The 144,179-nt window shown below is 36.7% G+C and overlaps 3 protein-coding genes across 3 annotated transcripts in view; all 3 read right to left on the bottom strand.

Moving 5' to 3' along the window:
* Nucleotides 1-6,742: 6,742 nt before the first annotated feature.
* On the bottom strand, nt 6,743-8,276 carry LOC6052837 (achaete-scute complex protein T8). The gene has a single exon (XM_038248366.1). It carries the CDS (start codon nt 8,006-8,008, stop codon nt 6,890-6,892), a length of 1,119 nt encoding a protein of 372 aa, XP_038104294.1. The 5' UTR covers nt 8,009-8,276; the 3' UTR covers nt 6,743-6,889.
* Nucleotides 8,277-26,113: 17,837 nt separating this feature from the next.
* Nucleotides 26,114-87,573, bottom strand: LOC6052838 (tubulin alpha-4 chain). Its single transcript, XM_038265941.1, has 4 exons — nt 87,521-87,573; nt 38,035-38,167; nt 26,681-27,551; nt 26,114-26,625 (listed from the first exon to the last, which is right to left on the bottom strand). Exons 1-4 carry the CDS (start codon nt 87,571-87,573, stop codon nt 26,132-26,134), a joined length of 1,551 nt encoding a protein of 516 aa, XP_038121869.1. The 3' UTR covers nt 26,114-26,131.
* Nucleotides 87,574-142,026: 54,453 nt separating this feature from the next.
* Nucleotides 142,027-144,179, bottom strand: part of LOC6053136 (protein yellow) — a 14,618-nt gene continuing 12,465 nt past the window's right edge. Inside the window, 4 exon segments of the mRNA XM_038249065.1 lie at nt 142,027-142,645; nt 142,648-142,811; nt 142,814-143,578; nt 143,581-143,637. Of these exon segments, the coding sequence (XP_038104993.1) occupies nt 142,268-142,645; nt 142,648-142,811; nt 142,814-143,578; nt 143,581-143,637 (1,364 nt within the window). The 3' untranslated portion in view covers nt 142,027-142,267.

Here is a 144,179-nt window from a genome sequence, read left to right as displayed (position 1 = left end):
TGGTTAGGCAGGATGACTGGTTTAAGGGTTAGGGATGCCCATTGTTTGAAGTTTTGAGTATTTACTTGACTTTTTAAGTTAAAAAAATCTCTGTGCAAATTAAAAAAAAACGGAAAAAATGCAAAAATCATTTTAATTTAATTTTTGAGTATCCCTACGAGCAAAATCCCGATAAAGAAGAAATTCTAACCGATCCTGCATGGAAAATCCGTTCCAACTGAGAGGACTCGGTACAGCAATGGTCACATGTGTGGAACTAAGTCGCGGTTCTTGGCTTTCACTTTTTACGACCCGCGAGCGAAAGTATGCTACCACACCAGATGGGTTCCTCGTCGGGACGTTGCAGTGAGTAATGATTAATTTTGAGATTTCTCTGCTTTTTAGCTTCATTTGACTTGGGAGTAAAATTAGATTATGAATCAAGGAGTGAGTCTGGCACATGGGTGGTGTTGGGTATCAGTAATGGAATTTGAAACAAGTCAAATGTCATGTAGAATTATGAATCGCTCGATGTGTCATTGAAGTAACATGGACGGAAATGATGGAAATTCCTCGGGAAAATTGAGGTTTTGATCTTGGTCATAATAGATAGAAATCATATGCGTGGGGAAGATTGTTTTCCAATAAATAAGTTAAGCAGAGTAATAGAACATTAAACAATAAACAATAAACAATAAACAATAAACAATAAACAATAAACAATAAACAATAAACAATAAACAATAAACAATAAACAATAAACAATAAACAATAAACAATAAACAATAAACAATAAACAATAAACAATAAACAATAAACAATAAACAATAAACAATAAACAATAAACAATAAACAATAAACAATAAACAATAAACAATAAACAATAAACAATAAACAATAAACAATAAACAATAAACAATAAACAATAAACAATAAACAATAAACAATAAACAATAAACAATAAACAATAAACAATAAACAATAAACAATAAACAATAAACAATAAACAATAAACAATAAACAATAAACAATAAACAATAAACAATAAACAATAAACAATAAACAATAAACAATAAACAATAAACAATAAACAATAAACAATAAACAATAAACAATAAACAATAAACAATAAACAATAAACAATAAACAATAAACAATAAACAATAAACAATAAACAATAAACAATAAACAATAAACAATAAACAATAAACAATAAACAATAAACAATAAACAATAAACAATAAACAATAAACAATAAACAATAAACAATAAACAATAAACAATAAACAATAAACAATAAACAATAAACAATAAACAATAAACAATAAACAATAAACAATAAACAATAAACAATAAACAATAAACAATAAACAATAAACAATAAACAATAAACAATAAACAATAAACAATAAACAATAAACAATAAACAATAAACAATAAACAATAAACAATAAACAATAAACAATAAACAATAAACAATAAACAATAAACAATAAACAATAAACAATAAACAATAAACAATAAACAATAAACAATAAACAATAAACAATAAACAATAAACAATAAACAATAAACAATAAACAATAAACAATAAACAATAAACAATAAACAATAAACAATAAACAATAAACAATAAACAATAAACAATAAACAATAAACAATAAACAATAAACAATAAACAATAAACAATAAACAATAAACAATAAACAATAAACAATAAACAATAAACAATAAACAATAAACAATAAACAATAAACAATAAACAATAAACAATAAACAATAAACAATAAACAATAAACAATAAACAATAAACAATAAACAATAAACAATAAACAATAAACAATAAACAATAAACAATAAACAATAAACAGTAAACAATAAACAATAAACAATAAACAATAAACAATAAACAATAAACAATAAACAATAAACAATAAACAATAAACAATAAACAATAAACAATAAACAATAAACAATAAACAATAAACAATAAACAATAAACAATAAACAATAAACAATAAACAATAAACAATAAACAATAAACAATAAACAATAAACAATAAACAATAAACAATAAACAATAAACAATAAACAATAAACAATAAACAATAAACAATAAACAATAAACAATAAACAATAAACAATAAACAATAAACAATAAACAATAAACAATAAACAATAAACAATAAACAATAAACAATAAACAATAAACAATAAACAATAAACAATAAACAATAAACAATAAACAATAAACAATAAACAATAAACAATAAACAATAAACAATAAACAATAAACAATAAACAATAAACAATAAACAATAAACAATAAACAATAAACAATAAACAATAAACAATAAACAATAAACAATAAACAATAAACAATAAACAATAAACAATAAACAATAAACAATAAACAATAAACAATAAACAATAAACAATAAACAATAAACAATAAACAATAAACAATAAACAATAAACAATAAACAATAAACAATAAACAATAAACAATAAACAATAAACAATAAACAATAAACAATAAACAATAAACAATAAACAATAAACAATAAACAATAAACAATAAACAATAAACAATAAACAATAAACAATAAACAATAAACAATAAACAATAAACAATAAACAATAAACAATAAACAATAAACAATAAACAATAAACAATAAACAATAAACAATAAACAATAAACAATAAACAATAAACAATAAACAATAAACAATAAACAATAAACAATAAACAATAAACAATAAACAATAAACAATAAACAATAAACAATAAACAATAAACAATAAACAATAAACAATAAACAATAAACAATAAACAATAAACAATAAACAATAAACAATAAACAATAAACAATAAACAATAAACAATAAACAATAAACAATAAACAATAAACAATAAACAATAAACAATAAACAATAAACAATAAACAATAAACAATAAACAATAAACAATAAACAATAAACAATAAACAATAAACAATAAACAATAAACAATAAACAATAAACAATAAACAATAAACAATAAACAATAAACAATAAACAATAAACAATAAACAATAAACAATAAACAATAAACAATAAACAATAAACAATAAACAATAAACAATAAACAATAAACAATAAACAATAAACAATAAACAATAAACAATAAACAATAAACAATAAACAATAAACAATAAACAATAAACAATAAACAATAAACAATAAACAATAAACAATAAACAATAAACAATAAACAATAAACAATAAACAATAAACAATAAACAATAAACAATAAACAATAAACAATAAACAATAAACAATAAACAATAAACAATAAACAATAAACAATAAACAATAAACAATAAACAATAAACAATAAACAATAAACAATAAACAATAAACAATAAACAATAAACAATAAACAATAAACAATAAACAATAAACAATAAACAATAAACAATAAACAATAAACAATAAACAATAAACAATAAACAATAAACAATAAACAATAAACAATAAACAATAAACAATAAACAATAAACAATAAACAATAAACAATAAACAATAAACAATAAACAATAAACAATAAACAATAAACAATAAACAATAAACAATAAACAATAAACAATAAACAATAAACAATAAACAATAAACAATAAACAATAAACAATAAACAATAAACAATAAACAATAAACAATAAACAATAAACAATAAACAATAAACAATAAACAATAAACAATAAACAATAAACAATAAACAATAAACAATAAACAATAAACAATAAACAATAAACAATAAACAATAAACAATAAACAATAAACAATAAACAATAAACAATAAACAATAAACAATAAACAATAAACAATAAACAATAAACAATAAACAATAAACAATAAACAGTAAACAATAAACAATAAATGTCTTTACATAAAGGGTCGGGAACCGTGGTGTAGGGGTAAGCGTGGTTGCCTCTCACCCAGTCGGCTTGGGTTCGATCCCAGACGGTCCCGGTGGCATTTTTCGAGACGAGATTTGTCTGATCACGCCTTCCGTCGGACGGGGAAGTAAATGTTGGCCCCGGTTGTTAGCTCAATCCAGGTGTAGGAGTCGTTTCCCTGGGTCCTGCCTCGGTGGAGTCGCCGGTAGGCATTTGGACTAACAATTCAAAGGTCGTCAGTTCGAATCCCGGGGTGGATGGAAGGTAAGATTGAAAAAGAGGTTTGCAGTTGCCTCAACAACCAAACCTTCGGACACCTAGTTTCGAGTAGGAATCTCGCAATCGAGAACGCCAAAGCAATGCTGTAGAGCGAATAATTTGATTTGATTTTACTTAAAGGCTATTTAAATAACGTCATGATTCGAATTCCAGACATTTTGTAGCATATAATTTCTTCTTTGCCCTCCCGGTGCACCGGACGCCTATGAAATATTTCAGTGAAATGTTTCACATTTTTGCCTTTCTTACCAAAGAAAGGTAAAGGTTTTGGTGAACTTTTAATTTTATTTTATAAAATTGTTTTGGCATTAATGACATCAAACAAACTTTAAATGAAAGTTGATGTTAGAATCCATCAAATAATATAGTTTTGACATTCATAATGCGAACTTATGTTCAAATAATTGATAAAACAAGATGAGGTGTCCGGGTTTCGAAGCGTCCGAGAATTCTAACCATGACGTTATTTTCTGCTTGATTTGGCTTCGGCAAAGTTGAAGGTATTGCTTAGAACTTCTCAGAAAAAAACTGATATGCGCGAAAAAAGATACATTTTGACAAAGAACTTTGTCCTAAGGGCTCTATTCTGGTGAGGTGTCAATCCAGAAAAACGAAAAATGTCGCGCGTTACGAAAATGTTGCATGCTTGGTACTAGGGAAGGGGTCTGCAACGCAACAAGGCACTGTTGCGTGGAATTTTCCACACAGTTGCAACAAAAAGCGAAAGATGAGGTTTGGGATAACCGGCACAAAGAGGTGGGGCATCCGTCACCATTCTGAGCCAATATAACCCCGCTCGTTCAGCCCAAGGAAATCATTCTATCGCTGGACGCCGAGGAATAAACTACAACCTGGACCTGGAAGCAGATGGCCTGGAGGCCCAGGAGCAGTTGGCCGAAAAGCAGCTGGCCTGGAGCAAGGAGCAGCCCAAGCGGAGGCAGGCCAGCCGGAATATTCTGGCCTATGAAAATGGCAATTTAGAAATAAGGTGGCCAAAACCTGGAGTGAGCGGTGCCCTAAAGAAAAGTTTTTCCGGAAAGACATTTACTGAAACAACGAGTTTTGGCAATATGGGTATCATAACTCATGGTTTTTAATACTGCCCATTTCGAAAAACGTGGCCACAATCTGGAGAGGCTGCTACCTCACGATTGTTCCAATTAGGGGACAAACATCGAACCATACAGATATCATGGTTTTTGATATGGAGCATAAAGAGAAATTGAGCGAATGTATAAATCCAATTATGTTTTGATTTTATCAGACGCATAATTCAACAAAAAAGCTTAATTTTAAAAGCCTTTCTGCTAAGTTCTTTGTCATACTGGTCATGTGTAACATAACCACCTGCACCTTTTTTCAATAACATTTTTCCCATCAAAAACTAAACTGCGCAAATTAGCCAATTTGGAAAAAAAAATTTTACAAAAAATGCAAGTTGAACAAGCTTTATTTTTGATAATCGTTGAAAAAAGTCGGAAATATGATTGACTTTATTTTCAGATGTCGAATCGAGCCTAACATTTCAAAAGGGCACAAAACTTTTGTAAACAATAGTGTATCCCTTTCACTCGAATGACAGGTTGCATAAGGTGTGAGAGGGATACACTCTTGTTTATAAAAGTGTTGTGCCCTAATGAAATGGAAAGCACGATTATCTCAAATTGAATTTAAAAGTTATTCAAGAAGGTTTAAGAAACCATTTGTTTCCAAATATCATCTGAAAATAGATCTACAGCTATTTTCAAGATAATTTCTCGATTGAATTTACGATACGTCCTATCTGCATAGGAAACCCATAGCACAAAAGTTTCAGATAAATTGCACCTGTCCTTTGTTTTGACGGGCCAAAATTAGCAAGTAAAATCCCCTTAACCATTCAGAAACCCGCACGTGCCACTCAACCCCCACAGCGATCACCCCGATTAGATTAGAGAACATTTTACGTCGAACTTCTCATCGCAATCATCATTCGTCAGCAAGATCCCCCCTCGCTGATGATGATATAATTGGACCCTTGCTCGCGGGGGTCCCCTCACACGTGCCCTTATAGCTAGAAGCCGTCCAGGTGCAAATCCACCTTGGCCGCGATGCCCCCCATATAAAAGAGAACATTCGTCGATTTTAAGATCCTTTTTCCTCATCAGACCTTGTGCCATCATTGGAACGTGTGTTAATGTGACCATCATCGATCATTGGTGGGTCTAAAAATGGGTAAGGTGGGGTGAAATCACTCTAAATTCTACACAGTAAAAGTCTGAGTTGAAGTCGGAGTCAACAAATTTTGAGAAGCCTGAGTCAAAGTTTCAAAAAGAACCCATTTCAACCCAAGTTCCCGCTGTATAGACAGCGGAAAAGGAGAGCAACGGAACTTCGTCAGACACACCTTTTCCCTCGATTATCATCATCGGAGGATCAATAAATAAATTTCTTTCCTTAGTTAGTGCAGAAGACGTTATGGAAGGACCGCGAGTTGGAGGAAGAAAACAGAAGCGATTTGACTGGCACCACCTTTCGAGGGGCTTGTTTCTTTATTTCTCCGATCTTGATCCATTTGTGGGACACAGAAAAAGAGCAATGAAGGCTAATAAATTAAATTTTCGTATAATTAGAATAATAAAATTCGATTTCGATTTCGTTTTTTAAATAAATAATCCTATGTACAACGGTTTAACACTAGCGCTAGGTTTGGTTCAGTCGACCGGCAGCTGCTGGTGACTCTCGAACCAGTTCATCGACTCGAGGAAGCTCGGATCGTTGGCGGTCTGCTGGAGCAGCTCCTGCTGCTCGTTGACGTCCTCCTCGAGCTCGCTCTTGATCATCATGATGTCGGCGTACTGCTGCTGCTGGATCATCGAGACGTACTTGGAAGCCTCGGGAGTAGCGACCTCCGGCGGTTCCAGCGTGAAGTTGCTCTGGGGGGAGAGCGCGATGGCGCACTCGCTGGCAAGGTCGCTCGAGTCCTCTAGGATGGCGTCCTGGGCGTCGACGACGGAGCTGCCGTCGGCGAAGAACGAGCTGTCGTTCTGGGACTCGTCGTAGAGGCTTTCCGGGTCCAGGTACTGGAAGGTGTTGGTCCCGGGGATCCGGATGTACTGGTGCCCGTTGATGATGGTGATCTGGGTCTGGTCGAGGGACGCTCCGGTGGAGTTTCCGATGGCACGTGGTTTGATTGCAAGGAAGAAGTTGTTGGACTGAACTGGTTCCGGTGGTGGGGTTGCTGGAAGTAGGGACTCCTGGGGTTGTTGAAGCTGCGGTGTGAACTTCAGTGAGCTGCCCTCCTTTTCCGGGTCCAACGTGAGCATCTGTTCTAGGCACTTGATGTATTCAACAGCCATTCGAAGCGTCTCCACCTTGCTGAGCTTCTTGTGTACTCCGCGGGTGTTGCCGGACTCGAACGCTTCGGCGATCTCCTCCGGAATGCGCTGTCGAAGAGCTGCGAACCCGTTGTTGACCTGCTGGACGCGGTTACGCTCGCGGGCGTTCCGCCGTTCAACGGCCGTGATGGCAGATTTGGCGTCGGCGTTCTTACGCCGTCCGGGACCTCCGGAAGCTGGCGCCGGACTTCCGATTTGAAGCTGACCCAAAGGTTTCCGTTGACCCTCGCCGAACATGACGTTCTCGATGCTTCCGAGCGTCCCCAGTGGAATTTTCCGCTTGAGAACCGGTCCGTTTTCAAGGTCGTCAAACTCATCATCACTGAAGTTTCCGTTCCCGATCGGGATGATCACCTGGTTCTCCTTGAACTTGATCCGCTTCAGCGGGTTCAGCGAGGAGATGTTCCGCACGGTGATGGTCGTAGATGACGCCATGATATCACAACACTCAGTCTTTCGAGGCTTCTTGAGAATTCAGAACATTGCCGTTCGGTTGCACCAGCCCCAGGAATCACTCCACTTAATTAGCACTGATAATCGCGAAATTAGCACCAAGTCAGCACTAAATAAGCTTTACATCAGCACTAGCAGCATCCAACGCAGAACCACCGCCGCTGATTTTGGCGCCAAGTTCCACCCAAGTTGCACACAATATCCACCAGGTTTTAGCTGCAGTTGCGGGTTCCCGGGCGCAGCCTGTTCCGTTCCGTGGCTGGTTTTGTTCTGGCGTTCCGTGTCGCGTGCCAAACTGTCTTTGGCTCTCGGGGGAAAACTAACGGACATCTGTCCGTCAGGCTATCCTGCTCTAATTCAGGAACCTCTAACGCGCGCGCCCTGTAGCTAGAAATTGCAGCAGCAGCAGCTGCTATTATTAAAAGGCATTATTTTCAATATATCGAGAATCGAGCAGGGGGTTCCCCCTTCTAACGAACTTCCAGCTGAACTTCCATCAGTCCCTATGTACGAAAGGTGTTCTGAACAGGGACACGTGTACAAGAGCGAGAGAGAGAGACCACCTTTCGTCCTGCTTCTTCCGATGTATTTGTACCTCGTTGCGCAAGCCGATTACATACGAGTAATTTTTTTTTGTTATTTCGGAGTCCTTTTCGAGTCCTTGCAGCGCAAACTCACCGGGATAAAAGTACGGTTAAGAGGGTTCGGGGTTTTGGGAGAGCAATTTTGACGCGCTTCGATTAGGGTGACAGAACGGGAAAGGGAGTCCTCAACGAACAAGGATGGCAGGATCTGGAAGGACTGTAGAGTTGGGTGAGTTTGGCCATCTTAGTCCTTTTAAAACTACAACATTTTCAACTGATCGAACTCACCCCAAATTACAGTTCAAAAAAAAAACTTTCATTGCGCATTGCAAAAGCGTCACAAAGGATATCACCCGGGGTCTCGGCTGATTCCGGAACACAATGTGATCTAACTTCTTTTCTTTTTTCCTCTTCGAGACGGTGACGTTGGCGAAGTTCTCCGCCCCGGGTTGACGAGAAGACGACGCTTTAAAAGGACGAAATAGCATGCAAGCCAGAAAATGTTACGGTTGTTTACGATTTCTGAGGTTTGGCGGAGTTGGCCGGCTTTTCCTCTTTCGAGCGTGTCGTTACCTTTAAGGACGGCCAGACGGCTAGGCGCACACCTTGGGAAAATTTGGAGAGGGGGAAGAAGACATGGGAAGGTGAAGACGATCGTGTAGAGTTTTGGTCATGAAATGCAATGGAAATATGTACATACAGAGTTGAGATTTGGAATATGCTATTACTTGTTAGGTAATGGAATTCCGGAAATATGTGTTTTGTTTAAAAGTAATACATAGGAAATAAATGCCTGTCAAAAATATTTAAGCTTGATTTATGTACTTCTTGTATACAGTATCGTTGATATGAGTAATTTTGTTACATATAATAATTGAAAAATGCTACATTTTTCAATCGAGTACAAAAATTATTTAAATGAAGTTTCTCAAAATTAGGCATTCACGGGTAATTCAAACTGTTATTAATTCAGATTGTACTTTTTTTCTCCTAAATAAAACTCATTGAAAACATTGAAGGCTGTTTGACAAATTTTCCAACACATTTGAAAGGAAATACTACGAAAATGCAAAAAAATACAATGTAAGAAATCATCATAAAATTATATTGCAAATATTTGAAATACCAGATTCCATTTGATTTAATTAATTTTTGTTGGATTCGAAATCAATCATTCGAAAAAAAGACGTGTTAACAAAAATTTTAGCCTGAATTGGTGATGGTCTGGAAATTAGGTGTCAAAAGAACTTATATTTAAAATTGGACGTCCAAATCGATGTTTTTTTTTAACGTAAAAACGTGAAAGCTCGTGATACAAGCAACCCCTCATGTTTGTATATCAAATTATTTTTAATTGTCTGCTATACAACTCTGTAAATAATTGTTAGACACGAAATTTGAAAAATAAAATTTTTGTTCTGGATGAACTATTTTTTCGATGAAAAAACTTTTTTTCTCGAAATTCTTAGTTTCCTATCAAATTGGGTGTAAAATTTTACATAAAAGTCCTTTTGACACTAAATTCCCAAACCCTCACCGAAATAGTGGCTGCAAATTATTATAGAAACACGTATATTTTCCAATGTTTATAAAAAGAAAGGTTCGTACCACCCCTTTGACACGAGATATCAAAAAATGAAGCTCGGATTCGTGATCAAGGACAAAAATTACCCCTAAGGACAAATCTTCACGCAAATCAAAGAGGGATCAAGGCAATTGCTGTGTGATTTGGTGAATGTAATAAAATTAATTTTGGCATTGCAAATTTTATTTCTTGTTTTAAATGTTCCGAACATTACCCCTAAGGACAAATCTTCACGCAAATCAAAGAGGGATCAAGGCAATTGCTGTGTGATTTGGTGAATGTAATAAAATTAATTTTGGCATTGCAAATTTTATTTCTTGTTTTAAATGTTCCGAACATTACACATTTGTTTGTTTGACTGGTTTAAACAAATGCTTATTTTCCATATCATTTTTTGATACACTGAATGCCAAAACTTACACACTTACTATTTTATAGTGGTTTAAGAGATTTGGTCATGACAGGCTAATCCTTTTTTTAATTGAATTTTATTAAATTACAAATAAAAATCTATTTAACGGTACACATCCATTGAGACATTTTTCATAATCAATTTGTATAATTTTGGAGTAAAAACAAACAGACTTTGAATTATCTGGATCATTCCACCTTAATCGTGCAAAAAATTAAGCCAACCTTTTCTGATCATACTCAAATTTTGTGGGATTGTTAATCTCAAAAATCTCAATTTTCAACCCCACCTTTTTGCAGCCATAGATATTGAACCCGAGACATCCAAACCCGTATTTCAAGTTTTCATACGACCTTATCAAATATAAGGCTAGATTTTTTTGAAACTCAAAACTATAGTTTTCTGACAGCCCCAATCAATCAGCTTTCATTTGCGTACAAGACAGCTGAAATTGGTTGAAATGGGGCGAAATTGTTATTTCTTTAATGTGGTTTTGTGATTGTTGTCAATACATTGTGTAACGTTTACTTATGATTTTTTTTATAAAACAAAGGTTTTCCTATCGTATACATTTTTTAAGATCATTGATATTTTTGAAAATTTGAAAATCGATAAAATTAAAACAAAAAATAGCTGTATATTCAAATTTCAAGCCAAATTTTCAAATTTGCAGGTAAAAAGTATCACAAAATGCTTTATACATCATTACAGTAATGCTGCTATCAAAATGTCGCAAAAGACTTTTTAAAGTCTGATTAACTAATCTAGGGTCCAAAATTTGTTTCAATTTGAAGTAGTAGTTTCATTTTAGTAGTAGTCGTTCATGATATAGGATAGATCGTGTAGCATGGTTTTAGACAACGATCGTTTCAAGCCAGAACCAAAATAATAGAAATAAAATGTGATAGAAAACATTCTCAAATAATGACCTTAAAAATAATTATATTAAACAAGCCTTACCCTGGGTGATGAATAAAGCGATTTTTTAATGATCTCACTATGTTTACATCTACAAAGTAGGAAGCTGACTTTTTTCTTACGAGTAAAATGAGCTGTTTTAGAATCAGTTGTTTGTGTGTGTTTTCAAGTTTGGATCGGATAGTAGAGGTTTTTTTAAACTGATGACGAAGAACTGCGGCGAGAGTGTCATTCTGCGATGTCACAGATAAATTCCCTGACTGATTTTGGATTCCTACAGCTCTTCCTGGTCCAGCGAAAAAACATCGCTAACTCTAGCGAAGCTGATCCAACAAATAGAGAAGACTTTCACTAAACCAGTAGGTTTTCAAACGTAATCAAATTAAGATTAAGACTGCTTTTGGATGGATACATTCGCATCGACTCCATATACCTCTTCAATTCATAATTATAAAAAATACGATCTCGCCTTCAACTTTTTGAAGATTTCTTGACTTCAACTCCAGGTCAAAAATTTTATCATTCATAATGATCGATAACCATACTTTCTACTTTTGGCGAACAGTAAATTTGTTCCACTTTGACAGTTCAAAATTGAAGCCGTTTTGCGAACCACTATTCAGCACCCAGGCCTTACCCGACAAACTTCGTTCTGCCTTTTTTCGTTTGTTGCTTATTTTCCTCCTGTGATCAAAATTTGATTTAACGTAATTTTTAACTTAACAACCTACAGATTTTCCGGAATCGATTCCAAAGTGACCAAAGTTGTAACTTTTTGGCGTAAGAACCTTCCTTGGACTTATACGAACCCAACGCAACAAAGAACGCCTCGATCCGACGTTCCGTGCTGAATTGATTCACGTTCGAACAAAATCGACGAAATTTTTTAAATACATAGATTACAGTATATTTTCGGATTGATTGTAAATTTGATCGCAAATTTGATTTGCCTTTGAATTGTTTTTTTTTAACGAACCGATAATGAGGCTACATTTGAGTGTCTTTTTGTTGATGTTGATGTCAGTAAACGCTCTAGTTTGGTTGAAGTATGATTAAAGTAGGTTCCCTAAACAAGCCAACAGGGCGTCATCCATAAAGTATGTCACGCTAAAATCGGCCAAAATTAACCCCCCCTCCCCCCTATGTCACACTTTGTCACGCTGGTTCCGATCCCCCCTTGAAAAGTACGTCACGATTTGTTGACCCTCCCCATCATGACTTTTGTACAATCTTTATTAAACTTTTAAAAGGTCCTTTCTGCATAGGAAGCCCATTACTCATAGGTTGTTTTGAAAATTTGATGATTTATATATGTAGAATTATTATTTAATTCGGAGTTCAATCGAGGAATTTTTTTTTATTTTTAAAGGTTGTGTTTGGATTTTTTTTTTATTTGATTTTTAAATATGATGATTTAAGCAAATTAAATCTATTATCAAAAACTCTTTTTCTTAACGTGAAGACTTCCATCATTGTCATGATTTTTCCTTCAAAGATATAAATTTTGCGTCGCTTTCAATATTTTGACAAAATTCACACATGCTGATTCCTTTTGGTAACGATTATCCCATTCCTTGTTAAGTTATGGAAATCGTCATTAATCAATGATTGCCAACTAGGACGTCAATGACTGTGCCACAAAATTATATAATTTTGAAGCACAATTAATTCAGATCAAAATTCCTTCAGTGGCTTCAAGAAGGCAACAACCGACACATGCTGATTCCTTTTGGTGCTGAAACTCGTTAAATTGAATTTAATATACAATATTTTATAGTGATGATTAATTTTCTACAAAAATGTTCAACGGTTTCACCTTAAAGCCTTGTATTTTGTTTCATTTATGAGTAAACTTTATCAAACATTAAACTTCTTTTTAAATATAGTTAAAGACTAAATTTTCATTATTAAAAAAAAGTCTTGCGTGACGTCACAGTCTCACGAACCCCCCCTCCCCCCCTTGTCACACTTTGTCACGCTTGCGAAAACCCCCCCCTCCCCCCCTAGAGCGTGACGTACTTTATGGATGACGCCCAGGGCAAAATTGAATTTTAGACGGTCCTGAAAAATCTAGTTTTTTAACTTGTTGCAGAAACTACTATTTTGCAAATCCATTGAATTGGACATTCAGTGAAACGATTGTTTCCCTGCTTAAAAGTTGGTTGCTGTCAAGAAAGTTGTCAAACTCCAAAACAGAATCAAAACAAGTTCTGAACAGTTAAAGTTATCAGCACCTTAATATCTAATCTAATCTAATCAGACCCTAGCGCAGCCAATCTTTCGAAGGGATCCTGGAGAGTGCCTTAGTTTAGATTACGCCTAGCACTCTTCTTGTCACTTATTAACATTTATAGTGCGCCATTGCACCAGAATTAGAGCGTCCAATTTCCTGTCCCGGGAATTCCTAGGATTTCCCGTAAAAAAATATTTCCTGTTTCCCGGGAATTCCCGAAATTCAAGCGAAAGTATACATTTTCTTAATTTTTTTGACCCAATTTTTTGAAAATGTCAATTTAATATCAAGATTAATTTCATATAATATCAATTTCTGAAGCAACTGGAAATAGACCTTGCTTAATGAAAATAAACTATTACAATTCAGGTAAACTTTTTGATGAATAATTGGATATAAAATAAATATTTAAACCCTTTGAGATTGTTTATGTTTTTGTTTACCATGATCAAATTTGATGAAAATTTAATTGGTAACATAAAATATTTCAAATAGTGTAGTGGTAGTGAAATGATGACAATTTATGGTTTGATTCAAATCATGTTTACGTTCTATGAAAAAACGTTTAACAGAAATCAATTATAAAATTGAAAACCATGTGAAAAAACCATTGAAATATAATTTGTATGTATCGTTTAAGGTGTGCCCGAAAAATGCAAACAAAGTTTAAAAACTTGCTCCAAATATGTCAATAAATTGAGTTGTTTGAAGTAAAACAAACGCAAGAAGTTAGATTTTTAAGGAAAAACTAAAAAGCTTAACAATTTTGTTCAACAGCTGAATCCAGTATAATCTGGTTTGGAAAAGTTATTTGTTATGAAAAAACTAATTTCTGAATGATTTTATTCGTTTTTTAACTCAATGTGTTAAACCATACTCTATCAAACTGGTCACAGAGGCAAGTTTTAATTTTTTTTTAAGAATGTGGAGAATGGACTCATTTTACTTACTGTCCAAACACTTTGATGAAAAGTTACTTTTCAACAAAAAATACCAGAGATCATTTTTTGATTTATTGAACGATTTGAGCTTTTAAAATTAGACCAAGACTAGCATTTTAAATGGGCGTAATATTCAATGTTTGACCCTTTTAAAATGTAAGTCTTTTTTTTAAAGCGGCTCTATTTCAGCAACCCGAGGTCCAATCTTCAATGTCTCTTAGACAATTTTATAGCAAATTTTCTGAACTTCTCAAAAAAATATTTTTAGAAATGGTCACTCATGATCACTATTTTTAAAAATTGAAAAACTGCAAATATTTCGCTAAAATCAAACTTTCGGTGGCTATATCATGAAAACGAAGCCCTTTATCAAAAAATCTGTTGAGTACTTTTCGATTGCAAATTCAATTTTGCATTAAAAAATAATGTCAAACGTGTTTTTGCATGAAACTTCGATGTTTTCCAAAAATAAATGTTTTTTTTTCAAAAAATCATAACTCAGCGGCAGATTTTTTGACCATGTTTCTCTATGGCTCAAAAGTTGCGGATTTTAGTCCCCTAAAACATACCAAAAAATCTCAAAAATAAAAAAAACAGATATTTTGGGAAATTGAGTTTTAGTGAAAAAAAAGTTGATAAAAAAATCTGCAATTTTTTTTTCCGTGTACCTATTTTTTCTCAAAAGTTCTCAACAATACCTACAACTTTGCCGAAGACACCAAATTGATCAGAAAATTCACTCAAAAGTTACAGCTGTTTGAATATTTACATACCATTTTTGTATGGACAGCAGCCAAAATTGTATGGAGACTTGTATGGATGAACCAATGACGCAAAATAGCTTATTTGGTCATAGTTTAAGTTAAATAAAAAAATACAAAAAATAAAAATGGTCGCAATCGGCCGATTTCGTAGAGAGTTGCTCTGGAGTCAAGCCATCAGTTCTGGAGTTTTTTTTTTGAAAAGGTCCTATAAACCAAATTTTAAATTTTTGCATTTTGGGTGTTTTTAGAGCCGCCTTGAGTCAGGGGTATTCAAAAACACCTAAAAAGCAAGAAATGAAAATTTGGTTCATAGGACCTTTTCCATAAAAAATCTCCAGAGTTGATCTTTTCACTTATTTCAACCATTAAAGTGAATAGGACAATTTTGGTGCAAAATATTATTTAGAACCAAGATTAGAACAATTTTAAATAAATTTAAATTTCCCGGGAATTCCCGGGAAATTGGTTGAAAATTTCCCGTTTCCCGGGAATTTTGTGACCCCGGGAAATTGGACGCTCTAACGGAATGCATTGAAACATCACAAGCGTTAAAGCGGCCAGGCCTACTGCGTAAAGCCGTATCGCAGAGATGATTCGTAATTGGGTTGAGTTTGAGCACTGAGTGTTCGAACAGAAACACAATTCTGAATCGACAGGGGTGGAAGAAGCGTGGGGACACACCACCATACGCTCCGTGAGTTAGTTGTATTCGTTGGGAGCACCATGCTAAGAAGGTTTGGTACTCCGGGACCCTCTGGGATGGGACATTGTATTCCCACGAATGCCCTGGACACTAATATTAATATATGCTAAAAAGTTTTTTTTTGTTATGCAAAGTAGATAAAAAAGACAAGAAAAGTAAATTGTTTCAAAACAGAGTAGTAAAATAAGTTTTCTTGAATCATTCAACGTTTGAATTTTTTAGGTCAAACATTTTAATTCATCTTTAAGATAACGATCTAAATAGTTTAATATTGCTTCCGAAAAATAGTCTGAATATCATTTGATGTAATGCTTCCTTCACATACAAAGATTTGTGCGATTTCCATATTTTCTCCACAACTCATCACGACGACGACCTTTTTCCTTAAAACTCATTGTCAAGAAAAAAAAAACTAGACGACATTAAGTAGCTCACAAAGCCAAACTCTTCAACGAAAAGCATCCCCGCAGAGAAAGCGTTTTTTTTTTCTTCTTTACTCTCCGACCCAGATTCATTAACATTTTTTGCTCCTTGTAGATCGTCTTGAATTTCAATTAAGGATCCTGCACGCGAGTAGTGATATTTAAGAAGAAGAAAAAAATGTCCTCGACTTGAGTCGGCTAAAGCATCACTTTCCGTTTCTAGCCTGTTACACAGTGAACGTTTGGGTGAGGCGAATTGTGAATAGGGAATATGGAATCATTGATCTTAGACCAGGTAAAATGCCGATCCTAAGATTGGGCAAGGATCCACACGTGGGACGATATAAAGTTCTTTCATATTGTTTTGTTCCGTGCACATAAATAATACTGAAGAGCGGCAAATAGGCGCATCTTGCAAGGAGTTGTTTAAGATTGATGAAATCACCTAATGGTTACGAATTTGTCTTTCAGACATGTTGAAAATAGAAATGAAAACGTGTCCGTTTGGATTTGGATATCCGAATCCAAAATTTGGTCGATGGATATCCGATCGACCAAATCGCTGGCTGCTTACGAACCGTGGTAGCTCTCGATTGATTGCTCGCTTAAGAATCAAGCAATTATCATAAAAAAATTCAAATTATGATAAATCAAGGAACTATCTCAAAAGAAAGGTAAACTGGCGATCCTCGCTATGATCATTTCCAAAGAAGAAAGGCCGAGCAGCGCGCGCGACGATCATGAATCAAAAAAAGGATCCTACTGTTCAAACTTGAATGGCACAGAAAGCAAATTTAAAATGACGACAGGAGGAGAGTGAGGCGACCGGGGAAGAAGAGGAGAGCAAAATCAGGATTTATCAAAAGATTGTAAATGACTGTACGAGCTAGGACGGGGATTTTTATTTATACGCACACGGTATTGTGCGAATTCCTGAAAAACGAGTTTTTCTTTTAGGATACTTTTTCCCTGGGTGTTGATTTAGGGTGCAGGATTTTATGGCTGTACACAGCAGCACATAAAGTATGGTTCGCCCTATGGGTATATGGCTTTGCGACGGTGAGACCATCCCTTGGAATCTTGGTGATCAAATAGCTGAAGAGTATGTTGAGAAGAAAAACTTTTCGAAGGTAAATTTGATTTGATATTATCGATTCTATAGATTCCATAGTGATCGTAACGTAACTTAAGAATGTTCTCTTTGTTTCAAATCATTTGGGTATGAGAAACGCACGAACCACGAATTGCATGTGAAGTTCTTTCGTCAAAGAACTAAAGAACTTTACGGACAATTCTGCCAAAAAACTGGAGCAGCTCCCAACGGGAGTCGTCCTTTTCAGAGACTCATCCCCTTTGTCCTTCAATCCATTATCCTGAGACAAAGACCTGCTCCGGAGGATCCTTTAAGATTGCCTTAATTCCAAGTTTCAACCTCCACCAGCTAATAAAGAATAAATGAATCACAAAAACAGAAAACCCTTTTTCGTCAGCCCGGGAGGACACACTTGACAGGACCTCCCGCCGGGATCTACCCCCAATTGTGAATCCTTTCGCTTAGTTCGCCGAAAAATTCCGTCGCACCCTGGTGCAGATCTCTTCGGTGATTGAATTTCCTCCACAAATAAACTTAAGCAAAAAGGATTCGACTTGACTCTCTGCCGCGCAGTCGCAAGTCGTCGTCGAGTTTTGAACCCCTCTGCCCCGGTGCGCAGATTGTCATGGAAATCCGCAATCAAGGAATGTGCTGTGCTGGCTTAATTTATGCTGAATCGAAAAATTACCCCTTGTGAATTTCAACATCTGGGCGAGGTACCCCTCCTATGTGTTTGAGGTTATGTGCACCGAGAGGGTTGATGTTTCGATCACGGGGGGTTGCCAAAGTGAGGTTTGAATTTCGGGGCGAGCTCTAGGTGCGCGCGATCTCGTACAGGCAGCCAGTGTTTGCACATATGGCCAAACAATGGCTGGTGTCAGTCAGTGGAACGAACTCTATTTTGAGCCATGATTGTGTCGGGATTTTTGTGATATTTGGAGGAATTATTGTCTGTGGAAAGCAGTCTGCAACTGCGCAGAAAAGTTAGCGTTTGGTTTGGAGTGGCTTTTAGGGGGAGAGGGGGTAATATGCACCTCCTAAGGGAAAACTGTGATTTTTCTTAATCATTACATCATTACTGTGGAAGAATTTTGTTCGATGTTCTAAACCAACTATTATTCTTCATCATCCATGTGAAAAAGTCTTAAAAATCCTGAAAATTGTTCTAAAATATCAAATTTCTAAAAACATTTCTGATTCATTCCAAACAACCATGCGGGGTAAAATGCACCGAGTAAAAGCAGTTTTCACTAGTCACCACTAGATGACACCGCTGTTTTTGCAAAGGAGCTTCACAGCGGTGCATTTTACCCCGACTACGCTTTTTGTAGAAAATTCAATTAAAAATGCATTTTTTGATGTTTTTGGACTCATCTATATACAGAATAATGAAGATTGTGGCAAACATTATCTACCTCAAAACTTACAATACCAATCAATGCTTTTTATATTGTCCAAAAATCATAATGAAAGTTCGATGAAAATTAGATGAAAACACAACATTTTAATGTTTTGCAAATAACTTAAGCTGATTTTATAGGGGGTGAAGGGGTAATATGCACCCCCGGGGCAAAATGCGCCCCTGCTTTTCTCGGTATTTGGAAGAATTTTCCGGGGGAAAAAATCATAGAAATTGGAGGCTTAATACTGCTAAACCATGCTGAAAAAATTTGAGCATCGTGGTATTAAAACAGCTTAAGTTATATGCAAAACTTTAATATTGAGTTTTTTAGGTGGCGCCAAAATGAGGTTACTTGCCAAAAATCGTATTCCTTTCTGCTGGATTGAAGAACAAAATCGCTTATTTCTCATGATTCCCGGCATCAATCTGAATGAAACTGGTTGCAAAAGACGAGAATTTTTTTTTGCTTTAAAATAATGAACATCAAATTTTGGGCATGCAAAAATTTGTGAACTTTTTCTTTAAAAAACATGTTTTGGAACAAGAAAAAATTAGTTTCCCCGTATATATCAATGAAATATACAGTTATATAGTTAATAACAGATGTGTTTACGTATATTCAAATTTTTTTTATTGATTTTTGACAGACTTTCTTGCCTAGTAGTCCAAATTACTATCTTTTTATAAATTTACAGTTTTCTCATAGAAAAATCAAACAAATTTGGGAAAGTTGTACACCAAATTGTTGGAAATAATTTTTCTCATCCGAATCCGGCATAAGTTTTGTAAAAATGTTGATTATGGAGGAAAAAACACGTTTTTTTCAAAAAATCGTAGGTTTAAGCTATTTGTTCATAGGTGGCGACATGCGTCTTTTAGCTTTGCTGCAAATCCTCTATTGAATTTTCTACAAAAAGCGTAGTCGGGGCAAAATGCACCGCTGTGAAGCTCCTTTGTAAAAACCGCGGTGTCATCTAGTGGTGACTAGTGAAAACTGCTTTTACTCGGTGCATTTTGCCCCATGTTGTGGTGCATTTTGCCCCGTTGTTGTAATGCATATTGCCCCGCATTGTTGTTTAAAATAAATCAAAAATATTATAAGAAATCTGTTATTTTTAAACAATTTTGAAGTTTTTAAAGACTTTTTTCACTTGGATGACGTTGAATAATAGGTATTCATGAACATCTTACGAAATTCTTTCACAGAAGTGCTGTTATGGTTGAAAAATCACAGTTTTCCCTTAGGGGGTGCATATTACCCCCTGTCCTTCTACTACGAAGCTCAAATTTTTCAAGCATGGTTTAGCAATAATAAGCATCCAATTTCTATGATTTTTTTCCCAGACTATTCTTCCAAATACCGAGAAAAAGAGGGGTTGCATTTGGCCCCAGGGTGCATATTACCCCCTCTCCCACTACTTTAAGTAATTTTGATTTGATTGCAGTGATGAATGCAATTTTTCTACCATATGTCATTATTTTCGATTCGAAACTACACACATCGAATTCAATTTTTTTTATTCAAAAAGGAAAGGTTCCATTAAACTATCGAGCATTTTATGTCACAAGAGAGCTGAATATTGCAAAATAAGGCCCTTTATTAAAACATATTTGAGCATTTCTCTCAGATTTCGATCATTCGATTTTTTGTATTTTTTAATCCGACTGAAACTTATTTGGCGCCTTCGGTATGCTCAAAGAAGCCATTTTGCATCATTAGTTTGTCCATATAATATGCCATACAAATTTGGTAGCTGTCCATACAAAAATGATGTATGAAAATTCAAAAATCTGTATATTTTGAAGGATTTTTTTTATCGATTTGGTGTCTTCGGCAAAGCTGTAGTTATGGATATGGACTACACTGGAAAAAAATGATACAGAGTAAAAAAATGTGATTTTTTATTTAAATTTTTGTCATTAAAACTTGATTTACAAAAAAAAACATTTTTTTTTATTTTTTGTTATGTTAAAGGGGACATCAAAAGCCATTTATCAGAAATTTCCAGGCTGTGCAAAAAATTGTTGACCGAGTTATGATTTTTTTAATCGACACTGATTTTTTTAAATCGAAATAATGGTCACAAAAAAATTTCAACTTTATTTTTCGATGTAAAATCAAATTTGCAATCAAAAAGTACTTAAGTGAAATTTTGATAAAGTGCACCGTTTTCAAGTTTTCATTTATAGGTAACTGTTTTGAAAATAGTCAAAGTTTTTATTTTTTTAAGTTAGTGCACACACTTTAAAAAAAAAAATTTTTGAAAAGCTGAGAAAATTCTCTTTATTTTGCTCTCTTGAACTTTGTTGATACGACCCTTACTTGCTGAGATATTACCATGCAAGTGATTAAAAACAGGAAAATTGATGTTTTCTAAGTCTCACCCAAACAACCCACCATTTTCTAATGTCGATATCTCAGTAACTAATGGTCCTATTTTCAATGATAATACATGAAACATTCGTGAAATTTTCCGATATTTTCGAAAACAATATTTTCAAAAAAATTAAATAAAGACTTACATTTCAAAAGAGTGTTATATTCAATATTTGGCTCTTTTGAAATTTTAGTTTTGATTTAAAAAACTGAATAACTGCGACTATTTACAAGAAAGTTACCTAAAAATGTTTGTTATATGAAAACGGTGCACTTTATCAAAATTTCACTAAAGCAGTATCCAGGTTTTTAAGCGAAGATGGCGTTCGAATGTTAAACGTCCGAAATGTCAAAATCGCGCAGTAGCTCCAACATTAAACAAAAAATGCGGCTGTCATGCCATGGCACAATTTTTTTGTAATGTTGGTACCACTGCGTGATTTTGACATTTCAGGCGTTCACCATTCGAACGCCATTTTCGCTTTAAAAGCTGGATTGATTCAAAAAATCATAATTCTATTAAAGATTTTTTGCACATTCTGGAAATTTCTTAAAAGTTGGCATTTGATGTCCCCTAAAACATATCAGAAAATTAAAAAAAAATGTAGTGTTTTTTTTTTGTAAATCAAGTTTTATTGACAAAAAGTTAAATTAAAAATCAGTTCTTGTCCATACCTAGAACTTTGCTGAAGATACCGAATCGATCAATAAATTCCTTCAAAAGATACAGATTTTTGAATTGTCATGTATCATTTTTGTATGAACAGCTGCCAAATTGGTATAGAAAATTATATGAACAAAAAAAATAGGAAAAATGGCTGCTTTGGGCATACCGAAAACAAATAAAAAATTTGAGCCGGATTAAAAAATACAAAAAAATTAAATAAAAAAAAAACGTTACTTAATCCACCCTTAGGTTGTTGGCGCCTTCCTCACATTCAAAGGGTGCTATCCAAAATACAAAAAGTGCGTAAATAACACTTAAGTGCTTATAACTTTTGATAGGGTTGTCAGATCTTCAACGTTTTGAACGCGTTGGGAAGCTCTTTTGAATACCTATCCAACGATAAGTCGCCTTAGAGATCCGGACAACGTTTTCATCAACATATCTGAGATCTGGCCTCCAAAAAGCGTATAAATAACACTTATGTGCTTATAACTTTTGATAGATTTGTCAGATCATCAATGTCTTGGACGCGTTGGAAAGGTCTTTTAAATACCTTTCTAAAAATGTATAGCATGACGGGTTTCTTACAAAAACCACCCTTTTTACAATCTTCCGGACTTTTTTTAAAATCGTTTTTTAGCATAACTTTTGAAGTACTTAACTAAACTGCATAATTTTTAATAGCGACTTATGGGACCCCAAGACGGATCGAATGACGCCAAAACGGACAAAATCGGTTCAGCCAATGTCGAGATAATCGAGTGACAAATTTTTGATCAACATCCCACCACACACACAGACATTTGCTCAGAATTTGATTCTGATTCGATAGGTATTCATGAAGGTGGGTCTAGGAGGTCAAATTAAGAATTTCGTTTTTCGAGTGATTTTATAGCCTTTCCTCAGTAAGGCGAGGAAGGCAAAAACGATTTTGTAGAGATTTGCTCAAAAGCAGAATTATTCAGTAATGCATAGCAGCAATAAAAATGCTCGTATTTTGTTGAGTATAACGTACAATTTGCAATTAGCCCAAAAACCTTGCAAAGAATTAATTTTGAAATTACTGTTCTGCTTGAGTAAATTATTTCTCTAATAAGCAAGCACTTTTTTTAACCAATCACTTGATTACCGTTCAAGTTAATTTAAATTTTTCCTAAGCTTTCCTTCTTTCTTGATCCTTAATTCCATTGTCTTGAGCAGAAGAAAGAAACTCCCCTGCTTCAGGTATACAACACATAAAAAGAAATGGCATTAAATGTCCTGCGCAGACGATGGCCGTTTCCTTAACTTGCACTATTTCTTCCCTGAATAACAGCAAATTCAGATCTTACGCTCAAGTGTTTTGGCGATGTACATAAAAAAGTAAAATACCCCTCGCAGCGATTTTGACTACGGTAAATAAGAGGAAAAAGTTGTCCCCTCGCTTTTTTGTATGTTGAATAACGCCAGCCAGTGTTATTATATTACCAGTCCTGTTGTGATAAATTGAATTCCATCCCAGCACAAAATCTCGCTTCTATTCAACGACAAATATCTCACGATGACAGTTTGCTGACGAAGGTCGAATTGAGCGCGTCAAGGGTGCCAATCTTGGAGTGACTCCTTGTGTAACGGTATTTCCGTTTCACTTTTAGGCGAAATCTTGGAGGAGTTACGCGCATGCGTCGCACCGGAAGTGGGCCGTTCGTCGATGACTCCTCTAAGGTGCTGGGCACGCGCACACGAGCGGAAATTCAAATTGAAAGAGTTCAACCCGGCTCTGAATGGCGAGGAACCCCTTTCTAAGGGGGTGAACCACGTGCCACGTGGTAAGTTGGTCGCCAACAAGTGGGTCCCGGCCGGTGTCTTATCTCGATCGTAGATCAGAGTGTCTGCCGATCGTTGGAGCGACTAGAGTTTGAAGGTTAGTTGGTCCTATAACGGTCTTGAAACTTGTGTTTGGGTGGAGTTCACAATGCACAGTGGTCCGAAACCGAAATCTAGCGTGACAAAATTGATAGCGGCCACACGTTAAGATTTAGAGCTTTGGTGTCTTTGGGACAAATGATCAGGGTCAATAGGGGCATCTTTTGGTATGGTGGACATTAGGTGGTCAAATTTTAGGTGGTTCAGAATTTTATTTTGGCGGGATGACGAGATAGCGCTTTGTGTCTTCAAAAGTTGTAGGAACATCATTCTGAGCAACTTTGCTGAAGAGCGCAAAGCTCTATCTTCAAACGGGAAGTTTCTAGAGCCATTTTGTAATTTAGGTTGAAGTGTTTATGAAAAATGAGTTTTTGAATTCATCAACTCAGGCTTGTGTCATGTGAGTTGGTGTTCTAGACATTTGTAGAGCTTATCAAAACACACATTTATCTTTCAAGAGAGCAAAAATCGGACCTTTAAAACAAAGTTATAGCCAAAACCACGAAAAAGACGCCATTTGAAATGTGAATAACTCGAAAGGTGGAGTTTGACTCGTTCTTAGAAGCATCTGAAATTACATTCTATAGTACATTTGCTGAAAATATCTGAGGTCTTTTTTGTTTAACTTATTTAATCTCAATTTGAAAATGAGCATTTTTTAATCGTTTTTTGCCCATAACTTTTGATAGAATTGACCAAAATTCATTTTTCAAGAATAAAAATGTTCATTTTGATAAGCTCTACAATTGTCTGGAAGGGCTCAAAAATGTACAAAATGATCTAGTGGTTGTAAAAGAAGAAACAAGTTTTGGCTGAAATATTTCAGGAATCAACTAAATAATTAAATTTATTTCTGAAATATTTCAGCCAAAACTTGTTTCTTCTTTTACAACCACTAGATCATTTTGTACATTTTTGAGCCCTTCCAGACAATTGTAGAGCTTATCAAAATGAACATTTTTATTCTTGAAAAATGAATTTTGGTCAATTCTATCAAAAGTTATGGGCAAAAAACGATTAAAAAATGCTCATTTTCAAATTGAGATTAAATAAGTTAAACAAAAAAGACCTCCGAGATATTTTCAGCAAATGTACTATAGAATGTGTAATTTCAGATGCTTCTAAGAGCGAGGTCAAACTCCACCACCTTTTCAAGTTATTCACATTTCAAAATGGCGTCTTTTTCGTCGTATTTTGGCTATAACTTTTGTTTTAAAGGTCCGATTTTCGCTCTCTTGGAAGATAAATGTGTGTTTTGATAAGCTCTATAAATGTCTAAAAGACACCAACTCGCTACGACACAAGCCTGAGTTGATAAATTCAAAAAACTCATTTTTTCATAAACACTTCAACTTAAATTACAAAAATGGCTCTAGAAACTTCCCGTTTGAAGATAGAGCTTTGCGCTCTTCAGCAAAGTTGCTCAGAATAATGTTCCCTACAACTTTTCTCAAGACACAAAAGCGCTATCTCGTCATCCCGCCAAAATAAAAATTCTGAACCACCCTAAAATTTGGACCACCCTAATGTCCACCATACCAAAAGATGCCCCTATCGACCCTGATCATTTGTCCCAAAGACACCAAAGCTCTAAATCTTAACGTGTGGCCGCTATCAATTTTGTCACGCTAGATTTCGGTTTCGGACCACTGTGCAATGTCAAGTACTAAAATAGAGTCACTCACCCTACTACATTAGGCACACGACAAACACGAGCGCGACAGGATCAAAAACTCGAAAGGAGCCGTGGGTGAGACGAATTTCCCTTTTCTGTGTGCATCGAATCGAAATGTTAGTGCTTTTAAGGTGGTGTGCGTGTGTACGTTCGAGAAGGGCAGATGTTTTTCGCGGGCCGATGGACACGGACGCACGTGTGCGCCCGGATGAATGGTTGGTCCGTCACTATTGATTTGGCTGGACGAGGGTCCTCGGAAGAAAGGACAAAGAGCTTTCAGGTGTGGTTGATCGAAAATTTCTTGGAAATGTGATCGATTCTAGAATTAATTTAGTTTTGGAGGTATTGACTTGATGATGGTGAAAAATCATAAATATTTTTATTATTAAATTATCCTAAACTGGATCAAAACATATCCAAACAGTCAGCATTCTTCACTAGTGTCGTTTGAATCACCCCCATTGGTCACCTCCCTGTAGTCCATTTCTAGCGTGGCCAAATTCTCCCGAGCCTCGACAAACATCGACTCCTCCATGCCCTCACTCACAAACCAGTGCACAAACGCCCGCTTCATGTACATCATATCGAACTTGTGGTCCAACCGCTGCCAAGCCTCCGCGATGGCCGTATTCGACGCCAACAGCGCAACTCCCTGCTGGACCGGTGCCAGGTCACTTCCGGCCATCGTAACGGGACGCTTCGAGTTGATGCCGATTTTGAACCCCGTCGGACACCAGTCCACGAACTGGATCGAACGACGTGCTTTGACTGCTCCTATGGCCACGTTGATGTCCTGCGGCACGATCGATCCGCGGTACAGCAGGCAGCACGCTATGTACTTGCCGGACTTGAGGTTGCACTTGACCATCAGGTTGTCCGATTTGAACAGTTGCGAGGTCATCTTCGCGATGGTCATAGCTGGGTGGGGGGAGAAGGTAGAGTGACGTTTTGATTAGGGTTGAGTACGACTTACTGGTGTGGGCAGCCTTCTCGACGGAAATCACCGGTGCCAGCGAGGTCAACGGGAAGTGGATCCTCGGGTAGGGTACCAGGTTTGTCTGGAACTCGTTCATGTCCACGTTCAGCGCCCCTCCAAACCGCAGCGAAGCCGTAATACTAGACACGACCTGACTGATCAACCTGTTCAGGTTGCTGTACATCGGTCTATCAACCCGTAACTTGGCCTGACAGATGTCGTAGATTGCCTGGTTGTCCACCAGGAACGTACAGTCCACGTTGTCCATCGAGGCGTGCGTCGTCAGCACGGAATTGTACGGCTCCACTACACTTGTAGACACCTGAGGCGAAGGATAAATGGCCACCTCAAGCCGGCACTTCTTGTTGAAGTGATCCGCCAGCTGCTGCGCCAACAGCGACGAAACCCCCGATCCAGTCCCTCCCCCAAACGAGTGGAACAGGAAGAACCCCTGCAAGCTGTTCGCCTCCTCTGCATTCTTCCGGATGACCTCCATCACCGACTCCTGCAACTCCTTCCCCACGTTGAAGTGCCCCCTCGCAAAATTGTTCGCCGAGTCCTCCTTCCCACTGATCAGATTCTCCGGGTGGAACAACTCCCTGTACGGACCACTCCGGACCTGGTCCACCACCGTTGGTTCCGTGTCCACCAGGATCGCCCGCGGAACATACCGGTCCTTCTCGGTGTGCTCGAAGAACGTCCCGCAGAAGCTGTTTTCGCCGTCGGGAGTGCCGCCGGATTCCTGGGTCAGCTTCCCGTTGCGGTCAATGTTGTGCTCCAGACAGAACAGCTCCCAGGTGGCGTTCCCGAGCTGGATGCCGGCTTGGCCGATGTGGACGGAGATGGTTTCGCGGTTGCGGAAGGAACTCTGAGGGGGAAGAGGGGAATGAAGTTTTGGAGTAATTTAGCAGTTTTGGGGACAAACCATTTTTTTTTAATTTCACGAGGGTGATTTATGTAATTTGAAATTTTTAAGTTATCGTGAACAGAAAATTTTGAGTCACTTTACTGTAAAATTTTGATTGAAATAACTTTTTGTTGGAAACAGTCTACTTCGATTTGAAATGTTCAATGAAATCACAATTCTATTTATTTAAAAGTCAGTACAAACCTTATCTCTTTCTATTCATTTCAATCTCTACCAAACCGTCCCAAATCGCATTCCCTAAATCGACATCCCTCAAGTTTGTTTTGACTGCCAGCTTATTGTTCTTGGCTTGTAATTACTGCTCTTTTCACATGCAAAATTTCAGGAAACTTTTCTCGCCCACCCTGGCCGGTTCACCCACGTTCCGTGACCTGGTTCTAATCGACCCGGTATTTTTTCTCTCGGATCGCAAAAATGTTCAAAAGAAAACAAAAAAGAAGGATTACCATCCTAATCCTCAAAATAGTACTGCTTCGACTGCTCTCTTTTTTTTCGTTCATCCCCTTCGGCAGGTAAAAGCCGACCGACCATTTCTCATTAAAAAGTGTAAACAAAAATTTTCCGCATTTTAGCACAGACAAAAGTCCCGTACGCCGGACCAAGCCATCTCCCCGTCAAGTTAATCCGATCAAAGGATCGGATTGTTTCGGCCCGTCCAAGCGGAAACGGTAACAGTTGATCCTCCTCCACGGTCATCCTTTTTTAAGGGAACTCCCAAATATCCTGCAAAGAGGAAAATAACTTACATGCAAACTTGCTCATTTTCTTAAAACGATAATTAAAATCCTCAATGGATCAGCTTCCTCCTTTTCCAAAGGAGAAAATTGCATATTCACGTATTCAAATGCAATGCATCTTCTCAAAAAGAAAAGGAAAGAAACCTTCTTTTGTAAGTCGCCGCACTTCCTCTACCTGACCCCCTACCCTTAAGTTATGCAAGGAAGTGATTCAAGCTTCCTTGCAAAAAAAAACCTGAAGAACTCGACAAATCTGAATATCCTCAAGGGTCCATTCAGGGGCTCAGAGCCCCGAAGCCAGTTCCGGTCTCCGAGACAAGGATTCCATCCAAAAAATACCTCGAACAATGCTTGGAAATTATGGCAAGAAAAGATTAATAACCCCCAAGAGAGAGAGTCTGCGCAAGAAAGACTTCCGAAGTCTTTGAATTTTGTTCCGCTTTTTTTGCGAATGATTTCTACTTTTTTTCGTAGTCGCTAGACGGAACGCTTCCAGTTTGAGACCAAGAAGATCTTCTTTGCATCTTGGAATGGTCTCGCTTCTAGGTGAAGAATAAGTTTCTTCAGTCGAGACCAGGGTTACCAGGTCTGAAGAGTAAAAAATCTGGCAAAAAATCTGGGAAAAATTTGGCAAGCCACTTTTCTCAAAGTAATGAGCGATTTTTTGTTCAAAAACTGTGTATTTTCACTTTTTATACATTATAGCTTCACAATATAAACAAAATACGTCTATAAAACAATGTGAGGAAGAAATAGAAAATTATTTTTTTCTAATTGGCGCTCAAAAAATCTGGCAATGCCAGATTTATCTGGCAACCTGGCACCCCTGGTCGAGACAGACGTGATGAGCGAACGGCTTTGATGATGAATGAAACCAGCTATGGTATACCTGAGAGTTACGGGGAAAAAATAAAGTTTGACGACTTAAATGAAAATGAATCAAATTGGACCTAGCTAAAGGAAATATACGTACACCCAAAACTGGCAGCGCTAGTCCGAGAGAATGATGGTCTCGAGTCGAGAGAATAGTGGTACCATTCACGGACGCAGAGAACACAGCTCGAGATGGGCGATAGAACTATTCTCTCGAGGTTCATTTGCAAAAAAGTTCATCCGTCAAACAAAAAACCAAAAGTGTCGACAACGGGAATCGAACCAGAGACCTTTGACAAACCAATCCAATGAATTAGCTGCCTCGGCCACCACAGCTTGGTGACCATGGAGAAGTCAGAAGTCGATGTATGACACTTGTTGGAGATTTATTGATTCAACTAACGAATGAACTCATTTGTTATGATGGTGTGAGTTGGTACCATTATTCTATCAATTTTGGCACTGAGCCCTCAATAAATTTTGAGAGAACGATTATCTCGATTCTGAATTTTGGGTGTACACTTTATGAAACCTGCAATTCGTTCCGATAAGCTGTCTTGCACAAAGTTTTAGGTTTTGTTAAGAACGTTTATGAAAATATATAGTTCCACTAAAAAATAATAAATCTGTTTTTAATTGTATTTCTATAACAAAGCACAGGCCCGTAGCCAGGGGGGGGGCTTCCGGGCTGCAGCCCCCCCCCCGAAATTTTTTCCATTTTTTTTTAAATTGAACTACCTTAAAAAAATCTTAAATCAATGATTGTGTGTTCTCTTCCCAGAAATAATTTGTGAGATAGAGAATCAAGAATTGATTGATCAAACTAAGTAATTTGCCTGTCCATTGCCGGGCTCAGTTTTTGTAGATTATGGATCCAAAATTTGGATATTTAAAAATTGAGCTGCAGATTTGAACATTGTTCCATTCAGTAACATTTCATTTATCTTGTAGTTTTAGCATTACATTGGTTAGGATGGTCCAAATCTGGGCTTACTTGGGCTATCCTGAAATCAAAGATTTACGCATCACTAGCCTAAGTTCCAAAATTTGAGCTTTTTCTGACCACTGACCACCAAGTTTGGGCAAAATCGTCAAATTGTATGGAGAAAAGCAACTGTTTCAGTTTTTGACGAATGGTAGGCGCAATAACTATCCAGTTCTTATCAATTTTCAGAACTAATATCTTCTTTAAATTTGGAAAAACTTTCCCGAAGACACCTTATTTTTTTGGGTTTTTTGCTAGAAAGTTATTAACCTTCGAAAATAGCAATTTCCGAGCGGACTGCTCTAAGGGGCTACATAGAAATAATTACCGTCATCTGGGGCGAATCGGGACTACAGTCTGAATAGGGACAGCAAAAATCCTTAGATCTTCTTGTCTTATTTTTGATTGTAGAACTTAGGTATGACCCCTGAAGAACCATAAAATAATTTAGAATTTTTGGATTCAATGTGGCGGTCAAAATGGAGGTCAAGAAATATTTCTGGTGTTTTTTTTAAAGGTCTAATAAACCAAATTTCCAGTTTTTGCTTTTTGGGTGCTTTCGAAACCGTCAGGGGTATTAAAAAAACACCCAAAAAGCAAAAACTTGGTGTATTGGACCATTAAAAATACAGATGCCGAATTTGATGTTAAAAACAAGCAAATAAAACATGCCGATTTCATTTGTTCCTGATTCGGTTATCCGAAGTCCTTCGAACTTCGGATAATCGAAACTTTGGATAATCGAGGCTTCGGCTAGTCGAATTTGGATTGTAAAATTAATAGCCCTCCTTTATTTGCATTAAAACCTTTAAACTGTTATTACATTTTCTCTACATTTTTCAAAATTTATCATAATTTCTCAAAAATATTTAGATTTTGTTTTCAAAAACGAAAGCATTTAATATGAAAAACATTTGAGTGAATTTTGACTATTATCAGAAATACAATTCTAATTTTATCGTTTTGGTTTTAAGAATATGGTTAGTTACATATCTTAGACCTTAGAGAAAAATGCTTGAGAAATATCTGTGTGTATTTTTTTATTACTTTTTCGTAAACCTTTTTTCCGAAACCACTCGTCCAAAATGCTTTCTTTTGGTCACATTTTTTAGTTTCCACCGTGGCCAATCTCCAATTTTTATTTAATATATCAAAAATCGGAAGATCAACTAAGTGAATACTTATTATCAACTAATTTTCACTTTGTGCATGAGCTTGCGATTTTTAAAGGAAGAAATAAAATGATAAAAATATTCAAAACGTTAAAAAATTTAAGCTTGGATTCAAAAACTCTGAAATTAAATTAATTAAACATCACTTTCAAATTATATAATTTCTGATCAATAATTCATTTTTCAACTATTTAATTTCTATTTTTTGGATTTGACAGATTAGAATTTGCATTTTTAAAATTTTAAAATTTCCTTATTATTTTTTTTATAATTTCTTATTTCTGAATATCAATTGTAAATATTTTCCAAAGTTTATGTTGCCACCTTTTCAAAATGGACCAAAAAACAGAGAGCAAATACAATATTAAAAAAAATAGCTTCACAATTTTAATGGAAATAACTTATTTCGATTAAGTCTTTTTAGGACCAGTGACCAGGTCGGTCCGGAAAACAAATTTGAAATGTTTTTCCTGCTTTGATAATCATATACGACATGTTTGGGCTCGTTTAAAAATATTTAGAATTTTTGTAACATGTCGCGGAACCGCGAAAAGTTTTTTCTCACGAAAAAGGATTTCGCCATCAGCTAGATATTTTAAAACTAATGATGCAAAACAACTGTACTGATTTAAAGTGTGTTTTGAACACTTTTAAAATAATAAAACCATAGCTTGTAGTTTTGATTTGTAACCCTCTCAACTTTGGTCAGAGTTTAGTGACATAAACTTCAGAATAATATTCGCAACGGCTAATTGAAGATTTAAAAATTTTACACTTTCAAATTTCTAAATTTTCATAATTTTTGATTTATTTTTTTTTTGGTATTAGACAAAGAAATGCCAGAAATCAAAAATAAAAATAATAAAAACATAAAAAATTTAAGATAACAATTCAACAGAATAATATCAAAAAATCTGAAATTCCAAAAATTAATAAATCTAAAACTGAAAATTAATAAAATAATTGATACTTAAGAAATCCTAAACTAAAAAAAATATCATTTTAAAATTAAGTTATTCAAAATCCAATAAATTATGTTTTTTCAATCATAATTTTTGGATGCTTTAAATATTTTTATGTTTGAATTCTAGTATGCCTAAATTAATTTATACTTACCAGAAAATTAAGTGATTTTTGTAATGGCTTTTCCCTTATTTCAGCATTTTAAGATTCAGCGTTTTGATTGTCAGCTTCATGAGGCAATTCTTCAATATTATTTAAGCGAATACATTATTTTCAAACGTTATTTTCAGTCGCATCCAAATAAACAAATCAAAATCTCATCAACACATATTGCTCCCGAAGAAATATCAAACGACGCTTTTGTTTCTGTTCCTTTTCAGCTGCGTACCGCTTAAGAGAAGTCTTTTCGCAAACCTTTTCTTGACCGTTCCTTGAGATTTTTTTTGTATGGAGTTTTAAGAGTCTCCGTACTACAGGACATTTTTTAAAATTTTCGTTTGAAAGTAGAATATAGTTCTTGTAGCAAAATTCAGACTAAGATTTGATTTACAGGAAAAATGTAATTGATTTAAGAATTCTTACATAAAGTGTTCATTACTTTTAAAACAAAAATTTAAGATAATAATTACACATGATAATTTAAAAAAAATCAGAAATTCCAAAAATGAAAAAAAATCAAATACATAAAAAACATAAAATAATTACAACTAAAAAAATCCTTAAATTATATAAAAAAAATATAAAATTTCTAAACCATAAAATGTGCAGGATTTTGTTCCTAGAGTCAAGATATTGCTTGAACAAACATCGATTTTAATAAATGGTTACAATCCTAAATTATTAAACATGTACAGATTAAAATTTTATTAAAAAAATATCTTTAGAATTGAGATCTGATTAAATTTTATTGTCATGTTTTAAAATTTTATTTTTGCTCAAATTCTGGACCAATTTTCAGAATACAATGAGTAATGAATTTGAAAATGGCGTTTAGTCGGAATATTAAAGTTAAACATGATTCGTTTTAATGTTTGATGCAATCGAGGAAAATTTTAACGGTTACATATGCATTTAAAAATGGTTACATATGCATTATTAACAACTCTTCCAGTGAATATTTTGGCGTTAAAAATTAATTTAATACATTTTATCTAAATTTTTAACACATTAAAATTAAACACAGGCACTGTTTTTTTCTTCAAATATATATTTATTATAGGCCTACACAGAAAAAATGTGAATTTACTCGACACGGAAAAAATGAATCACATGTAAACTCAGTTGATGTAAACTTGAGATTCGACGTAATTTTTTTGTTGCCATGGAGACACTTCAGAAGCTGAAATTTCAACGATTATATTTTTTTGTATTTCATTAAAATTATTTATTTTTGAGAGCACCAGGAGCTTCGCAAAATATGAAATGGCTTCAATAGCTTAGAACAATTAAAATAAAACATTGTTTAAGTTTGTTTATAAAATTTTAAGAAAAACAAATATTCCAGTTATGAGTTTTATGTTGTGCTAGAAAAAATGAAAAATGTTAGATAAACCATCACAATTATCACACAGCTGAAAATGTAAATCCAGACAGTTTTAAATTTCTCTCAGTATAAAATACAGAAAACATAATACTTATGGTTAGATAAATCGATATTTCTTAAAAAAAAATATGCTTTTAAAAATTTGATTCAAGTTAAGTATATTTTAAATTTAACGACGTTTATCACGAAATTGGATTACAATTAAACAATTTAAGAAAATGTAAAAAAAACACTTTCTCTACTCCTTTAGTACAAACTAGCTGTTAAAATAAAGAAAAAAAATGACGAACGAGTTTCTTCAATAAATACATTGATAACTTAATATGAAAATCTTCGAAAACTTTTTTGCATACATTAAAATTTTACAATTCATCTCAATAATTATACCACAAACCAAGTGATGGTATAAATGATTTGCTGATTTTTATACTCCTTGAATTTTTGCACCCAAGCCCCCCCCCCGAACAAAAATCCTGGCTACGGCCCTGACAAAGCAGTTCTTTTAGATTTCGGTCATTCGTTTTTTTTGTTTTTTTTTTTTTTTTTCAATCCGACTGAAACTTTTTTGGTGCCTTCGATATGCCCAAAGAAGCCATTTTGCATCACTAGTTTGTCCATATAATTTTCCATTCAAATTTGGCAGCTGTCCATACAACAATGATGTATGAAAATTAAATCTGTAACTTTTGAAGGAATTTTTTGATCGATTTGGTGTTTTGGGCAAAGAGGTAGGTAATGATGAGGACTATACTAAAAAAATGATACACGGTAAAAAAAATTGGTGATTTTTTATTTAACTTTTTGTCACTAAAACTTGGTGTGTAAAAAAAACTATAATATTTTTTTGATCTTTGGGCATCAAATGCCAACTTTTCAGAAATTTCCAGGTTGGGCAAAAAATGTTTTGACCGAGTTATAATTTTTTTATCAGTACTGATTTTTTCAAAAAATCGAAATATTGGTCGCAAAAATTTTTTAACTTCATTTTTCGATTTAAAATCAACTTTGCTATCAAAAAGTACTGTAGGGTAATTTTGATAAAGTGCACCGTTTTCAAGTTACAGCCATTTTTAGGTAACTTTTTGAAAAAAGTCGCAGTTTTTCGTTTTTTCAATAAGTGCACATGTTTGCCCACTCTTGAAAAAAAATTTTTTGAAAACTAATATAAAGGAGAAAAGCTCGGAACTTAACCTCAAAGGTAAACAACCGAATGAACTTTTTTGACAGATGTCAGTTCCGGAACTTAGCAATAGAGAAGAAAACCGTGACGTAGCAAATAAACTCAAAGAACTCAGTATTCATTTTGTGAGTGCCATTTGAGTGGTTTGACAGGTGTCAAATCGGGACTTAGCATTTTTTTTAATTTGAATTTGCTTCCGATTGTGCGAAACGTCATAATCCGAGTTTTTTTTGTATTAGTGCCCGTGTGCTTGTCCGTGCTTTTGGCCGTTTTCGTGTCCCTGGCCGTGTAGGTGTCTGTTCCTGGCCATTCCAGTGGCCGTGTCCTTGCCCCGTGACCAGGAGTGTTTGTGTCCATGCGAAACGGAACAACCGGAACAAAATTATAATTTTGATTGCTAAGTGCCGGAACTGACACCTGTCAAAAAAGTTCATTCGGTTGTTTACCTTTGAGGTTAAGTTCCGAGCTTTTCTCCTTTAATAAATCATGGTTTTTTACCATCTATTACTGAGCAACCAAGGGCACGTTTTGGTCGCTGTTTTTTGCACAAGTAATACCAAAATTTGGTATTTTCATGTCATTTTTTGGTGCACCAGACGCAGTTAGTGAAAAAACGGAAATGATCCATATGCAACAGCCAAATCTACTCACCTGATGATTCCATGTTGTTCTAAGTGATATTCTTCACCACATCGAATGCATTTGTCATTGATGAACGGCCTGTGCTTGAAGTTCTTGAAGATTCTGAAAAATAACAAGATTGAAAAATAAGTGTTATTAAAATGAAATTGGATTGAAATTCACCAAAATTAAATAATCTGTCGATTAACTCGTTTTTCAAAGAATTTGATAATCCCAACTTTAACATTGTTGGGTTTCAAGTCATTTTAGCGCAAAATTGATTATCACGTCAAAATTTTTCTCTCTCATAGTTTCAGAGGAATTTGATGAAACCTTTCAATATCAAAATAATACCAAATTGTGCCATCCTGACTTGGAAATTTTTTCACAATTTCAAGTCATTTCTTTAGGGAGTATATCAAAAATGTTTAAAATCAAGTTTGAAATTTCCGGTTTTCAATGAAAGCATTTGCTTTGAGACATCATTTTAGCCCAAAATTAATTATTTTGTCAAAATTGGTCAAAATTTTCCCGTAGTTTCAAAGGAATTTGATAAAACACTGTAATACCAAAAGAAAAACCAAAATGTGGTGTTCGACCATTGACAAATTCTGCAATTTTGCAATATCAAAACAAGACCTTAAATTGGTATGATACCAAATTTTGTACTTGCATAATCCTTAAGACAAATTTTAAAGGGTCCAGGAATACCAAAATTTGGTATTGATACCAGAGAAAGGTATTATTACGCATTTCCCTTGTTATTTACCCATGCTTGGAAAGGGGGCATTGTTTTCAAAATGATTCAAAATTTCAACAAATTTTTTAGTGAAATCAGCTGAAAACTATTTAAAATGCATTCATTTGCTTTTTGTTTACAATCACTCATCACACTTTTAAGTTCGTTTAAAAATATGTTCAGTTTAAGTGAAGTTCTGGTGTACAGCACCGGAATTAGATTTGTAAGAAAAAATCTCTTTTTTAAGATTTTTGAAAACTTATGAGGAGAACACCCATGAAGAGTATCGGGCCGGCATTTACAAAGCGGATTCAGTGACAGTTTATTAATCAACTTAATGTTAACATGTTAAGGTTAATGTCAACATTCCTTAGGAAGTCATCCTAAGGTGACTTCATAAGGTCCAGTTTGTGACGATACACTTCCTTCCCTTTACTAAGCAATCAAATCCTAAAGGGAAAAGATCAGTTCATCAGTGTTGGTTCGAGCTGGGATTTGAACCCCGATCTACTGCTTACGAGGCGAAAGCGTTACCACTGGGCTACGTAGCTCGGTCGCAAATCAACAAAACAAACTTTCTCCGTGGAAATGTTGATATTCTGGCTTTTAATTTTAATTTGTTCATTTTTTGGAATGTGTCTAGCTTTTCAGAGATTTTCGTTTTTAAAGGAATTATGTTATAATATAAATTAAAACGAAACGTATCGGACATCAATAGATAACTTTTGTTATTGACATACTGATACTTTGGGATCAATGCCAAAAGATATCGAAACCATCTCAAACACATGCAACATATCGACCATCAACATTCCACCACTCACTCATGCCAGCGTATCGTTCTTAATTATTCTAATTAATTGTGCGTACTACCTGCCGCCAGTCCGAAAAATCCCCTTCAAATACAGCAGACCACTTGATTACGTTTAATCAAACGCTTTCAATTTTGGACCTCAGACTGACGGTTACCCCGGCACGGAACACGCTACCCCGGTGGTGTCATTAAAATTTACGGTCCAGATAAAACGAAGTTGAGTTCTGAAGAGGCGCTACAATGTTGCAAAATTTCGCGGTAGATTGCCGAATTACGAACGCATTTCAAGCTAATGAAACTTTGGAGTTGATAAAGTTGTTGCAATGCTGTTCAAATGGTTTGCTGCTGCGGGATTATTTTCTGAAGTGTGCCTCCGAAGGACTTAATGAACGAACGGATAACACCGGTTTTAATTCACGTTTATTACGAGTGTAACGTTTAGTACAGTTATCTTTCGAGAGATACAGAAAATTCGCATAAATTTAGTTCTATCAACCGGGCAAATTGGTATGCTGTCAGCGTTGTTATTACTTTATTCACCAATTTACAACGAAAAACAGATATTGTTGTGCTTTTAAATACATAATGATGAAATCTTGGGTACGACCAATTATTCAACGAGAACTACAAGGAATCCCAAACGTGCTCAATTACACATTCCAGTGGGCAATAATTCACTCCAAATAACAGTCAGCTTCTTTTCCTGAGATGGCTCCGATGTCTTCAAGGGATGAATCTTGTACCCCGATCCCTACTTGTTTCCAGAACTTCTTGGCCTCCCTCGTATCAACCTTACCCGATCTTTATTGGTGCACGAACCACGCGTGGTCCAGAACGGAAGCAGCTCCTGCTGAGACGTTGGCCATCGTCGAAAACAACAAGCAATTACCCGCTTGCGTTGGTGATGCCCGAAAGGTCCTCCCGTGTTCCTGGAAGCAGTCACCCAATTAAAATGTACAATAATTTTATTATCAACCTTGGCCTCGCAATCATGCCCCGAAAGAAGACCCAATAAACAAGCCCAATTTGAAAGCGCGAGGCTTAGAGGTTGATTGCTCTCGGTTTTTCGGGAAGATCCTCGAGGAGCTCAATGGAAGCTTCTGCTCGAGGGAGCAATCGAATTATAACATCAGCCCTGGGACGGGGACTTCAATATTGCACACGACACACGTACCAATTTTAAAGAGCAAAGGGGGATTAATTTTGTTTTCGAACGGTCGTAATTTACGTTGATTTTGGATAATTTTGGGATTCGATCGCGTGGCAACGCTCATTGGAGCACAGCAGATTGGAACGTTAAAGTGCGAGGAGTTCAATTGCAGGTCGTTCATCAGCTGAGGGCAAATGAGCTGCTTGGGGACTCAACGGGATGGTATTGGAACGAGATAATTTAGGTTCTTTATATTTTTTCAAAGGGGCTTCTATAAAATGTATTATTAATGAAAAAAAAATACACGGCTATAAAATTTCCTAAAATATTATTTTCAAAGATATTATATATCATCAAAAAAGTGCAATGACTTTACCAATTTAACTGATTACATTTAAAACAATTAAACAAACAAAAGTTTTACTTGGCTCTACGTTGGCTTATTTTCTATTTTCTCATCTTTTTTTATTTTTATAATTTTTTTTTGATGCCCAATAAGAAAAAAAAAATTATTGACTCTACAGCATTGCCTTGGCGTTCCCGATTACGGGATTCCTACTCGAAACTTGATGTCCGAAGGCTTGATTGTTGAGGCAATTGCAAACCTCTTTTTACACCTAAGCTTCCATCCACCCCGGGATTCGAACTGACGACCTTTGGATTGTTAGTCCAACTGCCTACCAGCGACTCCACCGAGGCAGGACCCAGGAAGACGACTCCTACACCTGGACTGAGCTATCGACCTAACCTTTTAGGTTAGACCGGGGCCAACATTTACTTCCCCATCCGACGGAAGGCGTGATCAGACAAATCTCGTCTCAGAATTTGCCACCGGGACCTTCTGGGATCGAACCCAGGCCGACTGGGTGAGAGGCAATCACGCTTACCCCTACACCACGGTCCCCAATAAGAAAAGAAACTGCAAATTGGGTACTAAAGCTCTATGTAAATTTTTATGTACAACGGTAAAAAACACGATTTAAAACCATTTCTAGTCACTTTTTTTCATTTTAATGCAAAATTTTTTTCTGACAAGACAACATTTTTTCGATGGATCAACTATGGTCCCCTTGGAACGAGCTGTCAAGTAGGAGCTTTTCTGTCAAGAAGGACCGCGAGGTTAATTTTTCAAAATTGAGTTAAAAATCCATTTTAAACTCTTTGTGGTCGTACAAAGGGTCATTGTACTCAGAAAAATAAGCTTTAACGCTGTAAACAATAATATCAGCAATCTTAGCTTCATTTTAGGACCCAATTGCTGCATTGAAGTATGATCGTTTATTATATTTCCAACCTGTTTGATTTGTTAATAACAAGGCCATAACAAATTGTTTTTTTAGTTTACAAAAAATCCCCAACAATTCTAAACAACTAATGAACCATGTACATAAAGCTTTTTGAAAAAGAAAGCGATAATTGTGAAAAAATGTATAATTTTAAACTACCTTCGACTTTTTGGAAATGTTGAATTTTGGGAGACAGATTGGAAAAAGATATCAGACTCTGGAAATTTTTTTCATATATATAATTTTTGATTGTTGTATAACTGTAATTGTATATTAATGCATTTTGCGATTTTTTTGCCATTTTTTTTTCAAGGTGGGATTGAAATGTGAAACAATGTTTTTTTTTTGTTTTTCCATATAAAATTGGCATGTGAACGATAGAAAATCAATATCTTGAAAAGGAATATTTTGATCAATTTGGTGTTTCCGGAAAAGTTGTAAGTTATGATTAGGACTTTTTAGGACTCTTCACCCAAACGAAAAATATATCTCAAAATCTGCAACAGTGAATTTGCTGCAGAAAATGTTATATTTTATTACATTTTTTGCAGCAAGCCCATAGATCATTTTTGCCCGCGTGTAAACATGTCAGCGATCTGCAGTTCTCACCAACACATAGAATGCTGGCGCGTCCCCGAGCAACAATCTAGAGAGAACATTATGTTCGCGCTCTGTCCCTCATCATTCATCAAGCGTCCATGGCGCGGTGGTAGCGTGTCGGATCAGCAACCTAGAAGTTGATGGTTCAATCCTCGTTCTGTTAAGGTTTTTTTTCTGCAATACAATCAATCTGCCGTCGGTAATGTCGATAATTGTCGGTAACGGGCAAAAATGTCATACCCCTATATCGCAAAAAATGCATGAGGACAGTTTTCATGCAGATTCTGATATACTTTCATGCTGCCATGCATCAAAATCATGCGACCGCCGGTTGGGTGTTCAGCAAAAAAAATATTCACGAGAAAAAAAATCCCGATATTTAAATTTGACATTTTACCACGTTGAATGGGAAAACACGGTTTTTTTTTAATTTTCCAAAAACATCATTGGGGAAAAAGGTTCAGAAAATTTCCTACATTTTTTTATGCTTTAAGATATTTTTGATCGGACTGCTGATAAAATGCCTCGTAAAATTGATTTTTTTTGAAATAATAGTTTTTTTCCCAATTTTCAATGCTCAATATCTGGAACACTATTGGTACAATTTTCAATTTAAAAAATGAACTGTTGTGAAATTTACTTCTCTTTGCTATAAAAATAATATAGAAGAATTAAGAAAAAAACAATTATTTGAAAATGTCCCTATATCCAGACGTGCATTGGCACTCAATAGCATTTGACAGTTTTTTAAGGTATTATATCATTTTGTTTTGTGCCTAAAGTATGTTTTTTTCATTGCACTATGAGGGTCTGAACGACCGAAACCTTTATCTTCACTTATTCGTTAGTTTTAGTGATAAAGTGCTATTTGAGTGCTAAATATCACATTTAGCACTTGAAATTTTTGTGATATTCAAATCACTAAAAATTTTTTGCTGATCCAAACTGCATAGTGAACAACGATTATTAAAAGCATCGAACTAAAGCTTGCTTTGATGCAAAGATTCACTCTGCCGGTTTACGAAGGCAATCATCTCAAAATGTGGTGAAGTGCTATTGAGTGCCGATGCACGTCTGCCTATATCAAATAGATGCGTTCAGTAATTTTTGATTGCTGATTTAATATTCCAACTAAAAATGATTTTTGAAATTGAACAAAAATAGTTATTCTTTAAAACGTTCATGTCTTCGGTACCTAGCGCGTCCAATTTCCCGGGAATTTTGAATTTTATTTAAAATTGTTCTAATCTTGGTTCTGAATCATATTTTGCATCAAAATTAAATAGGACAGCGACTTTAATGGTTAAAATAAGTGTTAAGATCAACTAATAGCTTGACCGCATGTAAAAATTTATACAACACCAAGGAAATGCATATTTTCTTCAAATTCCATAAGCTCAAATCGTCGCCATCGTGCTAACTTGTCGTACGTGCATTTTGGGCCAAATTGAGTTAAGAACACCATTTTGTGCAGTTTACAATGCCTCACCTTTTGACCTTCACAGATCCCCAAAATGCGATTTCAATCCTGTCGTGCTATCTTGTCACTCCTTGAAATTTTGGTAAGTACGACAATTGGCCAAAGGGATTTCAGGTCAGGATGCGTTTGACGCAAGAACAAATGAGCCTAACTTAAACATTTGTAATCATAGTTCGGTACTCCGGCAACCAAATACAACCAAACTTCGGGGCAATGCACAGAATTGTCAAACAAACAAAACGTGTTTTTAATTTTTTTACATTGCTTGCTTTCGTTTTTGTTTATTCAAGGTCAAACATTAAAACGCGTTTTTCTCGGAACGTCGAAATGGCAGGTGCGACAAGATAGCACGACGACGTCGAAAAAAAAACATTGGCAAATTTTTCATTAAACAAGTCAAACTTACAACAGAGTTGTTCTTTCCAATGCTTTTTAAAATAAAAATGTGTTGAAAAAATGATTTTTAACGATTTCTTAAGATCCAAGCCCGTCTTGAGGCGGGGTTAGGTTGCAGAGGGTTCAACTTCGAAGCTAGACCAATCAAGCTCATGAATTTTTGAGATTCTAGCTAGTGCACCTCACGGATCATGCTCTTAAATATCCGCAAAGTTGACACATCCCTAATAGCACTTTAGGTTTTAAGTAGACCACAAAAGCCTATTTAATCCGTATGAGGGTTTTCAGAACCATGATAAAACCTGTAAGATTAAAAATGTAATGGCTATCGAAACACCCTAACAAGCATTACACGCATTTATGTATAATCTCTGAAGATGTGTAAATCGCTTATAAGGGCATTCATTAATGGGTAAATCTTTACCAAGTCAACCATGACCATATTCAGTAACTTGTCCAAATTTATTATCTCGTACATCACCTGCAACATCAACCCAAAATCAACTGCTCAACTCATCGATCTTTCCCCAAGGTTTTCATATTGACGATTTGCTCTCCTTCTAACTGTACTCAGGAACCGTTGCATTTCGGCGCTCTTAAGGCAATTTCTCATCCTTTCAGAATATTTGAAACGAACCATAAATATCAAACGTTCCTGGTTGCCACGCTTTAATCAGCTCTCCACCCAAGTTGATCCCGTTTTCTCGCTCCTCCTAAACGGATATTCTTTCGGGGGCTTATCTCCAAATGACCATCTCACGATTTCGATCGAATTTTCAGCCCTGGAACCTGTTGCTCTGACTCCTGCTGACCAAACCTGGCAAATAACCCCGCGGGATCGCTCTCCATTACCCTGCAATTAAATCATTTAAAGTGTAATAAATTTCTCCGGAGGTCCTTCCTCCCGGTGGGAACCCCCCAAAAAGATACTTCATTAGAAGAGTTCTCCTGCCTCGAAAAAAGAACACCGAGAAGGTCGGTCCCCGCCAAGAAATTGCGTAATAACAATTAAGGACCCCCTTCTGCTGAGGACAACGGTGATGAAGGTCCCACTGGAGGGTACCGTGGCGGGCAATGGCCATTCAAATTATTTATTGCAAGTGACCACGACAGCGTTCGGCCGCGGAGAGGCTGCGTGGAAAATTTGAAAAAGTAAATCAAGAACGACGAGCAACCCAGAATGAAACGCGAACTCGCGCGTGTAAACATACCTGCTGAAGGGTCCCCAGGGTAAGCACATTGATGGATCGGGGGGTTACTGGATGGTGGGAAGAATGTTTAAAATTTATTTCATTGATTCAATCTATTTTATAAACTTGAAATTTAATTCCAGCAATTTAGTACAAATATCATTTTAAATTTCTGTTCGGATTTTTTGTTCTGTTTTAAAAATCCGATTTGTTTTGTTTTACGTTTTATGTTTTATGTTTTATGTTTTATGTTTTATGTTTTATGTTTTATGTTTTATGTTTTATGTTTTATGTTTTATGTTTTATGTTTTATGTTTTATGTTTTATGTTTTATGTTTTATGTTTTATGTTTTATGTTTTATGTTTTATGTTTTATGTTTTATGTTTTATGTTTTATGTTTTATGTTTTATGTTTTATGTTTTATGTTTTATGTTTTATGTTTTATGTTTTATGTTTTATGTTTTATGTTTTATGTTTTATGTTTTATGTTTTATGTTTATGTTTTATGTTTTATGTTTTATGTTTTATGTTTTATGTTTATGTTTTATGTTTATGTTTTATGTTTTATGTTTTATGTTTTATGTTTATGTTTTATGTTTATGTTTATGTTTTATGTTTTATGTTTTATGTTTTATGTTTATGTTTTATGTCTTATGTTTTATGTCTTATGTTTTATGTTTTATGTTTTATGTTTTATGTTTTATGTCTTATGTTTTATGTTTTATGTCTTATGTCTTTATGTTTTATGTCTTATGTTTATGTTTATGTTTTATGTTTTATGTCTTATGTTTTATGTTTTATGTTTTATGTCTTATGTTTATGTCTTATGTTTTATGTTTATGTTTTATGTTTTATGTTTTATGTTTATGTTTTATGTTTTATGTCTTATGTCTTATGTTTATGTTTTATGTTTTATGTTTATGTTTTATGTTTTATGTTTTATGTTTTATGTCTTTATGTTGTTTATGTTTTATGTTTTATGTTTATGTCTTATGTTTTATGTTTTATGTTTTATGTCTTATGTTTTATGTTTTATGTTTTATGTTTTATGTTTTATGTTTTATGTTTATGTTTATGTTTTATGTCTTATGTCTTTATGTTTTATGTTTTATGTTTTATGTCTTATGTCTTATGTTTTATGTTTTATGTTTTATGTTTTATGTTTTATGTTTTATGTTTTATGTTTTATGTCTTATGTTTTATGTTTATGTTTTATGTCTTATGTCTTATGTTTTATGTTTTATGTTTATGTTTTATGTTTTATGTTTTATGTCTTATGTTTTATGTCTTATGTTTTATGTTTTATGTTTTATGTTTATGTTTTATGTCTTATGTTTTATGTTTTATGTTTTATGTTTTATGTTTTATGTTTTATGTTTTATGTTTTATGTTTTATGTTTTATGTTTTATGTTTTATGTTTTATGTTTTATGTTTTATGTTTTATGTTTTATGTTTTATGTTTTATGTTTTATGTTTTATGTTTTATGTTTTATGTTTTATGTTTTATGTTTTATGTTTTATGTTTTATGTTTTATGTTTTATGTTTTATGTTTTATGTTTTATGTTTTATGTTTTATGTTTTATGTTTTATGTTTTATGTTTTATGTTTTATGTTTTATGTTTTATGCCATGCAAAAGTAAAATCACAACTTTCGGACCCCTCACCCAAAAGAAAATCATTCCCATTTGTTGGGAACGAGCTCCAAACTGAATTGAGCGTGGTGCATTCGCGCATGCACTTGTTTGCCTCAACGAATTCATGCATGCATGCAATCCGTACCCAGTGAAGAAAGTTCCTTCCCCTTTCCGTTGACGTTCTGACCATTTCACAGGTCTTCGACTTTTGGAGGGATCCAAAATTGAATTCCCCTCATTGAGTACGTCAGATCGATGCGAGAAACAAAAACTTCAAATTGAAACGGAGCGCGCAAAATTTATATTCCTTTCAAGCTGAGAGTCAGAGTGAGGGAGACGGAGAGAGTGAATGAGCGAAAGATGCTGTTAAATTATGAGTACAGTCGACCGAAATTATCCCGAACATGCTTATCACTTTCGTATAAATATCTTCACTAACTGAAATTTGTGTGTGCCCCGTTCTGAAAAAAGGGGTGGTTCTAATTCCTCCAGCTAGATATCAAAAGTTAAATTGAGTTAAGAAGAAGAAACGAAAAGAGTGTTGCTCTTTTGCTCTCTGTAATGCCCAGTGCGTTATCTTAGTTTTTATAGCATTTTATAACGCGCTATCCACAATTTACATGAAATTTAAATTTTTCAAATTGCGGTGAGGTTCAATCTATCACAAAAACAAAAATATCTAAGAACCACCCTACTTCAAGAAAAAAAAATCCTCCTCCAAATGAAGTCGACGCAATTTTAGTGCACTTGAACTTGATAAGGCTGCAACTTGGGTCGCGTGGAATAAGTGTGGCCACTGGCCAGCCGGACAAGGTCTCGACGGAGAGAAATTGTTGCAGCAGCAAGTGCATCGGGACCTGCAGACTTAAACGCGAGTTATGTTTACGGGGGGTGTTTGAATGTTTGTTTGAACGTTTTGTTGAGCAGAACGAAGAGGGGGGGTTCCATAATTTAATGCACGTTTTTCGTTTAACTGCCAATGGGTTTCGGGCTTACCGGAACGGACCAAGCGGTCGGTCTGCCAGAGTGGTTATTAGACTTGGGCGCCGTTTATGACTATGTGGAGTATTTCGAGTAATTGGACTCATTTTTGGGGAAAAAATGAGGGTTCCAGCCTAAATTGCTAATTTTTATGTTCGAAAAAAGTTTCGGAAATTTTTGTTTGCCGAAGGACTTCGGTGGAAACTAGTTTGGTGTTGGAAAGTGTGAAAGAACAAATTGAAATAGTGTATTTTACAAAATTACAGAGCTGACAATAACACATTTTCAAAACACAATTTTTGATGATTTTCGGTTTATATCACTAATTTCACCCAAACATGGGTCATTTTGTTCTACAAAATCGCCAAACTTTTGAGTAATTCTCCACCAAAACCGGAAATGGATTTTATTTGTATTTTTTTATTTGGCTCAAACTTTGTGAGGGCCTTCCTTATGACCAAATAAGCTATTTTGCGTCATTGGTTCACCCATACAAGTGGCTGCTGTCCATACAAAAATGGTATGTAAATATTCAAACAGCTGTAACTTTTGAGTGAATTTTCTGATCAATTTGTTGTCTTCGGCAAAGTTGTAGGTATTGTTGAGGTCTTTTGAGAAAAAACAGGTACACGGAAAAAAAATCGCAGATTTTTTTTATCAATTTTTTTTTCACTTAAACTCAATTTCCCAAAATACATATTTTTGGATTTCCGAGATTTTTTGATATGTTTAATGGGCCAAAAATCCGCAACTTTTAAGCCATAGAGAAACATGGTCAAAAAATCTGCAGCCGAGCTATGAATTTTTGAAAAAAAACAGTGATTTTTGGAAAAAATCGAAGTTTCATGCAAAAACAAGTTTGACATTATTTTTTGATGCAAATTGAATTTGCAATCGAAAAGTACTTTACTGAATTTTTGATAAAGTGCTCCGTTTTCAAGATACCACCGAAAGTTTGATTTTAGCGAAATATTTGCAGTTTTTCAATTTTTAAAAATAGTGAACATGAGTGACCGTTTCTGAAAATATTTTTTTTGAAAAGTTCGAAAAATTTGCTATGAAATTGTCTAAGAGACATTGAAGATTGGACCTCTGGTTGCTGAGATACAGTGGCTTAAAGAAAAAGAAGAACGAAAATTGAAGTTTTCTAAGTCTCACCCAAACAGCCCACCATTTTCTAATGACGATATCTCAGCAAATAATGGTCCGATTTTCAATTTTAATATATGAAAAATTCAAGAAACTTTCCGATCTTTTCGAAAAAAAAATAGAAAATTTTTAAATCAAGACTAGCAATTTAAATTGGCGTAATATTCAATGTTTGGCCCTTTTAAAATGCAAGTCTTGATTTAAAAAATTTCAAAGTATTTTTTTCGAAAATATCGGAAAATTTCACGTTTCATACATTAACATTGATAATTGGACCATTATTTGCTGAGATATCGTAATTAGAAAATGGTGGGTTATTTTTTGGTGGGTCTCGTGGCGCAGGGATAGCGGCTTCGGCTGCCGATCCCGATGATGCTATGAGACGCGGGTTCGATTCCCGCCTTATCCACTGAGCTTCTATCGGATGGTGAAGTAAAACGTCGGTCCCGGTTTCTCCTGTCTCGTCAGAGGCGCTGGAGCAGAAATCCCACGTTAGAGGAAGGCCATGCCCCGGGGGGCGTAGTGCCAATAGTTTCGTTTTCGGGTTATTTTGGTGAGATTAAGAAAACTTCAATTTTCGTGTTTCTTTTTCTTAAAGTGGCTCTATCTCAGCAACCCGAGGTCCAATCTTCAATGTCTCTTAGACAATTTTATAGCAAATTTTCTGAAATTTTCAAAAAAAAATTTTTGGAAATGGTCACTTATGGTCACTATCTTTAAACATTGAAAAACTGCAATTATTTCGCTAAAATCAAACTTTCGGTGGCTTTATCTAGAAAACGGAGCCCTTTATCAAAAAATCTGTAAAGTACTTTTCGATTGCAAATTCAATTTTGCATCTAAAAATAATGTCAAACTTGTTTTTGCATGAAACTTCGTTTTTTCCAAAAATCACTGTTTTTTCATAAATTCATAACTCGGCTGCAGATTTTTTGACCATGTTACTCTATGGCTCAAAAGTTGTGGATTTTTGTCCCCTAAAACATATCAAAAAATCTCAAAAATCAAAAAATAAGTATTTTTGGGAAATTGAGTTTTAGTGTAAAAATAGTTGATAAAAAAATCTGCAATTTTTTTTTTCGTGTACCTATTTTTATCTTAAAAGTCCTCAACAATACCTACAACTTTGCCGAAGACACCAAATTGATCAGAAAATTCACTCAAAAGTTACAGCTGTTTGAATATTTACATACCATTTTTGTATGGACAGCAGCCAAAATTGTTTGGAGACTTGTATGGGTGAACCAATGACGCAAAATAGCTTATTTGGTCATAGGAAAGGCCCCCACAAAGTTTAAGTCAAATAATAAAATACCAAAAAAAAATGGTCGAAATCGGTTGATTTCTTAGAGAGTTGCTCTTTTTATGGTGTCTTAGACAAAGTTTTAAGTTAAGTTATAATATGGACTATTTGGAAAGAAGGTAGGGTAGAGTAGTCATCAATGAGACACGGGGAACAATTATAAAATGGCTCTCACAAGTAGTAGTTTCAACCAATCAGGCTCATATTTTGGGAAAAGGTGTGTCTACAAGACACACGTCTGCCATATTAGTGGCTTTGGTTATGGACGCTCCCTTGAAAAGTAATTCATAAATGTTTGATTATGGGGAGTAAAAGTAAATTATGGACAAAAAATACTTTTTCGCTCGTAGGCTGCCATTTACACCAAAACTAATATTTCTTCAAATTTCTTTCAACGTTCCATAGGGATTAAGTTGGGCTACAATGTCCTTTCATTAGATTTGGCCAAAATTTAGAATATACCCAGAATCCAGGGCTGTCTCATTGTTCCCCACTCATTTCAGCCCATGGGTAACAATGAGACACTTTGATTTTTCTTCAATAAACTTTTCAAAATCGATGGAAATGTTTCAAAACATGAATTAAAAGTGATTTTTGGCATATTTATAGAGTTTAAACTTCATTTAACCAAAAATACTAAGTTATTTGGTATTAATTTTCAATTCAATTCATTTTATTTACCGAAATAACAATTTTACAACTTGTGTGAATGACTGGTTCATAGAGATTTGGTGTTCCTTGCAACTTTTTCCTTTTCAATAACCGCTTGGTAACAGAAGATTCTTCGAATGCAATTAAACAAAAACTAGGGAAAATTTGGCCAAAAAACCTAGTATTTGGTATTAATATATGGATTTTACTAAATTTCAATACTTTTTAGTGTAACTTTTGTTATTAAAAGTTTCATGTTGGCAAAATTGCTCTGAAATGTTCAAGGCAAGTCACCTGTAATGGAACAATACAAAAACATGGTGTTTTGCTAGAAAAATGTTGATTTTCGTAAAGTGTCTCTGTCCACGCACTGGACACAAGTTTCGGCCGTCCCGGATCACCGACGGCCTGTGTCCCCAAACAATTCACTTCCCCCAGAATCTTCCTTTTCCTTGCACGAAACTTTCTCATTCCTGCTCCATGTTCCTTCCACTCCTTTTTCCTTAATTCCACTCTCCTTGCATGCTCCTTTCCGTACTAATCACTCCCGCGCGTAATAACTAGTATTTCGGACGTTAGTTTTATGTAAAACTTCGCATTTTACTCTTGAGCGAACTGAACTCCGCGACGGTTCGTTGTAGACTTAAGTTTTATTCAATTATGCTTTGTGTTTACATTTTTATGCTGCGCCGAGATGACAGATCTCGCGTAGCAGTGGTGCTGGTTTTGGGGTTTGTGTATGTCTGTACAGTTTGTGTCGTTTTGTCTGTAGGTATTTACATGTTTGGTGTAGGGTTTACAAGTTGGTATGTTGTGTGTTTGCATGTAATTTGTGTGTGTTTTACAGGTGTGTTAGGTAACTAGGGTAAGTACACTTATTCTTGTCTAGGGTTAGTTGTCAGGGTTGCAAAACATCAAATTTCATTATAAAACAGTCACTTGGTATTTAACAGTCTCATTGTTCCCCAGCTGTCTCATTGTTCCTGCCAAGTGCGTCTACAATGAGACAGTTGAATAACTCTGGCTGTACATGTCGGATAGATCTCATGTTTTGGTCAATGTTAGAACACATTAAAAGAAAGATAATGCAACTAAAAGCTCATTAAAACATGCTAATGAAAAAATCAGAAAAATCGTTGAAAGTTGAAAACCAAAAGTGTCTCATTGATGACTACCCTACCCTACCTGTACTACTTTTTTTATCATTTTCAATTTACTTTTAAAAAATCGAAAAATTTTCGATTTTATTTTATTTTTTATGTATGCTTTAGCACTGGAACGCCCAACGCATGTCCAACTTACACGGACGCCCAAGCCTACCAAAAAAGTTGGAACGGTAACTTCAACACGCCCGTTCTCGGGCATAACTCAACCAATCGGGACGATTCTTGTTCCCAGTGATTTGTAAGAATGTTTAGATGATAATAAAATTTTGCAGAACTGGCGTTGGAATGTTAGTAGACAAAATGTGACATCTTTTTGAAAGTGTCGAAAAAAAAAGCTTCTGAAGATCATTTTGGAAGTAAATTAGAAACAAAAAGTATCCTTTGATTTTTGATTCAATTAAATTATAATTCAAGTACAAGCCGTTCTAAGGTTTCTTTTCGGAATTTTCAAAGTGATGTCTATCTTTTCCATCTCTGAAAATAGTAGTTTATGCAACAAGTTGCAAAAAGAGGATTTTTTCAGCACGAGTCGTACATTTATCCAACGAGGTTCACCGAGTTGGATAAATACGAAGAGTGCTGAAAAAATCAAGTTTTGCAACGAGTTCCATACAACTTTTTTTGCAATTCCAAAAAACACACACTGAGTGAAATTTTATGTCAAATTTTCATGTATTTTGTCAATAAATCGTTTTAATCAAAAAAATGTTGAAAAATGTTACTTTTCGAAATAAGTGCTGAAAAGTAGAACTTTTCAGCATTTATTTTGAAAAGCGTTGCTATTCGATTCTGTTATTTTTGGTACAGAAAAGTAGGCTATTTCGTCGTTCAAGAATGACAAGAAAAGTAAGTAGTTTCACGACGGAATTGCAAAAAAATAGTTTGGGAAAGCATAGAAAATTTTCTATTATTGACCGTTTCTTCGGCTCCTTTTCAAAAAATTCCCAAGTTTTTTTCAGCGTTTTGGCTGTAGTGGCACAATTAAAGAAGAAACCCCCCAATGTTATTACATATTTGAAAAGATAATTGATTTTCCAACATAGAAATGACATGCATAATGAACAATATTATACCTGTGCTTCTCTTGAAATGAAAATGTAGCGTGACGGGACAACATCGTAAAACTGGAATTTTAAAAGGCACTCCAAAAAAGTCGACACAGTTTTGCCAGATTGATTTTTTAAAACTTTTGCTCTTATACACATTATCACAAATTGAAAAATGAATCTTTTGCTCTTTGAACTGAAAGATTTGGTTGAGATTTGAGTTTTTGCCAGCCATTTCTTTTCGTGACGGGACAACGAAAGGAGCAGATTTATGAAAAAAAAAACTCCTCTCCCATTGACTCCCATGACTTGCAGAACTTATTTGGTCAATATTTTTGGCATTTCAGATAAGACAACGCATTTAAAGCACATTGCAATTAGTAGATCATAATTAAAATGAAATTTTTCATATAAAAAATCACAATGAAAATGGAAAAAAGTGACATTTTGGTGTAGCTTCGCTAAGAATCGGTCTATTTTCTTTTTTGGACAACGTTGATCTGACCTTTGGTTGCTGAGATTTGTGCTTTTCTAAGTACCATTAAGCCCTTCTAGGAAACTATTGATCCGATTTATAGCAGAGGCACATCAGATTTCATCGTTTTACAACATTTATTGTTATTTACTTAATAAACCATGATTTTAATTTTTCCACAACTGAATTCAGCTCGGAAAGAAAAGAAGCTGTTTTCTACTTCCATGCAACAACTCAATTCCAATTATTTTGTTTTGAAATAGGTCATATTTTATGATGTGGTCGAGTAAATCGATAAAAAAAACTTAAAAATAATGCTTGAAATTCATTTGCCCTTCTTAAACTGCAACAAAAAAGGTTTAACGGTGCTGTTCATTGTAATTTCCGTCCGAACATGCTAAATTAAATGAAATATGACTGAAAATAGTTCTTTGGATGATCATCAATCAATATCATTAAATCAAGAAAAAACATTTAAATTAGGCTTGAAAGAAGTTGTTTGTGTTAGATAATGCCAAAAAGTAAGATCAGTTTCATCATTGAACTTAAATTAAATATCATACCACGTGACATTTACCCTGCCAGCACATTTCTTGTTAAAAAGGATTACATGTCAACGAATTACACCGCCATAGCTGAGTTACGATTATCACCCTCATATTTTCCACCAAACTTGAGCCACGCACCTTAAAATTCACGCCACGCGACACCGTTGCGTTGCGCCACGCGTCATCGTTTTGTGTGCTCTCTGTCCATCCAACTCGCAGAGACCGTCATCGTCAGCCCTTAATGGTTCTCCGCATAAAAAGAAGACGGCGAACCCTGCTGGTCAGCAGCAGCAGGTGTATAATCCGTTAAGTCTCATTTAAAAACAGTTTAACCGCTTCTCGCGAAATTATTCTCTTTTTTTCGGGATATTGCTCAAAATATGTGGAGCGAATATTAATTATACAAATTAAAAATCGAAAAAAATGCTGGAGGTTCTTTCCGCACACAAAGAACACACTTTTCAAGGGTGTAATTAGAAGTTGAGGCGTATACGCACAAGTTCAATAGCATCCTGTCAGATTTTTCCCCATTGTGTGTTTGCTCAACATTCTTAGCGTTGAGTCCTTCACGTCGTACGCGTAGAGTAGGAGGTCACACTTCCTCACTTGAGGCCGCTACGCAGTGCGCGCGCGCGTACGTAATACGCGAAGCAGCTTTGCGTTGATCTCCTCCCCCAGAACCTCAAAGAACATCCAGAAACGTCAAATAAATCCACGCGACACAAAACGTTTATGTTGATCATGAAGTTTTTTGAGGTTTAAGGCTTCCCCGGGTTCTTTTTTTGTTCAGGGGGAAGGTTGTTTAATTTCATGCAGGTGTAACTCGAAAGCCAAACATTTGATTGGACTACGGCGTGCCACGAGCCAACATCTGTACCCGGGATTGTGGTGGTAGCTTATGTTGGACTATGCTGGGCGAAGTAAACACAAGTCGGAACATTGTGGAGGATCAAGAAGAACTTGGATATAGGATATTTTGTGGTGGTTGTTGTTGTTTAGGTTGAGCCTGCTGAGCATACATAGAGCATTGCAGAAGATTGAACTTGGAGTTGATGGTATTGCTTATGGCATTCTAGCGAGTACGATTAGGGAACACTGAAGTAAATTCCGGAAGTTAAACTCTGATGAAATAGTTGTGGCTATTTAAGTTACTTTTTTTAGTAGTATGCAGACTTACCATTTTTTTATAGTAATAATAATAACTTTTTTATCTAATAACAAATAAAACAATAAGGTAATTCAAAGGTTACGAGTAAAAAAATCAATATCCCTAAAGTATCCATTAAAAGAATGCATTACTATGAATACAAAGAGACGAGTTGTTCCTTTTAATTCTGCTATGGAGCAATTCCACGTCAAATAGGGAATCGGTTGTACCCGACCCTCTCCGATTTGAATGAAACTTTGTAGACATGTTATCTTAGGTATATATAAGCCATTTTTGTGCCAGTTACACTCGATAATGACATTTGAGAAGAGCGTAAATGTTTTGAATATTTTTGTATTTCGCAATTTAAATATTGCTGTATCTCGAAGCCGTTGCATCGTATCAGAAAGTGGTCAAAGACAAACTTGTAGGAAATTTGACGGGCTTTCTGAAAAAAATACATTGAAAGAAAATAACACTCCACTTCTATGAGATTTTTCAATTTTTAAGCTTAAAAGTTAAATTGGAAGGTGAGCCCACGATTTTTTTTCGTTCAAAATTTTTGTAAAAATAGCCTAAGGTGATATAAAAAGACTCACGAAAAATGCAGGATGGGAAACTCACCTAAAAAAATATAAAAATCATTTACTGAAACTGTTGTTTTGAAAAGTGCTCTAAACGTCAAAATTTTCAAAAGCCGAATACGGAAATCGATTTTCCAGACAATTTTACATAAAAGTCTCTATATTGACCATTGTCCTAAGTCCCATCCTTGTGAAGTTACAGTGGTTATAAAAATAAAAAATGTTGAAAAATAGGTTTTTTGATGGTTTTTGGTAATTTCTATATGACAGACTTGATTTTTCGGTCTCGAAAATATTTTTACCGGAAAGCTCGTCCAATTTCCCATAAGTTTGTCTTTGACTAGATTTCAATTGGATGTATGGGCTTACAGATATAAGCTAATTACATTGCTCATAACTGAAAACATAATATTTTTTCAGTGTAGTATAGTAACCTGGATAGTAAATAAGCATATATCTGTAGGCCCATACATCCAATTGAAATGTGGTCAAAGACAAACTTATGGGAAATTGGACGAGCTTTCCGGTAAAAATATTTTCGAGACTGAAAAATCAAGTCTGTCATATAAAAATTGCCAAAAACCATCAAAATACCTATTTTTCAACATTTTGCCTTCCTCACTGAGGTAAGGCTATAATCCTGCTCTAAAAATGAACTTTGTATAAAAACGTCGTAGACCCACCTTCATGTATACATATCGACTCAGAATCGAAAACTGAACAAATGTCTGTGTGTATGTGTGTGTGTATGTGTGTATGTATGTGTGTGTGTATGTATGTATGTGACCAACAAACTAGCTCATGTTTCTCGGCACTGGCTGAACCGATTTGACCCGAACCTGATGCATTCGACTTGGTTTAGGGTCCCATAGATCGAATTTTATACAGATTGAAGTTTCGATAAGTAGTTCAAAAGTTATGTATAAAAATGTGTTTTCACATATATCCGGATCTCACTTAAATGTATGTAAACTATGTCCGGGTCCATCATCCGACCCATCGTTGGTTAGGTTATCAAAAGATCTTTCCAACGAGCCTAAAACATTGAAGATCTGGCAACCCTGCCTCGAGTTATGACCACTTAAGTGATATTTATGTACTTTTTGAAGCTGGATCTCACTTAAATGTAAGTAAACTATGTCCGGATCCATCATCCGTTGGTTAGGTTAGGCAATTGAAAGGCCTTTCCAAAGAGTCCAAAACATTGAAGATCTGGCAGCCCTGTCTCGAGTTATGGCCACTTAAGTGATATTGATGTACTTTTTTGATGCCGGATCTCACTTAAAAGTATGTAAACTATGTCCGGATCCACCATCCGACACATCGTTGGTTAGGCAACTGAAAGGCCTTTCCAAAGAGTCCAAAACATTGAAGATCTGGCAGCCCTGTCTCGAGTTATGGCCACTTAAGTGATATTGATGTACTTTTTTGATGCCGGATCTCACTTAAAAGTATGTAAACTATGTCCGGATCCACCATCCGACACATCGTTGGTTAGGCAATTGAAAGGCCTTTCCAAAGAGTCCAAAACATTGAAGATCTGGCAGCCCTGTCTCGAGTTATGGCCACTTAAGTGATATTGATGTACTTTTTTGATGCCGGATCTCACTTAAAAGTATGTAAACTATGTCCGGATCCACCATCCGACACATCGTTGGTTAGGCAACTGAAAGGCCTTTCCAAAGAGTCCAAAACATTGAAGATCTGGCAGCCCTGTCTCGAGTTATGGCCACTTAAGTGATATTGATGTACTTTTTTGATGCCGGATCTCACTTAAAAGTATGTAAACTATGTCCGGATCCACCATCCGACACATCGTTGGTTAGGCAATTGAAAGGCCTTTCCAAAGAGTCCAAAACATTGAAGATCTGGCAGCCCTGTCTCGAGTTATGGCCACTTAAGTGATATTGATGTACTTTTTTGATGCCGGATCTCACTTAAAAGTATGTAAACTATGTCCGGATCAACCATCCGACCCATCGTTGGTTAGGCAACTGAAAGGCCTTTCCAAAGAGTCCAAAACATTGAAGATCTGGCAACCCTGTCTCGTGTTATGACCACTTAAGTGATATTTATGTACTTTTTTGAAGCCGGATCTCACTTAAATGTATGTAAACTATGTCCGGGTCCATCATCCGACCCATCGTTGGTTAGGCAATTTAAAGGCCTTTCCAAAGATTCCAAAACATTGAAGATCTGGCAACCCTGTCTCGATTTATGGCCACTTAAGTGATTTTGATGTACTTTTTGGAAGCCGGATCTCACTTAAATGTATGTAGACTATGTCCGGATCCACCATCCGACCCATCGTTGTTTAGGTTATTAAAAGACCTTTCAAACGAGTCCAAAACATTGATGATCTGGCAACCCTTTCTCGAGGTATGGCCACTTAAGTGATATTTAAGTACTTTTTTATTCCGGATCTAAAAAATAGATTAAATTTTTGTACAGTTATATCATATCAGCCATTGTTGGCAATAAGTGAGGAAGGCTCCAACCACATAGGTGGATTAAGTTAGTTTTTATTTTTAAAATCGCTGTAACTTCACAAGGATTGGACTTATTACTACTATAGAGACTTTTATGTAAAATTGTCTGGAGAATCGACTCTCGTGTTCGGATTTTGAAAATTTTGATGGTTAGAGCACTTTTGAAAAAAAAACAGTTTCAGTAAATGATTTTTGTATTTTTTTAGGTGCGTTGCTCCATCCTGCATTTTTCGTGAGTCTTTTTGTAACATCTTAGGCTATTTTCACAACAATTTTGAACGAAAAAAAAGTCGTGGGCTCACCTTCAAATTTAACTTTTAAACTTATAAATTGAAAAATATCATGAAAGTGGAGTTTTTTTTTCAGTGTATTTTTTTCAGAAAGCCCGTCAAATTTCCTACAAGTTTGTATTCGACCACTTTTTGATACGATGCAACGGCTTCGATATACAGCAATATTTAAATTGCGAAATACAAAAATATTTAAAACACTTACGCCCTTCTCAAATGTCACTATCGAGTGTAAATGGCTCCATATACACAAAAATGGCTTAGATATACCTAGGATAACATGTCTACAAAGTTTCATTGAAATCGGAGAGGGTCGAGAAAAAAGTACCTTAAAAAATTCCTGTTTATTTTTAATATCTTGACAGATACGTATTTCGCCTACCACTTGCAGACTTCAACAGTGTTCTGTTCTCGACTCGAGAACAACAAGAAAGAACAACTCGTCTCTTTGTATTCATAGAAAATTCAAGTTTTCTAAATTTAAAACTGTTTCAATAAGTATTTTGTGATACAGTCCATACTTCATTATTCTAAGTCCCAGAAAAGCTCCACTAAAGAAAATCGAATTTTTGGATCAAACAAAGAATAAAAATTGTGCTACCTTATTTTGGGAAGTTTTGCTCAAGTTTGACCCCAAAAATAGTTTGAGAATTAAGAATCCAAACTGGCGGAAATTGGCGAAAAGTTTTTTTTTTGTATGAACAATTGTCCACGACTGGGGGAGGGGGTTACAAATTCTCAAAAAAGTGTTAACGTGGTTTATGGATGGTCCCTAAGAAACCTTCGGATAATCGAGACTTTGGATCATTAGCGTGCCCAGATCCTCAAAGAAGGTGGGGCAAATTTGGATAGTGCATCATAATTTCAGTTATTTTCAAAATATTTTTTGATTTGATTTTTTTTTTTTGAAACATGAGAAAAAAATTTCTTGTCAATTTTAATTGACGATTGTTGAATTTTCAAAGTATCATCTAAATTGAGCAGTTCTCTAGGATTTCGGTCATTCGATTTTTTTGTATTTTTTAATCCGACTGAAACTTTTTTGGTGCCTTCGGTATGCCCAAAGAAGCCATTTTGCATCATTAGTTTGTCCATATAATTTTCCATACAAATTCGGCAGCTATCCATACAAAAATGGTGTATGAAAATTCAAAAATCTGTATCTTTTGAAGGAATTTTTTGATCGATTTGGTGTCTTCGGCAAAGTTGTAGGTATGGATACGGACTACACTGGAAAAAAATAATACACGGTAAAAAAAATTTGGTGATTTTTTATTTAACTTTTATCACTAAAACTTGATTTACAAAAAACACTATTTTTAATTTTTTTATTTTTGATATGTTTTAGAAGACATAAAATGCCAACTTTTCAGAAATTTCAGGTTGTGCAAAATCACTGACCGAGTTATGAATTTTTAATCAATACTGATTTTTCAAAAATCGAAATTTTGGTCGTAAAATTTTCAACTTCATTTTCGATGTAAAATCAAATTTGCAATCAAAAAGTACTTTACTGAAATTTTGATAAAGTGCACCGTTTTCGTTATAGCCATTTTAAGTGACTTTTTGAAAATAGTCGCAGTTTTTTTTTAAATTAGTGCACATGTTTGCCCAGTTTTGAAAAATATTTTGAAAAGCTGAGAAAATTCTCTATATTTTGCTTATTTGGACTTTGTTGATACGACCTTTAGTTGCTGAGATATTGCAATGCAAAGGTTTAAAAACAGGAAAATTGATGTTTTCTAAGTTTCACCCAAACAACGCACCATTTTCTATCGTCAATATCTCAGCAACTAATGGTCCGATTTTCAATGTTAATATATGAAACATTTGTGAAATTTTCCGATCTCTTCGAAAAAATATTTTGGAATTTTCAAATCAAGACTAACATTTCACAAAGGCCAAACATTCAATATTACGCCCTTTTAAAATGTTTGTCTTGATTTGAAAATTCCAAAAATATTTTTTTCGAAGAGATCGGAAAATTTCACAAATGTTTCATATATTAACATTGAAAATCGGACCATTAGTTGCTGAGATATTGACGATAGAAAATGGTGGGTTGTTTGGGTGAAACTTAGAAAACATCAATTTTCCTGTTTTTAAACCTTTGCATTGCAATATCTCAGCAACTAAAGGTCGTATCAACATAGTCCGAATAAGCAAAATATAGATAATTTTCTCAGCTTTTCAAAAATATTTTTTTCAAAACTGGGCAAACATGTGCACTAATTTAAAAAAATGAAAAACTGCGACTATTTTCAAAAAAGTCACTTAAATATGGCTATAACTTGAAAACGGTGCACTTTATCAAAATTTTAGTAAAGTACTTTTGATTGCAAATTTGATTTTACATCGAAAAATGAAGTTGAAAAATTTTACGACCAAAATTTCGATTTTTTGAAAAATCAGTATTGATTAAAAATTCATAACTCGGTCAGTGATTTTTGCACAACCTGGAAATTTCTGAAAAGTTGGCATTTTATGTCTTCTAAAACATATCAAAAAATAAAAAAATAAAAATAGTGTTTTTTGTAAATCAAGTTTTAGTGATAAAGTTAAATAAAAATCACCAAATTTTTTTACCGTGTATTATTTTTTCCAGTGTAGTCCGTATCCATACCTACAACTTTGCCGAAGACACCAAATCGATCAAAAATTCCTTCAAAAGATACAGATTTTTGAATTTTCATACATCATTTTTGTATGGACAGCTGCCGAATTTGTATGGAAAATTATATGGACAAACTAATGATGCAAAATGGCTTCTTTGGGCATACCGAAGGCACCAAAAAAGTTTCAGCCGGATTAAAAAATACAAAAATTAAAATTGAAGAAAAAAGACCGATTTCGTAGAGAATTGCTCAATTCTTATTTAAAGACTTTTTCAAATGAAACATTACTCGTTTAATGTTTAATATTTTTGGTTTTATTATGACATTTGTTTTATTGTTGATTAATTTTGTTTGTTACCATTTTTGTAAATTATGTGTTAGAACATATTGATTCTTCTTGAAGAAATATCTTGGTATACAATCCCATTGATTCTTAAATAGTTGATCTTCTTTGAATGAGATTTTTCGTAAAAACAATTCCAATTATTTCAAATTTTCAACTAACTAACAAACAGACATTTTAAAATAACAAAGATATCAAATACCTAACTTTTCACTGTTTTTCAGGCCAAGAGAGAAAAACACAAAATTCAATGAATTTATTGCAATAAAAAACTAAACTCTAATCTCCCATCCCTCAACCTCACCCTTTCCGCCTAAGCCACTGCTCACTCTCACCCGTCACGTACCCTCCATAACTCCTCTCTCCCCGCACAGGCAGGATCAGCCGAAGAAGAGATCCAAAACTTTGTCCTAGAAACCCACATTCACAAAGGATCAAGATCATAAAGGATCCCTTCGCATATTAAGCCACCCTTCACCGCAAAAACATCACGAGAATCGTCAAAGCATATTTGTGTGTAAAAAAATGCGCATAAAATTATTCCCAATTTTTCCCGAAACCCCTTTTTCTGGTTCCTCTTCCACTCTAAGCGTGGCTCTCTCGGAATCCTTTCGGCACCTTAACCTATAAATGATAAAAGAAAAAAAAAAGTGTCTATTCATCATTGTCTTTCCAGGATATCTGGGACGAATCCGGGCGAGTCCTGCATTCAAATCTTCACGGGGACAAGGTGTGTTTTTGCGGTCGTTCGGGCGCAGAGCATCACAAATCAAGGATAATGGGACCAAAACAACAATATCGGTGGCGCAGGATCTGGATTCTGGACCGATGTGGTAAAGGATTGTTTGCATTTCAAATTGAGTTTTGTATTATTTTTTTCCGAAGCAGATTCAGATCAGTTTCCAGCTGGAAGGGATTTGAATGCTGGCTGGACGTTTTCGGAGGAGGAGAAAGTTTGCTTGACTCTAGTTGATCCTGAAGGTGGAAGAAGACGATTTCCATATCAAGTTGCAGATAATTGTGTTTATACAATTCTAAGAATATTCAGTTTTTCTGAAATGCTTTAAAATTTCCAAAAATATACATTGTTGAGCAACTCTTCCAGACAAAAGCCTAAATTTTGTCTTTTTTATTTTTTTTTTATTCGCCCAAAACATTCTCGAAGCCCAAACAAGCCGTTTTGCCGTTTTTGGATTTGGATTGAATTATTTTAGATCCGGAATAAAAAGAAGACAGGAGCAATTCTCTTCCAAAACCGGAAATGGACATAGGAAAGAGCACATAGCTCTATCTCCAAACGGGAAGTTTCTAGAGCCATTTTTGTAACTAAGGTTGAGGTGTTAATGAAAAAAATGAGCTTTTGAATTTATCAACTCAGGCTTATGTCGTAGCGAGATGGTGTCTTCTAGGACATTAGTAGAACTTATCAAAACACACATTTATCTTTCAAGAACATTTGCAGAAAATATCTCGGAGGTATTTTTTGTTTAACTCATTAAATCTCAATATGAAAATGAGCATTTTTAAATCGTTTTTTGTCCATAACTTTTGATAGAATTGACCAAAATTCAGTTTTCAAGAATAAAAATGTTCATTTTGACAAGCTCTACAATTGTCTAGAAGGGTCAAAAAATGTACAAAATGATCCCGTGGTTGTAAAAGAAGATACAAGTTTTAGCTGAAATATTTCAGGAATAAATTTAATTATTTTGTTGAATCCTGAAATATTTCATCTAAAACTTGTATCTTCTTTTACAACCACTAGATCATTTTGTACATTTTTTTGACCCTTCTAGACAATTGTAGAAATTGTCAAAATGAACATTTTTATTCCTGAAAAACGAATTTTGGTCAATTTTATCAAAAGTTACAGGCAAAAAACGATTCAAAAATGCTCATTTTCAAATTAAGAATTAAGCTATTTACATTTCAAAATGGCGTCTCTTTTTCGTATTTTGGCTATAACTTTCGTTTAGAGGGTCCGATTTTCGCTCTCTTGAAAGATAAATGTGTGTTTTGATAAGCTATACAAATGTCTAGAAGACACCATCTCGCTACGACATAAGCCTGAGTTGATAAATTAAAAAAAAAACTAATTTTTTCATAAACACCTCAACCTTAATTACAAAAATGGCTCTAGAAACTTCCCGTTTGGAGATAAAGCTTTGTGCTTTCCAGCAAAGTTGCTCAGAATAATGTTCCCTACAACTTTTCTTAAGACACCGAAGCGCTATCTCGTCATCCCGCCAAAATAAAAATTCTGAACCACCCTAAAATTTAGACCACCCTAATGTCCACCATACCAAAAAATGCCCCTATTGATCCTGATCATTTGTTCCGAAGACACCAAAGCCAATTATTTGGTGTCTTCGGAACAAATTATCGGGATCAATAGGGGCATGTTTTGGTATGGTGGACATCAGGGTGGTCTAAATTTTAGGGTGGTTCAGAATTTTTATTTTGGCGGGATGACGAGATAGCGCTTCGGTGTCTTAAGAAAAGTTGTAGGGAACACTATTCTGAGCAATAATTTGGTATTAACGTGTGGCCGCTATCAATTTTTTCACGCTAAATTTCGGTTTCAAACCACTGTGCATTGAAAAGTTTGGTCCAAAAATCTGCCACCGAGTTATACATTTTTTAAAATGAGTGTTTTTTCGAGGAAATCGAAATTTCATGCTTAATCTAATTTTAAACCATTGTTTTAAAAGTAAAATTGAATTTGCAATTGAAAAATACCTTCACATTTTTTTTATAAAGGGCTCCGTTTTCAAAGATATAATCACCGAAAGTTTGATTTTAGCGAAATATTTGCAATATTTCGATTTAAAAAAATAGTGACCTTGATTGACAATTTCTGAAAATGTTTTTTAAGCCCAGAAAATTAGCTATAAAACTGTCTATGAGACATTGAAGATTGTACCTCTGGTTACTGAGATACAGCGGTTGAAAGATAAAGGCTCACCCAAACAGTCCACCATATTCTGATATTGATATCTCAGCAACTGATGGTTTGATTTTCAATATTAAAACATGACACATTTGTAAAATTTTCCGATCTTTTCAAAAACAAAATTTTAAAAATATTTAAATCAAAACTTATATTTTGAATAGGTCAAACAATCAATATAACGCCCTTTTAAAATGTTATTCTCGATTAATTTTTTTTTTCGAAAAGTTCAAAATAAATTGAAAAATTATGATTTATCCACTTTTGTTACAAACATTACTTTTAAAGTGTTTCAATAACTCCGTTTTCGGAAGTTTAACACAACTTATTTCGTCGCCGTCGTGCTAACTTGTCGTGCGTGCATTTTGGGCCAAATTGAGTTAAGAGGCAGTATTTGTAAATATTGCTCGGTTTGTTCTAGAGGTCGTATCGAGGTGCTCCGATTTGGATGAAACTTTCAGCGTTTGTTTGTCTATACATGAGATGAACTCATGCCAAATATGAGCCTTCTACGACAAAGGGAAGTGGGGTAAAATGGGCTTTGAAGTTTGAGGTCCAAAAAACCTAAAAAATCTTAAAATTGCTCGCATTTCCGTAAAACTTCATCAATTCCAACTCTCTTAGATGCATTCGAAAGGTCTTTTGAAGCACTTCAAAATGTGCCATAGACATCCAGGATTGGTTCGACTTTTTCTCTTAGCTTTTGCAAATTACTGTCAAAAATTGATTTTTTTAAAACCTTAATATCTTTTTGCAACAGCCTCCAACACCCATACTCCCATAGGTCAAAAGATAGGTAATTACATGGACTATAAGCCTACGGAAATAACTTTTTGGCCAATCGCAGTTTTTCTCATAGTTTTTCGATTTTTCTAGAACAAACATTTTACAACGTTAGTTTTTGCCCTGTAGGCCGCCATAGCGGCACTTTTTGGTCTCATTTTTGTCATATTCGAAATCCTCGGACAATTTCACGTATGTTATAAGTATTGGAGTTGTAAATTTGATTCAAAATATAATTAAATAAAACATTTTTGAAAAAAGAAATAGATCTTATTTACCCTGTGATCAATACGTCAAATGCTGTATCAAGGAGGCGAAACCCTGTTTTATCCCTAATTAAACAAATTGTTAAAAGATATTTTAATTCATTCTAAACGGCAATTTTTCCAATCAAATTTACAACTCCAATACTTCTAACTTACGTGAAATTGTCCGAGGATTCCGAATATGACAAAATTGAGACTAAAAAGTGCCGCTATGGTGGCCTACCGGCCAAAAACTAACGTTGTTAAAAGTTTGTTCTAAAAAAATCGAAAAACTATGAGAAAAACTGCGATTGGCCAAAAAGTTATTTCCGTAGGCTTATAGTCCATGTAATTACCTATCTTTTGACCTATGGGAGTATTGGTGTTGGAGGCTGTTGCAAAAAGATATTAAGGTTTTAAAAAAATCAATTTTTGACAGTAATTTGCAAAAGCTAAGAGAAAAAGTCGACATTTTGAAGTGCTTCAAAAGACCTTTCGAATGCATCTAAGAGAGTTGGAATTGATGAAGTTTTACGGAAATGCGAGCAATTTTAAGATTTTTTAGGTTTTTTGGACCTCAAACTTCAAAGCCCATTTTACCCCACTTTCCTTTGTCGTAGAGGGCTCATATTTGGCATGAGTTCATCTCATGTATAGACAAACAAACGCTGAAAGTTTCATCCAAATCGGAGCACCTCGATACGACCTGTTACACATTGGTGAAAAACTCGCTCTTAAGAACGCAATTTTGTGCAGCTCACAATGCCTCACCTTTTGACCTTCACAGATCCCCAAAGTTTGATTTCAATCCTGAGATTTTCAACGAAATCCGAAAAAAAAACTCCGTCCATTTTTGTCACTTTAAATATGAAAGAAGTTTCAATCTTGTCAACTTCAACCACACTGCGGGACAATGCACATAATAGGGACGTGGCGTTACATCGTGCTGCCATCTGGTTTTTTTAAGTGCAAGAGTGGAAAAGTGCTGAGTCATCGTCTAAAAATAGACGGCGTCCTATCTCGCCCAGCAAAATGAAGTCGATAAAGTAGTCGGTTTCGATAAGAAAAAGTGGAAAACGTGGTCTAAAAATAGCGACGCCATCCCCCTATGGTCAGCCAAACAAAACGTGTTTGTTATTGTTTACATTGCGTGCTCAAGTTTTTGTTTATTCAAGGTCAAACATTAAAACGCGATTTTCTCGGAGCGTCGAAATGGCGGGTGCGACAAGATAGCACGACAGCGTCGATTTGACATTTCTTAACGACCTAAGATAGTTTTCACTAAGATAAAAACAAACTGTTAAAGGGTACACAGCAACCAAGAAATTATTGTAGGGTTGGAACAATCTGATTGTAAAATATAGTCTAAAGATTTTGTGAATAATAATCAAATATAGGGGGAGAAGGAATAATATACATCCCCTAAGGGAAAACTGTGATTTCTTAACCATTACATTACAGTGGAGAATTTTGTTCGATGTTCTAAACCAACTATTATTCTTCGTCATCCATGTGAAAAAAGTCTTGAAAACGTCAACATTGTTCGAAAATATCAAATTTCTATAAACATTTCTGATTCATTTCAAACAACCATGCCGGGCAATATGCACCGCAACATTGGGGCGAAATGCACTACAATAACGGGGCAAAATGCACCACAACATGGGGCAAAAGGCACTGGGTAAAAGCAGTTTTCACTAGTAACCACTAGATGACACCGCTGTTTTTACAAAGGAGCTTCACAGCGGTGCATTTTGCCCCGACTACGCTTTTTGTAGAAAATTCAATTAAAAATGCATCTTTTGATGTTTTTGTACTTATCTATCTACAGAATAATGAAGATTATGGCAAAAATTATCTACTTCAAAATTTTCAATATCAATAAATGCTTTTTATATTGTCCAAAAATCATAGCGAAACATAGACAGAAATCGTTAGAAAAAATGCATGGTAATAATTATTGAAGTGATTTTAAACTCTGTAATCTTTCCTCTTTCACAATCCACTTTGAAGAGATGAATGCACAATGGTGTAAAGTCTCTATAATAAAACTAAAAAAATAACGAAAGTTTATTGAAAATTGGATGAAAACACAACATTTTAATGTTTTGCAAATAACTTAAGCTGATTTTATACTAATAAGCTCAATTTTTTTCAACATGGTTTAGCAATAATAAGCTACCAATTTCTATGATTTTTTTCCCGGACAATTCTTCCAAATACCGAGAAAAAGAGGGTGTGCATTTTGCCCCGAGGGTGCATATTACCCCCTCTCCCCCTATAATAAATATATCATCAAATATATCACATCCTTTTTCATTTGAATTTCAATCTCTCAATATCATATTTCGATGCTTTAAATTTATTCGAATTCGTTAAACTTTGTATTGAAGGACAAAATACAAGAATTTTGAAATTCTCTAAAACTATGCATCATTAAATCTTTTTTAATACTATAATTTCATAAAAATCAACATAATAAAATCCAAACTTAAAAATTCATCAATACCTGGTGAGAAAGCTAGATAAGGATTTTACATTTAAAGCGACCTCCGGCGCTCCTTTTTCCACCCGGTAGTTTTGTCACTTGGCATGAACTTTCTGAAAAAGGATTGAACAGCGAACAAAAAGGCTGCAAACAGACCAATCTTCCTCTGTGACCATATGGAGTCTGTTTTCCTCTGCACAAACGATGAAATTGGCACTTTCACGCAGATTTACTGCGACCAAATTTTTTTCGAAAAAAACATGCTCGAACAAAAGGTTTTGCCAATATGGCCGGATTTTGATTTCACCCGGACCGGATTTAGATCTCTTCTTGAACCCTTTCATTGCACTAGAACATTTGTCGAAAAAAAAGCTGAAAAGTGACACCTTTTGGTTTCCAGTCTTGGCGCAGCAGATGAGTAATGATCGTCACCGATCTGTCATCGAGTGTTTTTGTTCTCCAAAAATGACAGAGAAGAAGATATTTGTGCACTGTCACTTTGGCTGCTGGTTTTCACCCGTTCAAGAGTCACGTGCTGAGCTTCGAGTGCAGGATTAGGAATTTCTGGAATCTCACTTTCCGGGCTTGGAATGTGATGCCCGGGGTGTTTTCCGAACATATGGTGAAGGGTTGCGCTTTTGGTATACTTTTTTTCTGAAAGAAATTTGAGGCAGACAAACTGTCTCGAAAAGCTGAGATTTTCTACTCCTTTATTAAATGATCATAAACTTGTTATTTTTTTTTGTATTTCACTCCTAGACTCATTTTAAATTTTTATCTTCATCTTTTTTAAATGATTTTCACCTCAAAAATCAAAATCAAATTCAAATTATTCGCTCTACAGCATTGCCTTGGCGTTCTCGATTGCGAGATTCATACTCGAAACTAGGTGTCCGTAGGCTTGATTGTTGAGGCAATTGCAAACCTCTTTTTACACCTTAGCTTCCATCCACCTCGGAATTCGAACTGACGATCTTTGGATTGTGAGTTCAACTGCCTACCAGCAACTCCACCGAGACAGGACACAGGGAGACGACTCCTACACCTGGATTGAGCAAACGACCTAACCCTTTAGGTTAGACCGGGGCCACCTCACCAATGCCAATGAATCAATAACCCTAATTCCTATCTCATTACCAATTTCCAAAAGACTACCCGACTTAAACGGTTCCGGAAAATAATAATATTCAAAGCTTACTTATCTTCTGACGGCTTATTTTGCTGCTCATCCCGTAAACACGCAAATGTGCCCCCAAAAAAATGCATCGCAAAAACATAAAATTCTACCCTGTTAGAACGCATTCGTGCGGAATTTTTATTCACTCTCATTAAGTTTCACGAGCTGGTTTTCTGGCTTCCTCTCTGCATTTTTTTTTTTTTTTGATGATGCAGTTTATGCAAAACCACGCGACCCGGGGTTCAAACCCGTTGCCGCTGGAAGAAGAAAATAAAGTTGTTGTGTTTTCGCCTCCGAAAATCGCATTCCGTGTTAGCGCGTTCGCGTAAATGTTATCTAATTTTTCACTCATTTTTTGGCAGGGGAGCGGAGGGGAAGAAGTTTTCGAAAAAGGCAAGCCGACGTGCGAAAAAGTCCTAAATATTCTCGCCTTTTTTAGGGGTCCCGGCAAAGTTTGGGACGGTTAGGTTTTTTTAACTGGGAAAAGGTCACGAAATTAAAAAAAAAATCATTGCGAACCGGATTCAAATAAGAATTTAAAATATTGAATTATGGCAACATTATCTGAAGAATTGAACACTTAAGTAAAAGTCAAATTTTTCGTATGGCTTCTAAATGTGTCTAATTTAACTTTGTTATCAAATTCATTCTTTATAAATCGTAAGCAAAATTATGAAAATTCTATGATTTGGCAACCCTTGCTTAGAATATGAATAATCAATATAAATCCATGAAATTTTCGTTGAATGTCTCAACATTTGAATAGTTGAAGAACAATTTAGTCATACGTCTCCTCTAATTGTGAAAAAGGTCTCAACAACCCTAAGGTGAACCTCTTTTTTTGGGAGCAAATTTTCGTTTGACATCACGATCTTCTTAAGAAGAAAAAAAAAGTGCCCAAATTCCAGAACCACTTTCGGGGTTGCATCGCGCGCGCGCAATCTTAACGATTATTACGCGGGGTAACACTTTAGTCCGAGGGATTATTTTTCATTAGTAGCGCAGAGAGAGGTGATCTTCAGCGGCGGTTAGTGTTTTATTTAATGACTTCAGAATCAATTTTCGGACCCCGCAAATTGACCCACTAGGGGCCATTAAGTTTACGGTGTTGGTCACCCGAATTGCTCTCAATATAAGTCAGATGATGCCGCCGTTTTTGGCCCTGTGATAAGATATGTGCCGCTCGTTACTGGCCACGCAGTTTTAGCAGAACATTTATCGGAAAATCGTAAAATTAAAAAATTGGTTTGCAAACGGTCACTTAAAAAAGATGAGGAACTTTGAAGAAAACTGAAACCGCAGAGCCGCAGCTTGGATTGGCGAGTTGACACGTGCGTCACACGCGGAATTATGCGTAAAGAAACATTCTGAGCCAGACGCCATGTGCAGCACACTTTATGACCTGTGGCCGCCACGACAGGATTAACGTGGATCTCGGTAACTTCGAACTTAAACACTCAATTAGGGCAATGTTTCGTCTTTCAAAAGCGTCAATTTGTCAAAAAAAAAAATAAAAAAAAAATGCTGCTGACGCCCGAATGTATACAAAACAGCTATGAAATGTTTTTTTTTTGCCCGAGATCGACTATTAACTATTAAATACTTCACCAAACTTGATGATTTTCAAAATTCATCTATGCCAACCAACTAGGGTAAGAAATCCGGGAATTTTACTGACAAATCGGGAAAATATTAAAAGTTTTGTGAAAATTCGATCACGACCTATTTCCTGTACAATGGTATTCCATTTTTATGAATAGTGTTGGAAACATTTGTTTTACTTTGTGTAATAGACTTGAATTACCTGATTTTGGATTTTCCCTGATGATTATTGCATAATCATTAGCAAATTTATATTTAAAATTAAAAAAGGTCCATAGCTTGTCAAATTGGCGTACCAACAGTTGCAATCAAATATCTAAAATTTTCACTTTCCTAATTCAATTAACATAATAATCAACCGAATGAATTAATATCACTACTCGACAAAACAAAACTTGTGTCAAGGGATTAACGTTATCTCATCCGTTCCTGAGAGAAAAGGCATCCCCGAATCCGATGCAATCGACAGAATTTGATTTTATGTCCACGCGGACTGACGAGAAGTTGGTACATTTTTAACATATAAAATCGAACAATTTAAAAAAAACCATGCGTCTCCTCCCAATTATATGAGCCATCTACAAGAATATGGAAGCGCCTGGTGCATAGCCATTTCCTTTAAGCACAACGGAAACAACCAATACAAATGTATAAAAAAGTTGTCAAGTTCTCGAGGGGTCCACAGCTAGCATTTTTTGTACGATTATAAAAAATAAATATTAAAAGTTTAAAATTAATTTATTTAAAAAACATATTTTTTGATTTACTTGTTTACTAAAATTTTATGTATCTCAAAGGTCTAGGGGTACTTCGGGATGTCCATGGGCATCCAAGGACTGCCTGGAGTTAAGATCTACGAGTCTACCGCCGTAGCAAGCAAGAGGTCGTCGGATTTTGACCCGGATCATGTGCATATAGCATCAGTGCATATGGTAGACTACTATATGAATGTGTTGGGATGTTCATGGTCATCCGAGGACTCCCTGGAGTTAAGATCTACGAGTCTACCGCCGTAACAAGCAAGAGGTTGTCGGATTTTGACCCGGATCATGTGCATATAGCATCAGTGCATATGGTAGACTACTATATGAATGTGTTGGGATGTTCATGGTCATCCGAGGACTCCCTGGAGTTAAGATCTACGAGTCTACCGCCGTAACAAGCAAGAGGTCGTCGGATTTTGACCCCGGATCATGTGCGTATAGCATCAGTGGATATATTAGACTACTGTATGAATATGTTGGGAAGTCCATGGTCATCCGAGGACTCCTGGTGTTAAGATCTACGAGTCTACCGCCGTAACAAGCAAGAGGTCGTCGATTTTGACCCCGGATCATGCCTATAGCATCAGTGCATATGTTAGACTACTATATGAATGTGTTGGGATGTTCATGGTCATCCGAGGACTCCCTGGAGTTAAGATCTACGAGTCTACCGCCGTAGCGCAAGAGGATTTTGATCATGTGCATATAGCATCAGTGCATATGGTAGACTACTATATGAATGTGTTGGGATGTTCATGGTCATCCGAGGACTCCCTGGAGTTAAGATCTACGAGTCTACCGCCGTAACAAGCAAGAGGTTGTCGGATTTTGACCCCGGATCATGTGCATATAGCATCAGTGCATATGGTAGACTACTATATGAATGTATTGGGATGTTCATGGTCATCCAAGGACTCCCTGGAGTTAAGATCTACGAGTCTACCGCCGTAACAAGCAAGAGGTCGTCGGATTTTGACCCCGGATCATGTGCGTATAGCATCAGTGGATATATTAGACTACTGTATGAATATGTTGGGAGTCCTCGGATGTCCATGGTCATCCGAGGACTCCCTGGATCTACGAGTCTACCGCCGTAACAAGCAAGAGGTCGTCGGATTTTGACCCCGGATCATGTGCCTATAGCATCAGTGCATATGGTAGACTACTATATGAATGTGTTGGGATGTTCATGGTCATCCGAGGACTCCCTGGAGTTAAGATCTACGAGTCTACCGCCGTAACAAGCAAGAGGTCGTCGGATTTTGACCCCGGATCATGTGCGTATAGCATCAGTGCATATGGTAGACTACTATATGAATGTGTTGGGATGTCCATGGTCATCCGAGGACTCCCTGGAGTTAAGATCTACGAGTCTACCGCCGTAACAAGCAAGAGGTCGTCGGATTTTGACCCCGGATCATGTGCGTATAGCATCAGTGCATATGGTAGACTACTGTATGAATATGTTGGGATGTTCATGGTCATCCGAGGACTACCTGGTGTTAAGATCTACGAGTCTACAGCCGTAACAAGCAAGAGGTCGTCGGATTTTGACCTCGGATCATGTGCGTATAGCATCAGTGCATATGATAGACTACTATATGAATGTGTTGGGATGTTCATGGTCATCCAAGGACTCCTGGAGTTAAGATCTACGAGTCTACCGCCGTAACAAGCAAGAGGTCGTCGGATTTTGACCCCGGATCATGTGCGTATAGCATCAGTGGATATGGTAGACTACTGTATGAATATGTTGGGATGTTCATGGTCATCCGAGGACTACCTGGTGTTAAGATCTACGAGTCTACAGCCGTAACAAGCAAGAGGTCGTCGGATTTTGACCCCGGATCATGTGCGAATAGCATCAGTGGATATGGTAGACTACTATATGAATGTGTTGGGATGTTCATGGTCATCCAAGGACTCCCTGGAGTTAAGATCTACGAGTCTTCCGCCGTAACAAGCAAGAGGTCGTCGGATTTTGACCCCGGATCATGTGCGTATAGCATCAGTGGATATGGTAGACTACTGTATGAATGTGTTGGGATGTCCATGGTCATCCGAGGACTCCCTTTTAAGATCTATGAGTCTACCGCCGTAATAAGCAAGAGGTCGTCGGATTTTGACCCCGAATCTTGTGTGTAGCATCAGTGCATATGGTAGACTACTGTATGAATGTGTTGTGATGTTCATGGTCACCCAAGGACTCCCTGGAGTTAAGATCTACGAGACTACCGCCGTAACAAGCAAGAGGTCGTCGGATTTTGACCCTGGATCATGTGCTTCATTCATTCACATTCATATAGTTGTCTACCATATGCACTAATGCTATACGCACATGATCCGGGGTCAAAATCCGACGACCTCTTGCTTGCTACGGCGGTAGACTCGTAGATCTTAATGGTCATCCGAGGACTCACCGGTTTTAAGATCTATGAGTCTACCGCCGTAACAAGCAAGAGGTCGTCGGATTTTGACCCCGGATCATGTGCGAATAGCATCAGTGCATATGGTAGACTACTATATGAATGTGTTGGGATGTTCATGGTCATCCAAGGACTCCTTGGAGTTAAGATCTACGAGTCTACCGCCGTAACAAGCAAGAGGTCGTCGGATTTTGACCCTGGATCATGTGCTTTATTCATTCACATTCATATAGTAGTCTACCATATGCACTAATGCTATACGCACATGATCCGGGGTCAAAATCCGACGACTTCTTGCTTGTTACGGTGGTAGACTCGTAGATCTTATCTCCAAGGAGTCCTTGGATGACCATGAACATCCCAACACATTCATATAGTAGTCTACCATATGCACTGATGCTATTCGCACATGATCCGGGGTCAAAATCCGACGACCTCTTGCTTGTTACGGCGGTAGACTTGTAGATCTTAACTCCAGAGAGTCCTCGGATGACCATGAACATCCCAACACATTCATATAGTAGTCTAACATATGCACTGATGCTATACGCACATGATCCGGGGTCAAAATCTGACGACCTCTTGCTTGTTACGGCGGTAGACTCGTAGATCTTAACTCCAAGGAGTCCGGATGACCATGAACATCCCAACACATTCATATAGTAGTCTACCATATGCACTGATGCTATTCGCATGATCCGGGGTCAAATCCGACGACCTCTTGCTTGCTATGGCGGTAGACTCGTAGATCTTAACTCCAGAGAGTCCTCGGATGACCATGAACATCCCAACACATTCATATAGTAGTCTAACATATGCACTGATGCTATACGCACATGATCCGGTCAAAATCCGACGACCTCTTGCTTGTTACGGCAGACTCGTAGATCTTAACACCAGGGAGTCCTCGGATGACCATGGACATCCCAACATTCATACAGTAGTCTAATATATCCACTGATGCTATACGCACATGATCGGGGTCAAAATCCGACGACCTCTTGCTTGTTACGGCGGTAGACTCGTAGATCTTAACTCCAGGAGTCCTTGATGACCATGAACATCCCAACACATTCATATAGTAGTCTATATGCACTGATGCTATACGCACATGATCCGGGGTCAAAATCCGACGACCTCTTGCTTGTTACGGCAGTAGAATTGTAGATCTTAACTCCAGGAGTCCTTGGATGACCATGAACATCACAACACATTCATACAGTAGTCTACTATATCCACTGATGCTATACGCACATGATCGGGTCAAATCCGACGACCTCTTGCTTGTTACGGCGGTAGACTCGTAGATCTTAACTCAGGAGTCCTTGAATGACCATGAACATCCCAACACATTCATATAGTAGTCTACCATATGCACTGATGCTATACGCACATGATCCGGGGTCAAAATCCGACGACCTCTTGCTTGTTACGGCGGTAGACTCGTAGATCTTAACACCAGGGAGTCTCGGATGACCATGAACATCCCAACACATTCATATAGTAGTCTAACATATGCACTGATGCTATACGCACATGATCCGGGGTCAAAATCCGACGACCTCTTGCTTGCTACGGCGGTAGACTCATAGATCTTAACACCAGGAGTCCTCGGATGACCATGAACATCCCAACACATTCATGCAGTAGTCTACCATATCCACTGATGCTATACGCACATGATCCGGGGTCAAAACCGACGACCTCTTGCTTGTTACGGCGGTAGACTCATGATCTTAACACCAGGGAGTCCTCGGATGACCATGAACATCCCAACACATTCATGCAGTAGTCTACCATATCCACTGATGCTATACGCACATGATCCGGGGTCAAAATCCGACGACCTCTTGCTTTTTACGGCGGTAGACTCGTAGATCTTAACTCCAGGGAGTCCTCGGATGACCATGGACATCCCAACACATTCATACAGTAGTCTACCATATCCACTGATGCTATACGCACATGATCCGGGGTCAATGACGACCTCTTGCTTGTTACGGCGGTAGACTCGTAGATCTTAACTCCAGGGAGTCCTTGGATGACCATGAACATCCCAACACATTCATATAGTAGTCTACCATATGCACTGATGCTATACGCACATGATCCGGGGTCAAAATCCGACGACTTCTTGCTTGCTACGGCGGTAGACTTGTAGATCTTAACTCCAGAGAGTCCTCGGATGACCATGAACATCCCAACACATTCATATAGTAGTCTAACATATGCACTGATGCTATACGCACATGATCCGGGGTCAAAATCCGACGACCTCTTGCTTGTTACGGCGGTAGACTCGTAGATCTTAACTCCAAGGAGTCCTTGGATGACCATGAACATCCCAACACATTCATATAGTAGTCTACCATATGCACTGATGCTATTCGCACATGATCCGGGGTCAAAATCCGACGACCTCTTGCTTGCTATGGCGGTAGACTCGTAGATCTTAACTCCAGAGAGTCCTCGGATGACCATGAACATCCCAACACATTCATATAGTAGTCTAACATATGCACTGATGCTATACGCACATGATCCGGGGTCAAAATCCGACGACCTCTTGCTTGTTACGGCGGTAGACTCGTAGATCTTAACTCCAAGGAGTCCTTGGATGACCATGAACATCCCAACACATTCATATAGTAGTCTACCATATGCACTGATGCTATTCGCACATGATCCGGGGTCAAAATCCGACGACCTCTTGCTTGCTATGGCGGTAGACTCGTAGATCTTAACTCCAGAGAGTCCTCGGATGACCATGAACATCCCAACACATTCATATAGTAGTCTAACATATGCACTGATGCTATACGCACATGATCCGGGGTCAAAATCCGACGACCTCTTGCTTGTTACGGCGGTAGACTCGTAGATCTTAACACCAGGGAGTCCTCGGATGACCATGGACATCCCAACACATTCATACAGTAGTCTAATATATCCACTGATGCTATACGCACATGATCCGGGGTCAAAATCCGACGACCTCTTGCTTGTTACGGCGGTAGACTCGTAGATCTTAACTCCAGGGAGTCCTTGGATGACCATGAACATCCCAACACATTCATATAGTAGTCTACCATATGCACTGATGCTATACGCACATGATCCGGGGTCAAAATCCGACGACCTCTTGCTTGTTACGGCAGTAGAATTGTAGATCTTAACTCCAGGGAGTCCTTGGATGACCATGAACATCACAACACATTCATACAGTAGTCTACTATATCCACTGATGCTATACGCACATGATCCGGGGTCAAAATCCGACGACCTCTTGCTTGTTACGGCGGTAGACTCGTAGATCTTAACTCCAGGGAGTCCTTGAATGACCATGAACATCCCAACACATTCATATAGTAGTCTACCATATGCACTGATGCTATACGCACATGATCCGGGGTCAAAATCCGACGACCTCTTGCTTGTTACGGCGGTAGACTCGTAGATCTTAACACCAGGGAGTCCTCGGATGACCATGAACATCCCAACACATTCATATAGTAGTCTAACATATGCACTGATGCTATACGCACATGATCCGGGGTCAAAATCCGACGACCTCTTGCTTGCTACGGCGGTAGACTCATAGATCTTAACACCAGGGAGTCCTCGGATGACCATGAACATCCCAACACATTCATGCAGTAGTCTACCATATCCACTGATGCTATACGCACATGATCCGGGGTCAAAATCCGACGACCTCTTGCTTGTTACGGCGGTAGACTCATAGATCTTAACACCAGGGAGTCCTCGGATGACCATGAACATCCCAACACATTCATGCAGTAGTCTACCATATCCACTGATGCTATACGCACATGATCCGGGGTCAAAATCCGACGACCTCTTGCTTTTTACGGCGGTAGACTCGTAGATCTTAACTCCAGGGAGTCCTCGGATGACCATGGACATCCCAACACATTCATACAGTAGTCTACCATATCCACTGATGCTATACGCACATGATCCGGGGTCAAAATCCGACGACCTCTTGCTTGTTACGGCGGTAGACTCGTAGATCTTAACTCCAGGGAGTCCTTGGATGACCATGAACATCCCAACACATTCATATAGTAGTCTACTATATGCACTGATGCTATACGCACATCATCCGGGGTCAAAATCCGACGACCTCTTGCTTGCTACGGCGGTAGACCAACTTCTCGTCAGTCCGCGTGGACATAAAATCAAATTCTGTCGATTGCATCGGATTCGGGGATGCCTTTTCTCTCAGGAACGGATGAGATATCGTTAATCCCTTGACACAAGTTTTGTTTTGTCGAGTAGTGTATTTTATATTTGTACAATATATTTCAATATCAGTTATAATATCATACAACTTTTAAAGTTGAACAATTGTTGGAATTGATTAAAATGGTTTTACTGTTTTTATCTTCTGATTATATAGGAGAAAGCGCTGTTTTTTAAATAAATTACTATTGAATGATTGTTGAGGAAAAAATAATTGTAAACATGGTTTATCAAGATTCGTCTTAATGCAATATTTGTTTTACATTTAAAATGACTGAAATATTTAGGTTTCAAGAATTTTTAAATAGTTGTTTAGGAAATTTTCGCAGTGCCGAGCGTTTTGGATTGAATAAAAAAGAATCTTAAATTAAACTTTTCAAACTTTCGAGTTCAATATACTATGAAAATTCTAATTCTAAATAAATGGGAAATGTTCTAATATTTAGAGAAGATCAGGGCGAAGGTACGCATCTAATGGCAATCGTTATGTCACCGGTGGCAATAGAATATTTCAGATTCGGCCTGTTTACCAAAAGGTACCCCAATATCATGCCTTAAAAATGTGTAACTAAAAATCCACTTGTATCTCAAGAACCACGCAAATACTCTAAAAAAAAGTGCGTACGCACATCGCGAGGCAAAATGATTCTCGCTTATTTTATGTGTAAAAGTTTAATTTTCATCTAGTTTTCAATTGGGGGTTAGTTTGTACCCCAAATAAGAATAAAATTATTGTAAATTTACTTTCTTGAACTACGAAGTACTTATTTTAAGTTTTTTTTAAGAATTAAAACCTTACTATTTGGGTAATTCTCTAACAAACTTACACGAAATCGGGAAAAAATGCCCCGTCCCCTCATCGATTTGCGTAAATCTTGTCCTAGAGGGTAACTTTTGTCCCTGATCACGAATCCGAGATCCGTTTTTTGATATCTCGTGACGGAGGGGCGGTATGACCCCTTCCATTTTTGAACATGCGAAAAAAGAGGTGTTTTTCAATAATTTGCAGCTTGAAACGGTGATTAGATAGAAATTTGGTGTCAAAGGGACTTTTATGTAAAATTAGACGCCCGATTTGGTGGCGTACTCAGAATTCCGAAAAAAAAATGTATTTTTCATCGAAAGAAACACTATTTTATCATTTTAAGGGAAATTTAATGTACTTTTCAAATCTACATTGACCCAGAAGGGTCATTTTTTCATTTAGAACATAATTTGTCATTTAAAAAATTTCGTGTTTTTTCTAACTTTGCAGAGTTATTTTTTAGAGTGTAACAATGTTCTACAAAGTTGTAGTGCAAACAATTACAATAATTTTGAAATATAATAATGTTCTACAAAGTGTGTGTGGTCCAATGTGTGGTCCAATCCAATACCCGCTAACCGGTAGCGAAATTATGGGAAAGTATAGTTTGTATCAGACTTTGTATATGCCGAATGCTGATACAACTTATCTCAGTCCCGGGTATTAGGTGGTGATAGCCCTCGCGCTGCTTCCAACGACCCGTTTCAGAATGACAGAGCTCCTTGCGGTCCAATTCCGAGGTCGCTGGGCATTGTTCGGCCCCGCCTAAACATAGAAGCAAGCATCTGAGGGAAACTCGATATATATTTAGACTTCCAATCCCCTCAGGCAAATCAGGGATCAGCGCGTATTTAACCTGGCCATGGTCTTCGTTTCGTACATACACTTATGGTACTCGGGTCTATATGACCCAGAAATGTATTTGGCTGCCAAAATTCAGAATCTTGACCGATTTTGGATGTCTTGGCCGCAAATGAAAGGTTAGAATGTCTACTTTGCGATTCCGACTGGCAGAACCGGTTTTGGGCACTGTGGCCACCGGGAACCTGCTACAACCGAAAAAAGTCCTTTTTGAGGCCCCGACTTTGAGGACCTGTATCTCCGGAACGATAACACATAGCGGGTTGCTTCCAGTTGCATTTGACGGGTAATAACCTCAACTTTAAGCTCCCGTAGAGATGATTTGTCAAAAGTGGACACCGGTTCCGTTAACCCGGATCATCCGAAAAACATGATTTTTTCAGTTTTTGTTATAAAATCAACACATTAGTCAATTTTTTCAACCGGATTTTTTGTAAATCATTACATACGCACACTACATACTACCTCTGACTGTTTGGGATCGTTCCGGCCAACTGTGGCCAATCCGGAACCGGTTCCAGGGTACCACCAAAACGGTTCCAATAATGGTATCGCTAGAAACCCGTCATGTTGCATATCAAACTTCATGAAATTGAAAATCATAACCATCTGAGGTCATTCCGATATCCTCTGACCCAACCTGGTCACTCCGGAACCAGTTACCGATGGCCACTGGGGGACACTTCCGGAGTATGCAGGAAAGCATATCATGCGACATATCAAACGTCATGAAATTGAAAATTATGACCATCTGAGGTCATTCCGATATCCTCTGACTCACCCTGGTCACGCCGGAACCGGTTACCGGTGGCCACTGGAGGACACTTCCGGAGTATGCAGGGAAGCATATCATGCGACGTATCAAACTTCATGAAATTGAAAATTATGACCATCTGAGGTCATGCCGATATCCTCTGACCCAACCTGGTCACTCCGGAACCGGTTACCGGTGGCCACTGGGGAACACTTCCGGAGTATGCAAAGAACCCTACCATGCGACGTATCAAACGTCATGAAATATAAAATTATGACCATCTAAGGTTATGCCAATATCCTATGACCCAACCTGGTCACGCCGGAATCGGTTACCGGTGGACACGGGGGGACACTTACGGAGTATGCAAGGAAGCATATCATGAGACATATCAAACCTCATGAAATTGCAAATTATGACCACCAAAGGTCTTGCCCACGTTTTTTAATCCAACCTGGCCACTGGGAGACAATTTCTCGTGGCGATGTCCTCCGGCCCATCCTGATTAATTTGGAACCGAAAATGGGTTGGGAATGGAGGAAATTTGTGAAACATGCAAAGAACCAAGTTTGAAGTTTCTTCTCGAACCTAAGATTTAAAAGGTTTTAATGGGGAGAGCACCAAATCCTTTTCATTTTCCAAGGAACCTTCCATCCCAGGGTTCGGACTGACAACCTTTGAATTGGGAGTCCAACCGCCGCCAGCGACTCCGCCGAAGCAGGCTTGGTTTGGAGTGTTGATTGTAATTATAGCAGGGAGAAAACTGAAATGATCAAATGACCGTACAACAACTGAGGCTGGAACCGACGTTCTACGTCCCCATCCGATAGAAGGCGTGATGACACATTACTCGTCACAAGAAATGTGGACGCAATCACACTAGCAGCTACACAACCGAGCCCGATTACCATTCCGGAACCATTTAATTGATGGTGGTTTTAATATTCTGTAGTAGATAAATTTGGTTGAACCTTCCAAAATTACCTAACTTACAGACCCTCCGGAAGTGTCCCCCAGTGGCAACCCGTATCCGGTTCCGGAGTGACCAAGTTGGGTCATAGGATATCTGCATGACCTTAGATGATGATAATTTTTAATTTCATGATGTTTGATACGTCGCGTGATATGTTTCCTTGAATTCTCCGGAAGTGTCCCCCACTGGCACCGGTAACCGGTTACGAAGTGACCAGGTTGGGTCAGAGGATATTGGCATGACCTTAGATCAGTGCTCCTCAGCCAGCTGATCATCGCGGGCTTATTTGGAAATTTGCCCCAGAGTCGTGGGCAACATGTAAATATAAATAAAAAATAAGTTGTAGAGTAGAATAGTTTGAAATTGAAATTTTGACAAACAACTAAATTTTTGACAACTTAGAAATTGTCACCAATTATACATAATCAATTGATTTCAAAATCAACATTCATCATAAATTTTTCTCATCATATTTTATGTTTTAAATCATATTTATTGAAATTTAGAAGTTTATTTTGGTTCGAAAAATTTGTATTATTGAACAAGATAAAAAATTGTTTTTTTCAATGATTTTGAAATTTTTTAAGATCTTTTCGTACGAAGTACAACCTTCTCGTTTCATTTTGATTCAAAGATTCGGGCACAAAAAAAAGATCAAAAATATAATCAAATAGAATTTTTATGTTCTGTCGATTTTTTAGGATAACAAAATTGAATCAAAAAATATTAGCTCGGAATTCATATTTTATATTTTCCTTATTCAATATTTCTAACAAGTTTTAGTCAGAAAGTGATCTGATGTTTAGAACTGTTGGATATTTATTTATTCTTAGTATTTTTAGCAACGTGATTCACAGATAATACAAAGTTTTTGTCACACTATCACATTCATAATTTTATATTTTTAAAGGAATGAATGTTTCATATTCATTATTTCCAAATTCAGAAATTTAATCGCTTTATAAATTCTACAGGAAAATAAGGCACCACTAGTTTAATACTTCCCATGACCTTATAAATATTGTAGAAATCAGAAATCAATTATGGTTATTTCGTCAAAAAAAAACATATATTTTTTTTTTAAAGAAACTTAGTTCATGATTTCTCTAGCGAACTTTATATGAGAACGCAAAGTGGGCCGGATTCCAAAATAATTTCAAAACCATCCCGAAGGCCGTACAGAAGACCTCGGTTAGCCACATACGGCCCGCAGGTCGCATTTTGGTGACCACCGCCTTAGATGGTTATAATTTTCAAATTCATGAAGTTTGATACGTCGCATGATATGCTTCTCTGCATACTCCGGAAGTGTCCCCCAGTGGCCTCCGGTTCCGGCGTGACCAGGTTGGGTCATAGGATATTGGCATGACCTTAGATGGTCATAATTTTCTATTTCATGAAGTTTGATATGTCGCATGATATGCTTCCTTGCATACTCCGTAAGTGTCCCCCCGTGTCCACCGGTAACTGGTTCCGGAGGGACCAGGTTGGGTCAGAGGATATTGGCATGACCTTAGATAGTCATAATTTTCTATTTCATGACGTTTGATACGTCGCATGGTAGGGTTCTTTGCATACTCCGGAAGTGTCCCCCAGTGGCCACCGGTAACCGGTTCCGGAGTGACCAGGTTGAGTCATAGGATATTGGCATGACCTCAGATGGTCATAAATTTCTATTTCATGAAGTTTGATACGTCGCATGGTAGGGTTCTTTGCATACTCGGAAGTGTCCTCCGTGTCCACCGGTAACCGGTTCCGGCGTGACCAGGTTGGGTCAGAGGATATTGGCATGACCTTAGATAGTCATAATTTTCTATTTCATGACGTTTGATATGTCGCATGATATGCTTCCTTGCATACTCCGGAATTGTCCCCCAGTGGCCACCGGTAATCGGTTCCGGAGTGACTAAGTTGGGTCAGAGGATATTGGCATGACCTCAGATGGTCATAATTTTCTATTTCATGAAGTTTGATACGTCGCATGGTAGGGTTCTTTGCATACTCCGGAAGTGTCCCCCCGTGTCCACCGGTAACCGGTTCCAGCGTGACCAGGTTGGGTCATAGGATATTGGCATGTCCTTAGATGGTCATAATTTTCAATTTCATGAAGTTTGATACGTCGCATGGTAGGGTTCTTTGCATACTCCGGCAGTGTTCCCCAGTGGCCACCGGTAACCGGTTCCGGTGTGACCAGGTTGGGTCAGAGGATATCGGCATGACCTCAGATGGTCATAATTTTCAATTTCATGAAGTTTGATATGTCGCATGATATACTTCCCTGCATACTCCGGAAGTGTCCCCCCAGTGGCCACCGGTAACCGGTTCCGGAATGACCAGGGTGAGTCAGAGGATATCGGAATGACTTCAGATGGTCATAATTTTCAATTTCATGAAGTTTGATATGCAACATGACGGGTTTCTAGCAATACCATTATTGGAACCGTTTTGGTGGTACCCTGGAACCGGTTCCGGATTGGCCACAGTTGGCCGGAACGATCCCAAACAGTCAGGGGTAGTATATAGTATACGATTGTAATGATTTACAAAAAATCCGGTTGAAAAAATTGACTAATGTGTTGATTTTATAACAAAAGCTGAAAAAATCATGTTTTTCGGATGTTCCGGGTTAACGGAACCGGTGTCCACTTTTGACAAATCATCTCTACGGGAGCTTAAAGTTGAGGTTATTACTCGTCAAATGCAACTGGAAGCAACCCGCTATGTGTTATCGTTCCGGAGATACAGGTCCTCAAAGTCGGGGCCTCAAAAAGGACTTTTTTCGGTTGTAGCAGGTTCCCGGTGGCCACAGTGCCCAAAACCGGTTCTGCCAGTCGGAATCGCAAAGTAGACATTCTAACCTTTCATTTGCGGCCAAGACATCCAAAATCGGTCAAGGTTCCGAATTTTGGCAGCCAAAAACATTTCTGGGTCATATAGACCCGAGTACCATAAGTGTGACTTTTTTTCTGGGGGGCACTTCCGGTGGCCACCGGAAGTCCATTTTTGGCTCAAATGTGTGTCTTGGTAAAATGCACAAAGTCATAAAATTTCAGCTCTGTAAGTGCCAAAGGTCAAAAGTTACGATAACTTTTATCATGCTCTTGGGTCATATAGACCCGAAGACCATGCCCGGGTTAATATGAGAAAGAGATAACATATTTCAATACTACGGATCAATTCACTGCTAAACTGTAAACCTTCTGATGGCCGACTGCTTAGCGTCCCAGACCACCAATCCGAAGGTGTGAGTTCGAATCCCACCTGATTCATTTTCGTTTTTGTTCATATTCAAAGTTCAAATTCCTGATTCCAAATTTCAAAGGTACCGGCCGGGATTTGATCCCTAAACCTTCTGCTTGTGAGGCAGAAGCCGTAACCATTAAGCCACGGAGCCGGTTCTGATCATAATCATCATTTTTAATTATCTAAAATATTTAAAAATAACATACTGACATTCATGTTGTGTTTTAGGTTGTGTTTTCAAATTAATGTAAGAGTTTTTGCCCTCCTCACCTCACTGGGGCAAGACTATAAAATCACTCGAAAAATTAACTTCTTAAATACGAATCCTAGATATACCTTCACTTATCGGCTCAGAATCAAATTCTGAACAAATGTCTGTGGGGATGTGTGTAGACATGATTTTTTCCACACGATTATCTCAAAACTGGCTGAACCGATTTTGGCCGGATCCGCCTTATTCTGTTCGTTTTGGGGTCCCCTAAGACCCTATTAAATTTTATTATGATTAGTTAACTATTTAAAAAGTTATGCCAAGAAAAAGATTTTTGTAGATACAAAAAAGGGTGATTTTTTGCCTAACCTCAAAAGGCCGGGTCTTTTTGTTTACGTGCGAGAGTCGCGCCAGATGCGAAACGCCCGGTTGCCACATTGCTTCGAATGAGAGTCTGCATGTTTTCAGGAAAAGTCTGTATCAGGTATATATTTTTTCATAAACCTATTTTCAATATTACTTTGTAAATGTGAGGAAGGCACCACCCACCTAATGGTGGATTAAGAAACGTTTTTTTATATTTTTTAATTTTTTTTTTAAATTAAATTTAATTTATTTTTCTTTCATTAATTTTTTTATAATTATTGTTTTTACCAGAACAGCAATTTTCAATTCTTTTTTAACCAAATCTCAAAAATAAAGGAAAAAGGGGGGCTGTAATTGAATTCAAAAGTGCTGAAATGCCAACATTAGGTGCACGATGGAATTGCATGCTCTCCTTTTAGTCTTAGTAAACAATATCTTATGAGATGTATATTTCTGTAAAAAGTTCGTGTTAATCTTTGTCGAGACAAAATGATGTATTCAGCAACATAATTAATACAGACTTTTTCCAGAAGAGACGCAGAAACTGCTTAAGCAATGCGTCAACCGGGCAATATGCATGCTGCGCGACTCTCGCGCGTAAGCAAAAAGACCCAACCTTTGAGGTTAGGCAAAAAAGGTGCAGGTGGTTATGTTCTACATGACCAATAGACAAAGAACTTTGTACAAAACTCTAAAAAGTAAATCCATTTTTATTTATATTTTTAAATTCTTCGCCAATGGAGCATTCCATTCGAGCAGTTTTTGCTTTTTTCTACAATGTATTTCTTACGGAGCGAACTGTCAAAAACTGCACGACTGCGGGTGCTCCATTTATTTAATCTTTAATAATTAATTCTAATTTAATGTTTTCAAAAATTGGCACCTAGGGGAACTATGCCCTTTCTCAGCCTATTTCTATTATCGGCCTATCAGCACTTTGATCATGAATTACAGCTTTTATAAAGTGTTTTTGACAATTCTGAAGTAATAAATAGCTCAAATAAAAGTGAGCAAGCAACTCTCCATTGTTGATACATCTGAAAATGTTGATTTAATAGCGGAAAATGGCATAAGTGATGAGAATGGGTCGAACGGCTTAATGTGATTAAAATGGGTATATTTCCCCTATGTGGAAACAAATTGCCAAAAAACGAAAATATTGCCAAAACAAGCTTGTTTCGGAAAACTCCGGGTGTGGCCAATCCTGTCAAAATGGCCATTTTCATTACCAGGTTAAAAAACCACGAATTTTGATACCCATATTGCCCCAATTTGTATGGTTCCGTAAATGTCCTCCCGGGAGAACCTTCCCTCAGGGCAATGGCCACTCCGGGTGTGGCCAATCCTGTCAAAATGGCCATTTTCATTACCAGTATCAAAAACCATGAATTTTGATACCCATATTGCCCCAATTTGTATGGTTCCGTAAATGTCCTCCCGGGAGAACCTTTCCCAGGGCACTGGCCACTCCGAGTGTGGCCAATCCTGCCAAAATGGCCATTTTCATTACCAGTATCAAAAACCATGAATTTTGATACCCATATTGCCCCAATTTGTATGGTTCCGTAAATGTCCTCCCGGGAGAACCTTCCCTCAAGGCAATGGCCACTCCGGGTGTGGCCAATCCTGTCAAAATGGCCATTTTCATTACCAGGTTAAAAAACCACGAATTTTGATACCCATATTGCCCCAATTTGTATGGTCCCGTAAAAGTCCTCCCAGGAGAACCTTCCCTTCCATTGCCCCAAATCATTCTGGTTTTCGGGTGACCGTTCTATCTTCATTAGAACAGAATTCCTCCCAAGTTGGTGCACAACCTGTGTCTATCAATGTGTGGATGTGTGTGTTTGAGCAATAAAATTACCACCGTGGATCCGTCTTTGACGAAACCTCGTAAGGTAGGGGAAATCTACCCATTTTAATCCTAATAAGCGGTCGTGTTTGAATGATGCTGGATAATCTAGAGTCTCCCTTGAATTTTACTAAAACCAAGTACACCAACGAGTAGAGCAAGTTTTTGTGAACATTTCTGTTTATTTTCACTTTCACTAAAAGTTATTCTATTTCTTTACCAAGCATTTAACAAAAAAAATCCCAAGGGTATTCTAATCGAGGCGAATGCATTGGGCCACGCCCATTTTTCTAATATCGGCTTAGTTCTTTTTTCTTCCAACACTCTGTCGAGTGTTGCCATTTGCGCTGACAGTTCAAACGAACACTCACGAAAAGTGGCATTTATAGGGAAAGTTTCCTGGCATCGCTGGCTGTGCTGCTGGTGGTGTGGACGGCCAGCCTTTGTTCTTTTTTGCCTTCGTCTCTCGCTCGGTTTTCTTCAGCCTTCGAGTGGAAAGCAAAGTGAAAATTGAAACGTCAAACGACTTGGCGCGTTTGTTTTTTTGATGGCGCTTGCTAATTTATTACATTTTTCGGGATTATTCTTCAAGTGAGTGCCTTACTAATGATCAAAAGAACATGTTGCCGGTAGTTGGAAGCAATTTCATATCTTAAGCGCCGTGAAAAAGTAAGCGAAAGTGAAAAGTTAATTTTGGCGATATTCATTAAGCGTTTGAGGATTCTCGTGTGTGTCACTGTGTGTGCCAACAAAATGATGAGAAGTGGTCTCGCAAAATACAAATTATGATCAAAAGTGTATTAAATGTGATCTTTTTGGCCAGTAAGTGGCATACATTTGCGTGCTTACTCGAGGCGGTGCTGTTGCTGGTAAGTTTATAGCCCAAATAGTATTTTTGGAGCTTTAATCGAGCATCAAACTCTCCATATGACGAAGATAGGTTTTTGATTGGAAAGGGTAGATTTCCCCTACTGAAATTTTCTGAGGCTATCTGTTCGCTTAAATAGTTCGCATGAAATGTGGCAACATGGTGAAAATTTTGCCTTGTCTCTTGCTTTCGTGGAACTGTCACGCGAGAATGTTGCACCACTGTTGCCACATTTCATGCGAACTATTTAAGCTAACAGATAGCCTCAAAAAATTTCAGTACCTTACGAGGTTTCGTCAAAGACGTATCCACGGTGATATTTTATTGCTCAAACACACACATCCACACATTGATAGACACAGGTTGTGCACCCACTTGGGAGGAATTCTGTTCTAATGAAGATAGAACGGTCCCCCGAAAACCAGAATGATTTGGGGCAATGGTGTTGGTACTAAACTTTTAGGATATTGGCCACACCCAGAGTGGCCATGGCCCTGAGGGAAGGTTCTCCCGTGAGGACATTTATGGAACCATACAAATTGGGGCAATATGGGTATCAAAATTCATGGTTTTTGATACTGGTAATGAAAATGGCCATTTTGGCATGATTGGCCACACCCGGAGTGGCCAGTGCCCTGGGAAAGGTTCTCCCGGGAGGACATTTACGGAACCATACAAATTGGGGCAATATGGGTATCAAAATTCATGGTTTTTGATACTGGTAATGAAAATGGCCATTTTGGCATGATTGGCCACACCCGGAGTGGCCAGTGCCCTGGGAAAGGTTCTCCCGGGAGGACATTTACGGAACCATACAAATTGGGGCAATATGGGAGTCAAAAGTCATGGTTTTTGATACTGGTAATGAAAATGGACATTTTGGTAGGATTGGCCACACCCGGAGTGGCCATGGCCCTGAGGGAAGGTTCTCCCGTGAGGACATTTACGGAACCATACAAACTGGGGCAATATGGGTATCAAAATGCATGGTTTTTGATACTGGTAATGAAAATGGCCATTTTGACAGGATTGACCACACCTTCCTACGAACCGAGGAATAAGCATGTGTCTTTGGTGAGGTCACCGGATTAACACTTCTTTAATTGAAATGGCCAGATTCACCGCCTGCGGTAGAAGCAGTTGAAGTTCCACGAGCCGCAGTTGATGTTCCACATTTTCCGCAGGTGAAGAATAAAACCTTAGCGGTCCCAACAAATAGAATTCAACCTCGCTTATCTACCCGACAGCGAAAAAAAAACAAGAAGCACTACATGGACGTTTGGCTTGGCGAGGATGTCAACGACTTGGCCAGGGCCACTGAAGACGAAGAGGCCGACGACCGGGTGTTGAACATCGTAGGGGGTTAGCCGGAGAAAACGAGCCAGCACTGCAATTCGATTACGCTGCCCTTGAGCTGAAACCTGAGCCACCACTGGGAGATTCACCAATGTCGCCAATCGCGTAAACGGTTAACACCGACAATCCCCCTAGTCTCCGTTACCGGATGTGGAATTAAGCAACGATACATCCATCTCTCTGCCACTGGAGATTCGTGGCCTAATGTACTGCCTGGAACTGATGCAGATACCGGTGGAGAATTCGTTGGTCTGCACGTCCCAGGAGTACACCAATACGCCGATCAAGATTGACGATTGCGCGGTATGGACGGTGGAGAATGAGCATCGGAAGCGGTGGCCCTGAAAAGGCAGCCCAACTTGCAGGTCGTGTCCCACTTCATGCAAATTTTCGGAAACATTGTCCAACTCGCGCCCTTTATTCCCGTGGTTCCCCTACTACGAAGTAAGCGGCTAATATTTTGGTCATTGAAGGATGACCTGTGTGAGCTGGGCCATTAAGTCGGCTTTAATTTAGCCAGCGTTCAATTTCTTGTAATAAAATATAATGAAATAGCAACTTAATTTAGTTTTATGTTATAATTAAAATGTTATAAATTTGATGCCATTTGCAAAATGTCATGTCCAGTATCAAAAACCATGAATTTTGATACCCATATTGCCTCAAGTCAAATGGTTCGTTAAAGTGGAACCTTCCCCAGTGTACTGGCCGCTCCAGGCTGTGGCAAATATACTACCAGTTTGGTCCCAACCCCATTGCCCCAAATTATTCTGGTTTCTCGGTGACCGTCCTAGCAATCTTCATTATAACAGAATTCCTCCCAAGTTGGTGCAAAACCTGTGACTTTCAATGTGTGCATGTGTGTGTTTGAGCAAAACAATTAACACCGTGGATCCGTCTTTGACGAAACCTCGGTAGGCACTGAAATTGGTCAGAGGCTATCTGTTAGCTTATATAGTTCGCATGAAATGCGGCAACATGGCGCAAATTTTGCCTCGTCTCCTGCTTTCTTGGAACAGTCACGAGAGAATGTTGCACCACTGTTGCCACATTTCATGCAAACTATATAAGTTAACAGATAGCCTCGGACCAATTTCAGTGCCTATCGAGGTTTCGTCAAAGACGGATCCACGGTGGTATTTTTTTTTTGCTCAAACACACACATCCACACAATGGTAGACACAGGTTGTGCACCAACTTGGCAGGATTTCTGTTCTAATGAAGATTGCTAGGACGGTCACCGAGAAACCAGAATGATTTGGAGCAATGGGGTTGGGACCAAACTGGTAGTATATTTGCCACAGCCTGGAGCGGCCAGTACACTGGGGAAGGTTCCACTTTAACGAACCATTTGACTTGAGGCAATATGGGTATCAAAATTCATGGTTTTGATACTGGTAATGAAAATGGCCATTTTGACAGGATTGGCCACACCCGGAGTGGCCATTGCCCTGAGGGAAGGTTCTCTCGAGAGGACCATTACGGAACCATACAAATTGAGGCAATATGGGCATCAAAATTCATGGTTTTTGAAACAGGAAATGAAATTTTGAAAATGGCCATTTTTACAGGATTGGCCACACCCAGAGTGGCCATTGCCCTGGGGGAAGGTTCTGAAGTAGTTCCAATCACTTCAGATGTGGCCAATTTTGATACCCATATTGCCCAAATCTGTACGGTTCCGTAAATTTCCTCCCGGGAGTACCTTCCCTCAGGGCAATGGCCACTCCGGGTGTGGCCAATCCGGTCAAAATGGCCATTTTCATTACCAGTATCAAAACCCATGAATTTTGATACCCATATTGCCCAAATCTGTATGGTTCCGTAAATTTTCTCCCGGGAGAACCTTCCCTGAGGGCAATGGCCACTCCGGGTGTGGCCAATCCTGTCAAAATAGCCATTTTCATTACCAGTATCAAAACCCATGAATTTTGATACCCATATTGCCCAAATCTGTATGGTTCCGTAAATTTTCTCCCGGGAGAACCTTCCCTGAGGGCAATGGCCACTCCGGGTGTGGCCAATCCTGTCAAAATAGCCATTTTCATTACCAGTATCAAAACCCATGAATTTTGATACCCATATTGCCCAAATCTGTACGGTTCCGTAAATTTCCTCCCGGGAGTACCTTCCCTCAGGGCAATGGCCACTCCGGGTGTGGCCAATCCTGTCAAAATAGCCATTTTCATTACCAGTATCAAAACCCATGAATTTTGATACCCATATTGCCCAAATCTGTACGGTTCCGTAAATTTCCTCCCGGGAGTACCTTCCCTCAGGGCAATGGCCACTCCGGGTGTGGCCAATCCTGTCAAAATAGCCATTTTCATTACCAGTATCAAAACCCATGAATTTTGATACCCATATTGCCCAAATCTGTATGGTTCCGTAAATTTTCTCCCGGGAGAACCTTCCTTCAGGGCAATGGCCACTCCGGGTGTGGCCAATCCAGTTAAAATGGCCATTTTCATTACCAGTATCAAAAACCATAAATTTTGATACCCATATTGCCCAAATCTGTACGGTTCCGTAAATTTCCTCCCGGGAGTACCTTCCCTCAGGGCAATGGCCACTCCAGGTGTGGCCAATCCTGTCAAAATGGCAATTTTCATTACCAGTATCAAAAACCATTAATTTTGATACCCATATTGCCCAAATCTGTATGGTTCCGTAAATTTTCTCCCGGGAGAACCTTCCCTCAGGGCAATGGCCACACCGGGTGTGGCCAATCCTGTCAAAATAGCCATTTTCATTACCAGTATCAAAAACCATGAATTTTGATACCCATATTGCCCAAATCTGTATGGTTCCGTAAATGTCCTTCCGGGAGAACCTTCCCTCAGGGCAATGGCCACTCCGGGTGTGGCCAATACTCTACCAATTCGTTCCCAATCATTTCGGTAATCCGGTGACCGTTCTGGCAACCGTCAATAACTTCTTGGACCTCCTCTCAAGTTCGTGCACCACCTGTTTCTTTCAACGTGGGCGTGTGTGTGTGAGCAATAAAATTCCCAACGTAAGGTCTGTCTTTGATGAAAGTCTGATGGACACTAAATCCTCTAGAGGCTAACTTTTAGCTTAAATATTTGGCACTGCATCCACGCAACAGAAACAGAATGTCACGCCGAGGGCATGCGACGGTAACGCTACATTTTCGAAAATTTTTGCATTGACACCGCAGATAGAGCTTTAAGACAAAGTCCTTTGTCAAAATTACCCTTCTTAGTAGCTACAAAAAAAACTTTTCATGGAATAACTTTAAAAGTACTTCACTAAAGAGAATTAAATTTAATAGGGTCTTAGGGGACCCCAAAAGGAACAGAATAAGGCGGATCTGGCCAAAATCGGTTCATCCAGTTCTGAGATAATCGTGTGGAAAAAATATCATGTCTACACACATCCTGTTGCCGAAGGAGTGCGGCAACGGGTGAGGGAGTTCCGATTTTGTAATCATCCAAATCAAACGACGAATAGTTGAAAATTCATACATGTATTTCCATCGTAATCGGGCAAGATTACAAAATTCCTGTGCCATTAAGAAATAAGCATATAAAGTAAGAAGATTCGTAAAACACTTCGATAATTAGTAGAAACTTACGTTTACTGGTCCTTTTGGTGCCGAGTAATCTGATCAGCGTTAGTGGGAAATGTTGAGTGTCGGAGCTGTATAATTGTTTACAATTGTAGTAATACATTTCGAATGAAATTCTACTATTATTTCTTACCAAATGAGAGTGCAAGTGCAAGTAAAGGTCATGAGAATTTGAGGTTATGTGCCTAACAATCAATCTACACATAGCCAAAGATAAATATATAGATTAGTACATGTTTTAACTAATAGAACGTTTCCAGCATATTACCTGGATCTTAGGCTATGATTAATACAAATTTTAACTAAATATCTAATAATGTTCACCCAAATACGGCTGGGCTATAAACGAGATAAAATTAGCACGAGTTTTCGTATGCACTAGAACGATTGACATCGTGAATGACGTTCGTGTCAAGTGTCTAATAATTTGACCGAGATTTGTTATCAAGGTCAGGTTGTTTGTACCCAAGAGTATAGTGGGTTGGGTGTGCACTGGCTTGGGCAAGTAACACATCCCCACAGACATTTGTTCAGAATTTGATTCTGAGTCGATAGGTATACGTGAAGGTATATCTGAGAGGTGTATTTAAGAAGTTTATTTTTCGAGTGATTTTATAGCCTCGGCTCAGTGAGGTGAGGAAGGCAAAAATGAAATAGGTCAAAATCACGTTTTATTACATAAACTGAAATAAAAAACAATATTGGGAAATATTTGAGGGTTATTATTTTATTTTTATTGAATTTCTTGGACAATTTTCTATAAAACGCAATCAGAAAGTTTTTTGGTCTAATAGTTCGAATACTAAGATTTTTTTCTTTTAGAAAATCTTCATAAAAGAGAGCAGTGACAAAAATATCGCCCCAATCGCCCCAAACTTGAGATTACTGATAAACTATCAATAGGCGAATGTTCTCTCCAAGTATGATTCAAATCAGTGCAGGTTGAGTACAAAAGTGTATAAGTTGCTTTGGAATGGCCCAGTTATTATTAACATAGTTCTTTAACCTTTTCAGGTCTAAATTTTTGATTTTTGGTTCAACAAAACGAAGATTTTTTGAATTTGGGTTTGAAACAAACGGAAGTCAACGAGATTAAAAATCATTTTTTTTTAGAAATTAGAAATTATTTTTTTTTAGAAATTTGATTATTTGAAGTATTTTTTAGAGGACTTGGGATAATAACGTCTAGACTATATAGAATCTAGAAGCATCGATATTTCAATTATCACCATCACATCACGTGACGGTAATCCGGTGTCCAACTGTGGCAACCCAAGTGTGCGACAAATAGCCACAAAGTGTACAACTTTGCCAGTTGCATTTTTCAGCTGCCGCCTACATCTGCCATGATTTTCAATTATCGTTTTCAATTTTTATCACAAAATATGCTTCATTTTTGATTTTAATAGAGGCAAGGCTAATTATTTGATATAATTTATACTTGATAATCAACCTTACATTATTGAAATTTTTTGCAGAAACAACAACATAATACCTTTTTTTCCGATGTACTTGTAAAAACAACACTTCAAAAAACTATAAGTATGCCGGTAGTAAAACCCATCATGAAAAACAACCGTAAAAATGAAAAATATCTCCCCGCTAACCCACTCCAGTACATCAAAAACCCATTGAGTCACAAGTGTCGGAGTAGATTAATCTTCCCTGTCGAGGGGGTGCTTCTTGCACTTTAAGTGGCAAACCAATTTGCATGGGCATAAATCAGGGTTCTTTTATTGCCGAAGAAACCTGAGGCCCATAAAACGCTGCACTGTAGAAAGGCTTTCGCCGACATTAAACCACAAATGCTTGAGGCGCATCCTTGGCACAAGTACCACCTTAAAAAAATGTCTTTAAGGAGAAAGTCAAGTGTGTCGCAGTCATGATCACCGCCCTCTAGAAGAAACGACAATATTCCTAACCATGATCCTGGAATGCAAATTCAGCCAAAAGGAGTGGTGGCGCCCTCCAGATCCTTTGATCCTCGAGGCGGAAGGTCCTGGAGAGCCGCAATCTTTGTCCCTGAACTTGCCGCAAGCCGGTCGGTGGTGAGCACTCGAAAGAGCATAATTTGCCAACCGACTGCGACAGACTACCAGCATAAATATATGCTCAAGTGATCACATTTCGGCCGGTGCTAGTGAAAACATCTGGTGGGCACGAGACGAGCTGAACATCAGTGAGTCAGTGTTTGGAGGATACGCCCTGTGGAGCGATCATCCAGGTGGTAGCGGCGCAGATTGCTGCGAAGAGTGGTGTTGATGGCCACTTTGTTGGTGGTTAGAATGTGGTCGTATGGTGAGGACAGAGATGGTAGATTTATTTCAACAAATTGATTCTAGTCAACTTATTAAAATTCTAAGATTTTTTATCATTTAAACTATGAGTCGGTTGGAATGTTTAAAAATAAACTTAGTAATAATTTGATGTTGAAAATTGTTAATTAAATGAAAAAATCTACCAAAAAAGATCAATTGCCCAATCCAGGTACAACAGAGAATGTTCTACCAACACTGCCAAGCTTCCTCCCTAAAAGTTGGCAGCATCCCAAATGTCGATCGTTCAACTTTATGCAAACATCGCATATTCGGTAGAATTTCGCCAAAGCGAAAACTCAAAGGTTTCGTACCTTATGGGCATCAACCATGTTTACACAGATCCCGAGTAGGTATTGAGTTACCGAAATTCGATGTTTGCTCTGCGCGAGGATCTTCAGAAGCGCGCGCGCTCACTTTTCGGCACAAAACCTTCCGAAAGAGAACCTTCCGTTCTTCACGTTCTGCCAACACATTGAATACAGCAAAAAGCACACACCAGTTTTGGCTGATATTTACTTTCCATTTGTTCTCGATTCGCTTCAGCTCCGAATGAAGAGCCGAATTTGGTTTGGAAATCAAAGTCTGTATACCTGAGAGCCAGATTATAAGCTTCCCTTTTTGGCCGAGTCATGGCGCGTGGGGTACTCGGGGTTGCCAGGTAACTGGGGCAAAGTCCTGTAAAAACAACTTTTTGGAAAGATTTCATTGATGATTTAATGTTTTTTTATCATCACTGGATAAAATTGCAAGCAATGTCCAAATGTACACAAGATAATTTGTTTAATTTTTGGAATAATTTAACAAATTGAAAATAAATGTTTTACACCATATTCTTTTTTTGAGTCACCTTTTTTTAAACGATTCTCGATTTACACAACTTTTTTTAAGTCATGACTTAAATTGAGAATCTGACTTAAATCAAGAATCTTGGGAATTTCGATATTTATCGGAGTATTTTCAAAATGTATCAATTGTATTTTGTTTAGTTATGATATTAAAACATTTTAGCATAGTTTCGGAACACCTAAGATGTCCTAGTTCATCCGAAACTTCTGAAAATTTTGTGCAACTGGCTTACCAAAAAAAATAGTTGAAACTTCATAACTTTGACAACGGTTCCTACCCAGACTGCTTCAGTGAGTGCGGTAGGCTTCAGTACATTGTTGTAACAACTTATTGGGATGATCTGGGTCATCCAAGGACTCCCTGGAGTTATGACCTGTGGGTCTACCACCGTAACAAGCCAGAGGTCGACGGGTTTTGACCCCGGAACATATCCGCATAGCTTCAGTGAGTATGGTAGACTACAATCCAAATGTGTTTGGATGTCCTGGGTCATCCAACGACTCCCTGGAGTTAAGATCTTTGGGTCTACCACCGTAACAAGCCAGCGATTGAAGGTTTTTGACCCCGGAATATACCCGAATAGCTTCAGTGAGTATGGGTCATCCAAGAACTCCCTGGAGTTAAGATCTCCAGCAAGAGGTCGACGGCTTTTAACCCTGTGACATAGCTTCAGTGTATATTGTAGACTTCATTCCTGGTATGTTGGGATGTTCCAAAAAGTCCAAACACAAAAATACGTCAACAATACGTACTGAAGCTATGCCGATATATTCCGGGGTCAAAACCGTCGACCTCTGGCTTGTTACGGCGGTAGATCCACAGATCTTAACTCCAGTGAGTCCTTGGATGACTCAGGACATCTCAACAACTCTGGAAAGTAATCTTCATACTCACTGAAGCTATGCGGATATGTTCCGGGGTCAAAACCCGTCGACCTCTGGCTTGTTACGGCGGTAGACCCACAGGTCATAACTCCAGGGAGTCCTTGGATGACCCAGATTATCCCAATAAGTTGTAACAAGAATGTACTGTAGTTTACCGCACTCACTGGAGTAGTCTGGGTAGGATCCGTTGGCAAAATTATGAAGTTTCGACTTGTATTCTTTGGTAAGCCAGTTGCACAAAATTCCCGGAAGTGTCGGATGGATTAGAACATCCCAGGTGTTCCAAAACCATGCTTAAATGTTTTACTGACATAATTAATTAATAAACAATTGATACATTTTGAATATTCTCCGACTCATTACGAAATTCCAAAGATTCTTGAATTAAGTCAGATTCTCAATTTAAATCATGGACACTCTTTTTTTAAACGATTCTCGATTTAAACACCCCCATTTCGTTGTGTAAATCAAGAGTATGGTGTACACTCAAACTCCGATAGTTTGACACCAACTATTGTCAAACGAACGGGGTCACTTTTTAGTTTGACACCCCTTTTACACGGAGTTCACACACTACCAAACATTTGTTTTGTTAGTGTGCGTAAGCACAGTGTAAAAAGTGACAGCTCGTCACTTTTTAGTTTAACTTTGACCAACCAACGGGGGTAGAGTGTATAAATTAGGTAGAAATTCAAGAGCAGCATCGTTGGGACAATATCGAATTCCAAAGATGTGATAAACGCCAAATCATATCTTCATTTGTCACTCAAGATTTGCTAAACCATGACCCAATCCCGACCACCATCTTTCTAATCACGTAATTTGACCCACTTTTCAAAGTTGACCGACTTTGGCGCCACCAACCCGGTGCGGTCATCCTTTCAACCCATTCCAAACATTTCAAGCACCCTCTAAATCATCGCATCAGTTTGTTTTCGAACTAAATTTCTCGAATTTCACGATCGGATCATCAATCTTGGGACGCATTCGTCACGCGATCGCGCCCTCGCGGTGGGTCCTTAAGAGATTGTGTCATTCCCTTGAGCAAACCGTTCAACTCGTTATCGATTGAAATAATTAAAATTTTCCAGTTCAGTGTTCTAGAAGGAAGAATGTTAATAGTCCCCGTTAAACGATCGCTTTGGGCGGGCCACTCCTCGAATTCGGGGCGCGAAATGGTTCTTCGCCGGGGGGCAAAACAGTTCTTAATTTGGAACTTTAGAGCTTTCGAAAGGGAAATGAAGCAATAGAAATATTTGAATCATGTTTTCTAATTTTTAATTGCTAAATTAAGGGATACCGGTTTCGAGGGTGGCGCTTTCCAGGTTAGGAATCGATTTCGAGAGAGAAAAGGATAATTAAAGGATTGTCTTAAACGAAGCCTTCTTAAGACTTTGAACTGTTGGTTTGCGGTTTTCGGAGGGAAGATCCTCCCTTCCAGAAGGATATCACTGCAGTCAGCAAAAAAAGGGAGTTCAAAGAAGGAACGCTCAAATAAATTACAGGATCAGCCTTTCTAAGGGTTTCGTCCTGGCGGAGATTCTCACGGCACGTTATCTGAAAAATTTATTCCAAGTCCTCTTTTCCGATCGATAAAAAAAATCCTTTCAAAAAAAGGATAAGTTCCTCTCGATCGATGGCTCGGTTTGATCCCATTTTTATTTATGTGTGAAAACGAACTTGAAAGTCCCTTACCTGGAAAATCCCCTAACCTTTAGATCCCGAAAGGATTGCGAAACTCGCCAACTTTTCGGGAGACTCTATTCGAAAGCAATTAAATTTTATGTACCCTTTCTTAAGGCTGCTCTCTCAGGGGTTCAGGGATTAAAGCCAAACTTCTTGACCTGATTCCGAGGGATTCCTCACAAAGTGATGCACTCTTCCAAGAAAGTGCCCAAGATTTGGCAATCCTCGCCCAGCGGACCCCTTCTGAAGGGTTTCGAAAATCAATTATCGCAATTATTTTAAATGCTGGATAGGATTTCGGTAAAATTGCTGGCTGGCTGGCCTTTCGGACGATTGCGTGGAAGATTGATGTCCCGAAGAAGTGGAAGCGTTTAGCACCTTTAAGAAACGCGCGCAGCTTCTAAACGCCGCTAAATGCTGCTCAGTGAAACGAGCCTGAAACGCCCTTTTTGCTCACTGTTAAAGTAAAAGGTAGGAAAGTCAAAGAAGAAGACTGCCTCGAAAATTTAGGCAAGGTTAGGTTAGGCTGCCGGAGAGATTCTTATCTGATGATGGGTTCAGATCTAGTGGCAAATTTTGATTGACATTTTTCCTAAATCTTTGAGGGATGTTTCTGAATTTAATCGAAGAATCATCGATTGAAATAACTGTTGATGTCACTTTCGTTGGTGGTCCCGTTAATTTTACACACATTTTCTTTTGGTTGGTTTCAATTTGATTGGTTTTAAAAAATAACTGTTGCTTCGTGGGTGATTTTTTGGGACCATTAAAAATCTATGAGAAATACCGTAATTAATCAGGTATCGATACGATTTCTATAATTCCCTGTGGACCACTGTTCATACTAAAACATATTTTTGTATAGAGATTGAAAAACTGGAAAGGACTTTGTAACCATTTAAATCATATGTACGCTCATTTTTCCAACTCTAGTTTTCTGAGAATTTAGTGGCTCTGACTAAGACTCCAGCTTCAGGATATTAAGCGACTCCACCTTCAATTTCAACTCGAGCTTTTCGTCACGGACTCCAATTTCGAACTCAAAAAAAAACATCAAATTATTCGCTCTACAGCATTGCCATGGCGTTTTCGATTGCGAGATTCCTACTCGAAACTAAGTGTCCGAAAGGCTTGATTGAGCTTCCATCCACCCCGGGATTCGAACTGACGACCTTTGGATTGTGAGTCCAACTGCCTACCAGCGACTACACTGAGGCAGGACCCAGGGAGACGACTCCTACACCTGGATTGAGCTAACGACCTAACCCTCTAGGTTAGACCGGGGTCAACATTTACTTCCCCATCCGAAGGAAGGCGTGGTCAGACAAATCTCGTCTCGAAAAATGCCACCGGGACCGTCTGGAATCGAACCCAGGCCGACTGGGTGAGAGACAACCACGCTTACCCCTACACCACGGTCCCGGATCGGTCCAAATGTCTATGGTCGAAAACGAATGCTTTAAGGCTTTTGAAATGTTTAGGTTGATTTGAAAATTTTGAAAACACTCTTATTGAAAAATTGTAAAGTTTGACGACACTTCCTTTTTTTACATTGCACATCGAACGCATACTTGTTTAGTAACCGTATCTTTAAATAATAAGCTTTTCTTTCAGAACCTTTATCTCAGCAACCATTCTTCAGTGATTTGATGCAAGTTCATAGGACATTTTCTAATCAAAATTGCAAAAATTAGCTGAATATTTGAAAAGGTTATATGAAAATTTTAGTTGCTGACTTGAAGGTCTCGGGACCAAAAAGCTAAGATCTGAAAATATTTTCCCGCGTTCCTTGTTATATTTTACACTACATTTGGATTTGAAGATATGATTAATTGAACATAAAAACTGGGTTTTTCAACGCACCGCGCGCGAAAACGGAAAAATGAAAAAAAAAAGATAAAAAACAACTTTTTTCACTAAAACTTTGATACTTAACTTGAAAATTTAAGCCAAAAATTTCGTAATTGAAATATGCAACTTGCAATATACAGCGATTCCACGTGCAACAGGAGGTACTCAAATCAAAAGCTCAAATTTGGCATGGGAGTTTCTTGGTCAAAATAATAATACTCGTATTTTTTGTTTGGCGTTTAGGGTGCCCCTATCCAAAATAGGGTGGTTCAAAAAGTTGCGATTTCCGTTGATTTTGCAATTCACATTTTTCAACAAATTATATCTCCGGAACGATTGAAACGCGCAATTTTGCTGCAAATTTCTCCGCCAACTCACACAGCAGTTGCCCCGACCCCTCTTCGATTTGTGGAAACTTTGTCCTAAGGGGTAACTATTGTCCCTGGCCACCAATCCGAGGTCCGTTTTTGCCTTCCTCACTGAGGTTATAATCCTGCTCTAAAAATGAACTTTTTATTAAAAGCTCGAAGACCCACCTTCATGCATACATATCGACTCAGAATCGAAAACTGAACAAATGTCTGTGTGTATGTATGTGTGTGTATGTGTGTGTGTGTATGTATGTGTGTGTGTATGTATGTATGTGACCAAAATTCTCACTGAGCTTTCTCAGCACTGGATGAACCGATTTTGACCAAACCAGTTGCAATCGACTTGGTATAGGGTCCCATACATCGCTATTGAAATGTTTGAAGTTTCAAAAACTAGTTCAAAAGTTATGTATAAAAATGTGTTTTCACATATAGCCGGATCTGCATTATATGCATGTAAACGATGTCCGGATCCATCATCCGACCCATCGTTGGTTAGGTAATCAAAAGACCTTTCCAATGAGTCCACAACATTAAAGATCTGGCAACCCTGTCTCGAGTTATGACCACTTAAGTGATATTTGTGTACTGAACTGAAGCCGGATCTCAATTAAATGTATGTAAACTATATCCGGAACCATCATCCGACCCATCGTTGGTTAGACAATTGAAAGGCCTTTCCAATGAGTCCAAAACATTAAAGATCTGGCAACCCTGTCTGGAGTTATGACCACTTAAGTGATATTTATGTACTTTTTTGAAGTCGGATCTCACCTAAATGTATGTAAACTATGTCCGGATCCATCATCCGACCCAGCGTTGGTTAGGCAATTGAAAGGCCTTTCCAAAGTGTCCAAAACATTGAAGATCTAGCAACCCTGTCTCGAGTTATTACCACATAAGTTATATCTGTGTTTTTTTTTTCTGGATCTAAAAAAAGCTGAAATGTGTGTCCAAACCACTCATATTACCCATTTTTGGTAAAAAGTGAGGAAGGCATCAACCACATAGGTGGATTAGGTTAGTTTTTTTTTTCAAAGATGGTGTTTACTCTTTTCAACTGAAAGAGAGAGTGCAATTTTAACATCTGAACATTTAAGCAATCTTTGCTGAATACATACAAAATCGTTCAGAAAATCCGTTGTCGAGATATTTTTAAATTTGTATAGCCTTGCCGAAATTGTATGGAGACAAACTGATGATGTAAAATAGCTCCTTTGGTCATACGAAAGGCACCCATTTAGCATCAGTAAGATTAAAAAAACAAAAAAAAAATGAGAGAGAGACTGCGTAGCGATTTGCTCATAGATGAAAACGGAAAAGTGAGATTTCTAGAACAAAGTAGTATTTTAGGTTATTTTTCTGAAATAGCACGGGTATTTTGAACCAAACTGCATCAATAACTAAAACGTGACAAAGTGCGTATGGGGCGGTATTATCCTTACATGCTATGAACTAAAATCAATTAATGTTTTAAAGAGCAAAAGGAATATTTTACTTGTAGAAAAAAATGTCTAATTGAACTCGTTTTAAGCACAACGAACTTACTTATTGCCCAAAAATCTAAAAAAAAAACGATGCTCTCAATGACCTTTGCTAATCTCTATCCAGACATCTCGATTTTGCGCAACAAAGTTTCTTGGGAAGCAAATCAATGAAACCGTCGATCCTGCCGCTCAATTCCAGGTTCAACCCCGCAATCATCGGAGGACGCGTCGTCGCTCAGTGGGGTGATATAATCTTTAATTCACCTTAAATTCGGGCGTGGGCCACCGAATTGGCTACCACATTTTTAAGAGGACTATCTGCGCACGGAAAGTCACACACGAAACAAGCATCACGAGTGCGGCTTTTCTTTTGATTAAGTGGCATCGTAAATTATGATTGAATCACGCGTTCGTGCGCCAAAAGAGGTAGTCATTCAGCAATAATTCTCTTTGAACAAATCATCTACGTAGTGACATCGTGTCGCAAATCACGTTTCTTTTTCTCAGTCGTGTTTTAACGGAACCCAATTTCCGGTAAAAATCATTCATGCGACAAGAAAGCACGAAGCTTGCAAAGTGTGCGGGCAGACGCGTTGAAATCACTTTTGATTTCAAAATATCATCAACGAGCCTCAGACACCCCTTCGGAGGTGATATGAATCGTATCTGAGCGAAGGTAATCACCATGATTCGTTTAATGGTGCCTCGCGTCCCACACACACACGCGAGCCGTGTCTGCCGACGACTAATGAAAAGCTTCGCGAAAAAAGTGATATCCTTGTTATCTCGATCTAAAGCGAAACAATGTTGCAACGATTTGAGAGAAATCATTTTGAGTTGAGTTTCAGAGACCTAAATTAAACTTTTTAAACATATCAGGCCATGAAAAAAAATATCCAAAAATGGCAATCCGAATATTTTATCAAATATAAATAAATTCAAAATAAATTGCAGGTCATAAAACAATCCATTTTTTTTTTCAAAGTCAAGGTTTTTCTCGAAAGTACTTTTAAGATGACAGGTAACGTCACTTTTAAGGACCCCACAGTTGTAAACGTCTCGATTTATGACTTCCAGAAAACTCATTATCCCGGCCCGATCCTTCGCTTCCAGTGGCAGTAAAACATTAAAAATAATTGTTTAATTATGATAATTCCCTGCTCGTCCTGCGCTCAAGGCTGAATCATCCGCAGGTGAGCTTCAAATTGATGGATTTGGACCTTGATTCGTGGACTAGGAAATTAACCGTCCAGGTGCCTTAGCAAGATCAGCTGCAACCCGCCACACTTTCCAAAATCTAGCCAAAGAGACAGGATATGACAAATGGAGCGTCACCTTAAGGAAATTCAGAAAGAAAGAAAAACCTGCGGGGTCACTTTGGCCGAACCGGCACTAAAGGCTGAAATCACTTTCGTAAACACCGACAACGGACTCGCGGAGACTTTTGGTCACCTTCCAAAAAAAAAATGGGCAAAAAGGACATTCTCAAATTTATCGAAAAACTACCGTGAATCCCCGTTGCCCAGCTTTTTAAAAAGAAGCGAAACAATGAGTCCACGGAGGCACATGCTAAAAATTTCCCATTATTTGCCAGGACAATGAACTGAATCGAAAGGAGGCAGTTCTTGTTGTTTAGTTACGACGGCGACGACAATCAAAAAGGACTTCGCAATTCCTTTCTCATTCCGCTCTCGCACCAGGTTGCAGTTGAGCTAGCAAGGACCCCCGGGTGGGAGTGATTTTTAATGGGTAGTTCTCTGGAAACTAGGCAAAATTATTTTTACTCAATATTGAAATCAACTCAACTCAACTCAACTCAACTCAACTCAACTCAACTCAACTCAACTCAACTCAACTCAACTCAACTCAACTCAACTCAACTCAACTCAACTCAACTCAACTCAACTCAACTCAACTCAACTCAACTCAACTCAACTCAACTCAACTCAACTCAACTCAACTCAACTCAACTCAACTCAACTCAACTCAACTCAACTCAACTCAACTCAACTCAACTCAACTCAACTCAACTCAACTCAACTCAACTCAACTCAACTCAACTCAACTCAACTCAACTCAACTCAACTCAACTCAACTCAACTCAACTCAACTCAACTCAACTCAACTCAACTCACTCACTCAACTCAACTCAACTCAACTCAACTCAACTCAACTCAACTCAACTCAACTCAACTCAACTCAACTCAACTCAACTCAACTCAACTCAACTCAACTCAACTTAACTCAACTCAACTCAACTCAACTCAACATAACTCATTTTAATATTTACGTAACCATGCGACAGTAATCCAGGTTTCTACAACTTTAAAAAATATACTTTTTTTCAGTTATGAGCAATGTTATGAAACTTATATCTGCAAGCCCAAATGCTGTTAGAAGCAAACTTATGGGAAATTGAGCGAGCTTTCCGAAAAATCAAGTCTGTCATATAGAAATTGCTAAAAAAAAACCTATTTTTGCATTTTCATTTTTAAAACTGCTGTACCATCACAAAGATTGGACATACGACAATGTTCAATATGGAGACTTTCATGTAAAATTGTCTGGAGAATCGCTTAACACTATTGGGTTTTAAAAACTTTTACGTTTAGACCAACAATTTTAGTAAATACTTTTTGGAATTTTTTTGGAAGGACATACCATCCTACATTTTTTTTGAGTCTTTTGTTACATCTTAGACTATTTCCTAAAAATTAAGAACGAAAAAAAAACACGACATCACTTTAAAATTTAACTTTTAAGCTTAAAAATTGAAAAATCTGATAGAAAAGGTGTGTATTTTTCATTCAGTGTGTTTTTTTCAGAAAGCCCGTCCGATTTCCTACAAGTTTGTCTTTTACCCTTTTTTGGTACGATGCAACAGCTTCGAGATACAGTAACTTTTTAATACAAAAATATTCAAATAACTAACGCCCTTCTCAAATAATATTATTGATTACAATTACACAAATATGGTCTAGGATAACATGTCTTAAAAAGTTTCATTGAAATCGGAGAGGGATATTGCTCTATTGTAATATGAGTATCAAATGATCGGAATTTTCCATTAATTTCAAATGTATTTGAAAAAGATTTGAAAATACTCAACATATTCACAAAACTACGTATTTTCGAAAAAAATACTCAAAATTTCAGTTTTTTACGCTATTGGTACCAAATGATCATGATTTTTTAAAACAATTGGAATGCAACATCATTTTTTTTTGAAAACACTCAAAATTTTTACAATGAATGCTACGTGTTTTTCAAAAACTATTTAAAATTACAGTTGTATTCCAATTTGGGTATCAAATGATCGGGATTTTTTAATTTATTTCGATAATTATATCTTTTTTTTTTTTTGAAAATACTCCTAATTTTTATTAAAAATTCTATAAAATTTCGTTTTTGACAATATGGCTATCAAATAATTGGAATTTATCATACATTTCGAAGTCATGACACATTTTTTTGAAATACTCAAAATTTTCACAATAATTCTTAAAAGAAATGCTCAAAAATATTGTTATTGAAATATGGGTAGTAATTAGTCGGGATAAAACCTTAAAAAATAAAAAATGTTTTGAAAATACTCAACATTTTCTACGTATTTTCAAAAAATACTAAAAAAAATTGTTTTTACAATATGAGTATCAAATGACCGGGATTTTTATGCATTTCAAAAGCAAAACACAAGTTTTTGAAAATACTAAGAATTTTCACAAATCTACGTTTTTTTGAAAAATTTACAAAAAATAATATGGGAAACAAAAGATTGAATTTTTTTTATACATTATGAAGTCATTACACTTTTTTTAAAATACTCAAAATTTTCACCATGTTTCTCAAACAAATATTCAAAATTATTGTTATTGCAATAAAGGTGTCAATTGATCGGGATCTCCCACACATTTCAAATTTAATAAAAAAGTTTTGAAAAGACTCAACATTTTCACTACATTACGTTTTTTAACAATATGGGTATCAAATGATCGGGATTTTTTGATTTATTTCGAAAGCCATAACACAAGTTTTTGAAAAAAGAATTTTTTTTCACAAATCTACGCATTTTCGGAAAAAATACTCCACGTTTCAGTTTTTACAATATGGGTATCAAATGCTGGATTTTTTATACATTTTGAAGTCATTTACATTTTTTAAATACTCAAAATTTTCACAATGTTTCTCAAAAAAAATAATCAAAATTATTTTTATAGCAATATGTGTGCCAATTGATCGGTATTTTTCATACATTTCAAATTTAATAAAAAATGTTTTGAAAAAACTACGCAAATAAATAAAAAAATATAAAAATTTAAACTTCAAGCCTTGGTTTCAACACTAGGATGAAAAAAGTGTTTTAAAATGCATTTACCAGCGAGCAGTTCTCCCAGATTTCGGTGATTCGTTTTTTTTTGTATTTTTTATCCGACTGAAACTTTTTTGGTGCCTTCGTTATGCCCAAAAAAGCCATTTTGCATCATTAGTTTGTCCATATAATTTTCCATACAAATTTGGCAGCTGGTCATACAAAAATGATGTATGAAAATTCAAAAATCTGTATCTTTTGAAGGAATTTTTTGATCGATTTCGTGTCTTCGGCAAAGTTGTTGGTATGGATATGGACTACACTGGAAAAAAATGATACACGGTAGAAAAAAATTGGTGATTTTTTATTTAACTTTTTGTCACCAAAACTTTTATGTGTATTCAAGGACATTAAATGCCAACTTTTCAGAAACTTCCAGGTTGTGCAAAAAATCTTTGAGCGAGTTATGATTTTTTGAATCAATACTAATTTTTTTTAAAAATCGAAAAAAAAAATTCGGTCGCATTTTGCTTTCCAATCATTTAAAAATATCGAGGTTTTGACGGATTTTTTTGCAAAAAAAAGAACTTTTCGTAGGACTGTACATTGGTATTTCATGAAAATTTAAAATATTTTCAAAGGAGTTCAATCATGCTTAATATGATTATAACGTGGGAAAATGCATTTCAACTGGTTTTCAGCTGATTAAACTTTAATTTTCATTAAAATTTTGAAGTTTTTCGAAAAAAAATTTTTTTGGCCCCCTGATTATTCAGGTCAACTTTAAAGGGGGTGGGGGCGACATAAGCTTTGAAAAATATTTGCAACGGCCTTATTAGTTTTTGAAAATACTAGAAATTTTCACAAAACTACGTATTTTCGAAAAATACTCAAATTTTCAGTATTTTTAACGAAAATGTGTCATAACTTTCGAAATGAAATCAAAAAACTCGATCATTTGATACGCATTTTTAGTTTTTCTATAAAAAGAATGTATTTTTTATAAAAAGAATTAAAAAATCCCGAATATTTGTTACCCATACTTTAACACAACCGAAATTTTAAGTTTTTCTTTTGAAAATTCGTAGTTTTGTGAAAATTTTGAGTATTTTCCAATTCGCGGTGCTAAACCGAGGCATGACTGTAGTGTCAAATCTCATCGAATCAATAAAATTTGTATCACATATTATTTAAACTAATTATCATGAATTTTGGTAATAATTTCAAGCAATTTGTTTTGCAGTTATTTTTTAACTTAATCTTACAATATAAAACAAGATTTCTGGTACAACAACAAACGCATATCGAAAATTACACTTAATAATGCCGATTCTCTAGAGAAGTGTCCTTTTTTTGAGATCCTTACCGAAACCTTCAAGAGGTGGGAGGGAGTATCGAATTTGCCTTCGCCAAATGAGGAACCGATTATGAACGAATAACCATAGAGAATTGCGACTCCCCGAAGGGCTCCGTTTTCGGCAAAAAGGCGCCCTCCTGGAGGGCGCGTCCCCGAGGAGTGCAATGAAAATGCAAAATTTATGGAAGCCCATTAAAAGGCCGATTTCCAGAAGGTCTCTCAAAGGTGTTTGTGTCTCGACGGTGTCTAATGAGGCATTGTCCCCTGTTTGGTTGGGCTGGACGAAGGCGCGAACTCGACTAATTTGGCCTGTCCTGTCCGGGAACCGGTGCGTCCCTCTTGTTAAAAAAGCTCCGTGACGCAAGGTTAGAACAATTCGGAACGGTTTTCGTTTCTTTTTGGTCAAACGAATCCTCTGTCGGGTACCGACTTCAAACGACTCCAGTTGGTCTGCCCGGGACCGACCCGGTGGGGTGGCCACAGAAAGTGTCACCCACCCCCTGGCCGGAACAACCCGCGGGGGCTTGCGCTCGGGAAGAGTCCCAAATTGACCGAGGCCACTGTTTGCCCAAATATCCTGCACGGTTGAATTTGGCCTGTATGGGCAGAGGTTTGGGCAAATGGCTTCACGGATTTAAGTGTTCCGAAAACAGGCAAAAGGTTAAGTTTTGCAAACTGTTGAGCATGAAAATCAAGAAGGTTAAACACTATCAGTTCTAGTTGACAATTTCTTGGACAGGTGAGTGTTTCAACAGATGTTGTAGAAAAGAAGTCCAATATTGATACCTATTGAATATTGAACCTTAAAGATCTAGAAACTTTTTGAAGATCTCTAATGTTTAAGCAAACCATTCATTTTCCAGTGATGTCATAAACAAACCTTAAATTTTTGCATCACCCTACTAAATGTATAATTTTATTTTAATTTTGTATAATAAATTGCCAAATTTCGTTCATTTCCGCTACCAAGCTCAGACTCATTAATCCTGTCTGGGCGCGACGCGAATCCCTTTTCATTCAACACTTTGGGTGATACTTTTGTTACATTTTCCAAAACAAACATATAATTTGGCGCAACCTGCCATTTGGCCAGTTCCAGATCCAACGCGATCTTCCCAACCAGATCAGTTGCATTCAAATTATAGAGCCCCCGACTCCACACACATTTTGGACATTGTTTTGCATCTCGTCGTCATGGGCCACAAATCTAACCTCCCCGAGGGCATTCTAGATGCAATCAAATCCGGTGCTGGCCAGCCACTGCAGCAGGATGAGATAAGCCAAACCCAACGCAAATCCCTTTGATCCTTGTTTACCCAAAATCCGGCGGCAGTGGCGGCCGGGTGAAGTCTCGGGGCTTATGATATGTTGTAATATTTTTAATATCTGTTTGCCTTTTGCGGCCTTTTGTTCGGCCCGAAGCACAAATCCTAATATTTGCTCTAAATCGTTTGGCGGTGCTGGACTTGCGGTTTTTGGAGATCTCGTAAAAAAAAGCCGTCGAAATGTTTGCTTCTTTGCTCCGTTTTTACGACCAGGCCAATCATTTGTTCTTTTTTATGCCGACCTGCCGCCGTTGCGTTAATCAAACACCTTATCAAACGGCGGCGGCGGCGGCGGCGGCGGCAACCGAGGCCGGTTCTACTTGACTTTGGCGGCGTGGCCGGCGAATGCGCCCCGGAGGCTTCTGTGGTCAATGCCAGAGAGACGACAGTGGAAATTAGATTTTGCGATGAGATTATCCAGTGGAGTGGTGCTTGAAAGATGCGTCGATGAGGATTTGGGACACGGAAAATGGAAAAAAAATCAATTTTTCTTTTGTAAAAATTTGTCCCATTACTTGGTAATTAAAATTGTGAAGTGTAATTTATTTGTACAAAATTTCCGGGATTTTTCCCAAATAAAAAAAAATCCCGAATCCCGAAATGTTTTTATTATTATTTGTCCCAGGAATTCTCGAAATTTAAAAAATATCAAAGTTTAGTCTGGAAATTCATATTTGGTTGAGGAAATAGAAGAACAGATGAATAGTTAGTCATCGATAAGAATTTCAATGCATTGAAAGTATTATTCGACATTAATTTGGCATTAATTTGGCTTATTAGTAGGCTTAGTGATTTTTTACGACCAAAACTTGCAAATTTCACGGGGACCTTAATTTCAAAACACCAATTTCACGGAACATGAAAAATATTAAAATAACTATCAAAATCTTACGTTAAACCTACACTGCCGTTCTACGCATAATTGTCCCATGTCAGTTTTTGACGATTTTGACTTTATGCCATTTTTAAGTTTAGTCTGATGCGTACTTTAAGAAAAACACATAAAATCTGGTACTTTGTTCGGAAACTCATCAAAAACAACACCAAGTCTGTTTGTCCCATCGTTGAACTTCTACGCATAATTGTCCCACCAAGTATTTTCTTACACGGAATCATTAGTTTTACTAAGCATTATGCCTTGTTTACCTGTTGTATAACAAGATGATCACTAATAAGGGTGATAAACTGCTAACTGGGGCGAATAGGAACCCACGGGACAATTATGCGTAGAAACCCAGAAATCGGTCGAAAAATTTCAATCGCGTTTTTCTCAGTTGCATCTTTTTGAACATGGGACAATTATGCGTAGAACGGCAGTACAGAAAGCACTATTTTTGCTTTATTATACAATGTTTTCAATAAACTTTAAAAATCTTAATTTTCAACGGTTTATGGATGGGCTCTGTTGGGAGGGATCTATTTTGAAACTAAAATGTAGGGCATGCGTATTGTCATTAATTGAGCTGGTTTTTTAATATTCGACTAATATAGCTTAACAGTTTTCGCTGATTTGCTACTATTTTATCATTTACATTTTATTGAATTTCATATCAAAACCAAATTCAACAAAACAATCCAACAATTAAAATAACTTTTTTTGCGACACTTAGTAGAAAATATTTTAAGAGTTTACATCTCACTTTTCAAAAACTAAATTTAAAATCAATAGGCAAAAATAATTTAATCTGTAACGAAATGTTCAAAATTTTATTCAAAATCCGAACAGAAAACAAACATTTTTTTTTTAATTTCCACGGGAGCCATTCACCCAAATAATTAAAAATCGTGAAAATTTAACATGTGAAATTTTCTTAAAAGATGACTTTAAAGATAAAACAATAAATCGAAAAAAAACTAAGTACTAAATTTTAATTTAATGTTGAATAAACCAAGCATAGGGGAGAGCGGGGAGACTTGATCCCCTTTTTTTGTATCGCACATAACTCTGTCAATTTCTCACAAAACTATGATCTTTTTGCATGAATTGAAAGCTTGAACATTCAACTATGTTTGGCTGATAAGGGTATTTCATCAGATAAACTCTTCGAATCATGCCAAGCGTTTAAAAAAAATATTTTAAAGCGGCATTTTCAAAATGTTGGGGGTAATTTGATCCCCCTTTAAACATTTTGAAAAAATCTTAGGCAAAATATTTTTTATTCATGCAAACTTTTAATTTTCTATAAGTTACAGCAATTTCACATTAAACCTGTACGTTTATGTTCACAATATAACAATTTTAGTATGAAAAATATTTAAAAACTTAAAATTTTCTTTTTAAGACCAAAATTGAGCATGTTTACAAAAGCTGGTAATTTTTGTTTACAAAACTTTTGAAAAATGGTGCACACTGCAGTAAGTTATGTACAACTGTACTCAAGGAAACTATGTACAAAAACCCAGCTCAATTAATTAATCTTGAGGCTGATTCCAGTGACTGTAAAAATGCAGGCATCAAGTCTCCCTAAACGTACTTTTTTAAACAATTGTTTGTAAAAATAGTATGACGATAAATTTAACGTCAAATGCGTAAGGGTTTTGGAGTTGATATGTTTATCAAGCAATTCATGTATAAAAAATATTTTTTTAAATAATTTTTGAGTGTTTTCTATACTTATCAAAACAAAGAAAAAAGTTCTCTTGGACGTTTTATGCAGCACTTTTTCGAAAAATGTGTGTAGCTCAGTCTAAACATTTTTTTAATTTTTTTCTTTGTTTTCTACAATGAGTTTTAGTCAATTTCGCACAACTTTTTAGAACAAAGCTAAGTGTTTTACCCACATGCTGACGAGATACAGGCTTGGGATCAAGTGTCCCCGGGGATCAAGTCTCCCCACTCTCCCCTAAATCTTTTAATTTCTTTTAAAAATAATATGTTTCAAATCCCAAATTAAAAAATGATTATATTGTTATTAGGGTTGATGAAAATATTGCTGAAATAAGTTAGTTTCCTAAATAAAATTTATAAAATATTAGTAACAAGCAATCTGAATTTATGAATTCAAATTTTTCAATTTAATTTCTTTTTTTTTTTTGCTCCTACGTTAAATCATTGACTGGAGGAAAAGGGAAAGCCGACTTTTATCACTGAATTTTAATATAAAAGAATGTTTGCTTTTAATTGATTTCTTAAAAAAAAACAATAATATTTAAAAAAAATCTGTGCAATCTTTAAAAAATATCACAATATACTTGTTCAACCAAATTTAACAAGTTTCGGTTGAAAAAGACAGAGTTTATAAAAAAAATTGCGTGAATATTTTTTTTTTTTCGACTGATTTTTGTTAACATCATTTCGTCGCCATCGTGCTAACTTGTCGTACGTGCATTTTGGGCCAAATTGAGTTAAGAACGCCATTTTGTGCAGCTCACAATGCCTCACCTTTTGACCTTCACAGATCCCCAAAATTCGATTTCAATCCTGAGATATTCAACAAAAACCGAAAAAACTCCGTGCATTTTTGTCACTTTACATATGAAAGTAGTTTCAATCTTGTCGTGCTATTTTGTCACTCCATGAAAATTGATGTAAGTGCGACAAAAGGCCAAAGGGATTTCAGGCCAGGAAAGTCAGGATGCGTTTGTCGCACGTACAAGCTAGACTACCGCAAACATTTGTAATTATAACTCGGGACTCCAGAAACCAACTTCAACCAAACTTCGGGGCAATGCACAGAATGGTCAGCCAAACAAAACGTGTTTGTTATTGTTTACATTGCGTGCTCTTGTTTTTGTATATTCAAGGTCAAACATTAAAACGCGTTTTTCTCGGAACGTCAAAATGGCGGGTGCGACAAGATAGCACGACGACGTCGACATGTCAAACAGCTACCACGTGGACTAGCATCGCCTATAAAAAAGTACTTTTTAATACTTTTTGAACTATAGAATTATCATTTATGGTGGTCCTGATACTATTAAGCTGTATTCTAAACCTCCAAATATGAAAAAAAACTATTCTGGTGCAAATTTTACAATCACGTGGTAGCTGTTTGACATGTGGCGTCGCGGTGTTCATCAAGCATTCATAGCATGCTAAGGAAAATTTGATGCTTTTCTGGGGAAAACCGTTGGTTCCGAAAACCCCGGATGTATTGCCGTTGAGCTCGATGGGGGTTGAACGCATCGATCTGGTCTCTTAAAGAAAGTTGTTCTCCAGACGATTCCGCTCATTTCTGGCCATCCTAGCGGTTTCTACATGTTTCCCCCAGGCCTGTAGGAGCAAATGAACGAAAATTCAAAATTTCCCATAGTAATTTCCATGTAAACTTAAACCCGCTTGAGACAAGCTAGTTTTCAACCGAATGAGCTGAAATTTGGCGTGAGAGTCCCTATGGGTATGCCCTACAAGGGGAACCACACCAGAACTTGATCTGAGAACTTTTCAAAATCCGTACCCACCCTAATGCGTAATGTCATTTATTGAGCTGGTTTTTTTAATATTCGACCAATATAGCTTAACAGTTTTCGCTGATTTGCTACTATTTTATCATTTACATTTTATTGAATTTCATACCAAAGCCAAATTCAACAAAACAATCCAACAATTAAAATAACTTTCAACGGCTGTATTACGCTCCTGCTTTTTGAAAAATGCAGAAACGTACAGAAATAATTCAACTTATTTGCTTCCAAAAATAAAAGAATGCACGAATAAACAGAAATTACTGAAAATATATGCTTAAATTTGAATAATTGCTCAAATTTGAAAAAAAAACCTTACATGGAAAACCAAAAAAGCAAAAAATCACAAATAATACTCCAACTTATACGTTGAACGTTACGTTACGAAAATGGTTTTCAGCGTCATCAATGAGCTTGATTTTGAAAATGCTAAATTTTGATACCCATATTGCCACTCCAATAACATTCTTGAAAATACTCTGAAATTTGGGATATTCCGGATTCCACCGGAGAACCTGGAACCAGTCCCAATGTGGCCAGATCGGTCCAAAATGTTATTGGATATTATAATTGTACTCTAACTTGCATTATGATAACATTTTAAACAGATTGTCATTCAACATTCGATCCAACATGCAAAACAACTAGAAAATAGAGGACTGAAAAAAGTTACCTGATTGGTTTTTGGAATAACTTAGGGTAAGTGTCTCTGTTTTTGACTTTTCAAAAAGCAAAATAATCTAGAGACCTGTCCGCATCTTTTGCTTCTTGAATTTTGAAAATCCGTCCTCAGGGAGCCGAGATACAGCTGTTTGAAGTTGGACTTCGCCTTTTTTCGCTAGCTTGGTAGTTCGCGGGATAATATTGGGGATGGTAGTTTAAGTGTTAAAAAGAACTGGGGCGAATCGGAACTACAGTCTGAACAGGGACAGCACGTGTTAGAGCAGTTAAAAGCTTCTAATTTGGAAATGGATGTACACATTTTGTTGTTCTGAATCTGGTCTACCCGAAACCACTCAAAAATATCAAAATATTAAACTGCAACATTGCTAAAACAGCTGTCCCAAATCGCCCCATGTGTACCGATTCGCTCCAGATGACGGTGCTTATGTTTGAAAAAATTCAAAAACTCACAAAAATTTAACAAATAACTTTCTGCTTTAAAAAATGCAAAGAGTAACAGAAAATATTAAAAATTATATTCCTAAAATCAAAAAAAAAAATATAAAGAGCTGCTCATGTTTGAAAGTTTTGCAATAATTCACATAAATTCACAGAAATGATAGAACTTATATAAAAAACAAACTAAGTAAAAAATCACAGATTTTTTTTCCAAATTACATGATTAAAATTTCAAAAGAACTGCTCATGTTGGAAAGAATGCAAAAACTCACCACTCGTAACGCCTCCGCGTAAAAAGAGGTTTCACTGTACATGTTTTATTGTAAAATAGAATTTACTACGTTATAGAAAATATTATAAAATGCATCATTTAAGGTAGGCCCAATAAAAGTTTGATTTTACCTGAAAAATCGCCATTTTTAGAGTTTAAAAAAAAATGCCCATGAATGACCATTTCTAAGAATATCTGAAATCACTGAAGTTCTGACAATTCCCCAAAGTTAATTCAAAGAAACATGAAAATTTAAGTTTTCTAAGTCTTTCTAAGTCTCACTAACTTTTGACTTTTGACGCAAGTGAAGTATAAACAGCAATAAACCGAAATATCTTGTTTTCAGGCACCAATATCAACAATAAAACACCTCAAAACCACATTCGGAATCCTGAAATATCTTCAGCGGTCAGGAACCATTTTCCAAAGCTTATCATTAGAGTTAGTGAAATTTCACGATTTCGCGGACAGCGTGAAATTCGTGAAATTTGGCTTTTTCCGCGAAATCCCGTGAAATTTTATGTTTGTGTGAAACTATTACTATTTTTCTCAAAATGATTTATCAAACTCAAATAAGAATAAAAATAATCTTATAAAATACTGTAGAAATAAACGAGTGAATACCCTGGTAAAATTACTAACATAGGGTAAGTGATTTTTGACGATTTCGAAGACGGCGTACTGTGAAGTTTATCAATTTTCTCAAATTTTTTTCAAGATAACAACTGTTTAAGTAAATTTTATTAGTTTACAATTGAAATGCTTGATATGAACCATTTGAAGAATTGTTCAATTTTTTTATTTTTTTATAAACTAACTAAGGCTAGTAATTTGTAATTTATTGGAAACGATAGCCTGTAAGTATAACACTTTGTATCAGATTGAGGAAGGACGTTGAGATGGTTACTTTAGGTTAGTTTAGTAATATTTTCATTTGCTGTTATAAAAATTTTACTGCTATTTTATTTGAAAGGTATAGTTTCATAAGGAATTAAAAGAATCAAGCTTTGTTTTATTCAAATTAAAATAAAGGGCATTTTTTTCTTTGAAATCAACTTTTTAAAACTTTTCTGATTTTTCTGAGTCCAGTTTAATTTAAACGATATTTGATTATTTGGGTGGATAATTCCCGTAAAAGTTTACAAAATACCACTTTTTTTTTAAATTCAATTTGGATTTATTGGTGAATAATCAAAATACAATCAGTTCTTTTGCAATTCATAACAGAGTTTTGGAGTTCCTTTCAGCTGTGTGTTGCATCATAATCCATTTTGGAACAATTATTTCTATAACTAAAGCACTAACAAGAGCAAGAAAAATATGAACAAGTGCTAAAAAATTCATTTTGAATAAAAAATTTAATATTATTTTTAATATGCTAAATGTCGCAAAAAATTCAAATTATTGAACTTATTTGCTGGCTGGACAAGATTGTTGAATCTTGCTTTCAAATTCAGTGAAATGAAGCAAACTTGTGAAAACTTTTTAGCTTTATTATTCAAATATTAAAAAACAAAACAATTCAATAAATGAAAATACGCATGCCATACATTTTGTTTAAAAATATATATAGAGCCCATCCATAAACCAGGTGGAATCTTTTTGGAAAATCAGGAGATTTTTTTAATGTCAGGTTCAAATTGATTCAAATTGTTTTTAGTTTATTTAAATAATATATAATGAAGCATAAAAAGCAGTTTCTGTGATTTAAACATAAGATTTTTAGAGTTATTTTAACATTTTTCACGTTCCGCGAAATTTGCGTGAAATTTGGTGTTTTGAAATTGAGGTCCCCGTGAAATTTGCAATTTTTGAGCGTGAAAAATCACTAAGCCTACTTATCATATCTTGAAAATAGGATAAATTTTCCGTCGAATACAACTGGGTAGAGTGAAATTGGTCAATTTTTGCCTTTCTTACTAAAGAAAGGTATAGGGTTTGCTGTTGGCTCCGACTCAAAATCAAACTTCGTTATCAAAACATTTCTCGAGAAATATTCATTCAAAAAATCTGTAAAAAATCTTCGACGATTGATTTTCGACGCCCGATCGATTGACAATGACAGAATTGCTCTATCTCAAATATTCGAATTTTGGGGATCAATTCACCGTAGAGCACGCGTGACGTCCGTGTGTGGTAAAAAAGTGCTCAATTTTGTGGTAGGGGGTTTCTCAGAGCCCACATTATGGATTTAAGCTCTCTTGGGCGCATTCGAAAGGGGATGTGCTGAACCTGAACCAGTTTCATTTTGAATATATCCATTTTTTTAGGGGAATCGAGTATGTTTTCACCTGATCAGGTGGGTTTCAAATGAAAATTGGATCGAAAATTGAAATTTGAAATCGTTTATTTATCCAAAAAATTGCATTTTTCAAGCCCTACATCCTCCCATATTTTCATCAATGTCGGTAATGTGGTTCTTGATTTACAACTGATGGTCTGATTCACATTGCGGGGAAAACCCCCCTAAAAAGGAGAAAGCCAATTTTTCACCAAATTCCAAAACTGTTCCTTTGGCGCTTATTTATTTTTTTTTCCATATCATAATCTAGACCATAATCGTGGTTCTGAAACAAATTTCCATTTTTGCCTTTCTTACTAATAGGGTTCCGACTCAAAATTAATCTTCGTTATCAAATCATTTCTCGAGAAATATTCATTCGAAAAATCTGCTGTAAAATAACGGTAAAATTTTATTGCACACTGGAATTATTGTCTATTTTTTGTAATAATTAATTGAAACCATGTAATGAGCTGTTGATGATGTTTGGAATAACTTATAGTAATGTTGACTTGAAAAAATATAATGGAATGAGATATTATTACAAGAGCATTTATCATAGCATTTATTGCACTAAATTTTGACTCACATTTGGAACAGAAAAAAAATCAAAACTAATCCTTTCCGTGCCCAGCTCATCCCTTCTCGCGAGCTGCAAAACCGCCTTCGGCCGAACCTTTTTTCGCAGAATCGCTCCTTCTTTCTCCCGGGGGCCGCGCGCGAACGGCTCGCGACTGATCGGAAATGGGATTAATCGGCTGCTGCCCCCGGCGAACCCGATCTCTATCGACTGTTTTTAATGCACCTTGTTGGGCTGCGGAGGTCGACACGGGCTTGGGTTGGCCCTCAAAATTTGCATCCCAATTGGCTTTCGACAGGTTGTTTGCATAAAATTTAATATGCCGGATTTTACTGGGAGTTGCATGAACATTTTTTGGCTGAATTTATGTTTGGGAAATTGTTTTTAAGTACTGTGATTTTCGTTGTGTAGAACGCTAGCCTAAAGGTATGCAACCGGACGGGCTGACTTTGTAACAGGAAATTGCCTAAAGGTATACCTCTGAACAGCAGCTTTTATTTTCAATACAAATTTTTGATGTTTTCAAATTTAAACGACAATCTGTCATTGTCAACGGCTCATTTTTAAGGTCCCGTCGCGTTTTCAAAGACCGCCGACCTGTCGTCGATTTTGACACGTGTTGAAGGTCTCTAACGTGGTCGCGCCGAACGACCAGCCAGTCGTTGACAATCGACGACGTGAATCCGCGGGTCATAACTCATTTTTTATGGGCTACCTCACGTCGCAGGGTCCAACAGATGGACCTTCGAAAAAGGAGTCCAAAAACGCCGATCTTGAAAAGAACTCCCGGTTATTGTCCGAAAATCAAAACACTTTGACAAGAAGCGGTCGAAAAGTTCTAGTCCCCTCGTTGATCCCCTCGAGGAAAGGGAAGCATTATTTATTTTATTGAGCAAGTTGTCATTAATAATACCGAGTGTCCGAGGAGCAGAACCATTCAAGGTTCAAGGTAAGAAAACTCTAAAGGTTGAAAAAAAATCACAATTGCTTGGCAGAATTTTCGTGTCGATCCTCGGGGATATCTTCGGTCCAAGAAAAGCAATAAATAATTCAAGTTTGAGCTTTCAGCCATTCTAAGGCTCGGGGAGAAATAACAATTTTTACGGGAAATGTCCCAAGCAAGGAGACAACAACAAAAATCGAAGAAAACGATCAATTGATTTGAGAAAACGAACGAAACTGTCGTTCAATGACTGCCTATTGCTGGCCGGTGTCATCTGGGACAAAGCGAAAACAAATTTCCACTGTACTGAAAATCATAAAATGCGAAATGTTAGAGAGGAGAATGAATTATGAGTGTCGATGCTGGATGTTGGTTTAGGCTTTTCTGGTGCCGTTTTTTCAGCAAATATTGATTTTTTAGCTTGGGAATTTGAGGGAATAATATTCGATACAAAAGCGGAGCAATGAATGAACCGGCTATGAACAAGCGTTTGATGTAGTTGGTACACAATCGTAAATCTGGGGGTTTGAGCTTGTGAAACATTTCTTATGATTAATTGTTGTAACAGTCCGGAAGAAAAACGCATTGAATGTTTAATTCTTTCTTTAATATATATAATCTAATTGTATCTTTCTAACATTTTTAAGGGAACGTCAAATTGTTAACGTTGACGGATCGGAAACTATTTAATTTTTCAAATAGTCTACCTTAGTAGACAATATTTAGGTTGTTGAAGAAAAAAATATTTCTATAGCTTTTTTATGAAATACTAAAAAGATAGTAACAAAAATCTCAATACAGATTTGTTTAGTATAGACTCGGGTTTTTGATTTTTAATGTTTTTTTCTAATTTTGTGTAAAATAAAAAAGTTAGTTTTCCTAGTGATTATTTAGGACGCTTAAGATTTGTTAAGCAGATTTCTATTTTCAGAATAATTGAATTGTTTAATTTTTTTTTTTTTTTATTAATTTCAATATACACTGACGATTTAGGAGAAAATCGTCGAAGCTTAGTTAGAAGATTCCACTGTAAAAACAGATTTAAATGTTACGTTATTAATGGAATTACACCTAGATGCCAAAACTTAGATAATCTTTTTGCTGTAAAAAGTGAATCAGCCCAATTCAACGTTTTGGAAAATAGTTCAAATTAATTTTATGATATGTTCACTAATGATTTAGAGCAATTCCATGTCAAATAGGGAATCGGTTGTACCCGACCCTCTTCGATTTCAATGAAACTTTGTAGACATGTTATCCTAGGCATATATAAGCCATTTTTGTGTATATGGAGCCAGTTACACTCGATAATGACATTTGAGAAGGGCTAAGTGTTTTAAATATTTTTGTATTTCGTAATTTAAATATTTCTGTATCTCGAAGGCGTTGCATCGTATCAAAATGTGGTCAAAGACAAACTTGTAGGAAATTTGACGGGCTTTCCGAAAAAAATACACTGAAAGAAAAATACACGCCACTTTTATGAGATTTTTTGATTTTTAAGTTTAAAAGTCAAATTTGAAGGTGAGCCCACGATTTTTTTTTCGTTCAAAATGTTTGTGAAAATAGCCTAAGATGTTACAAATAGACTCACGAAAAATGCAGGATGGAGCAGCTCACCTAAAAAAATACAAAAATCATTTACTGAAACTGTTTTTTTGAACAGTGCTCTAAACATCAAAATTTTCAAAAACCGAACATGAGAGTCGACTCTCCAGACAATTTTACATAAAAGTCTCCATATTGACCATTGTCCTAAGTCGAATCCTTGTGAAGTTACAGCGGTTTTAAAAATGAAAATGTTGAAAAAATAGGTTTTTTGAAGGCTTTTGGCAATTTCTATATGACTGACATGATTTTTCAGTCTCGAAAGTATTTTTTATCGGAAAGCTCGTCCAATTTCCCATAAGTTTTTCTTTGACCACATTTCAAATGGATGTATAGGCAATGGCTTCCTTTTGGTGCTCAAATTCGTTAAATTGAGTTTAATACAGAATATTTTATAGTGATGATCAATTTTCTTCGAAAATGATCAACGGCTTCACCTTAAGAGCGTCCAAATTCCCATCCCGAGAATTCCCGGGATTTCCCGGAAAAAATATTTTCCGTTTCCCGGGAAATTTGTAAATTTGGCACCCATGTTTCAAAATTATACAAAAAATAATAATTAGAGAACCTGATTTGGTTTAATTCATTTCAATCTACTGTTCATATTAAACTAATCAGCTTTTCTGTAAATTTCATGTCAAGGTTCAATTCAGATAATCTTTATTTCTGAAGCGTTCACAACTAGGATTGTTGTTTGCTTATATTTTGGGCATCAAAAATTACGCTATTATGGAATGAAAATTGAATATTTAACTTTCGAAAACTTATTTTAACCGCTTGTTTTGTTAGATCATTTGAAAATAAGATATCCACCTCTTCCGGCCAAGATCAAAATTCAGATTTGTTTGAAAAAAATTATCTTTACCAAATTGGATGAAAAAAATGGTTGTTCGAGAAGAATTTGTTTAAAAATATTCAAGAAATTATAGTTCGAAGTTATGAAGGCATTACATACATGTAGAAAATCTCAAAATTTCATATTACGGCAAAATTGATAATTACACTTAAAAGATGATTTCTAATCACTCCTGAAAGTTTCATGAAGATATTATATGATTCAAAACTGACGATTTGTAATATGGAAAACTTAAACATATTTTCAACTTTTTTCAAATAAACTTTTTGAAAATCGGCCTTCGTCTGCATTAGCGAGTCTTCGCCAAAATTTTGAGCCGATTTGATCGAAGCAGTGTTGAGATATCGTGGCACCCGTTTTTAGAAACTGCTTACTCCAAATAGCTTTATCTTGCAAAGATACTACGAAATGTCTTCAAAATTGGTTTTGTTTAAGATTTTAAATAAAATGAAGTATGTGCTCATACCAACCTCTGATATTGTTGCCGATTTACATGTATCACTTTTAAACAATATGAATTATTTTAATTCAATTAATTTATTAAACCATACAACCATATTATTACAAAATCCACAACATTCACAATCCCAGCAACAACAACATAATCAACAACAACAATCCCAGCAGCAACAACACCAACAGCATATCCAGCTCCAACAACAACAATCCCAGCAACGTCAACACCAACCCCAGCAGCATCAACATCAATCCCAACAACAGCAACAACTTCATCAACTCCAGCAACCCTATCAAGACCAACAACAGCAGCAGCAACATCAACAACTTCAGCAACCATCTCTACAGCAACACCAACAACAAACATTTCAACACCTACAGCAGCTGCAACAAGCCCACCCTCCAGCAACAACAGCAACAGCAACATCAACAACAACAACCACAACCCCATCAACAACATCATCAAAATCTACAGCAACAACTACAAGCCCAGTCCCACCAACAACAGCAACCTCAATTTCACCAGCAACACCCACCGGCACAACAGCAACCACAACTGCATCAACAGCAACAGCCCACCCAAGCTCAGCTAATACATAGAAGCGCACAGGTATACAGTGAAACACCTAGCTGGATGTTCCGGCCAGCGCAACGTAGCTCTTTTTCGGAAACAGGAAATTTTATGAACTAATGACGCCTTCATGTGAAGCTAGCTATAATTTAATTTTGACAAGTCCAACCACTGCGTCTAATAATTTAATTGAAATTTTGACTTACTGTCAAAACTTCAATAGAATGAAAAGTGCCGCAAAAATCGACACTATTAATCAAGCTATCAGCGGATGCCTTTATACTGCTATTCTTGGCACGGAGACCAGTTGGGACGCTAGTATTTTAAGCGAAGAGGTTTTCTCTAGCAACTTTAATGTATTCAGGAATGATACACGGAGAGACTGTGCCCAGAAATTTTAACAATTAAAATTGTTGATTTTACTTTCGTAAATTTCACAAAAACGTACTTGTTACGGCCAATTTTCAGTTGAATCAACCAAAATTCAGTAATAATTTAATAACCTGTTTGTTGAAAATGCTAAAGGCAAAAAGCTAACAGATTTCCCGAACTCGAATGAACGTGCTCGACTGTTAGCTTTGGTTTTAGAAAAATCAAGATTTTTTTTGGTTAAATGTAAATATCAATTGGTTGATTATTTAAAAGATGAACTTGGGTTTGTTTACGTTTGTCATTTGAAGTCAGGATTCGAACAAGAGCGGTCGATTTGTTGAGTTTGTGTTGTTAATTGTGAAGTGAGAGAATGTGAAAGGCGAAAATCACACTATTTGGCTAATGTTGAAGTGCAAATCGAAGTGAACACTGTTGCAACTGTGGAGGTGCAATTGGTGAGTAAGTTTGTTGATGATTTCTTTGCAGGTGATAAACTATGAAGAACAAGACGAGGACATTCGCAATGAGGACCTCTGATGCGAGGGGACTTCATGACAATGTTTTAAGGAAAGGGAAGGGCAGTGAAAGGAAGAGGCGGGCGAACTCTTGCACGACAATACTTGCACGGGCAAATTTAACAAAAGGTTGGTTAATCTAAGTAAGTATGGATTTATTTTTACATAACAATTTATCTGTTGTGATTTTAATTAGAAAACTGAATAATCAAAAACCTTCGTGCTTACGATGGATACAATTTTAATGAACCATTTTTTTTCAGAATCATCAACCATAAAATATATGGAAATGAGTACACATAATATCAAAATAAAAATGAGATGATGGGAAATGTCTAAAAAATAAAATTTATAAAAGATATACAAAAGAAGATAGAAATATTTTAAAAATGCTGTTAATAGAAGACTGGTAAGTAAAACTCAAAATATTGTTTTCAGGAAACGGAGCATTATTGATATTTCTTCTTTCCTCATTATAATTACATTTATTTACGATCCTTTTTTCAGTTTATAGACAAAATTAAGGATTTTGTATCAAATTACTAATACATTTTATATGTCTATTTGCAGCAAATGGTTCGTTTTGGTGTAAATTCTGTGTGAAAAATAACTAAACCTGAGACCGTTTTAGATGATGATGACTTATCGGATGATTGCACAGTGATGGTAAGTGAATACAACACTTAATTTTATACAACATAATAACTTACTTGGTGAAATATCTTCAAGGAATTCACGAGAAATTAAACATCTTTTATAAATATGTTTAACAAAATTTGTAATATGTTTTATTATTTTTTTTTAAGATTTATGCAACGTATTTTTTTCAAACTTTAATCAAACTTTACATGTTTTATAATAACATATAATAAAAAGTTTTGTTTTGATGCTTTTTAACAGTAATTTAATAACTTCATGCAAAAAAACAAATTAGTACAAAAAGTTAAAATTTTAGGCAGAATAAATGCGAATATAAAAACACCCAGCATTAATTTGTGAGGCATTATTATAAAATTTACTGCAAATTCAATAAAAATATTGCTAACAATAGCTAATTATTGACTACATGCACGAATGTTTTTCTGTATTTAAGTAAGACATTAGTTAAAATTATAGCTAGAAATTCAGCCCGGCCTGTATCGTTAGATAATTAAAGAAAATATATATCGACACTAACATAAATTATGTTTAATTAAGAAATGTTTTGTTATAATTCACTAATAATTTGCAGCATGCAAAAATATTTCAGTTAATAAAACGAAAAAATTGTTGAAAAAAGTTGAAAAGTATGACCCAGCCTGTTTTTACAGAATATTCCACAATATTTCAGCTTAAAACAAAAAAAAATTAGTTAATTTTCTGAAAAAAATATTCTAGCAGTCGACTGCTAGAATTTTTTTCGGCCATTTAACCAACGAAAATAGCAATTCCAACTATTTTTTTAGTTAATTTTAGTTACTGGTGGTCAGCAATTTTGGGTTAACAAAATCAACAATCGATTGTTGAAAAAAAAGCTGTGTAAAAAATTAACCCATACTTTTATTTAAATTAACCAAGATTTTCTTAGATTTGCCCTGGCCGGTCTCTCCGTGTAGAAATCTGTTATCATCCGGGAAAAAGTCAGGAGGCGGCGTTTTAGTCGCCATTAAAACCGATTTTGACTCAGAAAAACTTGATTCTGACGTTTTTGCACATTTTGAACACGTATGGGTCAAAGCTCAGATTGCAAAAGAGACTCACATCTTTGCATCTGTGTATTTTCCCCCGTTATCGCCACTCAGCTCATATGAAGATTTCTTCAAGAACGCTGAAAAATTATCTCCAGTCTAGATCCCGAATCCAAAATACATTTGTATGGCGATTTCAATCTCGGTGCTGTCGACTTCATGGTTGACGCAGAAAACGAGTCTATTCTTATTCCCATCTTAGGGGAAAGTGATAGATTACAAGTAATTTTTGATAAAATGTACTCTCTCGGCCTAAATCAAATTAATCATGTTAAAAATCAAAATAATCGATTTCTTGATCTTCTTTTTACTAATATGACTGAAGACTTCTGTGTGACTGAAGCAAATAATCCACTTTGGAAAAATGAAGCTCATCACACAGCAATTGAATTTTCACTTTTCGTGCATAAGGCTAATAACAGACCAGATGGTTCAGATTACGAAGAAATTCCTGATTACAATAATGCCAATTATCCCTTAATCAAACGTAGACTATTAGAAGTTGATTGGAAAGCATTACTAGAGAAAGAAACGAACATCGAGCTAGCAGTTAACACTTTCTATAGCATTATATACGACATCCTCGATGAAAGCGTCCCAATACGAAGAAAAAGACGCACAATTGACAAACACCCGCCTTGGTTTACAAGAGAGGTTAAAACCTTAAAATAGAAAACAAAAAGCTCACAAAGCTTACAAAAGCAATAGCCAAAAACTTGATGAGTATCTACAAATATGCAGTCAGTTAGAAGTCACCATCCAATTTGAATTTGAAAAGTATCATAGAAAGGTAGAATCGGAAATCAAGAGTGATTCCAAGCAGTTTTTCAATTTTGTCAAATCAAAATTAAAAAGTAGTAATTTTCCGTCAAATTTGTCTCTCGACAATAAAATTGGCAAAAACAGTGCAGAAATTTGTGAATTATTCGCAAACTTTTTAGAAAGCGTATACACCTCTTTTGATGAAAACGATCGCGACCGAAGCTACTTTTCCTTTATACCCCAAGCGAATAACGAAAAAACAGTCGATAGCTTATCCTTAGATGAAATTCAGGCGGCTCTTGACAGTTCAAAAAGTACCGGACCAGATGGAATATCTCCAAAATTTGCAAAAAATGTAGCCTCTGTACTGGCTTCTCCGCTTTATTGGCTATTTAATCTATCATTAAAATCAGGAATATTCCCAAGTGCTTGGAAGAAATCATATTTAGTTCCGATTTTCAAATCCGGTAAAAAATCTGACGTGAAAAACTACCGTTGAATTGCTCTTATTTCATGTATTCCCAAGCTCTTTGAGGAAATTGTTAACAACAAAATGTTTGCTCAATTAAAAGACTACATAACACAAAAACAGCATGGATTTTTCAAAGGGCGCTCAACCGCAACTAATCTTCTCTCGTTCGTAAACTACACATTGAATGAAATGGATAACAAAACTCTGTACAGACACTCTATACTGACTTTAGCAAAGCCTTCGACAGAGTGGACATTCCTATGCTTCTTTTCAAATTGGATAAAATCGGAATTGATTCTAATCTACTTTCATGGCTTAAATCTTACTTAACAAAACGCACGCAATGTGTTAAACTTAATGGCCTCATATCTAGGGTCATCAATGTTACTTCCGGTCAGTGTCTTGCGAACCTTCGTGGTGAACGGACACTAGAGCTGCGGTATTTTTTACTACCTAAGCTCAGAGTTATTTCAAAACAAAATTCACAGTCTTTTTAAAGACTACCTGAGTTATTTTCCAAAATTCTAAACAGTCTTTTCAAGACTAACCCCACCTGAAATTTTGTTGTATTATACAAACAAAGCCATCTTTTTAAGAGAACTTTGCTTGCAAAATGCGTCAAAACAAAGGTAAACGCAAATCTTCTGAAGATTTGGTCGTTACGTCGGTGAAGCGTTTGAACGCTAAACCGGTTAACGGAAACAGAAAAAGAAAACAGCCTCTTCTGAGGTCTGATTCTGATTCTGAAAGTGAGGTCAATCCTCCAATTCCATTGAAGGACAGTTTCGGTGTTTTATCCGAAACTGATGACAAGGAACCTTCTCCTCGTACTGAGCCTTCTGCCGTCGAGAAACGAGTAAAGGCTCCGCCAATTGTTGTGACTTCCGTCTCCGATTTGGCCAGCTTTCGAACGCAACTGAAGAATTGCAAGGAAACTTGCAATTTGAAAGTTTCGTTCCAGCTTGGTCGAAGAGGAGAATGTCGCTTGTTGACGGAATCTTTACAAGATCACCAAACTTTTGTTGGTTATTTGAAAAACCACAAACACAATTTCTACACGTATGAGACCAAGAATGCTCGGCCATTCAAGGCGGTCTTGAAAGGTCTCTCCAACGACTTGTCGGTGGATGAGATCAAAAACGAACTTAAGGTGTTGCTTGGCTTTGCCCCATCCCAAGTAATACCAATGAAGAAAAAATCAAACGGGAATATTTCTCGCTTTGGTTTGACTTCACAATTTTATCTGATTCATTTCAACAGAAATGAAATCAACAATTTGAAACTTTTGGACAAAGTTCAGTTTTTGTTCCATGTACGGGTAAAGTGGGAGCATTTTAAGAAACATGGCGGTAATGGCCAGAATCTGACCCAGTGCCGGCGTTGCCAGGCATTCGGTCACGGTACTGATCATTGCGCCATGGTTCCAAAATGCATGGTTTGCGGGGATTCTTCTCACGACAAGGACAATTGTCCCGTGAAAGAAGTCACCCAATTTAAATGTGCAAATTGTGGTGGAAATCACAAATCAAATTTCTGGGATTGCCCCATCAGAAAAAAGGTTTTGGATTCTCGTGCTAAGCATCAGCCGAAATCTAAACCGAAATTTTCTCAAAGTCAGGTTGTACCTGCATCTTTAAATCAAACGTTCGTGCTGTCTCACTCGAACAATTCTAGAAATACCCCTACCGTGGAAAAGTTAGGTAACAACAATGGCATTTCTTATGCTAACGTCGTTTCGGGTTCGGGTTCATCCACGAATTTTAAATCCTCTACCAATTTTCAAATTGAGCAGGTACCTCAAATTTCATTTGAAAATTTTTCTGCTGGCAACGCTTTGGGATCTTCTGATCTCGGCGATGTTACGTTTGAAAAAATGACTTTTTTGCAAAACTCACTGTTTGGTTTGATTCAAACAATGAGTAATGCTACATCCATGATGGAAGCTATCCAGATTGGATTAAAATTTGCGAATGATGTTGTTCTTACCCTGAAGTTTAATCATGGATCTAAGTAATTCCATCAATATTATGAATTTTAATGCTCGCTCTTTAAAAGCGAAAGAAAATGAATTTTTCAACTTTTACGAGTTCATAACGTGCATGTTGCTGTTATAACCGAAACATTTTTAAAAACTGGCACTTATTTGAAAAGTGATCCAGATTATAAAGTTATAACTAATAACCGAATGAATCGAAATGGCGGTGGAGTTGCAATAGTTATCCACCGTAGTATGACTTATAGCACGTTACGTGACTTTAAGTTAAAAGTTATTGAAAGTTTGGGCATTGAACTTGAAACTTCTTTTGGGAAAATTATGATTGCAGCTGCATATTTGCCATTCCAATGCACTGGGGAAAATAGAAATTATTTCAAAGGGGATTTGAATAAACTTACTCGGCATAGATCTCGATTTTTGATCATCGGTGATTTTAATGCCAAACACCAATCTTGGAATAATTCTAAAGTAAATTCCAATGGTAAAATTCTGTTCAGAGATTGCACTTCTGGTCTTTATTCGGTTTTATACCCGAATGGGCCAACTTGCTTTTCTTCTGTTAGAAATCCATCAACAATTGATTTGGTTTTGACAAATCAAAGTCAGTATTGTGGTCCTTTAGTGACTCATGCTGATTTTGATTCTGATCACCTTCCAGTAACTTTTTCACTTTCTCATGAAGCAGTTACCAGACCCAATAGTTCTGTGTTTAATTACCACAAAGCTAATTGGGACAGGTATCAGCATCATATTGAGAATAATTTAAATCATGATTTTGTTTTAGAAACCAAAGCTGATATTGATTCAGCCTTGGAATCTTTAACTAATGCAATTTTGGATGCTAGGAATATTGCTATTCCTAAAGTCCAAGTCAAATTTGATTCTCCCATTATTGATGACGATCTTCAGCTTCTGATTCGTCTGAAAATGTTCGCCGAAGACAGTATCAACGTTCTCGTGATCCTGCACTGAAGCGAATTCAAAAGATTTGCAAAAGGTTATTGACCACAGATTCACTCTCCTGCGAAATGAAAAGTTCGCAAGAGATGTCGAACAAATTAAACCTTATTCCAAACCTTTTGGAAACTTTCAAAGGTTCTTAAGAAACCTCAAAACCCATCCCTTCTTTAAAGGATGGTGATAATATTCTATTAACTAATGGGGAAAAGCTCAAAAACTTGCTCAGCAGTTTGAGAGTGCTCATAATTTCAACTTGAATGTTTTGAGTCCTATTGAAAATCAAATTTCAATAGAATTTCAGAATATTGTTGAACAAGAATTTTCATCAGATGAAGTTTTTAATACGGATCTGAATGAAATAAAATCTATTATCAAAAAATTTAAAAATATGAAAGCCCCTGGTGAGGATGGCATTTTTTACATTTTAATTAAAAATTACCAGAAGCAACTTTAAGTTGCTTGGTCAAAATTTTCAACAAATGTTTTGATTTGGCATATTTTCCCAGTAGTTGGAAAAATGCCAAAGTAATTCCGATTTTGAAACCGGATAAAAATCCTGCTGAAGCCTCAAGCTATCGGCCCATTAGTTTGCTTTCATCTATTAGTAAATTATTCGAAAGAATAATTCTTAATAGAATGATGACGCACATTAATGAAAATTCAATTTTCGCTGATGAGCAGTTTGGATTTCGCCTTGGGCATTCAACTACTCATCAGTTGTTGAGAGTTTCAAATTTAATTCGAAGCAACAAATCTGAGGGCTATTCTACTGGCGCTGCTCTTCTAGACATAGAAAAAGCATTTGACAGTGTTTGGCATAAAGGATTGATTGCGAAATTGAAAAGGTTTAATTTTCCGATTTATTTTTTTTTTTCAATTCAATTTATTTTGTCAGTAAATAATCAATTTACAATTCCGTATTTCTTATAACCTAATAGAGTTTTGGAGTTCCTTTCAACTATGGTTTACACTATAATTCATTTTGATGTAATTGGATATTCTAACAATGGATTTGGCAAGAGAAGGAAAAATTAAAAAAAAAACCTTCTAGATTTGCTAAGGAAAAGGATAGAAATAGAAAAGCTTAAAACTAAATCACAGTATGTTTTGTCTATTGACGTCGAAAAACTTCGCTGTACAAGGCAGCTTATCCGTTGTAGATGTACTTCATCATCAGCTCACTGAGAGCTTGGAATTGTTCTGCCTTGTTTCGACAGGCACGAAAGCGCGTGAGCATCTCTCCAGCAAGGGCGAAAACTCAGGAAGCGTGAAGAGATCATCACCGGTAACATCAGCTTGTCCCGGGAGAACCGCCCCAGAAGCGGCTACTCTAGCGTACGAACCTCCCCAACCGGGAGGGAACGCTGGGTTGGTCGATGGAGCCGCTCCGCCGCCAGCTGCTGCAGCGGTCGAGCTCGAAGTCTTCGGAGGTTGGCGGGACGCTGGCGCTTTCTTCTTCTTGTCCTGCTCCTCGATGTACTTTTTCCGCGCGGCACAGCCACGGAAATTCGCCGTGTGGTTTCCACCACAATTGGCGCACTTGACACGTGCTTTGTGCTGCTGGGCGTTTTCCCCAGTTGGTCTTTCCGCGGAAGACTGCACCTTTCGGTGAAGTGGGTCTCACCGCACTTTACACACCGGGGTGGGAGATTGCAGTTTCTTGAGCCGTGTCCGAATTTCTGACAGCGGTGGCATTGGGCTGCGTCGGCCGGATTCTTCGTGTAGAATCGCCACGTCACAAAGAAGCCGTCCAGTGCTTTGATCCGCCGTAGGTCCTGGATTTTGACGGACCCGCGATCGAAGTACAGGAGGTACAAGGTGTACGTACCTGTCACCGTAGTCGATTTTGAGAGCACCTTTATCTCTCGAGGCTTAACCTTGACGCCCGTCAGGTGTTCTTCCAGGTCGGAGATCGGGCGGTCCGAATATCCCTGAAGGACGATCTTCACTGGGACCTTCTCTGCAGGATCAAATGTGAAGAATTTGAAGTTTCGCAACTTCAACTTCTTCACCACCAAGTCGAAATGCAGCTTTTTGTGGGTAATCACTTGCACAGAAGTTTTGCTAATTTTGAGACAATATTGGAGTCCCTCAAGCAACTCGTCAACATCGTCAGCCAACGTATCCAAAACAAAAATTGAGGTGGTCGTCGTTCCTTCGGAGAGTTACCATTTTTCTGCTTTCGCTTGCGCGCAAGTTCATCATCGTCATTGTCGTCGCCAGCACTGCTGCTGTCACTGTCGGTGTTGTTTTCATCTCCACTCAGCATCTCAAATTCGTTGCTGGTGGGAACGTTGGAAGTGGTTTTCGTCGTAGTGCTGGTGGACTGCTGCTGCTGCTGCTGCTGGCCGGAAGTGCTTCCGGATGCCCGGGTCGATTGTCTCGTCCGTACCGGGGACTCACGTGGACGGTATGACACGTGTAAAAATGAAGGATCGGTGACGTCACCGGGCACGCTCCCGTGCGCGATGGCGGTCGATGCGACATTGTTGTGTTTACCTTTCTGCACTCTGCCGGTAGATGAACTTCGCGGGTTTTTCGAGGCCGCACTCGAACTGCCTCGGCCACGGCTGGCCCTTGGCATGCTGGAGGAGCAAATTTGCGGGTAATCACGGTAAATTACGGCGAAAAAATCGAAAAGTCTGAAGAGCTCCGAACACTTGACTGTTGCTGGCTGGTGTTGCCAGTCCCGATGATTTTCCGATTTATATCGTGAAAATTATTCAAAATTATTTGACGGATCGTACTCTGCAGGTATGTTATCAGAATAGCAAATCTGATCAACTACCTGTACGTGTCGGCGTCCCTCAAGGAAGCATTTTGGGTCCAATTTTATACAATATTTTTACTTCTGACTTGCCTGATTTGCCCCCAGGATGTCAGAAATCACTTTTTGCTGATGACACAAGCATCTCCGCCAAAGGCAGAAGCCTTCGTGTCATCACAAGAAGATTACAAAAAAGCTTGGATATTTTCAATTCTTATTTGAAAGAATGGAAAATTACTCCAAATGCTGCAAAACTCAACTTATTATTTTCCTCACAAACCAAGGGCTGATTTTCTTAAACCAAAAAGTCATCACATTATAAAGATGAATGAGGTAAATTTAAAGTGGGAGGATCAAGTGAAATATCTTGGACTTGGTTTTGACAAAACCTTACTTACAAGGATCACATTGAAAGTATCCAGGTTAAATGTAACAAATATATTAAATGTTTGTATCCACTTATAAACAGAAATTCTAGACTTTGTCTCAAGAATAAACTGTTAATTTATAAACAAATTTTCAGACCTGCCATGCTTTATGCCAGGGGTGCTCAAAGTTTTTAGAGGCCGGGCCAAATTTGAAGCCCAAATGAGCTTGCGGGCCAAATTTGCAAAATAAGTAATTTAAATAAATGAAATTTCGTTATTTTAATTTAAAAGAATTGAAAATACATCTATAGTTGTTTTTTCAACTTCTGTTATTTTTGAACATTTTCTTTAATTAGAAGTAAGGCAGTTTCAAATATTTTTCAAAGTTTATTTCACTTCCCTTCAAAATAGGTTCGGAAAATTCAGAGGGCAAATTTTTTTCACAAAACTGGAAAATTTCATTGGAAATAGAAGTCTAATCAACTCAAAACAATCTAAAATTAATTTTTCTGCATTGATAATATTATTTAGCTTGTTTGGGCTCGTTTAAAAATATTTTAAACTTTTATGAAATTACTGGCACTTTTGTTTTTTAAACTTATGATTATGAAATCAACTTGGGTATATAATGCATTTTAAAACACTTTTGCATTTAAAATTTAAGCTGAATGCAATTTTAATCCATATAATCTTAACAAATAATATAACAGCGTAATTTTATCTTTAAATTAAGTGGGATCGTTGAGAACCAAAATTTCTATGAAAAGATGCTAGAAACTGTTTTAGGAACCAGTAAAAATAAATTTAAATCATTATAAAAAAAAATGGAAGATTCAACAAAAAAACATTTTAAAGAAAAAACATTATACATCGAAAATTCACTGACATTCAAATTACTTTTGAATAAATAACCCGAACATGCTCAAATGATACCAAACGCAGAGGAATGCATTTTTAATTGATTTCAGTTGATTGCACTTATATTTCTTTTGATTTTTTGAGGTTTTTCAAAAATACATTTTTGCCCCTTATTTTTTGAGCCAATTCTTAATAATTGGGTGAGGAGAGGGTTGGTCGATAAATTGTAAAATAGTTGCAATAGCCTTATTTCTTCGATTTTTATATTTTGTCTGACTTGTTATCCAGCTGTCATGAGTTCGAACAAAGTTCGAATCCCGAGGGAAGATTTCTAAGTGTACAGTAAGTTTGAGGGTCAGTTCATGAAAGGGTCATTATGACTTTGAAATTAATATAGAATACTCTTATTTTTGCAATTATTAAAGATTTCTACGTAAGTGAAATTTAAACGTTTTCCAAAAATGTATTATGAAAGTTTACTAGTTTTACTCACTTCGAAACTGAAATTGTTTCAATTATTAAGATCTTTGAAAAACATATTTTTGTCCTTATTTGGGTATCAAAATATTGAAAACTCATTATTTTTATTACCAAAAATAAAAAAAGATTATCATAAAAGTTCAAAATAAACCTTGATTTTGGAAAAGTATAAAATCACTTGACAAGTGGTCAACGGGCCATTTTACATGACTATTCAAAATGGGTCCGCGGGCCACAAAAAATCACCTCGCGGGCCACGTTTGGCCCGCGGGCCATACTTTGGTCACCCCTGCTTTATGCTATGCCGATCTGGACAAGCTGTTGCTTAACCAGGAAGAAAAAACTTCAGAGGATTCAGAACAAAATTCTGAAAATGATTCTGAAACTTCCTCCCTGGTTCAGCACCAGTGAACTTCATCAATTAGCCGAAGTTGATACTTTGGATGTTATGTCCAATAAGATAATTGATGCATTTCGACAAAAATCATTGCAGTCTTCAGCTGCATTGATCCGCTCTTTATATAGTTTATAAGTTAGTTTTAAGGTATCCCTTTTCCCTTTGTACATGTAGGACCTCCTACATTTGAAATCACTGAATAGCGAAAGCTACAATATTTCATGAATAAATGAAAGTTGCTAGTATTTAAAATTGAGGTGAAAAGTCATCGTTAGTGATTGGACACTCAATAATATTTTAACTGAATGAATGTACATGGAAAAGAAATTTGAATAAATATAAATTTAAAAAAAAAATGTTACTTCCGGGGTACCTCAAGGCTCTCATTTAGGCCCATTACTTTTTATTCTTTACGTAAATGATGTATCCTTTATATTTAAGCATATCAACGTTTCGATTTACGCAGATGACATGAAATTGTTTATGAAAATTAAAGACGAAACTGACGCTTCAAGATTCCAGAACGAAATCAACATATTCTTTGAATGGTGCTGTCGTAGCCTTTTACAACTTAACATTAAAAGTGTACATCGATCTTGTTCAGCAGAAAAATAAATAAGCCAAATATAAACATAAAACTAGACAACCAGATAGTTGAAACCTGTTCAAATGTTAGAGATTTAGGAGTCATACTTGATTCTAAAATGACTTTCATCGAACATCAGCAACTAATATGCTCAACTTCATAAAACGATTCAGTTATAACTTTAAGGACCCCTATACATTGAAAACATTGTTCATAGCTTATGTTCGCTCTATTCTTGAATATTGTAGCGTCGTGTGGAGTCCACACATCAAAACACACGAAACCCGTATTGAATCAGTGCAAAAACAATTTTTACTATTTGCTCTTCGTAAACTAGGGTGGACCACTTTTGAACACTTTTCCCCTTCCTTCGTATATTGCACGCTGCATGTTAATAAGCTTAGAAACACTTGTAAAGCGTCGTGAATTCGCTTCTCTTTCGTTCGTAAATGATCTTATTGCAAACCGAATTAATTCTCCAGAGTTGTTACAAACATTAAATTTCTATGAACCCACACGCGTATTGAGAGCACGTGAGCCATTCGCATTGCATTTTCACAGAACTGACTACGCTAAACACGGGCCCATGAATAGAATGATGGAAACTTATAACAAATATAATAACATAATCGATTTCACAATGACAAAATCCACCATGAAAAACAGTTCTACAATCAAAGATAGATGTTCCCTTGTAATTAGAAACTAAGCAACGATCATGTAGTCTACGTATGTTTGACGAATAAATAAATAAATAAATAACTATAATCATACCATAAAAGGAGCCATGAAAAATCATAAAAAAAAACAACTTAGTATCATATGAAATTTTTCCAAACCCAACCAAGTTTTAAAACTCGCTTCAAATATTTTAAAACTTTGAGCTGTGATTTATTGAAATGGTGTTTCAAGTTAAATAACGCTAGAAATTGGATTTTAGGGCGAATTCCATGATTATCTATTTATTCACAAGTTGAAAATACTTGTTCTGTAATAAGTTATTTGCCATGCAAAATATTATTTCCGCATCATTTTTTTTTTATTTCAGCTTTATGGTCACTAAGAGAAATTTAAAATCAATTTTATTGTTGTTCAGCACAGATTTTCAGTGTCCAAACACTTTGATTAAAAAAATACTTCTCAAAAAATACTAATAATATAATTATACGATATTTGGTATGATTTGAAAAACAGCAGAAAAAAAATGAAAATTGATATATTTTCTCATTGTAAAAAGTAAAATTTAAGAATAATAGTAGTTTAGGCAACAAGTTGCAAAAAGAGGATTTTTCAGCACGAGTCGTACATTTATCTAACGAGGTTCACCGAGTTAGATAAATACGACGAGTGGTGAAAAATCAAGTTTTGCAACGAGTTCCATACAACGTTTTTTGCAATTCCGAAAAACACCCTTTGGACAGAATTATCGGACAAATGTCCATGCATTGAGTCAATGAATCGTTCAAATCAAAAAAATGTTGAAAAGTATAACTTTTCCTAACAAGTGCTGAAAATTTCAACTTTTCAGCATCCATTTCAGTGCTGAAAAGTAGAACTTTTCAGCATTTATTTTGAAAAGTGTTACTATTCGATTCTGTTATTTTTGGTACAGAAAAGAAGGCTGTTTCGTCGTTCAAGAATGACAGGAAAAGTAAGTAGTTTCACGACGGAATTACAAAAATTTATTTTAAATATATGGCATTTTGCAAATTAATGTTAGCAGCAGCAAATTTTCACATGCATTTTATACTTTTCGCCTAAAAATTTTGAAAATCAAAATAAAAAAAAAATCAAGAAATTTTTATAAAAAGTACTTTTTTATTCAAGCATTTCAGTCTTTGAATCAATCTGAACAATAGGAACGATTTGAATATGTGTTTTTGACCTCTTTTAAATTTAAAACTTGATGTAAATTATTTGAATAGTTTCATATTTTTAATTTTCAAACACTTTTTAACACTACTGCATCTCATTATTTGAACATGGGCAACACATTAAAAAAAATACAATGTCATCATGGAAAATCAAGTTTTGAGCAATAGGGCCATCATTTCTTTTTTAGTTGCTTTTGTATTTAAAAATTATTTATTTTGTCACAGTTCAGTTACATTTTCCCTTGCATCATCCAATCGTATGTTTTTTTTTTATATTTTTCTGTTTAGTATTTACAACTTGTAAGCAACTTCATTTTCGAGTACAAAGTCAAAGTTCAGATGTATTAGCAAAAAAACCAAATTTTATATTCTCTAAAATAATTCGTTAACTACAATTCGATTTTTGCTGTTGGCAAAACCATACAGCATTTATTTTAGTATGCAAAATTCAAGAATGGTTCAAGAACAGGAAATGTTTTTTTGTTGGTTAAATTGTTACTAAACTAACTAATATAAAAATACATGGCTAACGTTTGAAGGCTTCTTTCTATTTTTTTTACTTTTAGGATCATTGCGAATTTTTTATAGAGTTTTTGTTCCTCAACTTCGGTAGAAGGTAATGGAGTTTATCAAGCCTAATTTACTATTTTTGAATTAAAAAGCATCACAAAAATATATTTTTTTAAATAATTTTTTTTAAGAAGCGGCCTTCGTTATGCACATGGGACCGGTTTGACGAGTCTTCACCAAATTTATGGCCGATTTGGTCAAAAAAGTGTTGAGATATATATTTTGAAACTGCTTATTTCAAATATCTGTTTCTCGGCAATGATGCAACCAAATGTCTGCAAATATGTTCTGTTTATAGAAAATGAAAGAAAATGAAAATGTATATTTTAATGCCCTGAAATCAGATTTAAAAAAATGTTGAATTGTGTGCTCATACCAACCATAGACATTTGTGGCGAATTACATGTTTGTAGCTCCCTAATGATTTATGTAATAAAATCTTCACCAATTAACAGAAATTAAACAAGAAAAAAACCAGTTTCAAATCTTCTTTCACAAATTGCATGTTTTAATTGCTCAATCACAAATTTCTAACAATAAAAATTGTTCAAACAACTCGAGTGTCATTAGAGCGCCTTCTGAGCTGAAATGATCTCTAAAGAATTGTTTTCCAGGAAAAACAAGTAAAAAAATCCGCTGAGTTGAGCAATAAAACCGCTGTCCAAAGGCATGAGATCTCTGCGAAGCCCAAAATTATAATATGCAATAAAGAAATCAGCTCAGAAAATCCCGAAAAACAAACACAGCCCGTGGGCGCTGTCCTCAACGAATGTCCTGCAGGCAGTCAAGCACAATTCTTCCCCGGGGCCACCAGCACACCGTCGAAAGTGAAAATGTGGCAGCACCTTGCGCCTCGAGACACAACTCCGAAGATCCGTAACTAAAAGCCCCCTCGCAAAAAAAAACCAAAACTTTGCTCGCAAATGGCGCTAGAGTAGTGATTAGGAAGTCCGTCGTTAGCATGTTACTTTGAACTAAGTTTGGAGAGCCAGCCAGCCAGGGTGGCTAAAGGAAAAAGCTGCGTGTTGAATGGGCGCTTAAAGATGGCCCAAAATTATAGGGTTTTGTGTAGGGAAATGAAACCATTCATTCCGAAGGGCTTCCAGACAGGAGCGTTGCTAATGTTGGCGCAATTCTTAGCACTCACTCAACGCGTTGATTTGGCGAGGCCGGTGGTGCATGTTTTTGGGGTTTTTTAAACAGCAATGCATATGTTAAATTAAGTTGACTGTCATCGGTTACCGCTTCTAAAAAAAAAATATCAGAAAAAATATCAAAAAAGACCAGATAAACACTTATTGGAAATCGACAAATTTGATGAAAAAAGGACCAACATCGTAGTTACATCCTAAGAATCATTAAATTTAAATCATATCCAGAATATAATTTCGAATGCGCCATCTACAACCCAATAGCTGAAACAAATGTTCATATGATCTGACTTATATTAAGCCCTCAGGTGGCACTGCAATCTTAAGCGCGGTTCAAGTGACATCTATCATCGAGTAGTTGCAGTGTGGCGTTGATAGTTCTGACACCTCGTGGTGATTTTACTAGGTGTTATGTTACTCCACCAGATGGCGGTATGGGGCAAGCAGTTCTGCTATTAAACAACAGGTGGCGCGCTAGTCGTTTTCGAAGCAATTTTCTGGAAACTGGATTTTGAAACACGATGCTTCGAATGGGAACAAAAACGATTTGGATGGTGGGCTATGCAATATTTTTGAACTTTGGTTTTTAAAAGCAAAAAGAGCGAACCGTTTAAAGAGCCGGGTCACAAAAAAGTGCGAACGAACCGCTTATGCTTATAAAATAATGCCAAATTTGTAATATTGTCCCGTGGCGTACCATTTAAAGTACTTTAAGGATAAAAACGGCACGTTAATTAGTGATTTTTTTCTACCCCAAATTTTGAGAGCTGCCTTCAACGTATTTAGTTGGGAAGACGAATGCAACTTTCTCATCAAAAAATTAAAAATACATAAAAGTAACACCCGAATTCAAATTTGAGCATTTCAAATGCATAACTTGGAAAATTTTACAAAAACCCTACTGAAAATCCTACACAATTTTGGAGACAAAATTAAATCATTTTTCTCGATGAACTTTTGAATTTTTAGACTTAATCGAACAAAATAAAATGTAGAAATGATTTCACAAAATATTTTCTCCATGTAGGTAAATATTTCAAGCTAACAGAAATTTTCTCTCAATTCATAAATTTAAGTTTGAGTGCTCTCCCCATTCAATTATTTGATCGCTTAAATCAGAAATCTTGACATAGAGACCGCCAAGACCAATGGTTTTTTTTAAATAATTTATAAAAGTTCAATAAAATCCTTAAAAAGTCACACCGCTCTTAAAATCAGCCGTGTTATCTAAATTTTGAAAAAGAGCAAAAGAGTCGCTCAATAGAGCAAAAGAGCCGCTCAAAAGAGCGACTCATTTTAATGAACGAGCAAAAATGAGCGGCTCCTAAAAAAGAGCGGTTTTTTCCACCTCTTTTCTAAACCCGTTTTCTAATCCTGATCTTTATTCCTAATCCTGAATTGGTAGAAGCAAACATGAAACATGAATTACAAGCAAACTATTCTCGAGTTAGTTCTCAAAAGGTCCTACGCGCCAGCTTTAAACAAAGCCGTTTTTCGATCGGATCTCGAATAATTCACGTATTATCGAATTCAAAGAGGCTTTGAAATTTTTTCTGCTTTTCCTAGAAATGCTCTACCTCGGGTGAGTTCTTTGGGGCACTTGAAGTCTCTTATACACTGTAACTAAAAATCGCACTTTGCTGAGTTCGTTTTCGCACTTTTTCATACGATTTTTTCAGTTCAACTGCGATTACACTTTTTTGTCTAATCGCAGTCGAACTGAAAAAATCGTATGAAAAAGTGCGAAAACGAACTCAGCAAAGTGCGATTTTCAGTTACAGTGTAGAGGAGAAAATCGTGACGAATTTTGACAGGTATGATTTTCATAAAGTATTCGCCTGTTTTTCTCTCCCACAGAAAACTGGGGACAATGTAGCTGTCAAACTTGGCCAAAAAAAATCGTGACGTCAGAAATGAACTCAAATCACTCATAGTTCATTTTGTGAGTGACTTTAACATTTTTGCCTAGTTTGACAGCTACTTTGTACCTACTTTTTCTGTGGGAGAGAAAAGGAGGCAAATACTTTATGAAAATAATACCTGTCAAAATTCCTAGACTCAAAATTTTGTCGCGCGTTGCTTTTCTCCTCTATAGAGGAGAAAATCGTGACGTCAGAAATGAACTCAAATGACTCAAAGTTCATTTTGTGAGTGACTTTAACATTTTGGCCTAGTTTGACAGCTACCTCGTTCCCAGGTTTTCTGTGGGAGAGAAAAGGAGGCGAATACTTTATGAAAATCATACCTGTCAAAATTCCTAGCCTCAAAATTTTGTCGCGAGTTGCTTTTCTCCTCTATTGCTGTTCTTTCAAAGTTATTTATCACGTTACAGCAGGGGTGACCAAAGTATGGCCCGCGGGCCAAACGTGGCCCGCGAGGTGATATTTTGTGGCCCGCGGACCCATTTTGAAAGATCTTGTAAAATGGCCCGTTGACCACTTGTAAAGTGATTTTATGCTTTTTCAAAATCAAGGTTTATTTAAAACTTTTATATACTAATCTTTTTTATTTTTGTTAATAAAACTTATTATTTATCAATATTTTGATCCCCACTTTAGGATACAAATACTGTGTTTAAAATATTTTACAATTAAAACAATTTCATATGTTTCAATGTGAGTGAAACTAGTAAATATCGTCAAAATTTTCATCAAACATTTTTAGAAATATTAAAACACGTTCAAGATTGACTTAGGTAGAATTCTGTAATAGTTGCAAAAATGTAAGTTTTCTTTATTAATTTGCAAGTCATAATGACACTTTTATGAACTGACCTCAAAATACATTGCACTTCCTTCGGGATTCGAACTCATTACAGTTATATAACGAATCTGATTGACTACCAACTGATTCAGGCAGACAAAATGTGGAAATTGGAGGATCAAGTTTGTTGCAAATATTTCATAAAGCTTTCGTCGATCAACCCACCCCTCCAACATTATAAAAAAATTGGCTCAAAAACAAGGAGCAAAAATAAATTTTCGAAAAACTTCAAAAATTAAAAAAAATGAAATGTAAGTGTAATCAGCTGAAATTTATTAAATATGCATTACATTGCATTAAGAATCAGTTGAGTTTATTAAAAAAATGAATTTAAGTGAATTTTTGATGAAATAAATATTTCTTTTCGCTAAAATGTTTTTTTTGTCGAATCTTTTTTTTTGGAAATGAGCAATTCTCTACGAAATCGGTCTTTTTTCTTCAATTTTAATTTTTGTATTTTTTAATCCGGCTGAAACTTTTTTGGTGCCTTCGGTATGCCCAAAGAAGGGCGTTAAAAGGGCGTAATATTGAATGTTTGGCCTTTGTGAAATGTTAGTCTTGATTTGAAAATTCCAAAAATATTTTTTTCGAAGAGATCGGAAAATTTCACAAATGTTTCATATATTAACATTGAAAATCGGACCATTAGTTGCTGAGATATTGACGATAGAAAATGGTGGGTTGTTTGGGTGAAACTTAGAAAACATCAATTTTCCTGTTTTTAAACCTTTGCATTGCAATATCTCAGCAACTAAAGGTCGTATCAACAAAGTCCAAATAAGCAAAATATAGAGAATTTTCTCAGCTTTTCAAAAATATTTTTTTCAAAACTGAGCAAACATGTGCACTAATTTAAAAAAATGAAAAACTGCGACTATTTTCAAAAAAGTCACTTAAATATGGCTATAACTTGAAAACGGTGCACTTTATCAAAATTTCAGTAAAGTACTTTTTGATTGCAAATTTGATTTTACATCGAAAAATGAAGTTGAAAAATTTTTACGACCAAAATTTCGATTTTTTGAAAAAATCAGTATTGATTAAAAAATTCATAACTCGGTCAGTGATTTTTTGCACAACCTGGAAATTTCTGAAAAGTTGGCATTTTATGCCTTCTAAAACATATCAAAAAATAAAAAAAATTAAAAATAGTGTTTTTTTGTAAATCAAGTTTTAGTGATAAAAAGTTAAATAAAAAAATCACCAAATTTTTTTACCGTGTATTATTTTTTTCCAGTGTAGTCCGTATCCATACCTACAACTTTGCCGAAGACACCAAATCGATCAAAAAATTCCTTCAAAAGATACAGATTTTTGAATTTTCATACATCATTTTTGTATGGACAGCTGCCGAATTTGTATGGAAAATTATATGGACAAACTAATGATGCAAAATGGCTTCTTTGGGCATACCGAAGGCACCAAAAAAGTTTCAGTCGGATTAAAAAATACAAAAAAAAATCGAATGACCGAAATCCTAGAGAACTGCTCAAATAATGATTGCAGTTTAACTATACGGAAGCTTAAAACATTTTCTAATTTTTTTTCCATTGAAATGTTGAAATTCTGGCTTTCAACGATTTTTCATTAGCCACACTTAATTTATAGATAAAAATACGCTTTTAGATGAATTGTTCAACAGGTAATGTCACCATTTACGAAATATAAAAAACAAAACTTTATTTATTTTTTTGAAAACACAAGTACATTCAGCTGAAAACGTTTTTTCAAATACCTGAAACAATAAAATCAACGATACCAATAGAAAACCGTTATTATGTGGTTTCTATTATTTTGAATTTAAATTTTATTAAAATAGCAAATTAAATCTTTTAAATTAAAATAATGTTATTTATTTTTTTCAATAACCTTTTTTTTAATTTGGCCCGCAAGCTCATTTGAGCTTCAAATTTGGCCCGGCCTCCAAAAACTTTGAGCACCCCTGCGTTACAGCTAGAGTACCTACTACACACTAAACGAAAGAAAAATAAAATCAAATGCAATAAAGTGCCACAAAACTTGCTGCAGTTCATTAAAACGTAATTACCATTATTTCCAAATGACACGCTACGTTCCTATTATAAACCATTAAACAAGTAATTCCACTAACATCTCTGTTAGCATATTAATCACACCCGCCTTCAGCGGGTAGTAAACACCTTCCCCGCGGAACGCAAACGAATTCGCACAACTCCATTCATATCTTTCCATTCCCGTCACAACCCAGCTGGTTTACGCGTTGCAACATAAATATCTCCCATACGCCATCCACGCCCAGCGCATTAATTACTTGTATCATGTCACTTCCATCACGCGGGGTGTGTGCTACCGCCGCGGCACTAACAAGTTGCAGATTTGCACTAAAAGCTCACCGCGTTCTCCGTCACCGCCGGGCCACCTTCTTCTACGGGTGGTAAAACCGATGCCCCCCCCCCCGCGGACAAATCTGTCAACCCCTTTGGGTACTTATCTCTTCGCGCCACCGACCAGCCATCAGTCATCATAATCAGAAGAAGAAAACAAGTAGAGCAACGCATTTCGTAACAAATCTCTTACGTTTATTCGAGTGTGTTTGTTGTGTGTGGTGTGTTTCGTTTCCGCCTACCGTTTACAGAATATGGGTTACATCGTTCAATAATTTACCTAAATTTCCCTAACAGAGTGCGCTGGTGGCGCCACAGGCGCCTTAAACTAGTCTATTCACAGGTGCCACGAAGTTGGCTATTTTCGACGTTGGCGTTAGCTAACGCTCACCGCCGAAAACGTCCCGCTCCGCGTTAGTAAAAGTACTGCTTCCACGAGTCCTGCTTGCGGTTCGCGGCACCGTTCCAGTAGTGCTGACCTCCGTGGTGACCGTGGTCGTGTCCACCGTGGTGGTAGTTGCCGTGTCCGTTACCGTGCGTCTGGTACTCGACGCCGTGGTACTTGTTGAAGTGGTACGCCTTGGCGGTCGTCGGGAACTGCTGGGTCGTGTACACCGGGGAAGCTGGCGATTGGTAGGCTGGGGAGGCGTACTTGGTGACGGGGGCGGTGGTCGGGGCGTACGAGCTCGGGGTGTAGCTGATGGGTTGGGTGTAGCCGGTTGGGACCAGCGTAGTTCCGGGGAAGGCGGCCAGGTCGTTTTCACCGAACTTGGGTTGGACGGCGCCGGCGCGTGGAAGCTGGGCTGGACGTCGCAAACGGTTCCGGAGACCAGGGTGCTGAGCGGGGCGCTGAAGATTCGGAAGTTGACGTCGCTGTAGTCCAGTTCGGCGATCAGGAACACCGGCATGCGGTCCGAGATGACCCAGACGTTCTCCTCCTCGTCGATCTTGACGTCAGCGGGAAGACAAGCTCAACATCGTCCCGATCGACGATTCCGTGGTACTCGGGGCTGTATGGGAGAGACGAATGCCAACATCCGACGGCGTTCTGGTCGATCAGGTTGAACAGCTGCAGGCCGGACTCGCTCATGACTCGCGACGTCGTATGGGCGTTAGGTCCGCGCTCCTTCAGGTACTGGAACTGGTGGAAGCTCTCCTCGACTCCGGCTTCATCGCGCAGCACCTTGGTCGACACCATGAACTCCCGGTGACTGGCCAGCGGCGAGAAATACATCGTCCGGAAGCCATCGGCTTGGATCGGCGACAGCGACATTCCAAAGATACCCTCCTCACCCCACTGGAAGTTCAGCCCAGCCACGTTGAAGTCTCCGCGCAGCGGATCCGGGAAGAAGAAGCTGTGCGCAAACCGCCACGACTTGTTCTGCTCAAACGAGTACGCAATCAACCCGTAGCCCAGCTCGTCGCTCATGTACGCAAAGGTGTCCTCGCAGCTACGGCCCATGTCGATCGCAATGTTGGCAATGAACGTGTTCGGGTTGGTGTCCTCCGGACGCAGCTCGTAACGGCGCAGCTTCCGGTTCGTCTTCAGGTCAAAGATGTTCAGCGCGTACGGGCACAGCTGCTGGGTGGTGTTGCCGATGCCGACGGTACCGGTGTCCAGCACCCACAGGCGGTCGCACTTGTCAGCCTTGATGCGGTACACGGTGGAGAGGCCGTTGGCGCAATCGCCGGCCACGTTGCTGGCCCAGTCCGGGTAGGGGATCAGGGTGGGGATCCTGACGGGGTCGCGTTCATGTCGATGTAATTGAGCGTTGAGGGGATGCCTGGAAGCGAGAGATTGAGGTTATAACTCTGTTAAGATAGCTTTGAAAATTTAATGAAATACATTCTTCTTAGAGCACTCCGTGCTCAAACTCAACCCACTTCAACGAATCGTCTCTGCGGTAATCTTCACAGAGTAGACCTGGCCGATTTAACATTTTTGATGTTTCATTGACACGAAGAATGCTAGAAATCCTTAAGCTAAGAACAAGATTGTCCGTTCGACGCAGTGGTGAACGCAGAACGCTGTGCCAGTTCGATTTTTCCATCAGCTGTCAGTCGAACAATCTAAATGGGTTGCTTTGTTCAATGGTCGATGACTGGCAGGCTATGATGACAGGCGCAAAATTTTGCGTTTGCGTCCAGGTCTGACGGACAATCTTGTTCTTACCTTTAAATAGATCTGTCAACGATTCACCCTTACCAAAAATCATGATTTTTTGAGTTTCAAATCCCACTTTTCATACGATTTTTTGAGTTCAGGTACTACAACCATAAAAATGGTTATATGGGTTGAACTAAAAAATTCGTATGAAAAATGGGA

Source organism: Culex quinquefasciatus, chromosome 1 (assembly GCF_015732765.1).
Source record: "Culex quinquefasciatus strain JHB chromosome 1, VPISU_Cqui_1.0_pri_paternal, whole genome shotgun sequence".
NCBI classification, from domain to species: Eukaryota; Metazoa; Arthropoda; class Insecta; order Diptera; family Culicidae; genus Culex; species Culex quinquefasciatus.
The sequence above is the reverse complement of the archived record's forward strand: the minus strand, read 5'-3'. Positions and strand labels throughout refer to the sequence as shown.

What these genes read in the sequence shown, in the direction of transcription:
- LOC6052837 (XM_038248366.1), bottom strand. Translation starts at nt 8,008, where the DNA reads ATGGCGTCATCTACGACCATCACCGTGCGGAACATCTCCTCGCTGAAC.
- LOC6052838 (XM_038265941.1), bottom strand. Translation starts at nt 87,573, where the DNA reads ATGTGGAACATCAACTGCGGCTCGTGGAACTTCAACTGCTTCTACCGC. An exon ending in CGTGCACCAATAAAGATCGG is followed by an intron (nt 27,552 to 38,034) that starts GTAAGGTTGATA and finishes CTTCCCCCTCAG; the next exon opens with AGTTCCTTCCGCAACCGCGA. An exon ending in CGAGAAGGCTGCCCACACCA is followed by an intron (nt 26,626 to 26,680) that starts GTAAGTCGTACT and finishes CCCCCCACCCAG; the next exon opens with CTATGACCATCGCGAAGATG.